Source organism: Euleptes europaea, chromosome 5 (genome assembly GCF_029931775.1).
Source record: "Euleptes europaea isolate rEulEur1 chromosome 5, rEulEur1.hap1, whole genome shotgun sequence".
Lineage (NCBI taxonomy): Eukaryota > Metazoa > Chordata > Lepidosauria > Squamata > Sphaerodactylidae > Euleptes > Euleptes europaea.
The window spans coordinates 37,452,363-37,596,541 of record NC_079316.1 but is presented as its reverse complement, the minus strand read 5'-3'; the positions used below and the strand labels follow the sequence as shown (position 1 = coordinate 37,596,541).

At 42.5% G+C, this 144,179-nt stretch overlaps 2 protein-coding genes across 2 annotated transcripts; both read right to left on the bottom strand.

Moving 5' to 3' along the window:
* Positions 1-46,553: 46,553 nt before the first annotated feature.
* Positions 46,554-61,537, bottom strand: FAM124B (family with sequence similarity 124 member B). The gene is made up of 3 exons (XM_056850046.1): positions 61,465-61,537; positions 50,655-51,397; positions 46,554-47,459 (listed from the first exon to the last, which is right to left on the bottom strand). The coding sequence occupies exons 2-3, from the start codon at positions 51,384-51,386 to the stop codon at positions 46,809-46,811; spliced, it is 1,383 nt and encodes a 460-aa protein (XP_056706024.1). The 5' UTR covers positions 51,387-51,397; positions 61,465-61,537; the 3' UTR covers positions 46,554-46,808.
* A 9,445-nt stretch (positions 61,538-70,982) lies between these two features.
* CUL3 (cullin 3) lies at positions 70,983-127,872 on the bottom strand. Its single transcript, XM_056849375.1, has 16 exons — positions 127,743-127,872; positions 106,613-106,810; positions 100,947-101,060; positions 95,537-95,697; positions 92,130-92,244; positions 91,585-91,813; positions 90,064-90,209; positions 89,478-89,654; positions 87,861-88,031; positions 85,952-86,059; positions 79,857-79,981; positions 79,260-79,356; positions 77,480-77,614; positions 74,910-75,096; positions 73,907-74,052; positions 70,983-72,211 (listed from the first exon to the last, which is right to left on the bottom strand). The coding sequence occupies exons 1-16, from the start codon at positions 127,806-127,808 to the stop codon at positions 72,080-72,082; spliced, it is 2,307 nt and encodes a 768-aa protein (XP_056705353.1). The 5' UTR covers positions 127,809-127,872; the 3' UTR covers positions 70,983-72,079.
* Between the last annotated feature and the right edge of the window lie 16,307 nt (positions 127,873-144,179).

Here is a 144,179-nt window from a genome sequence, read left to right as displayed (position 1 = left end):
CCAAAGAAAGTTCAATATTGACCCTGAGGGTTCCTAGACCTTCAGTTTTCCTGTCCTTCAGAGAGGTAGTAAAAAAGTTAGTGTCAGGTGCTAATCTATAGCCATCAGGTGCAACTGGTCAGGTGTGTTACATTAAAGAAATATTTTCACTTAAAGGAGCCTACATGCAATTAAAGAAAGCAAGACAAATCAAATTCACTATTGAGACCAGTAGGGGTCAGTGTTTTAAAAAGAAAGATCAGCTTCATTTCCTGCCTATGCAAAATCTGTGAGATATCTTGGAGATGATACGGTTTAGGTGTGTATTTCCATAATGTGAAAAATAACATGTCATTCTCAGAATGACCCTTCTGCAGAAAGTGCGCTGTGAGCGGAGCCTCTAAATTTTTCGCGCGTAAGCGCGCTTTGTGCTCACCTATTCTTAATTTGAGTTGGCGTGTCGTGGACCCTATGTAGATTAAAGAACAGGGGCACGTGACCGCGTACACCACGTTATGTGTGGCACAATTACTAAAATGTCTTAATTTGTATTTAAAATTGAATGCAGTGGAGCACACTTCCTTAACTTGAAGACTCTGTGGGCAGAATATGCATGAGCCACACTTAAAATGGCCGTGGGTGACTTCCTGTGACCTTCCTGTTGCGCTTGTTTTTATGAGCTGATCCCTAAATGATGTGGTTTTTCTGAGACCGAATAAAGGAACTTCTTGGCAACCAGGTATATCTTTCAGAATATGCCAATGTTTAAAAATGATCCTTTTAATATCATTAGTAAGGTGATTGAACTGAAGAGAAGACGTAATTCTAGGTGGAGTACTTAATGTGTCTTCCGATCGGAGAAGGGAATCTCTGTTCTTTTGTTCCGCTTTGGTGCGTGCTAAATGTAGTACTTCATCTTTGTATCCTCTGTGTTTAAGATTAGAACATAATTCCATCGTTGCTTGTATATAGTCTTGGTAGAAAGTTGCATTTCTTTTCAGCCTCAAGATTTGACTGTAGGGCAGATTCCGACGTAAATGAAACGGATGATATGAATTAAAATGTAATCCAGCGCCCCGATCTGTAGCCTTCTTGTAGGGTTTGACAGCTACGTGGTCCGTTGGGGTCCTAAAGACTGACACGTCTAGGAACGAAACAGCCTGGTGGTTAATACAACCCGCAAATTTAAGATTTGTATCAAGTGAGTTGATCCAATTGCATAAATGTTGGTATTGATTGGCTGAGTCCAAAATGAAAAAAAGGTCATCAATAAACCTAAAATATAATAAGACATGTGATTTAAAAAATGAATCAGGAAACAAAAATGTTTTTTCAAAATGAGCCATGTATAAATTGGCAATTGCCGGAGCACAGGCTGAACCCATGGCTACGCCTTTTGTCTGGAGAAAAAATTGATCCTTATATCGGAAAAAATTATTTTCAAATATTATATCAACCAGGGATAAAATGAAATGAGTAGGAGGGTCCATGCTTCGTCTAGTGTCCAAATTGTCTTGAATAATATTTCTTGCCTCATCCAATGGAATGTTGGTATATAGCGCTGAGACATCTAAGGTCACAAAGACTGCTTCGGTAGGAATTGCATGATTCTCTATTTTACTTATAAAATCCGCTGTATCCTTAACATAAGATGGTGTACGTATACTGAAGGGCTGCAGAAAAAAATCAATATATTTTGAAATGGGTTCTAAGAGCCCTCCCAAGGCTGAAATTATAGGTCTACCCGGTGGATTGTTCAGGGATTTATGTATTTTCGGCAGAGAATAAAAATGTGGCACCTTTGGAAATTGTACGGTCAAAAAATCAGCCGTTGGCTTATCAATATAATTCAGTGCCAAACCTTCATGAAGTACAATTCTAATGATCTTGGAAACCTTATTTGTAGGGTCTTTTGAAAGTTTCATGTAATATTGCACGTTATTAAGTTGTCTGTAATTCTCTGAATCATATTGTTCCGTATCCATAATAACTATGGCGCCGCCCTTATCAGCCTCACGTATCGTTATGTTCACATCTTCAGCTAAAGATTGTAGTATGTTGCAGTCATGCTGTGAAATATTAGGCTGCTGTAAGCTCCTCCATGCTTTCCTTTTTTCCAAATTGGCCACGTCTCTAAGTACTAGGGAAGAAAAAGTGTTAATAAAATGACTGGGATTCTTCGGGGTGAAGGAAGACTTGGGGCGAAAATTTCTAATAATGGAAGACTGTCCTTGGAAAAATTCTTTCAATTTTATGGTGCGGAAAAATTTAAATAAATCAATGCGGGTCTGAAATGCCGAATAGCGTGGGGTGGGCACAAAACCTAAGCCTAGGTTTAATATTCTGGTTTCATCAGAGGATAATATTCTCTTGGAAAGATTTTAATTCATATCATCCGTTTCATTTACGTCGGAATCTGCCCTACAGTCAAATCTTGAGGCTGAAAAGAAATGCAACTTTCTACCAAGACTATATACAAGCAACGATGGAATTATGTTCTAATCTTAAACACAGAGGATACAAAGATGAAGTACTACATTTAGCACGCACCAAAGCGGAACAAAAGAACAGAGATTCCCTTCTCCGATCGGAAGACACATTAAGTACTCCACCTAGAATTACGTCTTCTCTTCAGTTCAATCACCTTACTAATGATATTAAAAGGATCATTTTTAAACATTGGCATATTCTGAAAGATATACCTGGTTGCCAAGAAGTTCCTTTATTCGGTCTCAGAAAAACCACATCATTTAGGGATCAGCTCATAAAAACAAGCGCAACAGGAAGGTCACAGGAAGTCACCCACGGCCATTTTAAGTGTGGCTCATGCATATTCTGCCCACAGAGTCTTCAAGTTAAGGAAGTGTGCTCCACTGCATTCAATTTTAAATACAAATTAAGACATTTTAGTAATTGTGCCACACATAACGTGGTGTACGCGGTCACGTGCCCCTGTTCTTTAATCTACATAGGGTCCACGACACGCCAACTCAAATTAAGAATAGGTGAGCACAAAGCGCGCTTACGCGCGAAAAATTTAGAGGCTCCGCTCACAGCGCACTTTCTGCAGAAGGGTCATTCTGAGAATGACATGTTATTTTTCACATTATGGAAATACACACCTAAACCGTATCATCTCCAAGATATCTCACAGATTTTGCATAGGCAGGAAATGAAGCTGATCTTTCTTTTTAAAACACTGACCCCTACTGGTCTCAATAGTGAATTTGATTTGTCTTGCTTTCTTTAATTGCATGTAGGCTCCTTTAAGTGAAAATATTTCTTTAATGTAACACACCTGACCAGTTGCACCTGATGGCTATAGATTAGCACCTGACACTAACTTTTTTACTACCTCTCTGAAGGACAGGAAAACTGAAGGTCTAGGAACCCTCAGGGTCAATATTGAACTTTCTTTGGGTAAGATTAACATTATTTTTACTTGGAACCCTCGGGGACATTATGGAACATGGGGTAAGATTAAAATATTCTTTTGTATATACCCAGATATTATTAACAGCATATTATGACAGAGTTTCCATTCTTAATAATTCAGGCACCTTAAGGGTCACAATTGAACAAATATATGGATTTTGTATGAAATGAGGACAACACATAACTGAAGAAGCATAAGCGAAACGAATACCAAGCCGGAGGTATCGTCTTGGATATTGGAATTATGAATTCAGGAGACTTGGACTTTACTTTGGACTTCATATGACCATTAGTAACGAATGGAAGCACATATGTGCAATTTTCTACAGTCATTTGTGTATATATAAGTATGTAATGTTCTGGGTTTGTTTTTTCTTAAGTGTTAACTAGACGCAAGAACTTACCTTGTTCAATTTTTTTTTGAAAATTTTTTTTGTTTAAATATCTGCTATTATTGTAAATTAGATACAAGCACTTACCTTGTTCAGCTTGGACATTTTTGTTTGAAATAATTACCATTTACAAATGCATGAAGTAATGCTTTGATACTTTACAATTTTGTTATGTGGAAAAATATATATATACAATTGCATTTAGACATTTAATAGTATTATTGAGAGCCTTCGTGCTGTTTTTTCCTACAACTACGTTAGTTTCAGCATAGGTATTTTGTTAGTTAAGATTTTCTATACTATGGCTCATAAATTAACTCTTTTCAGTTACTCTAATTCTGATAAAGAACGAATTTTTAAACGCTTACCTAAAAAAACTGCTCAGGGACAACTCCCAGTTAGAGATATGTCCAAGGTTTGGAACGTGTTAAAACGTAGTGTCAGGGCTGATTCACATGCCATCACCTTATCAGAATACATTGAAAATGACATTATACCAAGAGGGCTTCGAATGCAAAAACCTCCTGCATTGTATAAATCGGATAAGGAATTCAATGATAAGTGGATTTCCATTTTAAACAAATGTTCAGTGGACCTTATGATGCTGGTCATCGAACGATCTTTACATGAGTCTGAAACTTCCAAGGAAGAAGCAGAAAAGCTGAAAACGGAACTAAAGACAACCATTTCAGAAGAGGCTTATGAAACACAAATTAATCAATTGGAAAAAGACCTGGAGAAATATGCATCAGATATAGAAAATTATAAAAATCGCAAGTTTCAAAGAGACCGAGATGATTATCTTCACAACAGGATTTATTTCTGGCAAGGACAGAAACAAACAAGAGGTTTTAAGGGACACGAGAGTAGAATGCGCACTTCAGAAGCGAAAGCCTCCTCCTCTGAAGGAGGCAACTCCAGCATTTCCAGCAGCGGCTCCTACGGTTCCTCTTACCATCTCCGGTCCGGGAGACGGGATTTTCAATACGAACCAAGACCTCCCAGACGTCCTCGGCGGCCACAACAATTCCAACAAACCTAGTAGTTAATCTTTCCAAGAGAATATTATCCTCTGATGAAACCAGAATATTAAACCTAGGCTTAGGTTTTGTGCCCACCCCACGCTATTCGGCATTTCAGACCCGCATTGATTTATTTAAATTTTTCCGCACCATAAAATTGAAAGAATTTTTCCAAGGACAGTCTTCCATTATTAGAAATTTTCGCCCCAAGTCTTCCTTCACCCCGAAGAATCCCAGTCATTTTATTAACACTTTTTCTTCCCTAGTACTTAGAGACGTGGCCAATTTGGAAAAAAGGAAAGCATGGAGGAGCTTACAGCAGCCTAATATTTCACAGCATGACTGCAACATACTACAATCTTTAGCTGAAGATGTGAACATAACGATACGTGAGGCTGATAAGGGCGGCGCCATAGTTATTATGGATACGGAACAATATGATTCAGAGAATTACAGACAACTTAATAACGTGCAATATTACATGAAACTTTCAAAAGACCCTACAAATAAGGTTTCCAAGATCATTAGAATTGTACTTCATGAAGGTTTGGCACTGAATTATATTGATAAGCCAACGGCTGATTTTTTGACCGTACAATTTCCAAAGGTGCCACATTTTTATTCTCTGCCGAAAATACATAAATCCCTGAACAATCCACCGGGTAGACCTATAATTTCAGCCTTGGGAGGGCTCTTAGAACCCATTTCAAAATATATTGATTTTTTTCTGCAGCCCTTCAGTATACGTACACCATCTTATGTTAAGGATACAGCGGATTTTATAAGTAAAATAGAGAATCATGCAATTCCTACCGAAGCAGTCTTTGTGACCTTAGATGTCTCAGCGCTATATACCAACATTCCATTGGATGAGGCAAGAAATATTATTCAAGACAATGTGGACACTAGACGAAGCATGGACCCTCCTACTCATTTCATTTTATCCCTGGTTGATATAATATTTGAAAATAATTTTTTCCGATATAAGGATCAATTTTTTCTCCAGACAAAAGGCGTAGCCATGGGTTCAGCCTGTGCTCCGGCAATTGCCAATTTATACATGGCTCATTTTGAAAAAACATTTTTGTTTCCTGATTCATTTTTTAAATCACATGTCTTATTATATTTTAGGTTTATTGATGACCTTTTTTTCATTTTGGACTCAGCCAATCAATACCAACATTTATGCAATTGGATCAACTCACTTGATACAAATCTTAAATTTGCGGGTTGTATTAACCACCAGGCTGTTTCGTTCCTAGACGTGTCAGTCTTTAGGACCCCAACGGACCACGTAGCTGTCAAACCCTACAAGAAGGCTACAGATCGGGGCGCTGGATTACATTTTAATTCATATCATCCGTTTCATTTACGTCGGAATCTGCCCTACAGTCAAATCTTGAGGCTGAAAAGAAATGCAACTTTCTACCAAGACTATATACAAGCAACGATGGAATTATGTTCTAATCTTAAACACAGAGGATACAAAGATGAAGTACTACATTTAGCACGCACCAAAGCGGAACAAAAGAACAGAGATTCCCTTCTCCGATCGGAAGACACATTAAGTACTCCACCTAGAATTACGTCTTCTCTTCAGTTCAATCACCTTACTAATGATATTAAAAGGATCATTTTTAAACATTGGCATATTCTGAAAGATATACCTGGTTGCCAAGAAGTTCCTTTATTCGGTCTCAGAAAAACCACATCATTTAGGGATCAGCTCATAAAAACAAGCGCAACAGGAAGGTCACAGGAAGTCACCCACGGCCATTTTAAGTGTGGCTCATGCATATTCTGCCCACAGAGTCTTCAAGTTAAGGAAGTGTGCTCCACTGCATTCAATTTTAAATACAAATTAAGACATTTTAGTAATTGTGCCACACATAACGTGGTGTACGCGGTCACGTGCCCCTGTTCTTTAATCTACATAGGGTCCACGACACGCCAACTCAAATTAAGAATAGGTGAGCACAAAGCGCGCTTACGCGCGAAAAATTTAGAGGCTCCGCTCACAGCGCACTTTCTGCAGAAGGGTCATTCTGAGAATGACATGTTATTTTTCACATTATGGAAATACACACCTAAACCGTATCATCTCCAAGATATCTCACAGATTTTGCATAGGCAGGAAATGAAGCTGATCTTTCTTTTTAAAACACTGACCCCTACTGGTCTCAATAGTGAATTTGATTTGTCTTGCTTTCTTTAATTGCATGTAGGCTCCTTTAAGTGAAAATATTTCTTTAATGTAACACACCTGACCAGTTGCACCTGATGGCTATAGATTAGCACCTGACACTAACTTTTTTACTACCTCTCTGAAGGACAGGAAAACTGAAGGTCTAGGAACCCTCAGGGTCAATATTGAACTTTCTTTGGGTAAGATTAACATTATTTTTACTTGGAACCCTCGGGGACATTATGGAACATGGGGTAAGATTAAAATATTCTTTTGTATATACCCAGATATTATTAACAGCATATTATGACAGAGTTTCCATTCTTAATAATTCAGGCACCTTAAGGGTCACAATTGAACAAATATATGGATTTTGTATGAAATGAGGACAACACATAACTGAAGAAGCATAAGCGAAACGAATACCAAGCCGGAGGTATCGTCTTGGATATTGGAATTATGAATTCAGGAGACTTGGACTTTACTTTGGACTTCATATGACCATTAGTAACGAATGGAAGCACATATGTGCAATTTTCTACAGTCATTTGTGTATATATAAGTATGTAATGTTCTGGGTTTGTTTTTTCTTAAGTGTTAACTAGACGCAAGAACTTACCTTGTTCAATTTTTTTTTTTTTTTTTTTCTTGAAAATTTTTTTTGTTTAAATATCTGCTATTATTGTAAATTAGATACAAGCACTTACCTTGTTCAGCTTGGACATTTTTGTTTGAAATAATTACCATTTACAAATGCATGAAGTAATGCTTTGATACTTTACAATTTTGTTATGTGGAAAAATATATATATACAATTGCATTTAGACATTTAATAGTATTATTGAGAGCCTTCGTGCTGTTTTTTCCTACAAGTACCTGGAGGTTGGCAACCCTAATGTCTATCTCTTCCCCTTGTGTATCTTATCTTGTTCAGACTGCAAAGATAAGGGTCCAGGTATGAACTGGCCTTTTGAAAATCCTGGTGGGTTTCTCGGCTGTAGAGCCAAAGAGGCAGAGTGAGGTAAGGGATACTCAAATTTGAAGATAGCCCTCTCCCACCCCACTTCCTACTCTCTCATCCTTTGCCCTTTAGCAGTTATCTGGAAGTAGGGTTGCCAGCCTCCAGGTGGTAGCTGGAGATCTCCTGGAATTACAAATGATCTCTAGGTGACAGAGGCCAGATCACCTGGAGAAAATGGCTGCTTTGGAAGATGGACTCTATAAAATTATCCCCCATTGAAGTCCCTCCCCTCCCCAAACCCCAACCTTCTCAGGCTCCACCCCCAAAATTTCCAGGTATTTCCCAACTCAGAGCTGGCAACCCTGTCTGGAAGACCTGCCACCAGGGAGCTCACCCAGTTCTAATACTGCCCCCTCTCTCTGAAACATGGAAAAACTGGACAGAGAAGAAAAGAGAATGTAAAAAAGGAGTAAAATAAATTAATACAGAAACAGGAAAGACAAAAAAGGAAGAGTGAGAGAAGTCAAAGTCCGCACATAGATGAGGCTGAGAGATCATACAATCATAGAATCATAGAGTTGGAAGGGACCACCAGGGTCATCTAGTCCAACACCCTCCACAATGCAGGAAATTCCAAACTACCACCCACACACACAGTGACCCCTACTCCATGCCCAGAAGATGGCCAAGGTGCCCTCCCTCTCATGATCTGCCTACGGTCATAGAATCAGCATTGCTGATAGATGGCCATCTAGCCTCTTCTTAAAAACCTCCAGGGAAGGAGAGCTTACCACCTCCCGAGGAAGCCTGTTCTACTGAGGAACTGCTCTAACTGTTAGAAATTTTTTCCTGATGTCTAGATGGAAACTCTTTTGATTTAATTTCAACCCATTGGTTCTGGTCCAACCTTCTGGAGCAACAGAAAACAACTCAGCACCATCCTCTATATGACAGCCCTTCAAGTACTTGAAGATCCTTGCCATCATGGTATTAGTAGTAGTTTGTAAGATGTGGGGAGGCTTCCGGGTTGCCTCTTTCTCTGAGGCTTTGACTCTTTTCTCTTTGCTCATAGGTTTCATCTCAGTTATGGTAATGGTTTTGTTTTTTCTGATCTTCACCCAGTTTTAGCGAGCCACTTCCCCTTGGGTAATTATTCATGTTTTTTCATAAACAAAAGCCAAATGCATGTGGTCACTTCATTCTTGATCGTCCTTATTCAGCATTTTCCTTTGTCCTGGCATATGAGCTTTCATAAACTTTGTGGTCTGACAGCCCCAGTCTTTAATGTCTGTCTGTCTGTCTGTCTGTCTGTCTGTCTGTCTGCCATCTGAGTACGCGAGACAATTTTTTTTAATTAGTTCTAGTCTTCGGCTGAAAAATGACTGCCATTCACATTAATTATTGGATGCCAATTGCTAAGCCCGTGTAAAGGTTAGAAAGAAAAATGCCTTCAGTCCTACACTGCTGAGAATATCTAAGCTCATAAATTATGACATGTCAGGTGACTGGGGACATCAGTTCTAGGACTTACTAAATTTAAGCATTTTTGCGGTTCCTGTGATGCCAAGAAGGCCAGAAGCCATGCAATTCACAGTCTTCCAATTGCAGGGAAGTAATTTTGCACTTGCCACCCAAGATAGTTGCTTTTGGAAGCTCCCCTATATTTTTCTTTTCTTTGAACTAAGCACATTTTCCCCAATGCGTCGCAAGCTGACTTTTTAAGAAGGGCAGAGCTGAGACATGGAATTACGCAGACAGCTCTTGATTAAGGGTTTATGCCGTTAACGGAAAGAAAGACATTCACCCAGGCTGAGCAGGGAGAACCGACGAGGCAAAGAAACAGTGAGGAGGGGAGGACGAAATCTAATCAGACAGATGAAGAATCTTGCAGAAAGTTCTGAAGTCTATTTCCGCTCTGAAAAGAGATTTGAAGTGGCAGCGAGAAGTTTCGTGAACATCTCTCCACAACTCCCAAATCCAATTTGTTCAGACTGTATTTCAAAAGCAATGCGCTGCAATAATCTGAAAGTACAGCAGGGTGTATTATCTCTAGCTCACCTAGCATCACCGCTAATGACAACGACATGGAAAATTAGCTTGCGATCACGCGGCTGTTACATTTGCTCACTTCATTTGGTATTGACATTTTTGTCAGCCTTTCTTTTGCATGCGTTTGTTTTCTCCCTGGCCGTTGCAGTTTAGATGAGGTCATTTGTCGGCCCCATTTGGCAGAGCTCTACGGGTTTTTGCTTACATTAATTATGTAAGGAAAGAGTCCTGCTGAATCAGACTAATGGTCCATCTAGTCATAAGAACATAAGAATATAAGAAAAGCCTTACTGGATCAGACCAAGGTTCATCAAGTCCAGCAGTCTGTTCACAGTAGCCAACCAGGTGCCTCTAAGAAGCCCACAAACAAGATGACAGCAGCAGCATCCTGCCTGTGTTCCACAGCACCAAATATAATGGGCATGCTCCTCTAATACTAGAGAAAATGGGTATGCATCATGACTAGTATTCATTTTTACTAGTAGCCATGGATAGCCCTGTCTTCCATGAACATGTCCCCTTCCCCCTTAAAGCCTTCCGAGTTAGCAGCCATCACCACATCTTGGGGCAGGGAGTTCCACAATTTAACATATTACATAGCCACAAGCTCACCAGGTGTCCACTGTAAGTCACTGATCTCCTTGCCTCAGGCACCATCTGCAATACCAAGATTGGTTTATTACTAAGATAGCATAAGTGCTCTGAACCCTTGAAACATGCTATATAATTTCAATTGCCACTGTCAATAATTGTTTAGATTTTCAAACTGCTGTTAACTTTTATTTCCTGGAGGTTCTTCTATTCCAACTATGTAAGGAATTTGGGAGGGGATACATACAGTACTTACATGTACTTGACCTTTAATGATTAAAATGTCAAGAGTTTAGAGGGCTTTGGATTTTGAAACCATGGTGATGACTTGTTAAAAATGCCATATTACCTTAACCTGAAGATGTGGGGTGGGGGGCGTTTGTTTGCAGGGTTATCAGCATTTATTGTCCTTCAAAAGCAATTTATCGTTTTCTACACCAGTAAGTCTCACTGAGAAATACTGGTGTGAGAAAGTTCATTTGGAACAAGAGGAGCATGCTGTGCATTCTTTAGTTCAGCATGGTTGTATCACATCTGGGAAGTACACCAGTATTGTGCATTCTTGACATAGTTACACAGAACTTGGACCACTGTGTTTCAGTCCATCGCCAGGCAGCTCTGCTTCACCCCACAAAACCGGGATGGGCATCTTCCATCTTCATGAACATGACTTTGAATTTCAGAAAAGACCTTGAATATGGGTTATGGTATCTAGACATGGCTGCAACTATTGGTGACAGCAATTTTATAAGAACATAAGAAAGGCCCTACTGGATCAGACCAAGGGCCATCAAGTCCAGCAGTCTGTTCACACAGTGGCCAACCAGGTGCCTCCAGGAAGCCCCCAAACAAGATGACTGCAGCAGAACCATCCTGCCTGTGTTCCACAGCACCCAATATAATAGGCATGCTCCTCTGATACTAGAGAGAATAGGCATGCAGCATGACTAGTATCCATTTTAACTAATAGCCATGAATACCCCCCTCCTCCATGAATATGTCCACTCCCCAATGACCTATTTCCTAGGAGGCTTGACATTACAGAACCTTTTTCAAAATGTCCCCACTACTACACACAAAATGCCTAGTTGCCTGAAAAGTAACATCAGGAATGAGGGCCATCAGAATGACTTCAAGAAAAAAATCAAATAACAGAGAAGACAACTCAAACCATTCCACCATCATAAGGAGACTTGCTGGAATTAATACGTCGTAACTTTATTTTGGGCTGAGTTATGGTCTTTAATTTGATGCTCAGGAAGAATGTCCATGACCAATTAAGCAAGGGGAAAAATACCATTTGAGGTCTTCCTTTACCACTTCTTGAATTCAGTCATTTATGAGGTTATGAGCATGATCCGAGTGGTAAGAGTGTATGCTTTGCATGAAGGTTCATTCCTAGAACTGGAGGAAGCAGATGTTGGGGAGACGTTAGTTTGTTTGAGAGTCAGAAGAGTGTTCAGAGGAGATGGCACTGGGCCAGATGGACCAGCGGTCTGACTAAGTGTAAAGCGGCTCTTACTTGACTCAGCAAGTGCCAGCTCCATTCATCAAGCTCACTGGGTTTGGACAAGCTCACTGGGTTTGCCCATTCCAGAGTTTTTCCCCCACAGCTGCTCTGATGCTCTGTACTGGGCTACAAGGGAAAGTGAGAAATATTCCATCCTCGTCTGTCTTCTAAAGCAGTAGAAAAGAGCACGATGGCATCTTGGCCATCTTCTGGACATGTAGTAGGGGTTACTGGGGGTGTGAGGGGGGAGGTAATGTGAATTTCCTGCATTGTGCAGGGGATTGGACTAGATGACCCTGGTGGTCCCTTCCAACTCCATGATTCTATGATTCTAAGGGTCCAGTAGCACCTTAAAGACTAACGGAATTTCTGGCAGGGCATGAGCTTTCGTGAAGAAGTGAGCTGTGACTCATGAAAGCTCATACCCTGCCAGAAACTGTGTTAGTCTTTAAGGCGCTACTGGACTCTTGCTCTTTTCTACTGTTCCTGGGATCACCGTTGGGGGCCAACTATATCAAATCCACAACAATGTTTAAGGGTAGAGGCAGTGGCCCTAAGAGATTTTTAGATGAATATTAATTTTAATTAAGATGAATCTTTTTCAAGGTATGTTGGCTGCAGAAGACCGTGCATTATAGGAACAATGATAAGCCAGTTGAAACATGCATAATCTATCTGTTTTCTTTTGTGGACATTCCCTGCCCCCCCCCCCACGTTGGTATTTTATTGTCAAGGCAGAAGCCATGAGGTTCTAATTCCAGGCAAGATGCTATCCATGCAGCTCAGTAGTAAATCAGTAGATGCAACAGCCTTGGCAAACTTCCTTGCCTCCAACAATCTTTAACATCCTGCAGAACCAAGCATGGGTCGTCCACTTAACTGAACTCAGTTCATCTTCCCCAACTGGCCCATCCTCCTTCCGAGCCCCAGCTAAAGAGAGCAACACATGTTGTGTTTTTAAAATATATTAGGTCTACGGTTAGCCTTGGCTCTCATTAAAAGAAACCCAACCCAATGACTAGATTTGAGAATGGTGAAAGCATTCAGTGTAGCATGAGTGAATTGCTTGGCTCCCAGTCCACAGTAGCTCTCATAGAATGACCCTTTCAGAAAACACAGAAAGCCCCTCATTATAGAGAAGCCGGCACAGGACTGTCATTTACTCAGAAATGACTCATTCCCGGTTAAAACCATAAAAATTCTGTTCCTTATGATTTGCCCTATCGGTATGACATTTGGTACAGAGGCTCTCTCCAGTGAGGGATACAAGCAGCCCTCGTTTCCAAGAAATTGGATTAAAATGCCTGAGTTATAGCAGATTAAAAAGTGAAGGCAGGAGGGGTTTTCTGGAGTTTTTATTTTGTGGTGGTGATTGTGGTTGAATGGGGAAACCTCTGTCTGGAGGTGTAGCTGTTTTAAAGTGTTCTGCCATTTCATTTCAATTCTGCAAATCCATTGTGTGCATTTAATGTTATGATGTTTTCCAGTTCCTGTATTATTTAACACATACAGAGAGAGAAAGAGAGAGAGAGAAGGTGGTGAGCCTGTGAGGAATCAAACGGGAGTCACAAAACAGTGAATTTAAGCTATAGTACATTGTATATTGTATAGCTCCTGTATTATTCAACACATACAGAGAGAGAGAGAGAGAGAGGAGAGAGTGGTGAGCCAGTGAGGAATCAAAAGGAAATCACAAAATAGTGAATTTAAGCTATAGTACATTGTGTTTTATTTTACATAATTGTCATTACAAGTGTGGTCAATTTGTTGCAAAACATCATTCTGGATCTAAGCCCTAACAACCTTTCTCTTTTGTTTTCCAGAAAGCTGTTTACTAAATTTCCTTTAGTTGTAAACTTCAAGGACCTTCCTAGTTAAGAACTTTGCTAATTGTTGAGGTGTCCTTAACAGTCATGAATGGCCCATCACCCTGACACATCAAAGTGCTGGCACTTTTCATTCACAAGAGTTTGGTTGGAGTCATCTTCTGATACCTATTTATTATAAGAACATAAGAAAGGACATGCTGGATCAGACCAAGGTTCATCAAGTCCAGCAGTCTGTTCACACAGTGGCCCAACCAGTTGCCTCTAGGAAGCCCACAAACAAGACAACTACAGCAGTAATATCCTGCCTGTGTTCCAAAGCACCTAACATAAATAGCATGCTCCTCTGATCCTGGAGAGACTAGGTATTCTCATGTGGTTGGCTGTTTACCTCTTCTTTTTTCACTGGCCAACTGACTACAATGTAAGGTTTCAATACTCTTGAAACACATACGGTACGTTTTTCTTTTGTGAGTGAAAAAGCAGAGTGGTAGGTGGGTCACCACCAGGGATTGCAAGAGCTGCTTGTTACACTGTGCATGCTTAAAGTTCTCCATGAAGGTCATCATCATGGCTGAGCCCCTATTCTGTCTCCAACTTGAAGAAAATCATAATAAAGAATTACATGTAGGTAAGCTTTGGACCTTGCTTGGAGACAGATCTGGCACTAGGCCGTTTAGAAATGTTTGTAATATTGGGAGCTTTTTTTTTTTACTCTTCTATATGAGTATAAAACAGGCATCTTTGGCAGTCTCTGAACAACAGTAGGGTTGCCAGCTGCCTGAAGAAAACAATATCCTGCCCATTTAATAGAGGCTTAATAGGATGTTATTTAGCAGGTGATGCTATTTACCTCCCTGCTGTGAAAAGCTTCAGCTGCCCATTTTCACATATTAGGCCTGTATTAAAGGGACAGGACATTTTCCTCCAGTCTTCTCGGCAACTCTACTTGACAGTGCAAAAGTTACATCTGAGATGTCCTCAGGCCTTCTAGTTCAAAGCTCAAGGGTTAGCAGCTGCTAATTTAAAAAAAAGATTTTTAAAGATTTTTGGCTGAGTACACCAAGGATGGCCCCCCTGAGAATGTAGGAATCTGTTGCTGAACAGCCAAAAAGCCTGCCCCAGAAAACAGGGAGACATGTTTGTAATCTCATTCCACCCTCCCAAATCCCAGTCTCTAGGATCCTTCTCAGTTGTTGGGCTTTGAGCAGGTTGATTTCCTGTCTCCTTTCACCTTTAAGTGACACTCTCTGCTCTCGACATTTCATATTTCCACACATGAAATTCAATCCTCATCAGGCCACTTCTTTGGGGGGATTTCCCCTCCTTTGGCTTAATTTACAAAATTATATTTTCCTGAAAACCTGGGAAATCTCCTGAGTACGTAGACACCTCTCTGATTTCTGTGGGTGACCCAGTTTTGCAGCTTCCATGACCAGAGCAGCTGCTTTACTCCTAGAAGGAATGATTGAGATGGAACAGTGTAAGAAACTGTACATCTTTACTGCTTATCCTGTGTGCAACTTTAACAGTGTATTCCTAAGGAGAGTTACAACAGGCTAAGCCCATTGAAATGAATGGGCTTAGACTGGAGTAGCTCTCTTTAGGAATGCACTGTAAGTTACAATTCCCATGTGTCTGTATGTTTTGGGGACCACAGATGAGTTTGCAATTGAACTCTTTGCAATGAATTTAACTCTTCATGTAAAAGCAAGGGTTTTTTTGTCTACATTTCTGATCTACATTCTTTCTAATCAAAATTGACATGCAGTTGTGCAAAGCAGTTGTAAGTCTTCCTTTCCTGCTCAAGGGAAACTTCTGGGCTTGATTTAGGCCTCTTGTTGAGAATTCTTGCACAGTAGTTCAGTGTGGGTGGGGCACGACTCATAGCATAATCACAGGAAAGTAGGGAGAATAAATAAATGGGTGTGGGTGAGGGGAAAAGACTTGAGCAAAGAGATTGTACAACTGGACTATCCATCCAAGCTGACATAGCAGGAAGACAAACAGCCTTGTGGCTAAAGGTCTGGGAAGGAAAAGGTCAGGATTGTCCTTCTAAATCTCTCATGGATTCTCCAGTGTGACATAGAGTGATTCTCTGTGCCTCAGGCCCAGCTCATCTTTTCTGTTCGATGTTGTGTGTATTTCTGTTGCTTATAGAAGACCGTGGCCTAATGTTCTCACCGCTGTTCCATAGGAAGGGTCTCATCCATCTGCACATGCTTGATTAGTAGACTCTTCTGGGAGACATACAGGGTTCCCTTGTTTTCCTAGCCCTCTCTGTGCAGAACTGCACATTTGTAGACAGCAGTCATGTCACACTTGCTGCTCTTCACTGAGTCACAAGAAATGAACATTGCGCATAACAACAGCTGCCATGTCTGGCTTATGCAACTGCCATCCAAACAGTACTGAAAGGCCGTAGCTGAAAAATAATGAAAGTGGAGTCATTTTCAGCATGTTGGGGAAAGGGCTCACGCAAAGCAACCCATCATCTGCTTACTCAGTAAATGCCTGCCCAGCTGAGCTTTCGTGCAAATCCTGGAAAATGAACACTGAAACTGGGTGATATCATGCCAGATCTGACCCACTGGAATTGGGAAGCTCCGATAGGTAAAACTGACTCACTTCGATTGGATGTATGCATACACACTCCAGCCCGATTAAGGACCTAAACTTATGTTTACTTACACCAACTGAAAAGACAAGGGGGAAATCGCAATTAATGAAACATTTGGTTCTTCAGTTTGTTGCATTCTACATATTCTGTAGTATACTAGAACACTAGTAGCATTTGAAGAAGAAGCAGAGGAGTGGTTAGTATTATGGGGAGCGGTTAGGACGCTTAGGGCTGTTTAGCTTGGAAAGAAGGCGGCTAAGGGGAGACATGATAGAGGTCTATAAAATTAAGCATGGTTTGGAGAGAGTGGACAGGGAGACGTTTTTCTCCCTCTCCCATAATACTAGAACACGGGGTCATCTGCTAAAGCTGGAGGGCAAGAGATTCAAAACAGATAAAAGGAAGTATTTTTTCACACAACGCATAATTAAATTGTGGAACTCCCTGCCCCAAAATGTGGTGATGGCTGCCAACTTGGAAGGCTTTAAGAGGGGAGTGGACATGTTCATGGAGGAAAGGGGTATACATGGCTACTAGTTAAAATGGATACTAGTCATGAGGCATGCCTATTCTCTCCAGGATCAGAGGAGCCTGCCTATTATTTTGGGTGTGGTGGAACACAGGCAGGATGGTGCTGCTGCAGTCGTCTTGTTAGTGGCTTCCTAGAGGCACCTGGTTGGCCACTGTGTGAACAGACTGCTGGACTTGATGGGCCTTGGTCTGATCCAGCAGGGCCTTTCTTATGTTCTTACGTTCTTATGAGTTGGTTTTTTATATGCTGACTTTCTCTACCACTTGAAGAAGAATCAACCCGGCTTACAATCCCCTTCCCTTCCCCTCCCCACAACAGACACCCTGTGAGGTAGTTGGGTCTGAGAGAGTGCTAAGAGAGCTGTGACTAGTCCAAGGTCACCCAGCTGGCTTCATGTGTAGGAGTGAGGGAAACAACTGTGGCTGTTATCACACTAGGTATTCCCAGCGATGTATTAAGAGTTTGAAAATGTTATAAAAAATACTGTTCGCACTTTCTATGTATTCCCACCAATGTATTAAGAGTTTGAAACTGTTATAAAAAATACTGTTCGCACTTTGTTTGGCCCCTTTAGCTGTGAAGACGTCTTCCAACCATTTTTTAGCTTGGCATCCAAAAACCCTTCCAGTTCACCAGATTAGCATCTGTCGCTCAGGTGGAGGAGAGGGGAATCAAACCCGGTTCTCCCGATTAGAATCCACCACTCCAAACCACCGCTCTTAACCACTATACCAGAAACTGGCTTTGAGTGGTCAATTATAGTTTTCTGGGGTGCTTTTATTTTCAAGTATGATGCAGATCTTCACCTAACTGATGCCATCATCTGAACAAATCACCACTATTAAATCAGAATGCCTTGAACAACAATGGTTCTAAAACTGAGTATTTCTTGGGAAATGGCGCTAAGAACCCTTTCAGCCGCTCTTAAAGGCTCCTTCAAGAAAATCTTCAGGGTTAAAATCCAGATCACTACAGGGAGTGTATGTGTGTGTGTTGCAGTTAGATGGGATGATAACAACAAACAGGCATCTTTGCCCATGGGGATCGTGGATGCTGTCAAAACAAGCAACGTTTTCAACCTGCTCCTGCTTTTAACTAATTGCAGAAGTCAGGGAGTCAGTTTGGAGAAGAGCGAATATGATATTTTGACAGATGGCGACTGTATTTTGTGAAATAGTGACAGAGCACTGACTTTTGTAAAGAGACAAAGATGCCAGCTGGCATGAACTGAAACCTTCTATCACTCCAAAAAAGCACAGAAAGCTAGCAAACGCCTACACGGCATGCACAATAAATGAAAAGTAACAGAGTCATGGGGAGACCTTGCTCATTCTCCCACACTTCTGAAGCTTCGCTCAAGCCCCAGCAAAATGCTGGTCATAAAGATGGGTGGCCTTTGCGTAAAAGGAGAGCTTGTGAACTGCATTACTCTTTGGCTGGGGGCTGAGGCTCATCTGGGTTCTCTGCATCTTCAGGTGGCACACTCCTGCAATATCTCTGTCAGTGAGGAGAAACCATCAAAAGTTGGAGAGAAGGATGGGTTTTGTCCCCATCATCCACAACTGTGTCTTAAGCTGCAGTGTGGCACTTCTCCTTCTGGGACTAAATGTCAGCCATTCACTTGGAGGGGAGAAAGTAGAATGGTGAAGCCTGATCCCATGTGGCATAATTTGACCTGACTTTCTGTTTCTTGGTCACCTGAATGTGTAACAGAAAGTTTCACAAGCAGGACGAAATGTTGGCAGTTGTCTTTTAGACAGCTAGATAGCTAGGTAGGTAGGTAGGTGGGGGGGGGAGAGAGAGATGATGGAAAGATATAAATATATAACCCTTGTGAAAGGGGGGAAATGTATACAAAATACATTGACAAATATGGTATGCCTATTTAGCCATGCCCTGACCTGGATGGCTTAGGCTAGCACAATCTCATCAGATCTCAGAAGTTAAGCAGGATCAGTTCTGGTTAGTCCTTGGATGGGAGACCACGAAGGAATACCAGAGACACTATGCAGAGGAAGGCAATGGCAAACCACCTCTTTGTCTCTTGCCTTGAAAACCTATGAGCTTGCCATGTCAGCTACAACTTCACTGCACTTCCCACCACCATTTTGCCATAGGTATACACTATAACTGCTTCTCCTTTTTGAAAACGGCCAGGCTATAGGTATTCCACTAATGCAGGGGTGGGGAACCTTTTTTCCGCCAAGGGCCATTTAGATATTTATAACATCATTCGCGGGCCATACAAAATTATCAACTTAAAAATTGGCCGACCAAACCCCAAGCAGGCAGCTGCCCCAGAGGACACCCCCTGGTGCGGGCAAGTAGGCAGGCATCCAACCAGTGGCATCATGGGCGGTCCTAGCAACTCCATAGCTAACGACTCTTCTGCAAGGGGGGGGGAAAGGTTCCTTTTCTCAGCAAAACAAACTCACATCTGCCTTGAATAGAGGCTATTCCTGTCCTGGGAGGGGTGGATCACCAGTCTTAGATTTTTCTGAGCTAGAGATCTGCCAAGACCTACAAAGGGCCAGACCAAATGGTTTCGCGGACCTTAAATGGCCCCAGGGCCTGACATTCCCCACCCCTGCACTAACGGGAGAGTAACAGGCACAAACATTTAATATTGTTTAAAATTAAGGGTTGGCTTGAATACAATTGCAGAGGGCTAAGAGAAACCTGACCACCACCAAATCACTGTAATACCTAAAAGGGAAAAAGAATTTATAATGCTAGCAAAATTAATACTGCAAACATCATTATCGTGTATGACTCCACTGAAAATAACGAGACTCCAGATGCCCATCTATTTCCAGAAGAGGCTCTGAGTCTAGTAAATGAATTAGCTAATCATAAATATTCCATGATGCAGAAAATAATTGCAGCTAATGTTTCTTTAAGACAAATTTAAAGAAGCAGAGGAACTTTGCACTTTTGTAAAAAAATTGTACACTTTAAACCAAATCCATTGGGAAGGGATACCATTATGTAGTCTATTGCTTAATTGTGTTCGCCTCTATGGAATCAGTGAGCATGTGCCACAATGAGTGGCTTCCTTCTCCAAAATCTTCATTCCAAATTACGGTGCTTTTATCCCATGAGGTGCTGCTTTGCTTCACTTGCAGAATCTTTTCTATAAAACTGACCCATGCATATATGCCTTCTCTTGTACACATGCTGTGTCAGTGTGCATAAGAGGGGTACCAGCTCCCAAAAAATGTGGCCACCAAGTTACCCAGGTTAGGGTTGCCAGCTCTGGGTTGGGAAATACCTGAAGATTTTGGGGGTGGAGTCTGAGGATGGTGGGGTTTGGAGAGGGGAGGTAGCCGGTCAAGGTTGACTCAGCCTTCCATCCTTCCGAGGTTGATGAAATGAGTACCCAGCTTGCTGGGGATAAAGGGAAGATGACTGGGGAAGGCACTGTCAAACCACCCCGTAAACAAAGTCCGCCTAGTAAACGTCGGGATGTGACGTCACCCCATGGGTCAGGAATGACCCAGTGCTTGCACAGGGGACCTTTACCTTTTACCTTAGGAGCAATGGTAATTTCTGAGAGGAGGACAGTTAGCATTGTTCCCGTGTTGTTGCTGCTTGGCCGAGTGAGGAACTGCAGACTCACTGTCTGCCTGGGTGAAAAGAGGCCTTGCCTGCCTAGTAGAAATGCCTCTGGTGCTGCCGGGCATGGCACGCTTCTGAATCTACTGCAGAGCCTTGAAAGAACAGCAGAGAGAGTAGTGGAGAGAAGACATATTACTAGGGTTGCCAGGTCCCTCTTCGCTACTGGCGGGAGGTTTTTGGCGCGGAGCTTGAGGAGGGCGGGGTTTGGGGAGGGGAGGGACTTCAATGCCATGGAGAAAATGGCCGCTTTGGCCATCCTCCACACAGTGCTTTCGTCTGCTGCTAAGTTCTTTCTGGCTCTTTGGAAAATGACTTGCAGGGGCTCCTGGTGTCGGACGAATGCGTTCCACAGCAGAGGGCTGCCTCCCCACAAAAAAGGATGCAGCAGAAGCAGAAGCCTGAGCCACTGGATCTATTATATTGGTTTTTTTTCTGCTCTGGAGGCCTGCTGTCACACAAAAAAGGGACTTATCAATACTTGAACTAAATAACAGTGGTGGGAATCCTACCCTGGTCCTACCATTCCCCTGAGCAAAATTGGAAGACTACCTCCAGCCTAAGGAGGCTTCCTTCAACAAAGGTGATTCTCCCAGAGGAAGAAAAGCCACTTAAATTGGAAGGAGGCTTCTTAAACTGGAGGAAGGCTCTTTGGAGGGTGGTTGGATCCACACCAGTATACCAGTGTTGGGAGTAGTTCAAATCCCAGTTTTATGTATAGCTCAGGCTTCCCATCTTGCTACCAGACCTGACACTCCAGCCATCAAAAATTCAAGGAGGCCTTGCCAAGGATTGTTGTTTGGTACTAAAGCGGTACTAAAAAAAATCAAAGGTTGCCTTGAATGATGCTGCTCTGCATTTATCTGGGTCTGCAGCAATATTGGGTAAAGGTAGTCTGTGCGAGCACCGGGTTATTCCTGACCCATGGGGTGACATCACATCCCGATGTTTACTAGGCAGACTATGTTTGCCATTGCCTTCTCCAGTTGTCTACACTTTACCCCCAGCAAGCTGGGTACATATTTTACTCATTTTACCAACCTTGGAAGGATGGAAGGCTGAATCAACCTTGAGCCGGCTACCTGAAACGGGTTTCTGTCATGATCAAACTCAGGTCATGAACAGAGCACCACAGGGCAGCAATATTATGGCACCATTAATTAACTTCCAGGCCTCGAGAAGGTTGTGTTATATATGACTCCTCATCCTCTTACTAGTCAGAAATCTGTTTGAAATGGGGAAGGGCTGTAACGTCTACAGTGTTAAACATCTTGAACCCAGTTCCTGAGGTTTTTGGGGCAGGAGCAATAGCTAAGATTGTGTAAAAGGGAGAGGTTGTGGCTCAGTTTGCAGAGCATCTGCTTAGCATACAGAAGGTCCCAGTTACAATCCCTGACACCTCCAGTTAGAAAGAACCAGGCTGTGTGTGTGTGTGTGTGTGTGTGTTAAGTGCCATCAAGTCGCTTCCGACTCATGGCGACCCTATGAATCAATGTCCTCCAAAATGTCCTAACTTTGACAGCCTTGCTCAGGTCTTGCAAACTGAGGGCTGTGGCTTCCTTTATTGAGTCAATCCATCTCTTGTTGGGTCTTCCTCTTTTCCTGCTGCCCTCAACTTTTCCTAGCATGATTGTCTTTTCTAGTGACTCTTGCCTTCTCATAATGTGACCAAAATATGATAGGCTCAGTTTAGTCATTTTAGCTTCTAGGGTCAGTCCAGGCTTCATTTGATCTATAACCCACTGATTGGTGTTTTTTTTGGCAGTCCATGGTATCCATAACACTCTCCTCCAACACCACATTTCAAAGGAGTCTACTTTCTTCCTGTCAGCTTTTTTCATTGTCCAGCTTTCACCCATACATAGTAATAGGGAATATGATGGCATTAATTAACCTAATCTCGGTGGCCAGTGACACATCCTTACAACCAGGTTGTAGGTAATGTGAAAGACTTCAGCCTGAGACCCTGGAGAGCTGCTGCCAGTCCAAGTAGACAATACTGACTTTGATGGACCAAGCTCTGGTTCAGTATAAAACAACTTTAGGTGTAAGACCCATGAAGATAGCTCCAGCACCTGAAAATCAAATCTGTATTCTGAGTTGTTTCTTGGTCACACCTGATTATGTCAAAATGTTGGAAGAATATTACAGTGCTTGAAACGTGTTTTTACATTTATGAGTAGCTTCATCAAGCAGCAGTTTTAAAACCCCGTACAAATCCTGACAGGATCTTTAAACATCATTAAGTTTTCTAAAGATTCTGCATCTTTCTGTTGGCTGGCTTTTTAATCCAATCTGTTACAGCTGTCTCACAATTCCACGACTCCCTCCTTCCCATGACATTTAGAAACTGCATTTCTTCATTAAAAAAAGAGGAATGTTCCCATTCTTTATATCGAAGAATGTAAGATTTCAGAATAAAAAATACCCACAGCATTAATCAGTGAACTATCAAGTGCACGGAGAATTTTCAGTCTTGACAAACTGCAGATTCTCCCCTCGTCTCAGGACAGAATGCTACGTAAAGATTTATTAGAATATGAGTCCTTGCACTAGAATTAGTATAGAGTTCTCACCATCCTTAGACCATCGGTATGCACAAACAATTTGTCAAAAGAGGTAGACTATCTCATAGCTCTTTCTAGTAGGTCTTAGCCACTAACGAGAGCCACCTGTATGGTTAGAAATATAAACTGTAGTAGGATCTGTTAAAGACAAATATGTTTGCCCTTCCATCTCACGGCATGGACCTTGTATTGTCGGACTCCATTTTGGTGGAAAAGAGCAAGAGTCCAGTAGGACCTTAAAGACTAACAAAATTTTCAGTTTTGACTAACAATGTAGATGTCAAAAGCAAGTAGATTACATTAGCAGGCATGATTGGATTAGGTGTGATATGCAGAAGGGTAGTAGGCGTGGAGAAATTAGCATTGGTACTGAGACAGGAATCCCAGATCTCTATTAAATCCAGGAGAATGCATGGTCTTGAGCTTCATTATTAGTTGTAATTCAGCAGTCTCTCTTTGTAATCTCCCTGTGGAATCCCTTTGTAAGAGAACTGCTACTTTTAAATCAGCAACTAAATGTCCTGGAAGGTTAAAATGTTCCCCCACTGGTTTCTGAATGTTGCGGTTTCTGATGTCAGACTTATGTCCATCAAACTTTGTTCCAGGGACTGGCCTGCTTGTCCAATGTAGAGGGTGAAAAGGCATTGCTGGCATGTGATAGCATAAATCACGTTAGAAGATGAACAGGAGTATGAACCTGAGATAGCATGGCTGACGTTTCTGGGCCCAGTGATGGTATTGCTAGGATCTATATGAGAGCAAAGTTGGCACCTTGGTTTGTTGCAAGCCTTGGTACCAGAGTCCATGCTACTGTTAAGTAGTTTATCATTGCAGGTGAGAAGTTGTTTTAGATTAGCAGGCTATCTGTAAGCAAGCCTGGGTGTCATTCTGGCCTTTCCAATCATCTTTCTTACCATATCAGCAGGATATTGTAGTAGCAAAAATTCATATCGCACCTAATCCAATCACACTTGCTAATGTCATTTACTTGCTTTTGATATTTACATTGCCATTGGGTGTCTAATTCACTCGTCTCTACTTAAGGGTAGATGAAATCACATTCTAGCTGTATCTGAAGAAATGAGCTGTGGCTCACAAATGCCCATACTCTGCCAGAAATTTTGTTAGTCTTTAAGGAAAGACTAACTCTTTCCTACTGAACTCTTGCTCTTTTCTACTGTTAGTGACAGATTAACACGGCTACTCATTGTGATCTATGTCCATTTTGGTTGGCAGGGAGAAGGAAGGCAACGCCCTAGATCACTGTGCTGCCTGGCAGCAATTAGCCTTTCACCATTGCATGGCTCTGAGCACCATTTTGTACCTCAGCATGGACAGAAAGAGCAAATACTGCGCACTTGAGTGGGGTATGGCCTTTCCTGACCTGCCCGAACTAGGCCTGAATTGAAATGGATGGGAGCCATGACATCTCACATCTGTTCTGAGTAATCTTTGGCTACTCCTTTTGGTAGCAGCTCCAAGAACTGGTTTCGGGGTTGCCACTCCTGGTGAGATGAAGAGCTCAGAGAGGCATTTGAGGAGACCACATGATTAGGGTTGCCAACCTCCAGGTACTAGCTGGAGATCTCCTGCTATTACAACTGACATCCAGCCGATAGAGATCAGTTCCCCAAGAGAAAATGGTCGCTTTGGCCATTGGACTCTATGGCATTGAAGTCCCTCCCCTCCCCAAACCCCGCCCTCCTCAGGTTCCACCCCAAAAACCTCCAGGTATTTGCCAACCCAGAGCTGGCAACCCTACACATGATGCCTCTAAAAGTTTAGCTGGCCAAGGAAACCCCAAGCAAGCTTCTAGAGTTCCTCAGCAAAGATGGTTGAATACTAGTTCCTGTTGATAACGGTTAAATCTTCTTTATAGACCAATTTGGATTCTTTACAGGTCCTCTCTATTTCACAAGCATAAGTCCTTAACTAAGGCTATAACTTAAAAGCTCAGTATACCTTTCTTTAACGATATATCAGTGTTTCCCTGTTGTGCCTGATTTTAACACAAATTAAAATGTAACATAACTTTACCTAAGCATATTTTCCCCCAGAAGATTAGTATTTTTTTTAAGAGTTAGGATGAGGGGAAGGTATAAGAAAAGAAGGCCTTGAATGTGGAAATCTTTTAAATGGATCTTTGGTAATAGACATGCCCTCATCATGGGTTTGGAGCAAATCCATTCTAAGCAAGGAGAAGAGTCAGTCCGGATTGACAGCTTCACTGCTTATTTTCTTAGACAACATCATGATTAATTTAATACTGCATTTTACTGATTGACAACTATTCATTTACCCACTAAGTCCTTTACTAGTTCCCCCCATAAAAAGGTAAAGGTTCCCTGTGCAAGCACCGGGTCATTCCTGACCCATGGGGTGACGTCACATCCCGACGTTTTCTAGGCAGACTTTGTTTGTGGGGTGGTTTGCCAGTGCCTTCCCCAAGTTCCCCCCATAGGCCTTGCTTAACTTTATTGTATAGAACCTCAGCCATTCAAGGCCACAGGTAGTATTCATGTCTGTTTCTTATTTTATTTTTGTTTTTAAAAAATTGTTTGCCAGAATTGAAGGATAAAATGTGAAGTTCCTTTCTTTTCTCAAAACAAAAACCATTGGGAACACTAGTGCCCATTTACATAACATTTTCATACATTTACATTACATTTTCATAACAAACAAAAAAAGAGAAGAAACAGAACCGAAAGAACTAGAGTTTTATACAGGTTGGAGCCAGTCGGTAGTTTCTTTAGACAGTTGAATGCAATTTTGACAGGGTTTCCAGGTCCCTCTTTGCCACCAGCGGGAGGTTTTTGGGGTGAAGCCTGAGGAGGGTGGGGTTTGGGGAGGGAGGGGCTTCAATGCTGTAAAGTCCAATTGCCAAAGCGGCTATTTTCTCCAGGTGAACTGATCTGTATCAGCTGGTGATCAGTTGTAATAGCAGAAGATCTCCAGCTAATACCTGGAGGTTGGCAACCCTAAGTTTCGAAGAAGAGACCCTTCCTATGGTATGGACTGGCATCTCACTTCCATGTTTGGTTAACAGATTTTAAAGGGCTGAGAGGCATGTTTGACCAGGGACAACAGTGGGAGAAAAGAAATGGGTGAAGATTGGGCCCAAGCAATGACGCTTAAAACCACTTTCCTTTGTTATGTCTGTCTCCAGCCTCTTTGCATTTGTGCCGAGGCCCTCTAATGTTTACTGCCCTTCCACTAAACAGTAGTTAAGCAGAAATTTAAGGGCGTCATGACATCCTGGAGCCAGTCGTCACCAAGGAAGGAGAGTTAGCTGAGTCACATGATTGAGTGAAAAATAATACAGAACGGTCCCCATTAACATGTCAGTTCTTGGCCACCCTGACCACTAAGAGGATGAGAAGATCCTTGCATTTAGCCTTGCCCTACTGCTCACTGTCATTGTGCTGGCCAAGATCCCCCGAACTCACCACATCTGTGTTTGGTTTAAAGGGTGCAGTTAGGTTTGTCAATGCATGAAATAAAGCTCTCTTGTGTACAGTCATCACAGCATGGAGACATCCATGTGACAAGCCCTTTTTTCCCATTCAGTGGGAACATTAACACTTTTAAATCTGTCTAAGAGCCTAATTATGTTGCCAAGAAAATAGAGTGTGCTTTGGACATATATTTGAAACAGGAAGCAGCTGGGCTGTAGAGTAAAGGTTAATTTTAGGGAGAAATGAACTTTTTAAAACTAAACATCTGGCCATTGTCAATGTCAATGGCAGTCTGCTGGGAGGAGATTTTATGATACTGATCTACAACAGTTGTTGTTTCTTGTGAAACAGGGAGACTTACAGTTTACTGCATACAAATCTCTTTATAGACATTATTTATTGCTTCCATCGGGTTTATCTGCTTATATATCCCCAGAAATACTGCGAGTAACAAGCAACAGATCCTTTCAGCAAAGTTTCTGTGGAGGCAATTATACTGTCAGGAATTATCCACTTGGCAGCCCAGTCATAAATATTTGGTCCAGCACTTCGATCTACAGCCCAAGACATTTATTTTTTAAAATTTATTTAAACAATTGGTATCTTTCTACCCTCACCCTTAAAAAAAGATTCCCAAGGTTACTTCCAGTAAGGCATCACAGAGTATAAAACAGAAACGGAAGACGAGACAGACAAGATAACAGAGCCATCAGACCAGCTGGAATAATACACGAAATCAGCAAATAAATAAAACCAGCATTGTAAAAGAAGCAGTGAAATAGGGGTCATGTATGTAAGTGCAATCAAGTTGCCACCAATTTACCGCAACCCAAGTAAGGGGCTTTCAAGGTGAGAGAGATGTTTTTGCCATTGCTTTCCTCTGAAGTCTTCCCTGATAGTCTTCCATCCAAGTCCCAACCCTGTTTAGCTTCTGAGATCTGACAAGAACAGGGTATACCATAGCATTCTTCGTCCCAAAGCTGGATTAGGAAGACAAAAAAATTAAACAAAAATGTGAGTAACCTCCTGTTTATGCTCCAATTAGGGGCAAGCTACACAGGACACACCATTACATGTAGTTCTTCCTCAACCTCTTCTTTTAAAAAAATAAAATGCAGCCACAGAACCAGCAAATTGAAGTGGGAAACTGGTGGGTGCGTATGGGTGCTTCTTAATTCTTTCCCCACTCAGTTTTCCTACTAAAAGCCTTTCCCAGGCAGGTGAGGGAAAACATACAGCTTTCTTGTGTGCTGTATAGGTAAGTTAAGGGCTGTACAGTTTTGGGGGTTGTACGTAAATCAGTGACAAAGCTCACATTGTTTTGAACAAACTAGACTGGAGTTTAACAGTAAAATAAGAGCAATGTCTTTCATGTCCTCCGGTGCCATTGATGTGATCCATCCATGAATCTGTAAGCGAATCAATTATGAAGAAAACATCTCTACAATTAAGAATATGCACGCAATAAACGCTGGTCAAGTACAGAGTTTCATCCTTAGGTCAGAGAATTTCCTAGCTTTAGTTATTATTAAGCACTGTAATCTAATGTTTACCCACAAAATGCATGTATTATGGAATGGAATGAGAATGTAAAATGGTTTTTTTCGCAGGCTCTCTTTAAAAATGCAGCCAACTAGTGATGTACTTTTGTGTCTATCTCTCTCCACGGATGGAATACTGAGATATCTGCCTTATACTCAATATATTTTCCTCCTTGATTTCTCCATCATTTCTAGATATCACCATCATGCAAGAAGTCATTCATATCTTAATTTTATCTCTGACATCTTCCTTCTCTGAAATTCAGCTTAGTTGCCAAACATGAACATTTTGCCTGTATGTTACTAAAATAGGCACATCTTGATTCTGCCTGAATCATCTCTGACTTTAATTACTATACGCTTATTTTCTTTCCCATTTTCGGGCTGCCATACACTCTCAACTGTCCCTGTTTTCTAGGACTTGTCTCTATTTTTTTGCCCCTTGGGAGATTTGGGGGATGGCTTTAATTTTCTCTTCCCCCCCCCCCACATACACATTATACACACACAACTGTTGCTGTTATTTAGATTTCAGTCCTTCCTAAAGTTCCAGAAGTTAAAGGTGCAATCCTAAGCAGGTCTATTCAGAATCCTATTCAGTGAGGTGCACTTCAAGGAAAGTGTTCCTAGGGTTGCACTGCATATCTGAGTGGAACATGGGTGTATCTTGAATTTAGTGTACATCTCTGTAAATGTATGTGCGTGAACCATCTGGTGCACAGCTGCTAGCCATTTAAAACACTGTAGCCAGCGAGGCTCATCTTGAGCCGTTCAGGATGATGGCATAGAGGACAACTGGTGTGTATTCTGCCTTAGGCTGGAGGACATTCCAGTGTCTTAGGTGTCTCTTCCACTGGAAGAACCAGTTAAGTTGGAGGAAAGTAGAGGAGGAGGAGGAGGAGGAGGAGGAGGAGGAGGAGGAGTTGGTTTTTATATGCCAACTTTCTCTACCACTTAAGGAAGAATCAAACCAGCTTACTATCACCTTCCCTTCCCCTCCCCACAACAGACACCCTGTGAGGTAGGTGGGGCTGAGAGAGTGTGACTAGTCCAAGGTCACGCAGCTGGCTTCATGCGTAGTAGTGGGGAAACAAATCCAGCTCACCAAATTAGCCTCCGCCGCTCATGTGGAGGAGTGGGGAATCAAACCTGGTTCTCCAGATCAGAGTCCACTGCTCCAAACCACCGCTCTTCACCATCATACCACACTGGCTCCAAACTTTGCTTAGTGAAGTGGTAGGATACATGCCATTGTGCACTTCTCACTCTTTCACCTTTTAGGTCATGTGACCAGACACGTTGTGGATAAATAAATTCCCTTGTGGGTGTCTAAGCACAAAATGTATTCCTTCTCCTTTATACCTTCTCTAGATTATAAATGTTGCTGCATGTGTTGACATGCTTCTGTATTAAGGACCAACCAAATATACTGTGAGATTCAATACTGTATTAAACATGCCTAAAGCTATTTTAACGCCGAGTCCTCTCTGTGGGCACGCGCGGGGCTCTGCAGGCAGCGTGGAGCCCTTCAAAGCCTCCCCCCCTTCCCTGGACTCTGGGCGGCGGGGGCTTTGAAGGGCTCCGCGCTCCCCCCCTTCCCTGGACTCCCTGCGCCCCCCCCTTGCCGAGCTGGGAGGAAACCTCAGTATTCAGGTTAAATTGCCATGTTGGCACTTTGCGATAAATAAGTGGGTTTTGGGTTGCAGTTTGGGCACTCGCTCTCTAAAAGGTTCGCCATCACTGCTCTAGGTATTTGTAGCTGAAGGACTGTGTGCTCCCATACTATGCAGCCTGCCAGTTAAGATCTGCTGATAAAGCCCTACTCTCTGTGCCCCTACCTTCAGAAGAGAGGTGGTGACTACTAGAGACAGGGCATTTTCTGTGGTGGCCCCTTGCCTTAGGAACAACTTCCCCCTTGAGGCTTGCCTGGTGTCTACTTTACTTTCTTTTAGGCACCAGGCTAAAACACATCTTTTTACCCAGGTTTTTAATTAGGGGTTTCAATTTATCCATTTTTTAATGGTCTGCTTCTGCTTTATGGATCATTTTTATGTTGCTTATGGCCAGTGGCTTGTTTAAAATATTGTGATATGGTTTTCACTTCAAGCCATCTTGAGCAGGACTCTGAAGAGGTGGCACAGAAATATCCTAAATAAATAAATAATACTGGTGTGTGTGTGTTGGGGGTAGGGTGCGGATTCTCACACTGTTTGACCATTGGGCCTTATTTTGTAGTTCCCCTCCCTAGCCATCTTATCTCTGTACTCAGGTTATATGTACCTATCCACATATGTGCAACATATGAAAGTTTGTGCTTCAATAAATTTGTTTGTCACAGGTCTCTTTGTTGTTTCAAAGTGTGTGTCCTGGTCTGTAGGGGGTGGGTGGGGGGAGATTACACTTGAATTATCTGAAAAAATGCAGCTTCACAGCTGTGGCTAGCAGGAACAAAAGGCTGAGTTAAACAAAAGACAGGTAACAAAGAAAATGAAAAGGCTGAGTACTATATCCACTTATATTGCACTGATAAAAATAGAGACACTTTTGAGAGATCTCTATTCATACCTGCACAGGCCCCCAAACTAGGGTTGCCAGCTCTGCGTTGGGAAATATCTGAAGATTTTGGAGGTGGAGCTTGAGGAAGGTGGGATTTGGAGAAGGGAGGGGCTTCAATGCCATAGAGTCCAATTGCCAAAGTGGCCATTTTCTCCAGGGGAACTTATCTCTGTTGCCTGGAGATCAGTTGTAATAGCAAGAGATCTCCAGCCACCACCTGGAGGTTGTCAATCCTGCTAGCAGGTGTGTGTCCAGCAGGCACTGGGAGATTGACTATGACTTCCCTCTGGGACAGATTCCTGTTTGAAAGCTTATTCCATGGCACAAGGAAAGGTGGGAGCCAGCCCCAAAGTGCAAGATACAGTTCATAAGCCATCAGTTAACCATCTTGCTTAGAGACATAAAATGTCCAGAAATGTGGAAGTCATGGTGGGGAGGTGTCTTTAAAAACAAACTGAGAAAAAATGAAATGTAGGGTGTAATATGCTGATGGATCAAATTATGATGTATAAACAATGAAGGGGACAAGGACCCTCATGCAACAATTTTGTTCATTCAAAGATGGAAACCGCTTATTGTTCACTGGAATAAGATTAAACTAGAGGACAATGTTAAACTGGAGGCATTGGGGTATGTGTAGATTATAGCTAAAGAAGCAATGTAAAGTTGATGTATTGTAGTTTGGATTGTTGTCTTGGGTCTATTTATTTAAAGTATGTAGATTGCTGTATAATTTAGTGATATTTCTCTGCATTTTCATGTTAGTGTGGGGTTTTGGATTGTTTTTGTATTTGTTACCACCATAATAAAAAAAATTGAAATGTATGCAAGCCTTACTTTCTTATCAAACCTGAACTTACTTTACTGCTTTAACAACATAAAATGCATCATTTATAACTCAGCATATAAAATTGTACCATTTGGCATGTTTATGGATTTTTAAAGCAGAAATGCCTTTGTTTTCATGCAACTGTCTTGGGCTGGATCCAGCGCAGGGTTCCCAAACACACAAGGACTTCTGCTCACATAACTTAACTTTCTTAGTTCCCCCCTCCCCGGGGCAGCTCAAAATCCCCCCGAAAGGCACCCCATGAGCAAGATTTCAGTGGGGAAATTCTGGATCCTGCAGGAGTGGGGTGAGGTGAGAAAGTTGCATTCCACAGTTGCAAGTCCTCATGCCCACAGAAACACGGTGATGAATCCAGCCCTATGAGTGAGTAGACCTTTTCTTTAAAAGGATTTCATTCATTTCCAAAGTGAAAACATTTCATAGGAGGTGTTGGTCAGTACTTCCTACAATTTCTGCTATTTCCATTGGAAAAACTGGGGGTGGGTCTTCAGGGGGAAAGTTGTTTCCCTCCCAATCCTTCAAATCACTCATCTTGCTATACATAATCAATAACTGCATGTGCTTTTTTACATTGTCGCTAAAAGTGGTGCCCTTGCTAGGGATTTGGATCATCTGATCTCTGGTATCTTATTTCTTTCCCTGGTCACAGGGAAGGATCACCAGTTTTCAGAGGACCTAACAGAGAGAATCTGGCTTAAAATAATGGCCAATTTCAACCCTAGACCTAAAACATGTTGCTGTACTTGAATTCCAGAAAAGAATATTTCTGGGAAAGGAAAAATGGAAGAAGCCGGTTACTATAGCAGCAAAAAGCCTCCATGGTTTATAATGCTCTATAATAACAAGACGCTTGCTGTTTACGGCAATGGAAGGATGTATTCATGTGTATGAGAGGGTCTACTCAACCTGAAAGAGAGAAAAAAAATATATAGACAGGTTTTGATATCCGAATATTAGCCTTGTCTAGACAGCCTTTCAAAAACTGTGGTGATACGACTCCACTGGAATTTCTCTGTGCTTATCTGAGTCAGTGAGGTCCTGGCGGAGAACTAAACTGTCCCCACCCTGAAATATGAGCTCATTCGGTTGTTAATTGTTCACAGCTACCATATGTTGCCTCTTGGTATGAAAGTTCACTTTGACCGACTTGGTTTATATTTAATTCCCACATCCGGAATCGATTCTGACGGGCTGTGCTAGGTTCACTACTGACAGGGAAAGGGGGAAAGGTGCCTTTGACTGGTAACTCGCTGGTTTGGGAGCAGACTGACGCCTGATCAGGATTAAACGTTTTGAGATTTTGTTGCCTTTCGGGAAGTTTTCATCACCAATCTAACGTGGCCTCCTCGAGTTCAATCCTGTTTTCAACACTGGGCCATAGGCAGCCAAGTACATTTGGACTAAGCACAAGCAAATACGGGGTATTTCCGGGGGGGGGGGGTGTCCATGAGCTCCAGAACAGTTTGCCAGCAGGATGAACTGTCGCATAATATGGATGCCACAAACCATGACTTCAGCTGGCCAAAGCTGAGGAAGCTGGGAGTGAGATGCATGGAGACAGGAGGAAGGCAGACAGACAAAGGTGGAATAAAGAACCAGTCAGAAAAAGCCAAGCAAGCTGTGGCCAAGGCTTGGCCTGACAGTATTTAGAGCAAGCCAGGTCAGGGAAGCCCAGTGAGTAGTGTGGCCAGCTCCGGGTTGGGAAATACCCGCAAATTCTTTGAGCAGAGTCTGAGAAGGGTGGGGTTTGGGGAGGAGAGGGGCTTCAATGAACATAAGAACTTAAGAAAAGCCATGCTGGATCAGACCAAGGCCCATCAAGTCCAGCAGTCTGTTCACACAGTGGCCAACCAGGTGCCTCTAGGAAGCCACTAACAAGATGAGTGCAGCATCACCATCCTGCCTGTGTTCCACCGCACCCAAAATAATAGGCATGCTCCTCTGATACTAGAGAGAATAGGTATACAGCATGACTAGTATCCATTCTAACTAACAGCCATGAATACCCCTCTCCTCCATGAACATGTCCACTCCCCTCTTAAATGCCATAGTGTCCAATTGCCAAAGTGGCAATTTTCTCCAGGTGCACTGATCTCTATCGGCTGTAGATCAGTTGTAATAGCGGGAGATCTCCAGCTAGTACCTGGAGGCTGGCAACCCTACCAATGAACATGTTGGACCCTGGGAAGAATACTGCTGCTTTCCCTTCAACTCTGACCCATCCTCCTGAAGCAATAGTATATAGACCAGAATTTCCAAGGACTGCTAACTGGTAGCAATCAAAGTGTTGCCGGGGCTTACAAAGTTGCTCTAGCTGCCATGGGGCAAACATGCTTGCACTAGTCTACGTCTTGTATCTGACAAAGAGAGCTTTGACTCTAAAAAGCGTATACCCCAAAAATCTTGTTGGTCTCTAAAGTGCTACTGGACTTAAACCTAGCTCTTCCACTGCAGATCAACACGGCTATCCTCCTGAAACTATCTTTTAGAAAATGGCCAGACTCACCCAGCTCTATTAGTGGAGCCCAGCTGTGTGGCTCAGTGGTAGAGCCTCTGATTTGCCCTCAAAAGGTCCCAGGTTCAACCCTTACCACCTCCACTTAAAAGGATCAGGTAGCAGGTGATGCGAAAGACCTCCACTGAAAGCATGGAGAGACACTGTCTGTCAGTGTGGACAATCCTGACCTTGATAATAAGCTGCGTTATGGGCAAGCTCATATTACAGAGGGAAAGAAAACAAAAATCAGAAAAGATATTTATCCTGTTTTAGTGCTCTGAATGGCTCTGAGCCATGCTCAGAAAGCCATGTGAGCAGGAGTTTCCATTGACTTCATAGAAGAGGAATGGCCCATAAGTGTGATAGAATTACATGCCTCGCGAAAAGTATGGTTGATAACTGGCTGAGAGCCGGCGTGGTAGAGTGGTTCAAGTGCCGAACTAGGATCTGCGGAAACCCGGGTTCGCATGCCACTCTTCCATGGCAGTTTGTTGGGTGACCTTGAGCCTGTCACACACTCTTAGCCTAACCTACCTCCCAGGGTTGACGTGAAGATAAAATGAGGAAGAGAACAATGTCAGCCACTTTGCGAGAAAGGCCGGGTATAAATGCAGTAAATAAATACATATCATCTCACTACTGTTAAAGAGCAGAGCCATTACTGAGTTGTCCCTAGGCAAACAACCAACCAAAAAACAGATCTTTGCACCACTGACAAGATACATGTTGTTACTAAATATCATTTTCACAAATCTACCCATATTTGCCATTTGCCGCTTCCCAGATTTGGCCAATGTGTTCGTCAAAAGCTCTCTTGAAATAAAAGCGAAGACTGACATTTTACATTTAAGCGATGATGGAGTTTTCAGTGAAAAGGAATTTTGGCAAAAAGGTAGGCAGTTATCTGCATTTTTTTTCTAAGTTAAACATTTTGATCTTTCTTCCATGGAACAGGATGAAAAACAAAATCCCACCAAAAAAAGGGGGGGGAAATAGAGCACAGTTCCTGGAAACGGGGAGGAGGGAGAAGAGTGCCAAGGAGATGAGAGGTGGGAGGGGAGGGAATGAATGCTAGAACAGGAAACAAGTTGTTTTAATTTCTTTGACACACTGTAAAGAAGATAAAATGTTCCCAGCGCTCCTATTAGGCTGAAAGCCATCCCCTGCCTGCTCCCACGTGATGCACTTCAGCAACCGCCGGTGCCAGCGGATTGCCTGGGATTGACCTGTCATTTTGGCAAGACCCAGTTTTAGTTATGAAATTACATGATGCAAGACGCTGATTCAGAGCTGCCTGTAACCACAAACTTTGCCCTTTACCGCCTGGATTGGCCTCATGGGACGAAAGGGGAGAGGCGACTGCAGACGATGCTGGAAAGAGACCTCAAGCAGCGGTCGAAGCCGCAGGCAGCCCCGGAGAATGCAGTACCCAAAGGGAGGAGCAGCCAGGCTCCTGTGGGTTTTCTAAAGGGAAGGGGGCACATGAGTAGAACACATTGCACTGAACTTCAGTTGTGTTAGGCATTCCCCCCCCCCCCGAGAGATTGGGATATGAATATCGGTTAACTGGATTAATATTAATGTGCTTAAATTAGTTCGGGCCTATTTAGATCCATCTGTAGGGTTGCCAACCTCCAGGCACTAGCTGGAGATCTCCTGCTATTACAACTGATCTCCAGCCGATAGAGATCAGTTCACCTGGAGAAAATGGCCACTTTGGCAGTTGGACTCTATGGCATTGAAGTCCCTCCCCTCTCCAAACCCCGCCCTCCTCAGACTCCACCCCCAAAATCTCCAAGTATTTCCCAACCCAGAGCTGGCAACCCTGCTTCCAATGATTCTGTGGGCCACAGGATGGAAATCATTTTCATTCTGCATTATTAGTCTGGAATATTGCATTCCACACAGACATATATGTAGTAATGCAATACATTCTGCATTTCGTTACTAAGTATTTGCTTATGTAGAACAGGGCATAGAGTTGCCAGGTCCCTCTTTGCCACCGGCGGGAGATTTGGGGGGCGAAGCCTTAGGAAGGCGGGGTTTGGGGAGGGACTTCAATGCCATAGTGTCCAATTGCCAAAGCGGCCGTTTTCTCCAGGGGAACTGATCTCTATCAGGTGGAGATCAGTTGTAATAGCTGGAGATCTCCAGCTCGTACCTGGAGGTTGGCAATCCTAGGGCTACTCCTTTTTGCTAGGGAAAGCAATGCGCCTGCATGTTAGCAGTGCTCAAGGCAGAGTCACCGGAGGGTTGTCAGGGCTGTCACATGCCACAGTGAGAACACGCACATTGACCAAACCAAGGATTCAGTCTATCTGGTGTGTTGGGCTGCTTCCTCTACTGTGAAGCAGAAGTTTAGGCCACAGCCCCCTCTACTGGTCAGATCTGTACCCACACGGTAGACAATCAAGGTGGCTGCAGAATAAATACAGGCAGCTGACTGGCTATTTTTCATCTTTCATGTCTCTGAATGAGACACACTTTATAATTTTACAGAAAGCCTTTCTTCATTTGTGTGAAAACTTTTTCTCTCTCTACAGAATGTTTAACAATGGGGGTTACCGCATTATGTATTCCCAGCAATGTATTAAGAGTTTGAAAATGTTATAAAAAACATCGCTTTAAAAGGGTTTTTGGATGCAACGGCTAATAAATGGTTGGAAGATGTCTTCACAGCTAAAGGGGCCAAACAAAGTGCGAACAGTATTTTTTATAACATTTTCAAACTCTTAATACATCGCTGGAATACATAATACAGTAACCCCCAATGTCTGAGTGGGCTTAGTTCCCTACTTACCTCCAAAATGTGGGGGGGGGGGGGCACCACAGCTGTAGCAAAATACTTACAGAAGCCACCATCATCTCTTATTTCTAGAGTGCCTAATCCATGCATAGCAATTTACAACAGATAAAAATTCATAACAATCTCTGCCTGCAAACTTACAGTCTAAACCACGTTTAAAATAGATGACTATTTATTTTTATGTATACAAATAACTTGCTTCTTTATCAGGACAGGCATCAGCATGCCCTGAGGTGGGCCAGCTGCTGGGGCCCAGGACTTCTGCAGTAGGGTTGCCAGGTCCCTCTTTGCCACCGGCGGAAGGTTTCTAGGGAGGTGCCTAAGGAGGGTGGGGTTTGGGGAGGGGAAAGACGTCAATGCCATAGAGTCCAGTTGCCAAAGCAGCCAGATCTCTATCTGCTGGAGGTCAGTTGTAATAGCAGGATCTCTCCAGCTAATACCTGGAGGTTGGCAACCCTATTCTGCAGGTTCCGCTGCTGCCTCCCCTCCCCCCCACACACCCTGCCACCCCTCTTGCCCTTTCCCTGCTTGCTGGTTTGCAAGAACTCAGTCCGCTGTGCCCCTGGCTGCACATGCTGCCCACTTAGCGTTGCCAACCTCCAGGTACTAGCTGGAGATCTCCTGCGATTACACCTGCTCTGCAGCAGATAGAGATCAGTTCACCTGGAGATAGGGTTGCCAGGTCCCTCTTTGCCACTGGTGGGAGGTTTTTGGGATGGAGCCTGAGGGTGGGGTTTGGAGAGGGGAGAGACTTCAATGCCATAGAGTCCAGTGGCCAAAGCGGCCATTTTCTCCAGGTGATCTGATCTCTGTCAGCTGGAGAACAGTTGTAATAACAGGAGATCTCAAGCTATTACCTGGAGGTTGGCAACCCTATCTGGCAACCCTATCTTCACAATAACCCTGTGAGGGAGGCTAGGCTGAGAGAGGGTGACTGGCCCAAGTCATCCAGGAAGCATCATGACAAAGTGGCAATTTGGTCCTGACTCTAAATACTAGTCCTGCACTAACCACCGTGCCACATTAGCTCACATGTCTGCATCTGGCCTGTATCTTTCTCTCCCCAAGTTCAAAGCAGTGTAATTTCTGGCCAGGGATGTAAATACATGCTTTCCCCAGCAGCTTGTTTTTTTGAAGCTAGGCTGCATGTCAGAAGATCTAGATACTGTGTCCTTTACAGTGTAGCATAAAAATGGAGAAAAGATTGAAAATATCAAGGTTTTGTGGGAAGAAGCTGGGTATTTCTGAGATTATCTGAAAAGAAGTTTGGGATGAACTCAGTGAAACAGTCCAAGTGAACAAAACAAGGACTGTTCTGCTTTAACTTAGCATTACTTTCTGTTCAGAGCAACCATGCAATCACCCATTCCATTCCAATTGCACAGTTTCGGTGCTAACTAGCTAAACAGGCACACCGTTTAAAAGATGGTGCCAGCGTAAACACCCATGCTGTCTTGAAACTGCTTAATGTCTCTTTTTTGGTCATAATCAGATCCCCACCCCCTCCCAGCCCAAAGTCTGCAAAAGTGTTCAGGAGAAAATGCCACTTCTGACCACGAGATGGGGATACTTACAATGTTAATGCATAGGAGGTGAATTACTTTGCTTAAAAGGCTATTTCAGTAAGAAAACTAGCCTGATCTAGTCAGATCTCTGAAGTTAAACAAGGTTGGCCCTGGCTAGTAATTAGAACATATGAACATATGAAGCTGTCTTAAACTGAATCAGACCCTTGGTACATCGAAGTAAGTATTGTCTACTCAAATCGGCAGCACTCTCCAGGGTCTCAGGCAGAGGTCTTTCACGTCACCTACTCGCCTAGTCCCTTTAACTGGAGATGCTGGGGATTGAACCTGGGACCTTCTGCATGCCAAGCAGATGCTCTACCACTGAGCCACAGCCCCTCCCAAAAGGAAGGGTAAAGGTCCCCTGTGCAAGCATCGGGTCATTCCTGATCCATGGGGTGACATCACATCCCGACGTTTTCTAGGCAGACTTTGTTTGTTTGCCAGTGCCTTCCCCAGTCATCTACCCTTTATCCCCAGCAAGCTGGGTACTCAAAAGGAAGGGAGACCACCCCAAAAGTCCATGATTGCTACAGAGGGAGGCAATGGTAAACCACCTCTATTTGTCTCTTGCCTTGAAAACCATAAGGGGTTGCCATGAGTTGGTTGCAACTTGACAGCACTTTATTATAATAATTAAGCCACTTAAAAGGGACAGAACATCCCCCCCCCCTTCCAAAGCATAATGCCATAGAATCCATCACCAAAGCTGCCATTTTCTCCTGGGGAACTGATCTCTGTAGTCTAGAGATCAGGTGTGATTCTGGGAGATTTTCAGGCCCCACCTGGAGGTTGGCAACCATACTGGGGATAGTTAGCGTACTGGGGACAGTTACACTATTCAGTTTCATCCTACTTTGCTAACCCGTCAACAGCTGACAGTGATCCATACACTCTGGACTGCAATATTTAGGATTTTTCAAGATTCAGAACGCTTTGGAGAGACCCCAGCTCATGGCTTGCTGGTGCTGGAGAGAGCCGAATCCAGGAAAGAATGTGGACTGGCAGAAGGCCTGCATGCTTACAGGCCTTTTAGATTTTAAGGGCCACTTCTGATTTAACAGAACTCATGGACTGCTCCAAAATGCCTGTTCCAGAAACACCTGCACGTTATGTGGAGACAATAGTTTTAAGCAAAGACAGCTGGAAATAGGATCTAAGCTTTCTACCGTCTTGTTCAGAGATAAAACTGCATGGATTATGTAATGCCCCTGTAATGGTTTTACATGGAGGTGCTTCCATGGCTAATTTAAAAAGTGTGTCCTTGTGCACTGAGAATCACGGCAAAAATGACCTGGAGCCACCAGGAGATACTGTCTACTTGTATATGTTCTGTAAAACCATAAGGTCTTGGAAAAACGTTTAACTGAAAATAGATTCTGAGGGAGACTACAGTCTTGTGAATGTGTTGTCGGAAGTTAGCCACACTGTGCTCAGTATTGGATTTACTCCCAAGTAAGAATGCACAGAACTGAAGCCTTATTTCTGAACTGTGCAGTATCTTCCTGCTTTAAATAACATCTCCAGATATACATGTCGTGCCCAAAACATTTCTGCTTTCCATATACAAACAGCTTAGGAACTTTTCTGATCAAGTCTGTATTTTCACTAGCATGCTACCATTTGGGATTGAAGGTGGGTTCCAGGTCTGGAAAGCTTGAAGACCAACCTGTGTACATCTAAATGAATTTTAATACGGCATCTGGAATAGTTTGCATTCATGGGAAACCACTGAACGAGCTACTGAGCATTGACTGAATGCCTAAGACATTACATAGGGAGACAGGGAACTGCATTCCTGTACATCTCCAATATTTGCATCAAGGTTCTACGCCAATGTTCCTTCAATGCAACAGCTCCATTCTATCTCTGAGATCTCTCCCCTTTAACAGAGCTTTGCAGGGACTGACTCAGACCGCAATCTTATTCTTCAGCAGCCTGGAGCCAAGGCATACTAGGCAGAAATCCCAAAGCACTTTTTCTACTTTGTCTCCTGGATTCTATGGAATGCTGCTCTTGCTCCTTGGCAACTAGTTGCCCAAAGCCCCCTCCCTCCTCTTTTTAAATGCTGCGTTGCTACTTTCAGGCTAGACAAAAGATGTTATTGTATCCTCAGGCCTAATTTAAAACACACAGCGGTGCTGGCAGCACCCGTAAGGTTTCTTTTCCCCTTCTGCCTACTCTATCCTTCTAGCTCAACAAAATGGCATACTCTCTGCTAGGCTGCCATGCAGTTTCCTGCTCGCTTACAATCGCAGCAGTATTTTTGCATTCTTGGTGGTTCTTACAGCTCATTATTCCTTTGCAGTGCTCTTTCTAAACAGATCCAGGAAAAAAAAAAGGAAAGACCGCCTCAGTGCTGGAAATCACAAAAAGAGATAAACATTTAACCAGTGTTTTAGAGATGTTCCATGAGTTATTTTCTCAATAGGTAGTAGAGATGTGGGAAATGCTCTGAATACTAATTGGCCATGTAGAAACAAAAGCACAGGCTCATTTCTGAAATTACCCTGAAAATTATCCTTTCTTTCCTGCTATTGTCACTGGGAGTAATATTGTCGCTGTAGACCAACTTTGAATGCAAGAGCATCCCCACAGAGGTAGTATTCAGAGCTTGAGGACGGACACTGCTGTTGGGTCAAGTGCTTTTAGGACCAAACTAGACGTGCTGGTTCTCAAAAAGTTGTGTCCTTCACACAGCAGCTGCAAGGCATGGCTGTTTAAAAATAAAGGAAAACCCACTTGGACTTGGAATACCACCACAATGGGAGGAAGGGCTGCCGCCTCTCCCCTCAGCCATTTTCCCATGCCAAAACATGGGGTATTTCTCTATTTTTGATAATGGAAAAATAATTCTCCCCAGCAGTGCTTCAGCATGGGAAAATGACTGGAGGGGGGAGGCAGGAGCCCTTCCTCCCATTGTGGTGGTATTGAGCCTGTTTGGACTCACCTTTATTATTATTTTTACAGTAATTTTCCAAAGCTGCTGAGTAGGGAGCCAACCCTTTGAAAACCAGCACGTCCAGTTTGGCCCTTAGAATGCCCATTTAACATAGCTATGTAGTCGCCTGATGGAATCTCTGCTACACAGCCTTCATTCTGACTTGCCAGGTGTCTAGGCGGCTGTATGTATGCACACAACTGAGATTTTGAAATGTTCCCCACCCATCTTTCAGCTCTGTTTCCTTGTTGTGTATTTATACGTATGAAAATAAATTGTATCCCACCTTTCCCTATGGCTCAAGGCACCTTACTCTATATAACTGAAACCATCAGACAATACAACCTCAATTCCACCCAACTTAATAAAGTTCTTGCAACCTACACTCAATTAAAAGCACTGGCACATTAAATGGCCTTCAGTGCCTCTTAAGAGTTTCCAAGGATGGCACCCCATCACATCCTCAGGAGCCAGGTCTGTAAAGTGGGAGCAACCATAGAGAAAGCACAGGCCTCTGTCAATGTCAGGTGGGCCACCTTTAATGAGGGAACATCCAGCAAGTGGTAATCTTGTCGTTGGCTCACAAGACCATATGGGGAAAGACAGACTTTTAGATGAGGGATTCCAAGCCACGAAGGGCTTTCAAGGTCATAACCAGCAACAACTCCAGGTCTTTATCTTGCTATTAGTGCATTGTCTTCTACCTCTGTAACACACTTCTGCATTATGGCATGGCATGCCTTAGACAGGGTTTTTTGTTGATGTTGTTTTGAAATTCTGCACTCCTAATCCTATTGCATCGTTTACTGAAGTGGCATGCTATCTGATCAGTTTTTTTAAAACATATTTTCTAATCTTTGAATTTCTGTGAGAAAGGCGGGCTAGGGCTGCTGCAAATTTCTCAGTGAATATGTGCGACAGATGAATTTACCTTGTTCAAAATTCACAATCAGCTATGTCTTTGAATTGTCACAAGCAACTCGAACAGCAGCGGAACACTAAGTTTGCAGCAGCCTGTTGGTTAGAAGGTGACTTACTGCTGATGGGGGATCAACTGGAAGTCAGGTACGTATCCACCATGTCCCATTTAGTAAAATAGATATACAATGAGGTTACCAGGTCCCTCTTCGCTACCGGTGGGAGGTTTTTGGGGCGGAGCCTGAGGAGGGTGGGGTTTGGGGAAGGGAGGGACTTCAATGCCATAGAGTCCAATTGCCAAAGCTGCCATTTTCTCCAGGTGAACTGATCTCTATCGGCTGGAGATCAGTTGTAATAGCAGATCTCCAGCTAGAACCTGGAGGTTGGCAACCTATTTAGACAATTGACTTCCAGAGAATGAAATGAAACTACAAACACAAATCCAGTGCTCACATAGTACCAGATCACTCTTAAGAGCAACATGGATTTATTATTTCCCCAAGACATGTTGTTGCTGAGTTTGGTGGTTGAGTGAGGGCCATGACATGCATACAGGGTTGAAAGAAATCCATTGAGCTTGCACTTCCAAAAAAGCTATGAGCCTTAGCTGCCTAGTCTCAAAAATGTTGACCAAATAGCAGCAAAAGCAGCACATAAACTCCAAATGTAACTAGGGTGGCCAATCAGCCTGGAGAAAAATGCTCTGTCCTTTTAATAGAGGCTTAACGTATAGAAATGGTCAGCTAAAGCATTTCATGGCACTGAGGTTAGTATCATCTGGTAAACAACAGCCAGTATTTTTTTTTAATTTGGCAACTCTATTTTTAGAATATAGAAAGAGTAGAACATGACCTGTCACAAATACGTGCAAAGTATTTGCCTCACACCTCATGTCTGCAGGCAAATGGCCCTTTCAGGGCATCATTAGCTTTCACTGCAAGAATTGTAGCTGATCATCTCAGTCTATTAGCAAACCATCAGCTTTACAAGACTGTCTGCCAGCAGCTATAACAACAGTAAAGCTAGTGGCAAGTCTCAATAGGGCTGTTTCGGTTTGTCAGGTGTGTGTTCCATGATTATTTTTCCTCCTGACAGAATACAACTGCAGAAAATTTAAAGTGAAGGTCTGGAAAATAGAGAGGCCATTTGCCTTCTGAAAAATCGCCATACCCAAGATGCTTTTATTTCAGCGCTGGTTTCCTCCTTCAAGTCAAAACCCTACAGCTGCATTCTGGGCTTCACACACACACACAAAAACCCAACAGAAAAATAATCACATTTATTTACTTACTTCATTTATAACCCACTTTTCTACTCGATGACGACTCAAAGTGGCTTGCTTACAACATTCTTAATTTGATCCTCAGAAAAACCCTGTGAGGTGGGTTAGGCTAAGACTGAATGACTAGCTTTAGGGCAAGCTCTACTCTAACTACTACACTAAACTGGCTCATAAAATGCAGTTCTATCCTCACTATGGTAAAAAAAAAAAAAAGCCTTAATTTGTAAATATAAAGGATGGTTTATTTCTGGAATTCTTTCATCGGGCTGTAAGAATACTGCATGCAGAAGTATACATTTCATTTGAAGGGACGGCATACAACAATATGTATTCTGTACAACATGGCACAGCCAGAGAAGGATGTAAAAACAATACTAGTGATATAGTGTAACTGAGCAGATGACCTCAATTCTCTTGATGCTCAGATCTCCACTGTCAGTTTTCTTGACAGAGCGACCCTTCCCCCATCTTGTTCAATACCAGCTTCTCTAACCAACAGCAACTCAAAGGCAGGCACCACCAACCGTTTTGAGTCTGGGGGCATCTTTGGAACACTCTCAGAAGGTGAAGGGTGCGACCAGAAAATATCTGCTACGTGAGGCGGAGCCAACCACAAAATGTCGGAGTGAGATTATGCATAACACTGATACTAGCTCTTCAACGTTTCAGGCAGAAGCTCCCTTTAATGGGATGCTTTTAAAAATTAATATATTGTTTAAAAACAATTTCTTGCATACACACAAAATAGGTATGCATATTGAGCTTGCTAAGAATCCCTCATTTGGCAGCACCTGTCTTCATTTTGCAGGCATCTAACATACTAAGGCAAACGGAGAAGGGGGAAATGCTTCTTCTCTAGGCTGTTGCCTTCACATGGGCCCTTCTCTCAGGAGCCCAGGCATTTTGCACCTACACTATTACTGTAACAACAACAGTTGGTGCTGAATGGCTGGTGAGAGTTCCTTGCTTATGTCACATAATCATAAAGTTGGAAGGGATCTGCAGGGTCATCTAGTCCAACCCTGTGCACAATGCAGGAAATTCACAACTACCTCCCCTCCACACCTCCAGTGACCTCTGCTCCATGCCCAGAAGATGGCAAAAATACATACAAGGATCCCTGGCCAAACTGGCCTGGAGGAAAATTGCTTCCTGACCCCAAAGTGGCGATCAGCATTTCCTTGGGCATGTAAGAAAGGGCCAGTAATGAGATTCTGAACAGATTTCAATAGGAGCATAAAATAAAAGTAACCAAAATTTGATGTACTGATGTCATCAACTTCAACTTGAATTATAACCATCCACTAAAACTGGGAAGATCTGATGACTTTGGTAGCAGTTCCAGTTAGGTGCATCAAGCATTTCAGCTGTGTAGCCCAATGTGTTTAGTCAGGAGTAAACGCCACTGCGTTTTTAGAATATCACTCTATTATTTGCATGGGTACTTTACATAGAGCCACTGTGAACATTATTCCATAAATGTCAGAAACTCAAAAATGCCACACCTGGCCCTGCCCGCTTTCTACAAAGACTTGGCAGGTGCTAAGAGAAGTGCTGGCAAGTGTCATGGTGCCCCAGGAACTACAGGGGACTCTGGTTGTTCTCTTTCCTAGCCCTGCCACCAGAGAGTCTATAAAGCAGATATAGACCATTTTCAGTTATAAAGCCAGTGTTTGCACCTATCCTAAGAGAGGAGTGTGCAAATCCAAACCTCAGTCTCACTTCTACTCACCAATTCGAATTAATGGAACACTTCCATTCCCACATATGGAGCCATTTGCCACATCCCCATAGAACTACACAGCTTGATATTCCCAGCTTTCCCAGAACTTGACCTCCTTACACTAGGGAAGCCTCACCTCAAAAAGGATGTGAACAGAATGGAGTGGGTGCAGAGGAGAGCAACGAGGATGATCAAGGGCCTGGAGACCAAGCCCTATGAGGAAAGGCTGAGGGAGTAGGGAATGTTTAGTCTGGAGAAGAGGAGGTTGAGGGGGGACATGATTGCTCTCTTTAAGTATTTGAAGGGCTGTCACTTAGAGGAGGGCAGGCAGCTGTTCCTGTCGGCAGCAGAGGACTCACAATAATGGGTTTAAATTGTGGGAGGAAAGGTACTGGCTGGATATTAAGAGAAATGTTTTTTACAGTAAGAGTTGTTCGACAGTGGAATCAGCTACCTAGGGAGGTGGTGAACACCCCCTCACTGGCAGCCTTTAAGCAGAGGCTGGACAAGCACTTGTCAGGGATGCTCTGGGCTTCTCCTGCATTAAGCAGGGGGTTGGACTAGATGGTCTGTATGGCCCCTTCCAATTCTATGATTCTAAGTGATAGGAGCAGGTCACTGACAAGAACTCTGGTGAGCAATTTCCTCAGAGCTCTGGGTATCCGGTATCATCAGCTAAGCCAGAAGTTACAAACAGCTCTATGGCTGAACCGGCAGGAATTCAGTAACCAGAGTAGAAACACAAAGAAACATGGACACTGAGCACGTACGGCATTAAACTTCTGGCATGCATGTGCAGAGGATGACAGAAGAGGCATGCTCCTGCAGACACAGCAGCAGTTAGTCACAGCCACAGCTGAGAACAAGTGATGGAAGCAGGTAGAAGGAAGGCAGTTGTGCCTTCAGGGACAGTCTCACAAACACTGTGAGGATAATATTCCATAACCAGGAATACTATTCTATAACCACGCCTCATGCGATGCACTTAATGCACTCGATTGCCAATACAGACATATTTCACAATATTGTGCTATTTCACAATAATATTGTGCTATTTCACAATAATCCTCTGGCATTTGAGCTTTCTCTTACAACTCACTTAAAATAACTCTTAACAGTGCAATCCTGTGCAAAGTTTCTCCTATCGATTTCAAGGAGCTTAGACTGGGACTGCGTGAGAGAATAATGTTCATGGAGAATAACTAATGCTAAACCAACTAAAAGTGCAATCTTATGCAAACTACTCTTAAGCTTTCTTTTTGCACTAACAGAATAAGGTAGTATAGGCAGCTGGGGTATCTACACAAGGACAAGGTCTTTGTGCAGGATACAGATTGCTCTCTCCATTATTTCACAAATAAGGCACTGAGAAATCAGTTTGTATTTAAAGTCATATAAAAAATTCTTCATCCTCTTCCTTTTCATTCCCATGGCTTGCTCTTGATATTCCTAGATGAGAACCTGACTGCATCTCTCCCGATACTTTATTCTTTATTTTGGTAATACGTAATGATGGATGGTTTCTATCTGCAGAGAGTAAGCTGATTCTGGAGCCAGTGCCAGGGAACGAACGACATAGCTCCTGGGGTGACGGAAGACCGTCTTGCAAGTCCCTTGAGAACCTGTTCAATGGAGAGCCATCACGTTTAGAAGGTTCCACTCTGTAGCCTGTATCAACATTAGTCTCTTCCTCCTTGCAATGCCAGAGTTCACTACTAGAAAGTCTTATCTGAGTGCTCAAGTTCATGTAAGAAGGTATTAGGTCCTGCAGAGAAGAATCTGTGGGACAAAGTGATTGGGATGAAGAGCTAGAGTGGCTTTGTGAGGGATCACAAAGACTTCCTGGAGCATACATCCCACTCCGTGTAGATTTGTTTTTATTCTTCACAGCTCGAAGAGTTCGATTTTTTTGCTGCACATTTATCCGTCTCGCAGCTAATGGGGAGGGGTTGGAGTAGTGGGGGAGCCTTTCCTCACTTGCATCGTTAAGGCAATTGGGAAGTGAATCCTGCTTTCCACTGTGTTTTGAGCTGGTTTGAACCTAAGAAAGAAAAAGTAAAAAAGTCAGCAGCGCCTTGGACATCAGTAACGTGATCGTGTCTTCACCTGAGCCTCTAAGCCCATAATCTGCAAATGAATAATGTAAGGGTGTACAGAGAACGTTTAATTGATATTCCTCGTAGGAAGCCATTCAAGCCGTGAAAGCTCATGCATCATTTGAATTCTGCAAATCAATTGTATGGATTATTCAAGCAAACATAAGCAAAAAGAGAATGAAGTAACATTAATACATTACTATAGAACATGCCCTCAACATTTATAACTAGCATTCAGGGGATTCTTAGCTATTTCTCTCCAATGTCTTGAAACATTTCAGTGGAAGTGTTTCCTGCCTTATTGGTTTTAATCAATAATGAATTATGATGTACTGACCTCCCCCATCAAGGAATAATACATTATCATCATATGAATGGAAAGATGACAAAAGGGGAGGTGCATACTGATCAGCTCCAAAGTGAGCTATGAACATAGGTCCGTATTTAATACAAAATGGCGGTTTCATAGTCTATGGATTTAGCATGGTAACATTAACTGGAAATATAGAAAAACCCATGAGCCTTTTATTTAGTTGATCTACTATTTTAATATCTTTTGGATTCAGTTTAGAGATATTCTATTCATGCATCCCTCTGATAGACAAGCCTTGCCAACAATCAAAGAGACCTGGGTCGTTTAATGAAGCTGAAGTCATTCATACGTTGTTCAACCATCATTTGGTTGAATTATGTAACAGGACTCACTGTAGACGTGACAAGCAATGAGCAACATTTTCCATCAACACTATCTATGGCTGTAGACCAGACTGCTTTATGTATGAAAGGATTAAGCAGTCATAAATGACTGATATAAGTAGGTAAGAAAAAGGCAACTGGAATTCTACCATCCCTGAGCAAGACCAAACAAGCAACAATGATGATTGCTTTCTCACCACCATGGGCCTCTCTTGCCTCTGGAGATTCAGTAGTCTGTAAGGCAGGGGTGGGGAACGTCAGGCCTGGGGGCCGTTTAAGGCCAGCGAAATCATTTGTCCTGGCCCTTTGTGGGTCATGGCAGATCTCTAGCTCAGAAGGATCTAAGACTGGCGATCCGCCCCCTCCCGTGGTCAGGAATAGCCTCTATTCAAGGCAGATGTGAGTTTGTTTTGCAGAGAAAAGGAACCCTTTTCCCCCTTGCAGAAGAGTTGTTAGCTATGGAGCTGCTAGGACCGCCCAAGAAACTGTATTAACCCTCTCTCACCCGGGCCATGGAGAAACGTATTTCCTCCGTACTACAAGAGGGCTGGGAGCAGAAGAGACGACAATTTTGTATGGCCCGCGAATGATGTTATAAATATCCAAATGGCCCTTGGCAGAAAAAAGGTTCCCCACCCCTGCTGTAAGGCCATAGTGGTTACTAGCCTGATGGGTTACATATTCCTACATCATTCTGTAAAGCATCCTCTTGGGCATTATTTCCCACTGGTAGCCACATGGCTATTTCTAGAACTTTTTAAAGAATTTGTTCAGCTTCTAATAGTTGGGACTAAGTAGCTATGAAGAAGCTAAAATTAATTTTAGTAGTTATACTAAAGTACATGAATACTTGGAAGGTAGATGGAAACAAAGCTGATCTAGATCTATCGATCAATGGCTATTACATAGCAACAAAACAAAATGTCCGTGCTCAGAGGGCACAGCAGATTATAAATGAAGTAAATAAGTGTGCCTCAGAGTGTCAGTTGCTTCGGGAAGGGGAGGGATAACAGCATGGGAAATCTATTGACTACATGCTGCTCTTGAAGAAGAAGAAGAGTTGATTTTTATATGCCGACTTTCTCTACCACTGAAGTCAGAATCAAACCGGCTTACAAACTCCTTCTCTTCCCCTCCCCACAACAGACACCCTGTGAGGTAGGTGAAGCTGAGAGAGCTCTTAATAGGACGGTGACCAGCCCAAGGTCACCCAGCTGGCTTCATGTGGAAGAGTGGGGAATCGAACCCGGTTCTCCAGATCAGAGTCAACCGCTCCAAACCACTACAAACCACCGCTCTTAACCACTACATCATGCTGGCATCTGGTTGGCCACTAGGGAAAACAGGATGCATATAGCAGAAGGTATACCAGCCTTTACTGGATGTCATCTTAAACTGGTGAAAATGATGCAACTCCATTCTGACAAAATGCCCTTCACCCTCCCCCTTGTCAGAAATATCTATATGTGACTATGGTGTTCCCTTTATATTTCACAATGGGTAGCCGTGTTAGTCTGTCTGTCGCAGTAGAAAAGAGCAAGAGACTAGTAGCACCTTAAGACGAGCAAAATTTCCAAACTCTCCAAGCTCTCTTACAAAGGGATTTCTTACAAAGAGAGACTGCTGAATTACAACTAATAATGAATCTCAAGACAATGCATTCTCCTGGATTGAATAGGGACTTGGAATTCCTGTCTCATTACCAATGCTGATTTCTCCAGCCTACTACCCCTCTGCATATCACACCTAATCTAATCACACCTGGTAATGTCATTTACTTGCTTTTGACACTTACATGCTATTGCCAATGGGTGTCCTAATTCACTCTACTTAAGGATAGAGGGACACATTCTAGCTGTATCTGAAGAAGTGAGCTGTGACTCACAAAAGCTCATACCCTGCCAGAAATGTTGTTAGTCTTTAAGGTGCTACTGGACTCTTTATATCTGACATTCTCAGAAAAAAATCCTTGAAGTCCTTTCTAGCTTACGATATGCTGGTTGTGGAAGCGTTTACTGGAGGAGTTCACTTTCCTACCAGACAATCCTTAGACAGAAATGATCAATAACATGTCTCCATCAAATTGATGGGTAGACACAGGCACTTTGCTCAAATTGCCTTCCTTTCCATTACTCCTTGTTAATAACTCCTTTCTCTCATTAGTTAAAAGGGCACGCATGCCAGATATTCCAAACTCATCAGTTACATAAATGTAAAAGAAATATTTAAATAAGACAGCAGATATTTATGAATAAGCTTCTAAATATGGGCTAGCAACAATACTCACTAGTCTACACAGGTAATATATACTATACAGTCTATACTTTTTGTAATAATAGTTGCACGTATCCTCTGTAATTCTATTTGATCTCCATTTTAATGAGCGGAAGCTGCTCGGGAGTACTGACACTGATTTTGGCCACTATTTATACACAGGATAATACCTGAAGCAGGATCCTGTTTCCTTCATAGTCTTCCGTTTGCCACCTAGTACTGCTGATAGGAACACAGGGATTAGGCAGGAGGGGAACCAGCTGCCCAATTTCATGCACCTTGAACTGCAACACCGAAGATTCCTTCAAATTGACCGACAGCCCTAGAGGCAGCTGCTTCAGGCAAAGCTGGACTGCGACGCTCTTGGTTGTGTACAGCACAAAGGCACAGAAGCTGCTTTTTTGCACAGTCGCTTCTTTCTGCAGGATCATCTCGTAAAGCCTCACCGCATCGTCGTAGTTGTCAAAGCTACAGTAGAGTGTGATGCGCAGAATTTCAGAGCCATAATGAACTTGTCGCACTCCCCACACCGGCAGATGCTCATCTAGCCCATAGAACTCCTGATTACCAAGGGCCTGCCAGGACGGCTTCCCACGAGCGCTTTCCAGGTTGACACGGTGCCACGGCGGGTGCTGGAAAACGTCATGGACTTGGAAAATCCGCTCCTCCCCCAAGTCTTCATGCAAGAAAAGCAGAATGGATGTTCCAGGGAACCTGGAGCTCTTTTGGCGGGATGTCTCGTAATACTTAACTGGCGAAGTGACTTCTGACACAAGGAAAAGGCGTACGTCCAGGCAGATCCATTTCTGAAGCTGACTGAGGGTCTGCCGCAAGAGTAATGCATATCCAGATTTTGCAAGCAGGTGCACAGACATCACCAAAGAGTCTGCTCTTCCATCCATTGCACACTGACCTTCAAAACACAAAGTAATGACAACATTGCTGCTTCAGTGCGTATACTGCCCGTAGGGCGATCCCACACAGAGCCAATTAAAGAGGGAAATTAGAACCTGCCTTTCCCAGCCAATTCCCATTTAAGCACTTCTGTGAACTCTACAAACCTCGATACGATACTAACACAAAGATTAATCTTCTTTTTACTGCCTGCAATTCGGGTTGATAGTTGCACATGAAAACTCAGGGGTAAGGCAAGGAGGGGGAGCTTCCCCGTCTCCTGATTCCCAAGGCTGACTTTCCGTTATATTAAAGTCCCTCTCCCATTTCCAAATCCCAGCACCTCCCTACAAATTTCCCTTCCAATATAATATTATTACAAAAATCAGGGGTGAGGGGGAAAAGCAATAATTGCAAAGAGATTTGATTTTATAAGCATCTATATCTTCAAATATGATAGAAAATTACCACCTGACAACTAGCAGATCCCAGGTAACAGCATAACTTGCTGGACTCCGACACCATCTCTGTGAAAAATTCATTGTGGTGTTTGTGTTTTATTTAAAGGCTCAGCATTGTTTCGTTCTTTCAGCATGCACACCAAGCATTTCTGCTTTACAAAGCCTGCAATTTTCTTTTTTGAGACAACACCCTTCTGGGTTGTGCAGATAAACCATTCTTTTAAAGGCTGAAAGGAAATAGGACAATTGAAAAGAAGCCAATGTGAATACTGCAGATAGCAGATAACTATCTCCAAGAAGTAATCTCAGGAAAGCCATGACTTCAGGGGAAATGGTGTTTGAATGCGAGGTTTACACATTGCTATTCTATTTAATATGGAAGGAAGGGTCCCACATCTGGTTCTGTGGCAGTTATACCAGAGGCTTCATTTCCGCCCCGCAATCACAAGGCAATATTTATGTGCATGTGGGCTCATTTTCTAGAAATGCTTGCTAGTTGGCATCTAGCTACCTATTTCATACATTTGGGATCAATCCTAGCAGTGGAAAACAGCTTGGTTCCATCCTGAAAAGCACTGAAATACACTGTTTCGTAGCCTTGTGCATTTTTTTAGAATTAATTATAATAATTACAGAAATGGTTATTTTGTAATCATCATAATTAGTATGAAATGAAACAAATTCCCCATCTAAACAGCCTATCATTAAAAAAATGATTTCTTTTGTTTTGTTCTTTGTTTCATTCTTTTTTTCCATTATTACAGTCTTGCCTCTCTGACTCTACTGGTTTTCCTGGTGAGGGCACAACCTGAGAGAGACTCTGGGCTTTCTTGATTGACTGCAAGCAGAAGCCCCTAGAATTCCATACACGTGTAAGGTATTCAAGTCCTGAAGGATATGGGGTAGTACTCTTCCACTCTCCTCTCAACACCTGCCTGGCTATGCCAAATTTCCCCTTGCAGCCTGCACTCCCCTGCTTGCCTGCTGCTCTACAAATCTTCTTCCTCTCCCAAGCAAATCTACCTCAAGGTCTTGCTCCTGCTGCCTGCCTGCCCAAATGCCTTGCCCTCCATTGGCCACCAAATGCCTTTGCCTTGTTAGTCTACCTCTTCCTTGTGCTACTGTTCTTCAAGCTACTGTCCTTCTTATTTGTATTTTATGGGCTTTAATCTATTTTGTTTCTGTTTTAAAATGTATTTGATTTGTTGTTACCCACTGCGAGCCTCGCTGTAGGGAGGGAGGAGCGGGATATAAATCTAAAAGATAGATAAATAAATAAGTGGTCACTGTGCCAGTTTCCCTCACTGAACGCTGCTGTCTGTGTTAATGCATGTTTGGAGTCCTCCTATCAGTTCTCCCACTGACGTTCATTGCTGCAAAACGAGGGGACCTTTTTTGCTGCAAAAAGGGGGACCTTTTTTTCTGTCTAAAATTTGGGAGTGTATGTCCTAGGAGAGATCTACAACTCCCCAGAAGTTTTCCCAATTTGGATGGAAAACCATAAAGGTACAAATCTGGGGGTGGAGGAGTCTTCCATTGAAAACAACGGTAAATAACACAATAGAATTATGAAAAGGAAACAACAACAACAGAAGAAACAATAATCAAACAAAGCCATATGAAAGAACCCAATAACAACAGTCCCTTTTGGAACAGCAAAAATGAAAGAAATGAAAGCCTCCCATGCATAAGCCTACTACTGAGAGGAATTTAAATATTAGTCCATCCATGTGGGACCCACTTATCTACAAGATAATATGTAGAACTCTGGTTATGAATGGTACTTTAGCAAACCGTAAACAGGTAACTGGTGCTGAAAGGCGCTGCTTTAGTTAGAAAAGCCCACATGGATGGCTCATAAAGTGGAGGAAGAGAAGTTGGTTTTTATATGCTGACTTTCTCTAACCACTTAAGAATGAATCAAACTGGCTTACAATCACCTTCCTCACAACAGACACCCTGTGAGGTGGGTGGGTGGGGCTGAGAGAGTATGACTAGCCCAAGGTCACCCAGCTGGCGTCACGTGTAGGAGTGGGGAAACAACTCCAGTTCACCAGACTAGAGTCCGCCGCTCATGTGGAGGGACGGGGAATCAAACCCGGTTCTCCAGGTCAGAGTCCACCGCTCTTAACCACTACACCACGTCGAAACATTTCAATGTTTCCTCCCACTCATGGAAAAGTGGTGCTCTCACAGCTATGGTAAAGATCCAAAGGAAGTATTATGTCAGTTCTGCCAGTCATCAGCTACAGGGGCCTTTCAGACACAAGCAGCGTACTCGGGGCTAGATCCACCCCCCATTCCCAACCCCCGCTGAGAATCTGTCTCATTTTTATTGTTGTCCTCCTGGCTTTCTTCCCTTAGGCCAGCTATAGAAGAGCAATACAGCTGCTGCTTGTTCTGCTCTTAGTTGTTTAAACATTTGTGCTGCACTCAAGAGGATCACACAGACAGAAGATCGATATTAACAGTAACATCGCAAGCCCGACTGGTTTTAGCTGGCCAGATCTCCCTTTCAAGGAGGATCCTGCAACCTATGGCTCCAGAGCCTGGATCAGCAGACAACCAAATACAACTGTCTTTAAAAAATGAACAATCTTTAACGCATAGATATGAAGAGAATGGCAGGCAATGGTTTTTACGGAACTAAAGGGCTGCTTGGATATGTATTAGAGACAGGGAAATGACAGAGGTGAACAGATGCCAGTAACCCATGGGCACACCATGCACAAATTTATGCCAGTGGACTAAAATAATTGTCCAGGGTGCCCCTGTATTTATTATTTATTGTGAGATCTCATATGTGACTAGCAACCACCAGTGTTTAGGTTCCAGACACTTTTATGGATCGCCAATCAACACAACAATTATCAATACTGCTGAACTGTAGATTTTCAGTTTTGCAACTGGGTGCTCACACTGGCTTAGTTGATCTCCCATTCTGAATTTTGACAAACTTTGGCTCTTTAGTTATAAAATGTTGCTTGGCTCCTGCTTTAAACAAATAGAAGAAAAATCAGCATCAGTGTTGGAGCTATCGTAAACTAGGACATATTTAAACCATTTAACACATGCAAGTGATTTATGACACCCTCTTCCCCAGCAGCAAGAACTAATCCATGACAGCCCCTTATCAAAGCGGATTAAACCAGGCAAGAGACTTTTCTACACTTCATTGCAAAGCTTTAGAAGCCCTGTTCTCCTGTACCAAGGGAGGCTTCAACGTGCTGGAATCACTCTGGCCCAATGTACAAATTGCATTGGGGAAATCCAGATTAAATCCTACTACTGCTGCAGCCTCATTGTTGCTTGTCTTTGTCTCTAAAATGGGTATGATTTGACAGGTTTGTTGCAAGGACAGAGATAAAAGGTGGTGCAAAACTCCTTTACAAACCAGGAGAGCTATGTTATAAGCAGTATTTTATGGCAGAGACTTCCAATGTAAAAAAAAAGAAAAAAAAAGTAAAAGTGACATGATGATTACTTGGAAATACTTGAATTTCTGAGATGCATGTAAAACAGGCTCCAGATTCCAGGAAATCCTTTTTCCCAAGCACAGTGCAAAAAAAAAGGAAACAAAAGATCATTCTGCTTCCATTCTTTTGTTAGGATAGCATATGTTGAAAAGCAGCTCTTTGGGGAACTCCCAAAGAGCAAAAAAACTCTCACACACAACCGCCCCCCACAAAAAAATCACACAAGACAGCAATTATCCTATTATCAGTAATTGCCACCTGCTTCCCGTTCCCCTGCACAAGCTTCCCGCCATGTGGGAGTATGCTAATAGCCTATCTTATTGAAAACTCTAATTTTCCTAAGTGTGAACCTAGAACTGCAGTTTGCCCTCTTTTCCCAGCCATTAGTCAGATGGGTTTCAACGTCACGTGCTTTTGTACACACCGCTTCATTCTTCTTCCTTTATACGCTTCACACAAAGTTTTGTTTGCTCTGTGTATATTTTGTTAAAACAATCCACAGTGGGACAGCAATGGAGGAACGCCTAACTGAAAAGATGTTTTGAGGCACAAGGGACCAGAGCCCCGTTATGAAAATACATGGCTTTGACAGTGTTACAGCTCAAATTCAATTTCAGTCATCTCCAGTTAGAAAACAGAAGGCTGCAAGGCTGGGAAATACTTGTCAAGTTAAAAATACTAGACTAGCTGTGCTGTTGGCCATCATTCATCACATACCCTACAAGTCCTGCTTGTTACACATTTTTAACTCCCACATTCATCTTGCAGTTTTAGCACATTCCTGGTCCAAAGTAATTTTTCTCAGCATCGTACAAACTCTGATTAGCGTAGTCGGCAAAGGGGGACATATTTGGGTTTTGTTTTGTTACTGATTTAGTACCCATATGTTGGTCTTTTCCTGTCTGATTTTCCAGCCACTTGCTTAAAAATGCAGGGTGTATTACCACATTGGCAACATAGAATTAAACATAAAATAGCAATATTTTCTAAGAGGTGTAAATCGACGGACAGCACATAACAAAGTTAAAGTTACATTAAATTATTAAAATGGTTCCTTTGAGCAATGCCATTTGATTTCAAATGTGCTGCTTAGGTGCTTTTTTTTTACTTCGTTGTAGCAGTTGCATACTTTTCTATTTTTCCCCCTTGATTGGGTGGTATTTTTCTATGCTTCTGCATCACCTGATGTTGTGTTTATTGTTTTGGGTTCAAAAACAAAAAATAAGTTAAAACGACAAATTATTTCACACTTTAGAACAGAAAGCTCGAGGCAGCCCTATGTGTACAGCAAGCACCCTCAACCCACTTCAAGACATTCCTTTGATCCTGCTTCAGTCCCCATTTCACCCCATTTACAACAGGCCTTGGCAGCTTTTCCAATTGGTAATTTATATATCCGCCGGCATTGTGGGATTCCGTCTGTTTCTCTGCACTCTCCTTTAGTGGTTCACTGGAGCCTTAAACACTTGGCCCGGTTTCTGATTCTAGAAACAACAACTAAACTCCCCTGGAATGGCCAGCATAACATCTGGGAGCAAGGTCCCCAAAGAATGAAGCATGGAAACGTCTGTATATACAAGTACTTAGGACAATGTAATCCCACGGCCCCGTGGAACTTCTGGGACATATCTGTAGAGTAAATGGAGAAATGCATCACCATCATGTGGGATGCTCAAAAATAAGACCCTGCTATTTTCTCTCAGGTGCATCACTAAACCAGCACACATGAAAAAATATGCACAGGTTTGAAAATAATTTGAGAATACTGAGTAACTGTTGGAAGATGTTCAGATGACCCATTTCCATCTGATATGGGAGTGCTCCTGAGTGATATATGATAAGGCTGCTACAGGAAAATGTCAACAAGTAATTCAATTTCAAATAGCCATGCTATTACATAATAGTTGCATGGCCTTGCGCATACCTCTCATTGTCAAGAAGCCAAGAGTCTATTTATTTTTCTGCTCAGAACATTAATCACATGCATTGATAAAAACTTGCATTTATTTTGTAGCAGCAACATCACAAATTACTGTAATGAAGAAGTATGGCAGCCGCATTGTTCCAAAGCAAAACTAAAATCAAGAACAGAAACCATGAATTACTTTTTTATGAGGACCAACCAAAATGACACAAAACAGTGTGCCACCTTTCATGTTCTTCAAAACCTTTCACTAGGCTAGATGTTACAAAAATAAAAGGGGGGAGTGACAGATGTCTCAGGTCATGAACTTAAGATTTGTCAGTAAAATGCAAAGTCCCAAGACTTCTGGGTTCCCCATGCCCTTTTCTTTCTTTTTATAACATCCAGCCTGTTGAAAAGTTCTGGATAAATCAAAAGTTGCCCACTGTTTTGTGTTATTTTGGTTGGTCCTCATAAACAAGTAATTCATGGTTTCTGTTCTTGCTTTTGTAATGAAGTAGTATGCAGTACTGCAGTGATGAACTAGACCCCAATGTTGTTCAAAATATTTATTGCAAACAATTATTACCGGCTATTACAGTTTTGCTTATAGGGGGCCAGATTCCTTTGATGCCTTCAGTAATCGTGGAAAGGTAAAGAACCACAATCACACACTTATTAATACTCATTACTGGAAGTTTGAATCACGGAAGCCTCCCAGCACTCACGGTACAAAAATTAACTTGCACAAAGATGTGAAATACCAATTCCACTAGGAAAGAAAACCTTGTTGGCCTTTAGGCAGCTGACATGACTGGTATTGAGAAGAGATTTGTACTTTGAAGTGTACAGGAAGAATGGAAAAAACCCTACTAATTAAAGTTTTTGAACTAGTTTTTAGAAGATTCTGGACATCAAGCCTTTAGTATTCTTAAAAAGGAGCATATATAGATAAGGGGAAAAATACTTACTTCTGGCAAGTAAGTCCAATACAAGTAGTCCAATACAACATAATCTGGGGCAGGGGGAAACAAATGTGTTAGTTGTATATAGCATTTTGAAGAATCTTTTGTGGCCAAGACATTAAGTTTGCTTCTGTGTGTGTGTGTTAAGTGCCGCCAAGTCGCTTCCAACTCATGGCGACCCATGAGTTGCTTAGGGTGTTTCAAAACTCTCCATATTTAAAAACCAAAGGAGCAACATTTTAATCTTCCAAGGTGTTCTTTTGCTTATCTAAAAATCACAATTTTCTTACAGAGGAACTTCTAAAGGAGAATCCAATGTGAAATTGCTGTATTAGAACACCTTTAAAAAAATCAAGGCAATATATCCACACACACCCCGCCCCCACTTAACAGGGACCTGGTATTATTAACTCACTACCGGTGGCTGATATCTTGCATATCCTAATTACTTCAGCTGTATCTCTGAAACTTCCTATGCTTCTCTCATCCTGCACTAGGCTTTACATTTTGTCCTCCTCACACCCATTCTGAGTGACCACTTTACAGCCAGTCAGCCTCTCTTTGTTAAATCCCCTCTCTGCCTTTCTGCTGTATGTATAAATGGACCTGATGGATTTATACTCCAATGCACCTGATGAAGTGAGCTGGGAATCACAGAAACTTAAGCTGCAGTACAGTTTATATAAGTTTATCCATGCCACAGGACTCCCATTTTATTCTGTGGTCAAGAGGGTGTCGAGCCAGCCTAGCACTTGAATGAAGCCTCAACAGCCATTAGGTCCTCAGAGAAGTTCAGCTCAACATCACCCCACAAAACTGGAGCACTTCTGATGCTATATAACTCAAGACAGGTATTACAAAGTCTAGACCTACAAATGAGAAACAAACGTAGCCAACATTTTTAAGAGCTCTGTGTCTCTCCTCCCACTATAAGGACCTGTGATGGTAGTCTCTTTGCACACACTGTACTGCAGAACATTCGTCATGTTTCCCCACAAGGATGAACCTTTCCTGCCCCACTCCTGAGCCCACCATCTGCTAATGTTCCCAGCATCGGTATCTTCATATTAAAAAAAAAAAGGAGGAAAGAGCTGGGCAAACTTATTTGCAGAAGCCTTATTCATGCTGTTTTGCTGGCCTAAAACTAGATAGATCACTGTGAAAACACAGGAGATGGCACAGTGCTATAGGACAACGTTCCTTTCAGACCAAAACAAGTCTCTCTCTCTCCCCCCACCCAGCTCCTGAATGACTCTGCTGCAAGAGGTGTGCAGAACTGGGTGAGCCAGCTACCCCTTTCTGACGGCTGGCATTCTTTCAGACAGCCTGAACTAGGTGCGCCTCTCTCTGATTGAACTGCCAACCAAAAGGTAATCCTGAACACACACTAACATGGGTTACTTGGGTCAGTATTTGTTAGCGTTATTTCCGTGTTACCCTCATTCTAAATTTAGATTGTAAGCTCCTTGGGACAGGGACCTGTCGGTTGCTCCCGTTACACTAAAGGGCCATTCCTGACCAGAGTGCTACAGATCAATTTTGTTCCGTCCCAAAGGCGGACGCCTCCCTCTTCGAGATTCTACAAAACCATCCTTTGATGCCTGAACAAGCACAATGCCACAGGGATGTATTAAGTTCCTTGTCAACTCCCTGATCTCCCCTCCCCCACACCTCAGTTTCCTGCAAGCGGTTCACATTGCTGCTCCAAGTCAGCTGTGAACAAGGAAGCATTAGACCAAGTTAAACTTAAGTCAAAAGGTCACATTGAAGCCCATGAATACATACATGCTACCATAGCAACCTCTCTTCTCTCTCTCTCTCTCTTTTTTTTGCCAGGTTAGATATTCCAAAGAGTCCATCACAGGACTATTTCAGTACTTCTCATTCTACACTGGCACAGAATGGGAAGGACATCAAATCAACACAAAAACAGGCTATGAAATAGTGGCTCTCTTCTGCAAACAGTACCTGACAAATCTAGATATTTCTCATCGAGAGAGAAGGGGATGTGTGTCTAAATAGCTGGATTTTTTTAGATAGATAGATAGATAGAACATAACACCTAGTGGGTATTTTAGCCTGCAAGCTCCTCAGGGCAGAGACCTGTTTTGCAACTTGTATGGGCCGTGACAGTGCTAGAAATATTTGCAAACCTTGCAGCCTTTAAAAAATAATTATTTGGGAAGAGGGAGCAGAATCCACCCTGTCGCTAACTGAAGTCCTCTTGCCTTTCAAACGGCAACAACTTAGTGTTGACAAAGACGGTTACCGCACTTGTATTCCCAGCGATGTATTAAGAGTTTGAAAGCGTTCTAAAAAATACCGTTCGCACTTTCTACGTATTCCCACCGATGTATTAAGAGTTTGAAAACGTTATCAAAAACACTGTTCGCACTTTGTTTGGCCCCTTTAGCCGTGAAGACGTCTTCCAACCATTTATAAGCCGTGGTATCCAAAAACCCTTTTAAAGCGATGGTTTTTTTTTTTTTTTACAACATTTTCAAACTCTTAATACATCGCTGGGAATACAAAGTGCGGCAACCCCCAAACCTAGACGAGGGGGGAGCACCCTGCCCCTTCCACGAAGGCTGAATGAACGGAATAGGCAGCCGAAGCGTTTCAGAGCATATAGGCAGACAGCAAAACCTGATAAATAAGTCTCGATTAAAGAGGCAGGCCGGGTTTCCCCCACTCTAGGCTGCTGGTAGAATTTGACCGGCAAGGTCACGGTCACACACCCACCCACACCCATCGCGTCGGATGACTTATTGCCGCTTCCAAGAGGTTTCGGGCGGCCGCCTTCCCCGATCCCCAACAGCCCGCAAACACACGCACAAAGGCTGCAAAGCCGGTCCCAGGGCCAAACCAGCAGCCGCCCCTCGGCGGGAAGCGGACCGTCCCCTCCGCCAGCGTCATTAAAAAAAAATTTTTTATTTTATTTTTTATAATTAAACAAAAAGTAAAAAATAAAATAAAAATAAAATAAAATCCTAATACAAACAAAAAAAGAAAACATCAAAATACAAAATCACAAAAAGGGCACTTTTACAACCAATCAATTTACATTGTATAATATCATTTGTAAAATATATAGTGCCCGAATATCCACCCCCCCCCCCTGTGTACCCACCCCCCTTGGACGTCCGCCAGCGCCATTCAAACGCGCAGGGCAGGCAGAGTTCGAGCCGGAGACCCAGCTGAGCTCCGCCGCCTGGAAAGCACCCCAGCAACCCGCCCGCCCGCCAGCCAGCGACCGCCTACCCCCGCAGCCCCTCGCCTACCCGGCCCCCGCCTTCATGCTGCCTGCAGCCGGAGGGAGCGCCGGAGCCTCCTTGGGCCGCCGCACCTGCCGCCGCCAAGAGCGCCTGCGGGCAACAAGTGGCTCGAGGACCCTCCGCCTCGAGCCACGCCCACGCCCCGCCCACGCCCCGCCCCTCGGAGGCGTCGCGCGCAGGCCGGCCCGCGGCGGCTGTGCAGCCCGCGAGGGGAGTTTGCTGGAGAGGCTCCGGCTCCCGCCTCCACTGGGACAGCTCAGGCCATTTACGCACGGCAGGTTTTGCCTTGGGCTTGCCGCTCTCTAGACGCGCGTTTTGCCAATCTGAATTCGCAAAACTGGGGGGAAAAAATGCTGCATTTTTTAGTTTTGAGAATTCGGATGGGGGGAAAAAAAGTGCATTAAGAGAGCGGCAAATACAAGGCAAAACCCCCCATGCATAAATGGCCTCCGAGTAGTCTTAGAGCAAACCATAGGCCACAGCCTAGAGCAGGAGTGGGGAACCTTTTTTCCGCCAAGAGCCATTTGGATATTTGTAATATCATTCACGGGCCGTACAAAATTATCAACTTAAAAATTAGTTTCTTGGGTGATCCTAGAAGCCCCGCAGCTAACGACTCTTCTGCAAGGGGAAAAAAAGGTTGCTTTTCTCTGCAAAACTAACTCACATCCGCCTTGAATAGAGGCTATTCCTGTCCGCGGGAGGGGGCAAACCGCCAGTCTTAGATCCTTCGGAGCTAGAGCTCTGCCAGGACCCACGAAGGGCCAGACCAAATGACTTCGCGGGCCTTAAATGGCCCCCGGGCCTGACGTTCCCCACCCCTGGCCTAGAGGTTGGCAACAATGGGGGGGAGGGCTTTTATGAAAAAAATTAATTATTAAGACATTGACTCATATGCAAGGATGAAGACTGGTTCCATCAGAAAACAGGCAGTAGTCGAGATGAAGACAAGGAACTTCCTGTAGACAGTTTTATCCTGCTCTTCCTCTATGGAGGTCAGAACAGAATGTATGGGACACTGGCTCTCACTTTTAACTTGAGGACATCCTGGCCCCCACCAACACCTGCCCTGGTACCCACCAAGTGTTTTCAGAAAATGTGTGGGGGCCAAGAGTGGCTATTGCCCAGAAGGCTTCTGATTGGCCATTGGTAGGCTTCCCTTTCTGTGTGTGACAGCCCGCTGTTAATGACCTTTGTAATCAAAGCAGTAATTAAGAAGATGATTGGCCATTGGAGATTTGATTGGCAGTGCAGATTTTTTAAAATGTTGCTTTGGCAGCCACTGCAGGTACAGCACAAGGATCTTCACTGTGTGACTGAAGGTAAGCTGCAGTAACATTTTGTGGCTGGTTCCGCCTCCTGCAACAGCGGTTTTCTTGGCTGCACCCCCCCCCCACAGGGTTGCCAGCTCCGGGTTGGGAAATACCTGGAGATTTTGAGGGTGGAGCCTGAGGAGGGTGAGGTTTGGGACTTCAATGCCATAGAGTCCAATTGTCAAAGGGGCCATTTTCTCCAGGGGAACTCATCTCTGTCCCCTGGAGATCAGTTGGAATAGTGGGAGATCTCCAGCTACCACCTAGAGGTTGGCAACCCTAACCCCCCATGCTGTGCCAGAATTACAAAGGTGCCCCCAGGTTCAAAATGGTTGGGGACCCTTGCTCTAACTGGTACACCAGTGATAGTATTGCTAGATGTAACAGGGCTTAACTGAGCATTGGGGAATTGCCAACTCACAAAGTGCTAAATCTATTCCAGAAACGGAATGTAGTGTGTATGTTGGAGAGGTCATGCTTTTTCTTCTCTTCAACTGTTCATCATGGGCTTACTCATGCATGGATGTCACCCCAAAACACATCCCTGACAGTCTGACGTCCGTTAGCTGCAGATGAATATGTCAACTGCATCCACCCTGCTGTGGCTAAGTAGTTCCAATGAAAGCTCTTTTCTGATACTGTCAAATGAACAATTCTCCTGTGTTCGAAGAGCGTGGGTAGTAGTTAAGAGTGGTGGTTTGGAGCGGTGAACCCTGATCTGGAGAACTGGATTTGTTTCCCCACTCCTACACATGAAGCCACCTGGGTGGCCTTGGGCAAGTTACAGCTCTGTTAGAGCTCTCTCAGCCCCACCTACCTCACAGGGTGTCTGTTGTGGGGAGGGGAAGGTGATTGTAAGTCGGTTTGAGTCTCCCTTAAGTGGTAGAGAAAGTCGGCATATAAAAACCAACTCTTCTTCTTCCTCCTCTGCCTTGGTGGGAAGAAAGAGCTTTGTAAAAAGACCTAAAGTAGTCTCCACTAAAAGTGGTTGCTTTGGCTTACTTGGAAGCCAACATCACTACATTAAATCATGGTCACATTTAACAACAGTTGAGAAATCATTAATGGAACTATGTGCTAAGTGCATGCTATGAAGACTACCCTGCATGATGAATTGGTGTGCCCTGGTGTTCTGGCTGCTTCATATCGAGCTGTGTATAGTTCCATTTGCAGCTGTATATTACTGAATAGCTTATTGATCTGTTGTAATGACTGAGATTCATGCCTTTGGGGTATGATGTATATACCCACCATTATGTGCATACCTCTTGAACACTACACCAATGTCTTTCCCATCTTCAGGAGATTCATGACAGTCATGTTGAAACAAGGGCAGGCACAACACATACACCCGAAAAGGCACGACCCAACTTCAAAAATATTGGAAAAAATCATGGAAATTCTACGACTGGCACAAAATGCAAGGAATGGTGTTTGGCTTTATTTGTTTGTTTGTTTATAGACCCCCTTTCTCACTTGGACTCAAGGCGGATTACACAGAGTGAGTCAGTACAATTGGCAGATGGGACATTCAATGAACAATGCAATAGGATTAGGGTTGAAGAACCAATCAGAAGTGTAAAAGCAGAACTGAAGCAAAGCATAAATATGAGCAAGACAGTGAATGATGCAAAATTCCATAATAGGATCCTAGTTTCAACAAGCTATATACAGTAGTATAGATGACAGACCCTAATAATTTTTCTAAGTAACTTTGTGACTCATTTAGTACAGTGCAAGTCTATTGCCTGTGTAGAAAAGTCCTCTTGAATAATTCAGTTTTGCACAGTTTGCAGAAAGCCCGGAGAATGGGAGCCTTCCTGACCTCCTCAGGAAGGCTGCTCCACAAGGTAGGTGCCACAACAGAGAAGGCACATGTACAGGCAATTGTTGATTTTGCACATTTGCAGGTTGGCACCTGCAGAAGACGGCACTCTGATGAGTGAAGCTGTCATAGTGGAGCGTAGGGGGAGAGACGGTCTCACATATATGAAGGCCCAGGCGGTGAAGGCTTTGTACATGATGGCTAATACCTTAAATTGAGCCTGGTGACTGATGGGCAGCCAGTGAAGTGCCTGAAGGATGGGAGTAATATGCCTGCTCCGTCTAGCTAGCCTGATAAATAGTTGAGCTGCAGCATTCTGCACCAGCCGGAGTTTCCACATTGATTTTGAGGGGAGACCAATGTACAGCGTATTGCAGTATTCTAGTCTTAATGTTACTGTGGCATGGATCTAGGTGGCCAGATCAGCTGTATCAAGGGGCCATCTTTTGGGTTAGGCTGAGCTGGAAGAAAGCCTTTTAAGCAACTGCATTAACTTGCTTCTCCAGTAATAAAGTTGGGCCCAGTATAACTCCAAGGCTCTTAACAGACTCGGCAAAGGTCAGCTGAACTCCATCAAATGTGGGGAGCACAGTGTCCATCAAGATCTCTGCCTTCAATGATGAAGTTTCTGAACACCCGAACTGCAGGAGTGGCCAACACTTTCATCATGCTAAAGTTTCCATTCTCAAACATAGTGAAGGAAGTGAGCTCTGTCTAGTTCACAAAGACTTATTTCTCCATCTTTTAGGTGCTACAAGAGTCCTGTTTTGGTTGCATTATGCTAGCCTCTGTCAGTTTTTTTTTTTTTAATTCTGGCATATTACCTAATTAAATCAAACTTCATTTTTCCCCTTCTTACAATTATCTAGAACTTTCATTAGGGGGTACAAGCTAGCAAAAAGATGAGGGTTTTGCAGAAAGTGTGGTTTTCACACAGTGGCAATTCAATTAGGATCAAATTGCCTGCTGAAGGCAGTTTCATGTTATGGAGGAGTTTCACATTTTTAAAAAAATGCCTTTAAAACTTTTATATTCTGGCCGGGAAGCCTCTCACGAGGCAGCCATCGCCTATCTACCCCCCCCCCCACTCTTCAGGAATGGGCTGCCCGTCTTGTGCAACTCATCTGTAATTTTTGGCCAATTAATCTTAACACTGAGAAGGTATCTTGACACCGATGTCTGAAGTTAGCTCTATGAAAAATGGGATTTAATATACATTTAAAGAAACACTCTATTCCCTCCTCAGTACCATCTCTCACCAGAGATTTTGCTACATAATTGCACAGCTGCCTTGGCTGATAGTTCTACAGTGTAATTTTAGGTGTCTTGATAGATTACTTTTCCAATAAATCAGCCTCTGTCATAATAGGGTAGTATGTTCTTGTCATAATATTATGATGTGAAAGGACTGTTCTGTCATTTACACTGCCTCGACTGTCACGTCAGGTAACTTTATAGGAATGTAATTATGTGGAAAACTATATTACTTTTATCTAAACATTCCCGTTTCAAGAACACGTCAATCACTGCCTTACAGTTTCTGCTGTACACCGATGCCACCAAGGGGAAAGAGCTCAACAATTCAAATACAAAATTGAGTAGTCTTGTGAGAAGGGATTAGCAGCTTGTAAGAATAAAATATGTTGATAGTTAAATACACACAGAGAAACAGAAGAGGTATCAATAATGTGATGCTTACTCTAAAACAATTCCATCTTCTTACATTATCTACAGCCTACATGAGTATATGCTGTATTGAAACTCATGTGATTCACACAATTTTCCTATGAACTAATCTGGAGAGCCAGCATGGTGTAGTGGTTAAGAGCGGTGGACTCTAATCTAGAGAACTGGGTTTGATTCCTTACTCCTCCACATGAGCGGTGGACTCTGATCTGGTGACCCAGGTTGGTTTCCCCACTACTATACATGAAGCCAGCTGGGTGACCTTGGGCTAGTCACAGTTCTCTTAGAGCTCTCTAAGCCTTACCTACCTCACAAGGTTTCTGTTGTGGGGAGAGGAAGGGAAGGAGATTGTAAAATGGTTTGATTCTCCTTAAAAGGTAGAGAAAGTCAACATATAAAAACCAACTCTTCTTCTAATCCTCTCTAACTGAATGTTTTCACATTTTTTGTTTCTAGCTAATGGATGTAGCGAGCATAGTCTCATGGACATGGATAAGTTTGGCCCCACAATCCTGAAGATTATTGGAAGGGCTGTTTTGGGCAATTCTTCATCCACGAATACAAACTGTGCTCTTTGAGAGCTAACAAGGAAGTTGAAATGTCCTGCTTCTGTCGTGTAAGTAAACAGAACTGTAGTGACACCTAGGGATAGAACACAAGCATTACATCCTGTGCAAGTGTCAGTTTAGATCAGAGTAGATTTAAGGCTCAGCTAAAACACACCCAGCTTCACCACCTTTCTAAACTACAACTACAAGAAGAGTTGGTTTTTATATGCTGACTTTCTCTACCACTTAAGGGAGACTCAAACCAGCTTACAATCACCTTCCCTCCCCCTCTCCACAACAGACACCCTGTGAGGTAGGTGGGGCTGAGAGAGCTAACAGAGCTGTAACTTGCCCAAGGTCACTCAGCTGGCTTTGTGTGGAGGAGTGGGGAAACAAATCCGGTTCCCCAGATTAGCCTCCGCCGCTCATGTGGAAGAGTGGGGAATCAAACCCGGTTCTCAAGATCAGACTCTACCACTCCAAACCACTGCTCTTAACCACTACACCACGCTGGCTCTCTCAAGTCCACTTGATACTGGTATCCTTGAAATGCTGCATTCGTTTAGTTTCCAACATGCATCAATTTATACCAACTCTTATTATTCTTTGCAGAGTGGGCAACTTGCTCTGTGACACCAGCAGAGAAGTCCATCCAAAGCAAGTTGCTGTTGAAGTAGCCATTGAACACATGAAGCTCCTTTTACAGAGTCAGACCAAGGTCAGTACTGTCTATTGTGGCTCTCTTTCACATTCCCTTGATCCGTTTTTTTTTTAAACTGGAGTTGCCAGGGATTGAAATGGAGACCGTCTGTATGCAAAGCAGATGCTCTGGATTAACTCTGTATAGCACTGTATTCTTAGTTATCTTCATGGCTTAGTGAATCTTGAACTCCTTAGCCCTAGTCAGATACCAACAACTACACCCTATTGGCAGCCACCATATTTCAGTCATAAATCTTATCTGACATTTATTAAATTACAGTTAAAATGTGATGGCCCACTGCCAACCACAGAATGGCTTGTATTTAAATCTCTACCATACAGCAGAAACTTACCCCTTTAAAGTAGGCCCCTCCTCTCCTGCCAGAAAAAGAACATGGTATGCGAACAAATACAAAGTCCATTAATTGGCACAGTTTATGACCAAACAACTTGCTTCAAAATAACATCAATAGCAATGCCTACTTTTCAGGCTGCGAAGCAAGTATCACCTTCACATTGAACCGCTTTGATTATGCCAATAAAGGTTTTTGAAATTTGACCTTCTCACTGCACAGGGTGGTTAAGAACATAAGAAAAGCCATGATGGATCAGACCATCAAGTCCCGCAGTCTGTTCACACAGTCGCCAACCAGGTGCCTCTAGGAAGCCCACAAGCAAGATGACTGCAGCAGCATTATCCTGCCTGTGTTCCACAGCACCTGATATTAATAGGCATGCTCCTGTGATATTGGAGAGAGTAGGTATGCGTCATGACTAGTATTCATTTTAACAAGCAGCCATGGATAGCTCTATCCTCTATAAACATGCCCACCCCTCTTAAAGCCTTCCAAGTTGGCAGCCATCACCACATCCTGGGGCAGGGAGTTCCACAATTTACCTCTGCGTTGTGTGAAGAACGACAATGGTTCTCATGACTGAATGCTTCTCCACAAAAAAAGATCCTTTGCACACAGAAAACTAGATGTCAGAAAGGCCTTCACCTAGTCTTCTCCTCAACATGTTTGCTTTCTCGGTAGAAATCTCCCCCCCCCCCAAAAAAAATGGGGTGGTGTCTGAAGTGGTACAGCCCAGTCATAGGATTACCACTTCCCTCTACTATGTCAGAGTATTTATTCCCCAGCTAGGATGGTGTTTGTCTCTGTAGACCAAATGTGAAACCTTTTAAGACAAACATTTACCGGTAATTAAAAAAATGAATTCCAATTTAACTCAAATGTAAACAACTTTATATATTTATCTGAATGCAAACCCTGCCAAATTCAATGCAATTTAGTCTTAAGTAAGAGTGTTTAGAATTACACAGCCTTCATTTACTGCTTTTTAGTCCAGTTTTTTTTCCAAAAAGACTTCAGGCAGACTATAAATAAATCTTAAAATTTAAATTTTACTTTCTTCCTGTTGGAATCTAATCAGCTTAAGCTTGCTCTAGGCAGTAGTTTTATAATCTAGAGCTGTTTTAACCAATGACTGCATCCTAGAACCACTAATTTATGAAGTATTCTAGTCTCTTCCTCCCCCTCACTAGATTTGATTTTGTATGTTCATTTTTCTTTTTAAAAAGAAAACTAAATAGATACTAATCTAATAGATGACTTATTAAAGGAAGCCACGGCCCTCAGTTTACAAGACTTGAGCAAGGCTGTTAACAATAGGACAGGACGTTTTGGAGGTCATCAATTCATGGGGTTGCCACAAGTCAGAAGTGACTTGACAGCACTTAACACACATGCAACCTAATAGAGTTGTTCTAAGACTTGCTAAATATGTATGTGAAGCACTTTGAATACTTAGAATGTACTATGTAAATTGCTACAGCAATGAAACTAATCAGGGAGACAGCCTATTCTAGATGTGGTTGCGCTCCCCCGCTCCCCCAAATAAGAGCCAGTTCAGCTGGGAGATGCAATTATATCCTTTATGCATGGAAACTCAAGTGTTCCAATACATCATATTCTCTTGTACTGTCCACTTTTCACACAGCTTCGATGCAGCTTAATTAGTTCTCTTCCAATTTACTACTGCAATGACTACTGGTAACATAGCCCATTTATTGGATGACAAAAGCTTCGAAGTTACCACTCAGGTAGCTGAGTTCCTGGCCAAGGTCCTAATGGAGGGAGAAAGAAGGAGGGGAACCCTCATTTGTTTATTATAAAATTTACTGATGAACTGTGTATTCGTTTTTTAGATCCATATCTAGCTGCTTTACCTTGTTTGTTTTGTTACTGTAAATGCCAATAAAGGTTCTGTTTTCTGTTCTGACTCAAGTGTCCTTTGTGGCTTAGTACCTCTTGTCAAATTCAGGCCGTGGATCTTCCTTGCAAGGCATGATCCAGCAAGTTGAGCTCTGATTATGACAGGGCTTGATTACTATACCGTGAGCTAGATGAGGTTATGTCCCTGAAGACTGTTCAGAAGCTGCACAGTACAAAATGCCATAGCACAACTGCTGCCCAGCGATAAATTATACGGAAACATCTACAGCCAGTATTAAGAGCTACACTTGCTGCTGATTTTCTGTGCTTAAGAAGTCAAAGTGCTGGCTATTACCTTTAAAGAACTAATCAGCCTAGGAACATAGTACTTAATGGATTGCAATGTTTCTATTCTTTTTAGATGTTTGTAGTTGGTGACCTACTAGCTTGCGTGTGGGTTTCAATATCTTATGAAAACATAAGCCACAAGAAATCTTTAAGACACCACAAAACTTATTTTGGTTGCAGCAGAACACAGCCCCCCATAGTAATAAACATAAATTTTTATATACTCATGAATACATGCATACAAATATATTGCAGCAGCTACCTGTGACATGTTGTTTAACCTTTTTTCCCTTTACCAAAACTGAACAGAACATTCAAAAACAATGTGGACTGCTAGATATACTCAAGAGTGTTTCAAAGTTGCAGACTCTTTACAGTGGACCAACAAATACTAGGCACAGGAGTATTGAAATTCCCATTCCCTACAAAAATCAGAAATGCTTTATGCTTCAAGCCAATTGGAATGACATATTTAAATATAAATAAGTTATGTGTGCCACAAAGGGAACAATTAGATACATCCTGCTATATAAGGATATTCTAAGGTGACTCTTTATCGAGTGATGCTAAAGTTATTCCATCAGCACTACCTCATTTATTCACAATATCCATAGTCAAATCACAATTACTATTGTAGGAATCTGATGAAAAACAAAATCTAACCTGAATTCCCTGGCTGTAAAAAAGTAATCAGTTTTGTAGCACACGGACTACACAAATGCCATTTTATTTTGGCACATACAGTATAATAAAGCTAGCACAATGCATATCTCCTCTAGGGAATAATTCTGGTTTTGAAAGCATTGGAGCAATCAGATTTTGCAGCTTCCTGATGAACCACCCTGAGAGGGGGAAAACACATTTGCTGTAAGAACTGGAGATGTCATTAAGATCAAAGTAACAATATTTATTGCATTTTTAAGATGGCATTTTTTAAAACAGTAAATTAATAGTGCACAATGGCTTCACTTGAACCTTCTCAAAAGTGGGAAATCAAAAAAGCCAGAAACCCCCTCTACCTCAGGAATGGAGTGTAGTAGGCTGATGCACTTCTCCAAGGGATGGCATCTAGTTTAACAAACTGTCATCCCTGTGCTCTAAATACATTTGAGTTAATGCTCTGTGTACACTAAATCCATTTATTTTAAATTTGTTGTCTACATTGAGTGAAATAAAAACATCGCTCTGTACAATCCACTATGAGCAGTGAGTACAACAGCAAAAAGTATCATACAGTTTATACACAACTGATTTCTTTTTTCCATTTCTCCTACAAAGGAACCAGAGCAAACCTAATCTGTACATAACTTAATTTGGAAAACTTAAAACTTACAAGAGGGAAGGCCAAATATTACAGCCCATAACTGTGCCCAAAAAAGTTTCCTGATCGTGGTATTCACTGGAATATGGGTGAGAGTGCAGGTGAAGTAAAGCATGCTAAAACCATGTTCTCAGGTCTTTCTCAATTTGTAAATGTTTAAATTAAACATGTCTCTAAAGAAATGTCCAAAGCAGAGCAGTAGTACTGGGAATTCGGTCTTACCAGCCGTGTTTCTTTTGTAACCCAACGTATACAATGCGCAAAGTGCTAAGCAACACTACAGAAAACACATTTACATCAACACTGAAGATCTGGGGAAATGAAATTCCAACAATTTTATTTTAATGAGCTGTATTTTCTAAATTTGTTTTTATTTTTTTCCTGTTTTCATACAGTATTGAAAACAAAAACGCGGCACATTCACATTTTCCCGAGGAACTGTAAGGATGATCTCTACAGGAATAAACGCTGAGAAGCTTGAAGCTCAATCAATCTGATGTTGAAAACTCTCCAAAGGAGCAAAAGCTTGATCTGAATGGTCTAGAACATGTATTGTAATTTAATAGAAGAGATGGTCGTCTTAATATTTAATGATTTAAAAGAACTTCCCAGTTCATGCGAAGAGTATAGTCCAAGAATAAATCATATCTGTGGAACACATTTTATGCTACGTAAGTGTATACTTTGCGGTCCTCAGGTGTTCGTGCCAAATATTCTCGCTCAATAAGTCCTTCAATACGCTTTTTAATAACAACTGGACTTGGTAGGAATCGTGCCTTCAGTTGCTGAGTTACCTGGAACATAAGAAAAATGGTAAAATTGTCAGTAGTTGCTAGTGCTGCAAAAATACACAGCAGACTAAACTTTGAGGCTTTTCTACTCAAGCAAAATGAAGGGGAATGATATTAGTATGCCTCCACAGCTTTTTTCACAAAAGCCCAAGATGCATCAAAATCCAGAAAACGTAACCAAACAATATCATGAGGTACAAGTGGCACCTTCCAAGTTGGTGTGCGCGCGTAAAGTCGCAGCACACTTCTGGCGATTCCAGCAAGGGGCTTTCAAGGCAACTAAGTAAGCAGAGGTGGTTTGCCATTGCCTTCCTCTGCAGTCTTCCTTGGTGGCCTCCTTTCCAAGTACTGACCCTGCTTAGCTTCCGAGATCTGATGAGATCATGCTATACCATGCCGCCTTCCCTCCCCTCCCAAGTTTAGCAGCAGACAATTCACTTTCATGGTATATCTGAAATTGCTCTAGAAACATTCCTATTAACTTTGTTCTCTGGTTCTTTGAGATGATTCAGGTGATTAACATTTAACCAACTGACATGACCATGGAACAAATACTTTCTGATGGCAAGTCTAGCTCAGAAATGCCTGTTCCATTCACCACGCTTTGTTATTAGACAATCAGAGCCCTCAGCAGTGACAAATTGTTATTAATATAAGAATTAGCATGTTCATGTTCTGACAAGACGTGATCTACTTCTCAAGATCACACAAAGAAGACTCAAAACCATCATGCTCTGGGTAGACTTGGCACACCATCATCTCTGTTCTGCAAAATGGTTACGTGGTGAATTAACACCTCGATAAGTGCTATGGGACTGACTGATCAATCAAGAGGAGCATGAGACAAACTAAGGCTCAAAAGTTACTGCTCCTGGAAACTGAATGAGATGTGGTTACTGCTGAGATTTGAAAGTTTCACGTATTACAGAACAGCAGTTTATATTTTGTATGAATCATAAATTCAAGTGACAAAGAACTTTAGTTTGTAGTGATATGTCCTCTGAGGAATTACATACATTATGAATACTAGGAAATAGAGTAAAGGTAAAGGTCCCCAGCTTTATCAAATTCCTCTTGGTGTATACAAAGGAGGCTTCTGGAGGCAGCAAGGGGAAACTGTTGTTGGGAACCATCTTGCCAACTGCTGTGTTTTCATCTCAGCTTCTCCTTGTCAGCAGGTGTTAAGTGCTGGGCATGGCCAAAGGGGCACGGACTTTTATTCCATGGCTTGTAGCCTTTGCCTTCATATGAGCCAGCCACTGTGCACAGGACTAGCCTAAGACTAGAATATAGTTTGTTTGTTTACTGGTTTATTTACATTGTGTGCTTTCTGTTGTAAGCCTCTTTGGTCCCCTTTGAGGAGACAAGCAGGATATACATTTTTAAAAATAAAAATATAAGTTCTATTTTGCAGAGATTTTGATCTATCATTCAGGAAGTTCTGAGAAATGTAGGTTATAAGAACGGTACAAAAAAACCATATACTGACTTTATATCAGTTAAATTCCCTTCAAGTCCCACAAAGAATCCTGGGAACTATATTCAGCTAAATATGTAAAGAATTGTGTTCAAGACCTCTCCCCTCACGGCATTATGTTGCCAGAGGAAAAGGAGTAAAAGACAGTGAAAACAGAAATGCAAAAAAATCCCAAGCAAATAACATACTTTGCTTTCCCCTTCTACCCAGCGAGAGTTTACCTCTGCTACTAGCACATTATGCTGCATCTTCTTCCTAGATTTCATTATCCGCACTATAGCAGCCTCTATCTCATGTTTTCTGTCGTCATCTACTTTCTGTCTTGTTTCTTTTCTTTCTGGATCTGATTCTCCTTGTTTGGCAGCAACTGAAAGAACAGGAGAAAGATCTCCAAAGTTACAAATATCCTTAGAATTGTGTCTCTTTCTGTTACTTGAAAATAAGTTAGAAACATTTTGTTCTTTAAATTAAATGATCGAGGAGCCATTTCAAAGGGACCATGGCAAAAAGGGCAGATTAAGTAAACAAATGATCTGGAACATTTGGTAAAATAGATATTTTAATTTAGGAGTTTAAAAAAGGCTGATGTTTCTTGCAGCTTTGTATTGCTGGTTTGTAGAGCAGGTTTAGAGGCTGTTTCTTTACAAAACCAAAGTTTTGTTTTAAAATAGATCTGTTTATATTCACTCGCCTGTTATGGTATGATAAAGGGGGAGAATTAAATCAAGGGTTACACATGCTTTTACAGGCAACTCACAAAAACCAGCTCCACAGAAGTCTAAAATCGTAGCATTTTTGGGGTCACCAACTGTTTCTTGTAGTTGCATGTATCTGTTCCATAACTGCCTCTTTTGCTTAATTTCCATTTATCTACTCAGCTCACGCTCAATCTATTTAATCCATTACAACCCTTTTTTATTTTGTGAAAACTTGTATATCATTCATTATCAGTTTAGCTGTTTATTTTTCAACACTGAAGTTAATCAAGGCTGTAGAGACAAGGATGAATACAACATATTCCTGTAAGTTGCTATACATGGACCCCATCTTACAAAAGGAAGGTGAAACCTCAAGGAAGCAGAGTCATCTGGAAACATTTTCCATGCAGACAACCCTAAGAATGGGTGGTGGCCAGATGAGATATCAACCACAGTACAAACTCAGCATTTTAGAAGGTTAAATACCTAATCTAGGCATAATGGCTATGGATGAACACAAACATACCTGTTTGAATCTTGACTCTGTGCAGTTTGGATGTGAACTGGTCATTCACTGTAAATATATGTCCATTTTCTATTTCTTTTGATTTGGGTTCTTTTGTGAGAACCCGTTGTGTTGGTTTTCCACATGCAAGGGACTGTAACGCTCGTACAAGCTCTCTTTCGGGGATATCTGTCTCCTGTTGTATTTCCTACATTAAAGATAGGACACTTGTTTATGTGGCATAAAAGAGGCTTTAAGAAAATCTGAACAGCTTTAACAATTTCTTTCCTCTCTACTCAAACCAGTGTATTCTTTGATATTTCAGAAGTTCAGAAAACACTTGGAGGAAGATGTAAACCTATGTTACATGCTTGGAAACATGTACGAAAGTGTTTTATTTCAAATCAACATGGTTGCCAGGTTAGATACAGAACAAGGAAAAGGTAAATAAACATGGTACCATTCCTAGAGTTTTGAAAGCAGAATCACTTTTACATCAAATGATAAACAGTCAACAACACCCAAAGGAAGTTTTAAACAGTCTTTATAAATTACTGTTAACATCAGAAAAAATACACAACCCATCAAACAAAATGTTCTTTTAGAAAAATACAAAATACAAATACATACATTTCAATGGGAAGCCAATCCAGCTAACCCATCATATAAAAATAAAAATTCTACTATGCTTGTGTTGACAGAGAAAATAGAATGAAGTTGCTGGAGTCCTCTTTATCACACCTATCTTAACTGCAATATATTCTCATGCACATGATCCAACATTATGCAACAATCAAGGTTTGATGGAACTACCACCTTTGGTTCCAGTATTAGTCTAAATAGAAACAAATGGGGAGGGGAGATACAAACATACAAAAATACGACATTGTCTTGAATGTCATAGTATAATTCTACAACTTATGAACACATGTACTTGTTTATATGTTAGTATTAGCTATTGGTAGAAAATTAATGCCACTCTAATGTCCCTATGATGAGGATCTCCAAAGCAGGTTGTGGAAGTACCTCTCACATTAAGAGGGACAGTGAAATTCTCTTCTTCTCAATCCTGAAGATAATTTATTTTGCCTAAATGTGGAAAACTGGTTATAAAAAGAAAATAACCAGCTTGGTACCCCTTATATTTCAGAATGCTTCGTTCCATACAGGCCTTAAAATACAAATCATTTCACTCAAAAAACAAACCCTGAAGCTATTATGAAATGCATTGTACGATCAGATGAAAAACAAAGATGCTTGATTGTAGACAGTGAGAGTGACATGTTTCATCATTTAAACCACTCCAAATAGATCAGTATTGCAATGCCCTTGTATATGGTGCAGCCTCATTTGGAATACTGTGTGCAGCTCTGGTCACCATACCAAAAAAAGCCAGAAGAAATACAGAAGATGGTAACCAAGATTATTAAGGGGCTGTAGCACCTTTCCTATGAGGAAAAGCGGGAGAGCTTGGGAATGGAATGATCGGGGATGGGACATGATAGAGGTTGATAAAATAATAGTAGCACTCGGGGGACACCCACTTAAGCTGTTGGGCAACAGAACAGACAAAAGAAAATACTTGTGCACTGAGTAATTAAATTGTGGAATTAATTGCCAATGGGCATAGTGATGGCCATGAATAGAGATGTCTTTAAAAGGGGGTTAGACAGATTTCATGGGGGGTAGGTCCATCAATGGCTACTAGCCATGGCGAGTTAAGGGAACCTCCATATACAGAGTAGCAAACCTCTGAGAGGCAGCCTCAGGAGAAGATATGTCTATATGTGTTATGACTGCTTTAGTATAGTTAAGTGATGGAACCAGAATCTCCTTTATTTAAATAAAGTACGATAATTGGAAATAGTAAATGGATTACATATCCATATAAGGGGGTGTGGCTCGTGGCAGAGCATCTGCTTGGAATGCAAAAGGACCCAGATTTATTCCCCAATATCTCCAGTTAAAAGAACCAGGCAGTAGGTGATGTGAGAGACCTCTACCATGGAAAGCTGCTGCCATTCTGAGAAGACAACACTAGCCTTGCTAGATGAATGGTCTAACTCGGTATAAGGCAACTTCATATATATAAACTGCCCTTTAATAGTATAGCAACTCACAAATTATTCTGACAACTAAGCATCTATTCTCCATTCCATGGCAAATACAGAATTATGTTTTTTTTTGGGGGGGGGAATGCACACACACAATCTTATCACTAATATCAAGTATTACAAAGAAAAACACAGCTTTCAGCATGTTAAACAAACAGGGCAGAAAAATCTGTTGCCTTAAAAAAGATCTGGAACACACAAAATATTCTTAGAGAAAAACCAAAGATACATTTAAGTATCCAGTGAGTTCTGGACACGCAAGACTTTCTCTAGCATGTACTGATGGTCCTGAATAAGGGGCCATGAGCTTCATGGATGCTCAAGGCATTAACAGCCTGTATACCAAGTTCAGGAATGTCCTGTTCAATTGCTGAAAGGAATGAATATTTCCCTCTCCATTAGATGGGGAAGAGATGACACCATATTCAAGAGACAACATGCATTTTTACAGTTACCTTGGAAAGCCACAATTCATACCTCAAAAGTGTATTTTTCTCTGTTGTTAAAGAGCATTAGTATCGTCATCTGGAAGGTGGATACTTGCAATATGTGCTTCCGTGTGTTGGAGCCAGTTACTTGGGCACCTCCTACACCGACTTCTGAGCCATCTTCCTGTTTTAATTTTTTAAACAGTCAAATATCATTTAGGGAACATTATGTTTTGCTCTCTGATTAATCTTGCCTATGTACTTATCATAAACTATAAATTGTTGCCTGACTAATCTGCTGCACACAGTTATTTTCATTTTAAACTATTAATCTCCATTTTCTTCTCCCAATGTTTAATATTTATTTTTGCCTTTAAAGGCAAGCATGTCCCTATTTGTTTTTAATGATCCATCTGAAAAGTTATTCTCATTCAGAATTCTATCATTCGTGTCTTGAAATTAAAAAAAAAAAGGTAAAGGTCCCCTGTGCAAGGACTAGGTCATTCCTGACCCATGGGGTGACGTCACATCCCAACGTGTTCTAGGCAGACTTTGTTTGCGGGGTGGTTTGCCAGTGCCTTCCCCAGTCATCTCCCCTTTACCCCCCAGCAAGCTGGGTACTCATTTTACCGACCTCGGAAGGATAGAAGGCTAAGTCAACCTTGAGCTGGCTTCCTGAAACCAACTTCCGTTGGGATCGAACTCAGGTCGTGAGCAGAGCTTGGACTGCAGTACTGCAGCTTTACCACTCTGCGCCACGGGGCTCTTGATATAAGACTGCATCAAATCAATTGGTTTCAGCACACACACAAAATGAAAGAAGCTGTCAAACTGTAAGCATGTGATAACAAAATCTTCTGCTATAATAAGGGTTCCCAAAATGAAACAGGTTTCTGCTAAGTGCCAGGGGCACAAAAAACCTGATAAAAATGGAACTAGAATTTAGCCTTTCAACAGTAGCCGAGAGGCCTACTTCAAACTATCGCTAAAGGTACAAATGTGAAAGTTGATACTAATATAGATGTGGAAAACAAATGTCCTACAGCAGGGGGGTCGAACTCATTCGTTACGAGGGCTGGATATGATATAAAAATTACTTGGTCGGGCCAGGCCATGTGTAGCATAAAATTTAATGTCAGGTACTGGAGATACAAACTTTATAGAAGACACAGGCAAAGCCAATTAATGATATATTTTTTTACTTAAAATATAAACATGCTTAAAACAATACTGTAAGAGTGCTCTTACAGTATTTTCTTTTATTTAACAACTGGCTCTCGGGCCAGGTAAAAGCTCTCAAGGGGCCACATCCAGCCCCCGGGCCTTAAGTTTGACATCCTGTCCTACAGAGATCTCAATTATTTAGACAGTTTGCTAGAGGGTACAGCTGCCATCCACAATGGTGTTTTTTTTTTTGGGGGGGGGGGAGGCTGACAAATGCACATGGGCCCCAAACTCCAAAAGGTAGATGACTCAAATGGAGGCTCCTGCACATTGATAACAGGATATACATTTACAATACTATTCATTTCTATTTATTTTTATTTAACGTTTCATTTATACTCCAATGTTCTCCCCCCTCAAGTAGGGATCCAAAGTGGCTTACATTCTCCCCCTTTTTTTATCCTAACAACCTTGTGGGGTAGGTTAGGCTGAGAGTGCATAATGATAATAAAAGCTCCCAAAATACAAATTTTTAAACAATTTAGTAAAGAAATGACAACTGCACCTAACTTGTATGCAAAGGATGGAAACATATTTGCAATCAAGCTGTTTCTGCATTCGTAACAGCCGAAGACACAAAATCTCTGTCTAGACACACAGTTTACCTTTTTCACAGGACCATAGAAGGTGGCGTTGAGGTCCGCCGATCCCATATGATGCTGGAGTGTCAGCTGTCGTCCACTGTGTTTGGCTAAATAAAATCTGCAAACAGTTCAAGATGTTGAAAGGACATTTGATCATTCATATTTTAAAATATAGATATAATAGCTTTTTCCATATCCATACAGTTTAATCAGTTTGTGATAAAGTAAACATTACAAGCAAGCAGAAAAGTTATTCTAAGCGGCAAAGTTTGGGCTTGTGCGCACATCGCCTTAAAGAAGGCCATGTTAAAGATCATGGACAGTTCTGGTGCCAACTAGTTTTTCCATCAGTCTGGTAGCGATTTAGTCCATAATGTCTTAAAAATTCAGCGCTAAGTACAGAATACAGGAACACTGGTTGGGAGGAGTTTCTGCAGCAGGACTTCAGAAGCCCTTCTAGGGGCACCCCTATGGAAGGGCAAACTGCTATTTCGAGTGGAAATTGACAAAGTCCTGGTCTGCATGAGCAGTGTTAGGTGAGAATCTTTAGGCACTGAGCACATGTTGTATGATTTAAAGCCACTAACCATTCATAGAAACTTCTTTGCCATTCCTTACCTCCTAAATATTTCAAAAGCATGTCTGGGGGCTGGGGGGATGTTGCACTTTGGTGTGGCCGACTGAGTAGGCCAGTAGCCTGTCGTGAGAACCCGCACTGTCAGATCAACACCACCTAGTGAGACCTACAGAAACAAAGGAAACAGGCATTGTAACCTCTTGTAATTGACTAAAGAGTTCGTTCTTCTGTTTTTAACATACAGGATGGACATGGCTGCCTTATTTTCACTGAAAAAACAAACAAGCTGCAGTATATGAGATATATTTTCCTGGGGGTGGGAGGAAACATATTCAAGAGGGGATGGAGAACTCGAAGTTCCATCAGGTCACATGAAACCACCCAAAAAAACTGCAGAACTGGATAACACTGGGAAAGCAAACTGAGGATTCAAGCTTGAATCATTCTATTTATACCTTCAGCAACTGGGACCAACAGTTATATTTCTACGTAAACAGTTTCAACAAGTACTTTAAACTACATTCTATATTGATCTAAACTGACTAATTCTTGGACATTACATACAGTTCAGACTTTAAAAAGGTAAAGTGTGCTGTTGAGCTGCAACCAAATTTCCATCTTATAGAGCTTTCAAGGCAAGAGATGAGCAGAGATAGTTTGCCATTCCCTTCTTCTGTAGAGCAGCCCCAGTCTTACTTGCTCTGATGAGATCAGGCTAATCTTAGCTATTAGGCCAAAACAGTCTAGAGAGGGACACTAAATAACAATATTCTTTGAATTATACCTTTTAAAGCCTAAGCATTATGACACTGTAGAGTGCTAGATTTTTAAAGTTATTTTGAAATATTTTTAATTCCCTTTATTTATGCCACGTCCTTCTCTCCAGTGGGGACTCAAAACAGCTTACATGCATTCTCCCCTCCTCTGTTTTGTAAGGTAGGTTAGGCTGAGTGTGACTGGCCCAAGGTCACCCAGTTATCTTCCATGGCAGAGTGGGGATTCGAACCTGGACCTCCCTGATCCTGGTCTCATTTAATTTTCCCAAGTTATGGGAAATGCAACTCTGTGATACCGTTTTCTTCCATGACAGTGTTGTATGCTTTTTTTTTTTTTTTTAAACATACACGCAGTAATACCCTTAAAGATAATTCACAGTGGGTAGCCGTGTTAGTCTGTCTGCAGTAGTAGAAAAGGGCAAGAGTCCAGTAGCACCTTAAAGACTAACAAAAATATTTTCTGGTAGGGTATGAGCTTTCGTGAGCCACAGCTCACTTCTTCAGATACAGCTAGAATGTGAATCCATCTGTCTTTAAGCAGAGGAGAGTGAATTCAGACAAGCATTAGTATGTAAATGTTAACAGTATGTAAATATGAATAGCAGGCGTGATGGGATTAGGTGTGATATGCAGAAGAGTCTGAGATGTCCAGGGGAGAGATAGGTGTGGAGAAATCAGCATTGGTAATGAGCATTGGTAAATACCAATGCTGATTTCTCCACACCCATCTCTCCCCTGGACATCTCAGACTCTTCTGCATACCACACCTAATCCCATCACGCCTGCTATTCATATTTACATACTGTTAACATTTACATACTAATACTTGTCTGAATTCACTCTCCTCTGCTTAAAGACAGATGGATTCACATTCTAGCTGTATCTGAAGAAGTGAGCTGTGGCTCACGAAAGCTCATACCCTACCAGAAAATATTTTTGTTAGTCTTTAAGGTGCTACTGGACTCTTGCCCTTTTCTAGGGCAATACAATACCCTTGTAATGAATGCAAAAATTCATTGTCCTGGGTTTGACATTTGGCTAACTCAACCTTGACACAGTTTTTCTAATATTTCCAAAGTTTCATCCTCAATGGAATTGGATGCAATTTTAAGGGGAGTGGATACCATATAAACAAATCATTTTAATGGTTTTCCCATTAAAAAGTAGGATCTGCTACGTGAGGACATTGAGATTTCCAATGACAACTGGCTTGCCATGGAGAAACTTCCTTTTATTTCCTCATTCTCTTTCAGACGAACATGGGTCCGGCAAACATTGAGGTCAGCCTGCCTCCTGGCCTGTGATCAGTTTTGGAAAATGGGCTTTGATTCCTAGAACTCTAATTATGCAAGAGCACACATATGTCAATTTTTAACATGCAGGAACTAAGATGGCTTTTTGGTCTGCTTTAGAAACATGTGCTTTTTATATTCTAATGTTCTCTTTTTTTCTTAGCAATAAATACATTATTTTATTTTAATCACTCTCCTCTGCCCAGAGTTCGTCTCTTTAAGCTAACCCATGTTAACTGCTTTCTACATAACTCTACTGATAATCAGGACAAGAGAATTTGGGGCCTCCTCCTCAGCCAGGTGAGATGATAGCAGTGACAGCAGATATTTTATGAGATTCTGAATTTTTTAGCAGATAGTACAAGATGAATAGTTTGGCAGAAACCTCTGCTTAGCCCCAGATTTGCCAAAGTCTTCTGGACTAAATCTACAACATAATCCATATTAGAAATAAATAGAAAACTGATTAGAAGAAGAAGAGTTGGTTTTTATATGCTGCTTTTCTCTACCTTTTAAGGAGAATCAAACCATCTTACAATCTCCTTCCCTTCTTCTCCCCAAAACAGAGGTAGGTGAGGCTGAGGGAGTCGAAGAGCACTGAGACTAGCCCAAGGTCACCCAGCTGGCGTCATGTGGAGGAGAGGGGAAACCAGTTTAGAGTCCGCCTCTCTTAACCACTACACCAGAGAACTGATTAAATCATGCAGTGCCAAAGAGTTGTACCCAACCTCGGTCTTCCACCCTCATGGTCCCCTCAAGCGCCCAGGATCAATAGGCTGCAGCAGGAAGGGAAAGTCTCATTCCACAAGCTTTATTTTGCTTGCAGTTCATTAGCTATAATGCCTTTATAAAAGTCTGTGATGTATATGGAACTCTGATGATCTAGAGACTTGGATTTTTTTAAATGCACAAACTACAAGTTAGAACCCTACAAGCGAGAAACATTTCTTTTAAATGGAACGTAAGATCACCTAAGGTGCTGCTGAATAGTCAATTATTTAGACCGCCTCACAAAAAGCAGGTGTGTGCCACCTGGTGGTGGAAACAGTTCAGCTAGTACATTTAGTTTAGAAGCATCCCAGATCTTACCCAAACCAATACTACAAATTCTATAACGAGACCCAATGGCCACCAATCTTCTTCATCTTGAATGCTAAATAATGCATTTTTAAATGGTCCCCCCCTCCATAAAATACTGAAATAATTGCATGTAATGCAACTGGGATACTTATTCGCTTTTTGCTCTACTTGTTAAGGTCTCCCCTCCTACTCATTCCTAGTGCAGAATTCAAGTGTGTGCCCCCCCACCCCCGGAGCCCAGAAAGAGACAAGCGAGCTACAAAAGAGATGGCTGCTATTAGCACTACACAATGAGTTCAATAGGACTCATTTTCCCCTTTAGAGATACAGGCTTCAACATCTGGGTTTGAGAGAAAGAGAAGGCCCTCCGTGTGGTTCTCTGATTAAGAAAAATAGCCGAGTGATCTAGGTCAACCCCCACCCCCAAACCAACACTTTCTCCACAAGCCTTTCAATCAATTCTCCCCTGCATTATTCTCAGTCTTCTGGTGGTTGCTTTCACCATGGAAGCCACACCCATTGTGCTTTCTTTCTCTTTGATAACATCTCCACTTTTCTACTTGGGGACTGCAACATTTATGTTGATATATTTTGCTGCCCCAACTGCCTCTGCTGTCTGATCCCCTTCCCTGACTTGTTCTGAACTCCTCTAACAGACTCGGCTACTCACTTGGAACCATGCCTCCATTAGAACAGATCTGCCTTTTTCTTGTGTTCTGTGTGACCACATTTCCTTCAACACTGCACCTTCCCCATATTCTGTCTTTTACGCCTTCCTGGGATCTATTAATTTTACTTCCTTTATGTACACTTCAACTTCCTCATCATCAGGGACCCAGTAAATTACCTCATTCTCTTCTCCTCCATTTTACCTTCATAACAACCCTGTGAGGTAGGTTGGGCCAAGGGTGCATGACTGGCTAAGGACACCTAGAAAGCTTCCATGGCAGAGTTTTGATTCAAACAGGGATTTCTCAGAACCTAGTCGGATGCTGTAACCACCACACTAGCACACCTGCATTCTATTGCTGCAACAGTCTTCTTTCATAATTCCCGTGTCTTATTTAAATCCTGCAACATTCACCTTCAACTCACTCTCCCAACGAACTCTTTCCCCCCCTCCAGCTCACCATCCTAACTTGCCATTCTATACTTGTTAACAATTGCAACCAAGAAATCAGAAGGAGATTGAGACTGGGCAGGGCAGCCAAAAAGGAGCTAGAAAAGATCCTTAAGTGTAAGGATGTGTCACTGGTGACCAAAATCAAGGTAATTCATGCCATAGTATTCCCCACTACTATGTTTGGGTGTGAAAGTTGGACAACAAAGAAAGCTGACAGGAAGAAAGTTGATTCATTTGAAATGTGGTGTTGCAGGACAGCATTACAGATACCGTGGACTGTCAAAAAGACAAATAAATGGGTTCTAGATCAAATCAAGCCTGAACTCTCCCGAGAAGCTAAAATGACTAAACTGAGGCTGTCATACTTTGGTCACGTTATGAGAGTCACTGGAAAATACAATAATGCTCAGAAAAGTTGAAGGCAGAAAGAAAAGAGGAAGACCCAACATGAGATGGATTGACTCAATCAAGGAAGCCATGACCCTCAGTTTGTAAGACCTGAGCAAGGCCGTTAACAATAGGATGTTTTGTAAGTCATTAATTCATAGGGTCACCCTATGCCAGAAGCAACTTGACAGCATTTAACACATAGCTCAAGTTTTGTGTCTTAGACTGTATCTTTCATCCTAATTCTTGTTCTTTGTATACTCTCTGTATACACTGATAATGTGGAACACTTCCTAGCTGATCCAGCATAGCACATTGGCTTTATCTTTGACTTTTCTTTGCTTCCATATTTACATCATGTCATTTCTCTCTGTAGAATATTAAGAAAATATGATACATTACTGCTGCCTTAACAGTTCTGGTTCACATTCTGATCTTCTCTCACTTTGACCTACTACAATATTTTCTTCATCCTTCATTGTTATTCCTCAACTTTCCTACCTCTATCCAGAACTCTGCTATTAAAATAATTACTCTCTCTCATAGTACATATCATGCAACACCTGTACATAATCCCTATGATGGTTTCACATACACTCAGATCTACAACAAACGTCTTGTTCTTACCCTCAAAGTCCTCCACCCCTTCATCTCTTTGCCACTGTAGCCAGATGTATCTGTACCAATGACCATTGTTCCTCCACCTTGGCTATCCAAAGGTGTGCTGAAAGAACTCTGCATTTTTGTCCTTTTTTCCTTGAATGCATGTGTGATGCTGCCCCTCTACTGCCAGAAAACACACTTTTCCCCATTTACATTCTGTCCCCATCCTCCTAGGAATGTACATTCTTCTAGTTACCTTTGTTCTCATCTTCCTCTCTACTTTGGGGACTAAATTAATTCAAGGAGAGATAGTTCTATCAATGGCTATTTACAATGATGGCTAAAAGGAAAATAAGTTCAGAGATAGTATGCAATTTAATACCAACTGCAGAGAGACAGCAGCAAGGAAGGATTGTCATCTTCTGGGCTTCCCATGAACAAATGATTGACCAGTGTGTGAAGCAGGATACTGGACTTGATGGACTTTTCATCTGATCCAGCAGGGCTCATCTTATGTTTTAACTACACATACAGGTAGAGGCAGCATTTTCAGAGATACACATACAACTTGAATTTCCCACTCTGATGCTTCCCAGAGCAGCAAATAACTCATCCTAGACAGGTGGCAAACACAACCTATTGATTGTTTTGGTATTGATTACAGGCCTGTGTGTTACACACTTTTTCTATATGACAATGTGATTGCTTAGATTGAGGTTATTACTACAATAGAAGTTGAAATGGTGCTACATTTAATATTTGGAACGAACATTAGAATAACTTAGTAAAAGCTAAAATGAAAGTGTCATAAGATGCTGTCTTCAGTGGCAGGTATGTCTTTAAAATCAAAAGAAAACCATCAATTCATTTCTTACCCCTGTAGCTTGTAGATGTTGCCTAAATTCATCCATTGTTGTGTTTGAGATACTCATATCTCTAAACATTCCTTCCAGTTTAGATGTGAATTGACATCCACATTCAGTCTGCAAAAAGATATTTATATGATTCCATAACTCCAGAATTAAATACAAATCATTCTAGCCAGGTATTTAAGAATCAAAGCATTATGAACTGCAAAGGACTTTTTAACGCATGGTTTTAGAGAGCAGTAAGAATCTCAAAATCCCTAGTTAATAATGCAAAGATATGCCATGATTTTAACATACCAATTAATAACATACTCCACTGAGTAGCACATTTTTCTCTCTCAATTTTATTAATTCCCATTCCACACTAAAGCAGAGAAACTAGTACCGTATATACTCATGTATAAGCCGACCCGCGTATAAGCCGAGGTGCCTAATTTTCCCCAAAAATGGGGAAAAATTAGGCACCCGTGTATAAGCCGAGGGTGGCTTACACAATGCCCCTGCCCCAGGTCGCCCTCCCGCCCGGCCTCCCGGGCCCTCCAGACCCACCCCGACCCCAGTGCCACCCCTCCCGGGCCCTCCACACCCACCCTGACCCCAGCGCCACCCTAGGGGGGAGGGAGAAGAGCCCCTGAACCCCTTACTCACCGGGAGGACGAGGCCCGCTGATCAGCTGGAGGCGGCGGCAGGGAAGGCACGCAGGCCGGAGGGGGCAGCGGCCGCGGGGCCCTGCCTGCACGCAGGAAGGCCCCGCTGGCTGCTCCCAGGCCGCAGAGAAGGTGCGCGGGGGGGCGGGGCTGCCGCGGGGCCTGCCTGCACACAGGAAGGCCCCGCTGGCTGCTCCCAGGCCGCAGAGGTGTGCGAGATGGCGGCGGCGGCGGTAAGTTCCCCCTCTCTCCCCCCTCCCCCCGCCTACCGTATTGACCCGCGTATAAGCCGAGTTGGCTTTTTTCAGCCCTTTTTTTGGGCTGAAAAACTCGGCTTATACGCGAGTATATACGGTACATTTTTATCTTGACCTTCCTCCATGGAGAAAAAGACAGTACACAAGGTTCTCCCCAATCTTTTTACCCTAGCCACCTATGAGAGAAATTAGGCCAAGGGTGTGCCACTGGCCCCAGATCAACTGATCAGCTTCATGGTTAAGGGGTGATTTGAACCTTGGTCTCTGTCCCAGTCCACCATTCTATCCTCTACCACACTGGCTCTATAAAAGAGTAAGAGCAATATTGGAAACACTATCCCTGAAGACCTCCCCTCCACCATGTATTCTCAGATAGTTTTATTTAGAGCATTCGGCATCCTTGAAATCCCATTTCATATCCAGCTGACTATCATATGCTATGAAGTTGAAGAGGAGAAGAGTTACAGTTTTGGAGATAAAGTGCTTCCCTCTCCACAAGATTAACTTTTGAGGGCCCATTGGGTTATGGACGTGCACACCTCATCCACTTCTTGCAATCTACTCCCCAACAGTGAAAAGGTATTTAATTCACTTTGCTAACAGGGGGAAGAGCTGCAGCCTAAGAACAGGTGAGGGGGTATCTTTCCCTCTTCACTAGTAAAGAGATTCCCAGGGAATCCTTTGAGTAGTGATGTATGACCATTGCCTACATCACTGCCTTCATTGTCTTCCACCCCTTTTCCACTTTTTCTAGAATGGCTCACAAAAATGGTGGGAAATCAAACTGCCACTCCAAAGCACCACAGCATTAAGGTTTTCAAAATGGTATGGGAAGATTATCACCAAACAATTCTCAGCTGCAATGAACAAATATTTAGTATCCAGCCTTAAAAGTTTAGAAAAATGGCTAGCATTACAGCCACACTTGTGCTAGCTGGACGTTGGTCTGAAAGGGAAAGAACCCAACCCCAAGCACTATGGAACAGACAAGAGTGAGGAGCCGAACATTACCTTCAACTTAGAGATCATATTTTTCTCAGAATCATCTGAAACACTTTTGTTCGTCAGAAGCCTCCTTGCCAAGTGCTGCTTGTAGTATCGTTCAAATACATCTTTTTCTTGCATGAACCGAAACAGAACCATTGCCTTATCCAATATAGTCTCTACCTCTTGTTCTGTTAACTGTAAACAAAAACAAAGGAAGCAACCGTATTCCAAATTAGTGATGTAAAGCCCATTACATGACTAAGAACTAACACTGAGAAGCTCCATATTTCATGTAACACCAATTTATGCTGTGATAAATTCTAATATTACTTGTATGGGAGAAAAAGTTCCACAACAAAAATTATGCATGGCATACAGAAACTTAAGACAGAAAACATTTTCCTCCAATAAAGTTTATGGGCAGATGATTCAGAATGGACAAGAGAAAGCACTTGTTCACACACAAAACTGAAGGAGGAGGAGAAGAGTTGGTTTTTATATGCCAACTTTCTCTACCACTTAAGGAAGTATCAAACTGGCTTACAAATCACCTTCCCTTCCCCACAACAGACACCCTGTGAGGTAGGTGGGCTGACAGAGCTCTAAGAGATCTGTGACTAACCCAAGGTCACCCAGCTGGCTTCATGTGTAGGAGTGGGGAAACCAACCTGGTTCACCAGATTAGCATCCACTGCTCATGTGGAGGAGTGGGGAATCAAACCTGGTTCTCCAGATTAGAGTACATCGCTCTTAACCACTATACTATGCTGGCCTTCTCCTGGAACTATTGCCATATTGCCATAGCTGGTTTAAAAAAGAAAATCAGATCAATTCATAGGGAACAGTTATATGGCTAAATAAAATTTCATCTTCAAAAGCAGTATACTTCTTAATATCAGTTTCCAGAGAGGCTTTGACCTTTAGGCATGCTTATGAGTCTTCCAAGACTCCTGGTCAACCAATTTCAGGGGAAAGAATATAGGTGTAGATGTTCCTATGTTCTTAAATACATGGTGGAAGGGAGAAATACATGCAGTGGACATATACTGGGGAGCTGTAACCAACTGCAGTTCCTTAGTTCTCATCTTTTGGGGTTTCTGAAGGATTTGGAGGGGAGTCTTTCTATACTTTCTATATGGAGCATCAACAAACATGGACATGTAGTGACTCTTAAATGTGAAGCAACAAAACTAAAGGATGACAAATTATGACCAAGTCAGAGGTACTTAATGCTCCAAATGAAAGGTTTTCTAGGAGTTCTGTGTTATATAGTAGCCTATTCATTCCCTTCATTATGTATGGTACATATTAGATCAGCAGACTAGATCTCTTTCCTGCAAAGTGTAATTGCCATAAACCGGAATCTTGCTCTAGCAAAAGAAATGTTTTCTGATGGTGAAATACAACTGGAGCATGATCAAGGCTTCAATGTCAGCAGAATGGAACCTTTGGATCCATCTCTTTATGTTGCTTGTTTATATCCATATGGTTTGTGGAGCTGAAAGCTACTTTTCTGAAGAGATTAAAGAAATTACTCAACTACACTACTTATTTTATTTGCAAATTAGACAATATACATTAGAAAGTTTAAAGAATACCCCCCTCCCAGATTTACTGATGATGAACTGAAATCATACTTACTCCCTTGACACCTTTTTTCAACTTGTCATCTATAAATAATGAGAGATATTCTGGAGACCTAGAGTTGAGGTTCAGGAAATACTCAAAGTCTCCTGCAATAGTTTGTTTGAAAAGCCTATCATTGTTGAAAGATTCTTGGAGGAAACGGTCAAACCGACTCTTCAAATCCAATAAACCCTTGAGCAAACAAACAAACAAAACATTTTTAAAAATCCCATTGTTTGTACAGAGATTGTAACAGCAGCTGACTTTTGCTATGGGATCCAGAATCAAAAACTGCTGGGTTAGAATCTTTCATTTGTCACTAGATAGTTTCAACTAACTTATACACAAGGAACAACGAATTATTTTACATAAAATTCAGTGTGTTTTGAATGTGTCCATTTAATGACACACTGGTAAATGAGTGATCAAACTGTTTGAAAACTTGGATCATTTTTAAACACTGCAGGAACACAAGTTACCCAAACTTTTCTCCTTGTTTGCCTCTGATGTGAAAAGCTACTAGAACAGCACTGGAAGTTCCAATTAAGTCTTTGGCATAACGGGGGTGGGGGAATGAACACAGCAAGAAGCTTTTAGGTACCTGAATGTAGTCAACTGGGTTCTTTCCTTCACCCTCTTCAGATACAAGCGCTTTACCTTGTTCCCTCAGGTAGGAGCTCATACACTCGCACATTGTCTTTAAACCATTCGGCACACGGCTAAACAACTTGTACATACAAGCAAGATCTGTAACAGAAAAAGAAATTTACTACTAACATGTACTATCATAACACTTTGCAGATGAGCAGAATACCAGATTTGTCAAACTCCTACTTCCCACTGCAGTGTGGAACAGAACGTGAGATTCTACATCCTTCTATTTTTTGAGCATAAAGTTCTGTAATTTCTTCCTTTACTTCTTCTTAAATAAAGGTATATGATGTTTTAATATATTAGAATATAATTCTATCAATGTATGCAACTCTGTGGTTTATATTGAGAAAGGGCTACAGTATATGCTGAATTGTCTTACCGATGATCAAATGCCATAAATTAATGACAAGAGCTAAACTGAGGATAACATCTCCAATGATCACCTAATGCTAAGTGACTAATTTTATAAATAAAGATTGGTAGAGTTTGAATCTTCAGGCTAAAATCTGGCTACCATTAAGTAAGCATGAAGCTAATAGGCTAGCCCCTGGTTAAAATTTCCAGAAAGAAGGGGAGACATTTTTTTTCCAGTTCTGCCCCTCACAACAGACCTCTGACCATCCTCCCAGCTGTTCCCAGAGGTCCCCTGTCCCTCAGCAGCAGCATTTCAGGGGCATTTTTGGCTGCTGCAGGAAGATAGATGCAAGTAATTCATTTCCTTGGATAAAAATCCCTTCCATCTATGGAAATTTTAGTCAGTATCCAAGAAAACATTTATCGTATAAGTTTGGAAGATGGACTTTTTTTTAAAAGGAAATTAATGGAGTAAGATGGAATTGAGCTTTCAGTTCAACTGCACATTCATTCAAACAGGTTAACTCTTTAATAATACCACCACCTAGCATTTCAAAGGGCTTCACACACACACTATCTTCACAATTTTTATACCAGCCTATAAAGTGGGTTGCATCTATTTATGAATTGAGTTTGACTCCATGAAGTCAAATGGCTCACAGAATTGTTCTGAAGAACATGCCTTTTATGAAATACATACAAAATCTACAGTATGACATCTGACAGAAGCAAGATGCAGCATGCTGGAAGATAATTTTTCATATTTTTGGATAGGTGATGCATTTTACATGTCAAAATTATACAGAACTTCTGCTGATCTACAGCAACTGGTGAAAAGCTCTACAAAAAGTTCATATTTGTAAACAACAGTGAGAAGAACCAGTAGCTTTGTTAAGTCAACTGGCATTTCTTACAATGTAATGAACTTGCAGGAGATATCTGAAACCCAATTAGTCACCAATAATTAGACTCTCTTGACAGCTTTTGAGAGAATGTAGATGCTGAGGGAAGAGGAAATGCCACGCGCCATACGCTTCCTATCTCTGCCCTTCCTTCAAAACCAAGCTGCTCAATGATGCATCACTAGCACTGCAGAGGCATCATCCAAACTTACCTTCAGTTTTCCCATTTTTCAGCATATGAACCAGTCCAGAGTTCTCCATTTCCACTATTGTTTTCATATGCTTGGAAATAAGTTCCCTCTCAACAACTTTTACAATTGGCTCTTCAGTTGATTTATCAAGGCAGTGCATCACACGTTCTATTTCTTCATTAATTCTAGCTTCTACTTTCTTTATATAAACTGAAGCACTATTTTCTGCTAAAAATTTCTGGCTTTCCATCTGTAATGAAATATACACATATAAGGCAGTTTTTCCCCGCTTATTACACTTTTAATCCTACTAATTTCTGTTATTCGTATGATTGTTTAAGTTATATTTTAGGTAACATAGCTCCTTCTACAAATCCCGGCCTGCGGACCATGAAGTTTTAAGCAATAAACTATTCAATATCTGGATGTAACAATACAGTTTTAATTCTTACTGAGCCTTTTGGGGGAAGATTGGATGCAATTATTTCAGATAAATGAATTTAAATAACCAAACAATAATCAATTACAAAGATGTTTGAAACATATACTTGCAAGATATAATGTACCTGAAAAAATTCTGCTGACATCTCTAAGAAAGGAGCTTCAAAATCTTCTTCATAGACTGATCGTCCTTCAAGACCTAAAATCATTAACATCTGGCAAGCATTTCTTATTGCTCCTCTGTAAAAACATTTTTAAAAGATTTAAAGATTAAATTTCTTTTAGCAGAAATAGAATTTGCAAAGTCATTCAACAAGAGGTATATGGGCTCACTTAGATCAAAAAGAGTGGTCAGTATTGTGTATTAATGAAAGACCTGATAGCTAAGACCAACTTTAAAAGTTGTTTTGTTTCTGTTTCGGACACCTGCTAGTTAGTTGGAATTGCCGTGCTTTGCAAGTTTTTCCTCATCTGCCTTAAATCGAGATAATATTAAATTAAAAATTAAAAATGAGTAAGTAGCCTTCATTAACGGCAAGAATCAAAGAAGAGAAGAGCTAAGACGACCGAAAACACAACAGTCTCTACCATTTTCCCAAGACCAAAGAACATACTTCTGTCATGGAGTTAAATGTAAATCATGCATGGTATGCAGAATGTATGTATTTTACACACTTACACTCATTAGTTAGCATAAGTTATCCTGAATTAGTAATAGCTCACTGAATCTGCTTATGACTTTCTGCAACCACATAAACAAGCATTTTTCATTTCCATTGTTTTAATGCATGGTTAGTGACCTTGAGAAGTTTATTCAGCTAGCACCAACTAGTTCTGATAACGGGAGAAGTAACTTCTTATGAATGGCCATTTGTTTGCCCATACAAATCATAGAGAACAGAACACTAACACTGAAATTAGCAACCTGTACTGAGTCTTCAGTTTGCAAAGGGATGCTCAATGGAACATCATGAAATAAACAATTCGGCAAAAACTTGTTTTTTCATACACACTTTATATAAGCTCCCACCACCATGTGTCATATGAACTTCCTAGATCTAGATTCACTGAGAAGATCTTTTTATATGTTTTTGGTAAGATTCATTAGATTTAATTTAGGTAGAATAGGAATGTCATGCCCTAACCTGGATAACCCAGGCTAGCCCGATGTCATTAGATCCTGGAACCAAAGCAGGGTTGGCCCCGGCTAGTATTTGGATGGGAAGTCCAGGGTCGTGACGCTGAGGCAACCAATGGCAAACCACCTCTGAACAGCTCTTGTCTTGTTTACAGTTTACAAATTCAGATGGTGCCCTATGCTATGTAGCCACCTTATATAGGTGGACTATCTTTCACAGGTGAAAATAGTCTGAAGATGATAACAAGTGGGGACAATTAACCTATCAGAGCTCACAGGCCCAAATAATATCCAGGGGAACGGGAAGAGGAAAATTACAGAAGGGAAGAAACAGAGAAGAAACAGAAGGAAGAAAGAAAGGCAAGAAGAGAAAAGAAACCAACCAGGAAGGATGGGGGAAGGGGAAAAAAAAGGAAAAGCAGGGAGGCCAACTGATCTATATAACCATTGCTGTCCTCAATCTATGCCTGGAGGAACATCTCCATCTTACAGGCCTGCGGAACTGAGCTAAATCCCACAGGGCCTAGGTCTCATTAGATAGAGAGTTCCACCAGGCTGGGGCCAGAGAAACTTCAGGACCAAGCTATCATTGACTTGTTGTCTCTGACTGCTGGGGAAGCCAGAATTTATATACATCTTCTGGCCCCACCTCTTCAAGCAATGTACTAAAATGAATGACAGGATTGTCCAACTGATAACGATGGAAGATGCTGGCATGCCCATTGGCTATAATGGGAGCGGGAATGCCAATTGCCTTGGACTGGCCTACTGAAATATATTACAGGAGGCAAACATTGCAATGAAAATGCAGAGTGGATTTTGTGTGAAGGTCTCTAGTCTGAGATACACTCCTCTAGGACTGCAATACAGCCCCCAAGTAGAATGTCAGCCCCTGGCACTAGCTGAAGAGTTCTGGGCCTCAAATGACAGCCACCATAGTAGAACGACAGTCCCTAGGAATATAATCCATACTCTGGGACTGGAATGATGACCCTCAGAGTGGAATGATGGTCATTCCAGTCCTAGAACACTTCTGCTACTTCCAGAGACAGTCATTACATAAAAAACATAAGTAAAGCCACACTGGATCAGACTAAGGCCCATCAAGTCCAGCAGTCTCTTCACACAGTGGCCAATCAGGTGCCTCTAGGAAGCCCACAAACAAGATGATTGCAGCAGCATCCTGCCTGTGTTTCATAGCACCTAATAGGCATGCTCCTCTGATACTGCACTCTGTGTGATGTTACTCTAGCCACAGAAGACTCATGCTACTCCCAGGGGCCATCATTCCACTTTAGGTGCTGTCATTCCAGTCCCAGGTTCATACCCTCCCTCCCACCAGATACTAATAGAGTCAGAATGTGTCTGAATGGGGCTGTGGACAGGATATAGTGGTCAGAGCTGATGATCAGAAGGTGTTTAATTTTCAGAAACAGATGCATTTCCCTAGAGGAGAAATCTCCCATTGAAGTTAAATGGAATATCGTTGGATGGAAGGGGGGGTGTCTGTGACAATAAATCAATGGGTCACCAAATCATCTAAATTTGAACTTGTGGGTCCCCATACAAAAAAGGTTGGGAACTAACGCTCTATGTGATGTTTGGTTAACTGAAAATTTTGACTGTATTGGTTGGATCCATCTTTTTTGCTGATGCAAGAGTGAGGAGAGGCAGTCATGCTTCATCTCCCCTCCCTGATTCAGGCTAATTACATATGGCTTTTTTAATTCATTTTTGCGTTCATATTTTTTTTATGTCATAGTTACACAAACACAAGGATACACCAGTGTGATGGCTAAGTATTTTTTTACAGTTTTTAATAAGTGACAAAATATTAACAGTTCCTACCACTTACTGAATTTACACAATAATACACAATAATAGTTTCTGTCACTGGTTCTGCCAGGGAGTTAATTTAATTTAATTGGCTGTTTAAGTGGTTGCTATTGTTGAATTAGTGTACTTTTGCTTTGCTTCATTATGCTTTACTGTTTGATTTATTTTATATGTTATTACTGTTGGAAGCCACTTCCACTTTGCATGAAATAAAAAATACACATTTCTGAATTAATAAAAGAGCAACTCTCTACAAATTTGCAGTATGGTCAAATTGTTTAACACCAAAAGATTGTTGAGACTGGGGGAAACCTAGTGCCCCAGGAAGGGGAGAATGGCATGCAATCTTAGCTTCATAATCTTTAAAATGGGCAAACTGTATGCCAGAGAAAATAAAGCTTTGATTTGATCTGAAAATAGTCAACAAGGAAAGATGCAAATTTAACAATTTGTAATAGCAGCAGATGTAGACTAAGCAGTACAAGATCAATAAACACAAAGCACCACCAGGAATTCAGGAATACAGTGGCTGTGACAGTAGCAATTTTGTTGTCATACCTGTCTACAACTTCTCCTTTCCGCTCCCTTGCAATCATATCCAACAACGTCTGTCGTAGATGATCCCTAATACACCCATAACGTACAACTTGATCTCGAAAGATAATTAATCCCAAATTGTAGACGTTTTCCACATTATTTTGTTGTACATATACACGGTCCTAACATTAAAGAAAAAATATAAACAAATTTATAGTTCATACAATTTCACAGTTTCAAAGAGAGTCTAAAGCAGTGATACTCAAGAGGCTCGGACTATGACTCTTTGACATGCCAGCTGTGGCTCTTCTCTGCACTGTTCCCCTACTGCGGCACACACTCCATGTTCTCACAAAGTTAGCAAGGCCATTACCTGGTAGTGTTTGTGCTTGGCAGGTACTTCCCACTTTGAAACAGTGGCTACCACAAGGATTTGAAGACCAGTAAGCTCATACAGAGGATGGAGAAAGGGCCCATCCTTCTCTGCAAACTCTAAACACAGCACTCAGGAAGAGCGCATACAACCACTACTATGGCAGCCACCCAGGAAAAAAAGCAATGGTTTTACTCCCACTGCTTTATGGCCAGATTGCATTCCTCTAGGAGCCTTGACCCTCATTCTGAGAAAGAAAGCCAATGGGGAAACCCTTCCTCTCACTCCAGATACTCCAGGGCTGGCTAAAGTTCAGTAGTGGTGGGGAGAGGCAACCCTACATGCTTGGAAATAATCTAATTAAGAAAGCTATGGTTATATATTTAATATTAATAGTTATATTGTATATTATTGTGTGTGTGTTTGGTAGTGTGGCATACAGGGCATATACTAGTCATGTGGCTCTTTTGATTGATGGTGTTATGATAAAGGAATGCAGGCTACCTTGATTAACATACAAGAAGAACTGGCCCCCACAGATCACCCCTCTTTCTTGGGAACAAAGCCATAAACTCCTTGGCTTTCAGGCTGAGGGGAGATGGTTTCTCTTTAAGGAGACAAATGGGCAGGATGAAGACGACCATTTGCCTACCTGACAGGAAAAAGCAAGATAGATTTCTGTTTGGATATCCAGCGTTAGGGCAATAAGAGTAGAGGACTTGCACCTTGATATGATTGGGAAAAGGTGTGGGGCAGCAAACATGGAAACCCAACCCCAATTCCAGGATAGGTCAGGGAGAAACCCTCCTGGCTGGGAGATAAAGCGTTAAAAGGTGTGAAAGGGTACAAGGTGAGGAACAGGGAGAAATGTAACAAAGTCTGCATCAACCAGCTTTTGTTTGAAAGTTCCAGTGAGGCTTGTGTCCATTCCTCCGAAACGAATGTAAAGGTAATACCAGTAACTTGTACAACTTAATTAGCCTCCTGTTTTGTTTCTTTTTCTTAGCTCTGTAACACCTCAGTAATGTTTTGATAGTATTTCCAGTGCTCCTGTGCCCTTGCTAACAGAGATGTATGCTAGCAAATAAAGATCTTTTTTCCTTCCAAAGATCTCAGACTGTGTTCAGAGATTTCACCCAGGGCACCTGGCTATTTGTTCATACATAGGCCAAAAACTCCTGACTGGGCTGAAGTTAATTAACTGGTAGGGGAAGTGTGTGTGTGTGTGTGTGTAGCAGTTCACATACGTAAACGTAGCCTGTATCCACATCTCAAATTGTGGACAGCAAAAGGCAGAGTTCAAGTGCTAGTGTCTACCCGAATAAGACCAGAAAGGAGGGCAAGGAGGAAATCCAAGCTTTCTCTTACATGCAGATTCCCCACTATCTCTTGAATACTGTTGCGGGGTGGGGGGGAAGCATGGTTTGGCACAGATGGCAGTTGCAAATGTGGCTCTCCACAAGTCACAGAACAAAGTACTGGTCTAAAGGGACTGATGCTTAGAGCTACCTAAACATACATGGCGTTTTTAGAACTACTGGGGGGGGGGGGAGATCCCCACTCTCCTCCCCGACAAACCTGGCTGCACCATAAATTTAATAATTTGGTTAAGATAAATAAAACACACCAGGAATCAAAGTAATTCATCAAGTATAGGAGCATTTTTAAAGTAAATTTAATTTTGTACAGTGTTCTAAAACTGAAACTTGATAACTATATTAATTATCATTATTTTGTGGCAAGTGAAATAAATGTTTATGTATTATAATTACTGGAGAATACTTGGAATTTTTATTTTTTGCCTTGTTATGCATAATGGAAGCACGCTCAAGCTTCAACATCTACACATCCACAGCCTTATCATTTGAAAGACAGTAAAGATGAAGCTCAGCTGATGACAGGCAACCAATTGTCTCCTGAGTTTTGTTGCTCATTGGTAGCAGACAATTTGAACAGTATAGGAAAAGGGAGAGGGTGATTCATGCAGTAAACCTTAAAGGGTATCCTGCATACATCTGAGTGAAATTAACCAGGCAACAGAAATGTGATCAACATCAGACATGCATTCCTAAATCTAAACTCTCACAATGTCACTACTTTGCTAATAGTTAACAAAATGTTTCTAGGGAGACCTTATGGACTCCACCAAGCCACCACAGTTGTGCCTTCCTTGTCGTGCCGATGACATCCAGACTATACTGGCAGATGAAACACTCCCATGCAAACCAGAATACTGTAGTCAGCTACAGCTAGTCAAAAAGCTACAAATTTCCTAATTGAAAAAGCATGTCACCTACAACACCTGTTCACAGCATTCAAATACTAAAGCAATCGGATATACTTGGATGTTCTTTACATGTAATTCTGTTCTCTGTATTATATGCCAGTATCATGTAAGTGGGCTGATGTGCTTTGACTGGGCAGAGCTGGGATTTGCTCTGATTGGGTAAACATATACGTCCTGATACAGGCAGATCCAAAGGGACATTCCAGGTTGGAAAAACTATGTATGAGGTAAAGGCTTAAATACCCCTTCCTCTCACACCCCCAGTCTGAACTGGAGTTCCACGCACCGTTATTTAGAAAGGCAAAACACGCAATTGGGAACTCCCAATGTATCTTAGTCATGCCTTAGCCCTTAAGTCATGCCTACCTCACAGAGCTGTTGTAAAGGAACAAAATGAAGGGTGCTACCCTGAGCTCCTTGGCAGAGAGATAAAAATGTAAAATAAATCTTGGGTACCACCAGTACTGAGCAGAAAGAAACTTTGTAAAAATGTCATCTCCACAAGGTAATGCTAGATGTTAAATTTGTTTCCCTACATTTAATAATCCAGTTTATTAGAGGGAACAAAATACTTTGCATAAGCTAGCATACCTTCAAAAGAACTGAATAATTAATCTGGGTGGAATATGTGTACCCTTTAATCAGAAGGGCAGACACAAATCCGAGCGTTCAGTGCCCTTAACTACTGAATGATTCACCAACAGATGGGATCTCACTTGCAATGTTCCTTACCCCATTGACAGGATTATACACACAAACCCACTTAAACTTATGGATTGCAGATTCTGTGGTTATACCCCCACTCTTCAGTTAATGTAACTGGGTGACTGTGACCCACTGACATAACCTAGAATGATAACACAGGGAGAGGATAATCATGTAGCCCTTTGGCAAAAGGGCAAGATAAAAATATAACTGGTAACAATGGAAAACATAGTACAAGAGATGATATTATATCCTTAAGGACTCCTGGTGGAGGATCAGACGAACCTACCAATCAAACCGAGAGCCAGAGATCTGGTAATACTATAGTTATCAGCATCAGCCAGTGACTGGCAATCTTAAAGATATAAAAGGGGACTGTTCACACTATTCACGCCCCCAGGTCTGGTATATCTTTATTCATCACTGCTGCCAGGAAGAGCCACCCTTTCATCTGCCTTGGTGAAGAAAAACTTCATCCCCTTTAGAGACAAGAACATTTGCTACTTAGCCTTAGTCGCTAGGTTGCACACTTTAGGGACAGGCTACTTCCCCGACCGCCAGCACAGAACTTTTGAAGAGCAGTAGTTGGAACAAGAGCACAGGGAAGACTTTTAACATCGCGGTGCCATTCCCTTCCCAGTGCCTTCCTAAAGCATTTTTATTGAAATAAATCAGATTTTTTTGGGGTGGAACCAGGAAGGGGTACCATAGTGACGTGAAAGTCTCCCCAATGCTCTTGTTCCAACTGCTGCTCAAAGTTCTCTTACTGAGAACCTGTTGGGGACAAAGGAGGCACATAAACATTTAAGGAAGTTAAATTTAGGATACATCTATTCATGCTGTTTTTATGGGACATGTTCCAAAGCAGTATCAACATCAAGTGGTAAAGTGTATACCTCACTCTAATTATGAGATCCACTTCTAGATGTAGCTCCTGGGAAGCCTGTATTGTAACTTTTTGCAAAATAAGTTGCAAAGCCTGATCAAGGGAAGCCAAGAACGCTGCCCACTCCAAGCCAACAATGTGAAATGCCAATATGAGATATTACTCCAAAACAAGATGCACTTTCAAATACATATCTAGTCTGCCATGGAACAGCAGGCTAGGATGCGTACTCCCAAACAGAAAGTCTTACAGTCTAATTTGGGAAAGTCTTTTCAAGCAATCTGAATTATAGAGGTATTTGAATAGTCAAGAGTTGAGGCCTCCCTGAATGGAAGTAAATTTATTCTTAACTATGATGAGTAAATGCCTCAATTAGTGCACAGTGGTCCACAAAGAATCTTCCATTATGCAATAACTCTGGGGGGACTAGCACATCAAACCCCACCCCTAAGCTTGAACTTTGTTGTACAAACTTCCTCTTGGCTTTTGCAGGTATGCTAGTAGTGCTTGAATGCTGTTCTTTTCATCAATGAATGTTAATGAAACATGCATCTCTGTCCTCTACAGCACAACAAGAAGCACAAAACACAAAGTGAGCTGGAAAGGCAAAATAGTAGATGGCTCCTGTAAGTCAGGATAACACCAGGAGCTCTCAAAAACAGTTGATAAAGAGAAGAAACACGAAAGGGCATATTCCAATGAAGTAAGACTAGAAACAAGGACTATCACCACTGCATCAACAGAAGCTTCTTCAGCAGATTAATTCTTGGTACAGATATTCAGCCAACATCAGTTTTCAAACTGAGGAACAAACCAGACACCCTCACCTTCACCACATGCCTAGTGCCATATATTATGCAGGGGTGCCACACAGTGGCTGATATGCATGACTGTTTCCCATTTCTAAGAAGGGAAGAAGCCACTACCAAAATCTAAGATTAATTTATGTCCCACCTTAACTTTCTATGGCACTTCTTTCACCTGTACCAGTGGAATGGAAAAAGGAAGATGCTGGCAGAAATACAGATTATGGAACATTGTGTACAAAGTTAAAAAATTCAACATTAAAAAATTCAACATCTCACATTTAACATTCTGTCAACATGAAGGTGTCTGAGGACTTCCTTGAAATGGAATAGTTCTAGCTTTGAAATAATTTACAATACCAGATATTACCCACCATATACATCAGAATGTCTCTAATCATCACCATAGCTGTCTGATGATCATTCCATGCTTGGTTTAATGTTTGGAGGAAGTTGTTATTTAATGAGTTTAACACATCTTCGCGCACCTGCAACAGAATAAAAAGGTTTCAAGTTAACTTTCTCAGTACAGATTATTAAAAGGCCAGTGTGCTTTGAGGTTTCTACTTCATATACTGCATTGTTCAATTTAATCGTTTACTACTTTTCTTATATGGTATGGTCAAATGGTTGCTCGCTTGGTTCAATTTGGTACTCTTACTCCTATTACATTATTCATTCAATGTCCCATACTATATTCTCCCCCCACACTCTCTGTACTCTGTAATCCATCTTGAGTCTCAGAGGGTAAGGCAGGCTACAAACCAGCTAAATATACAAACAAGACAATATCTTTCTATGGATGCAGCTTCACTGGTGAGGCTGGAATGTGCTTCCAATTCTGGGGCTCCTAGAAATGTCACTAAATTGCTTTGATCCCCACATTGACCCCGCCCTGGCAAACTGAGATGAGACAATCCCCATGACTTGCCCCTCAACATGTGTACATTATATTTCAAAGAGCAAAAAGCTCAATCACTCTACAAGGGCCAGCTCTCTACTGCCTTACATGCAGAGAGGAAGATTACTGAACAGTATATTTGTTAGTTGTTTCTTGATACCTGCCAGTTTTTCTTTTTTCTTTTACTCTCTGTCTATTGGATAAGACATTTTTGCCCCCATTCAGGACCTTGTCTTATCCTGTGTTGGATAGAACCTGTCTGTTTTTGCACTGGCAACAAACCTTGCCCACTGGGAACTGGATATCTGGGTTGCTACATGGAACTGGAAAGTGGAAGAGAATATTGTGGTTTGAATAGACTGCAAATTCTAACAAACAAAACAGCAAAGAGGAAGCATCTTCCATTCTCCCTCTCATGTCTGAACTCTATTCCCAGATCGCTAAAATACAATGGCTCTTCAGGATTACCAAGCACTAAAAGAAAAGCAGCCTGCACACAGCATAAATTAGACAGAGAAACAATACGTTCATGAAGATCATCCAGCAGATTCATGACTGAGGTACCTCTACAAGCTTGGACATCCCAGCTCCCAGTTTCCCCACTCTCAAAACCCAATTCAAACTTCGTATCTCAATGCTGAAGGTCTGAGCCAACATACTAGTCACACAGCGGTTCCAACTAGGCATCAGGTTTATTTATGAAATATTTATATAAAGAAGAAGGAAAGACCAAAAATAAAACCTGAAGCCCCACCAACTTCAAAATTCAGAAGCTGTCACTGCTTTGAGTTTGTGCTCATATCGAATGAACACTCCTGCACGATTTCCAGTAGGCATCAAATGGTGATAACAATACGTTCATGAAGATCATCCAGCAGATTCATGACTGAGGTACCTCTACAAGCTTGGACATCCCAGCTCCCAGTTTCCCCACTCTCAAAACCCAATTCAAACTTCGTATCTCAATGCTGAAGGTCTGAGCCAACATACTAGTCACACAGCGGTTCCAACTAGGCATCAGGTTTATTTATGAAATATTTATATAAAGAAGAAGGAAAGACCAAAAATAAAACCTGAAGCCCCACCAACTTCAAAATTCAGAAGCTGTCACTGCTTTGAGTTTGTGCTCATATCGAATGAACACTCCTGCACGATTTCCAGTAGGCATCAAATGGTGATATCCCAGAGTACTTTATTTCCTACTGCGCAGGTAGCCATAGTCACTGTGGTAAACACAGGTACCTTGGGAAGGGGAACAGCAGGTGTCTCTCCTGTGATTCTCACATGAACCAACAATTCAGTATATTACTCCTTTTTAAACTCTTGGGTGAATGGGCTGCTCAAAAAAGTCAGTCAAGAGATTTACCGTATTTATTTTTTTGCTCCTGATGCACAGAGCATCATACCAAGAGCACTTTTGGTACAAAAAGTGAATAGAGGAAGTTAGACGTGTATCTATAAAGTAGAGCCTGTTTCTTTATTTTCACATATGCAATGGCTATGTGCAAGCAAAAGTGGCAGCTAATGTAGCTACATGATTGTGTTTGATCTCCAATGCCAGCCTCTTGCCCTAGACAGATGAAGGAGTTACCTGTTCTATCCAAGGAACAGGCAGAATGTATGCAACATGACATTTTATACAACAAAGCTCCTCCATATTTACTATTTACTACATTTTCACCTACTCTTACCAAGGCAAGGACAATTCACAGCAACAAATAGCTTAGCAGAATGCACTCTACATTGTATAGCAAAGTAAATAAAAAGGAAAGCTACCCTATTCTTAACACACACTAGATATCAGTCACTCAGCTGTTCAGTCTAAATAAGGCTCTGAACAAGAAGAATCAAATGCACTTTAGCATTTGAACTCTGCAACACACACACATTTCAATTTACTTTTATTTTTGAATCCACTGCTTATAGTTGACATTGAATAATTGGCAGGTACAATTATGAATGAATTTAATTACAACTAACCAGCATGAAGAAGAACATCTTGTTGGCAAGTGTGCTCATTTTTTTACTGTATTGCATGAATATCTTCTTAAAGTGCTAGCATGTGAGAGAAGATATTCAACAAACCATAAAATACAGATTACTGAAAAGCAATTCTTCTTACCTGTGCTACAGTATAAAAAACCCAAGGAAACACCAACTTAACATTCTAAAAATGAATGCAACTATTTAAAATTATACCCAGAGATTAGTGTGTAACAGTTTAATACCCTTGCAGACCCTTATCTTTAAACTGAACCTGTGCCTTACTGTGTATATTGTCACTGCCTTTTAGAACACATGAAAAGTAAAAGCCAACTTATTTATACATAATATCTTTATGAGCACCTGTAGATGTGTATAAATGATACGTTGATAGAGAAGAACCATTCAGCATCCCCATTCCAATAAAAAGAGTTAAGCAACAATATTAAGTGTAGAATTCCCAGTATATTCCAGGCTCTCAAATTCCACATGATAAATTATCAATGTATGATAATTATCATAATAATAAATTGATAATAAATTATCAATGTACAGATTCTGTACAACTTGGCTTCCATTAACTATTTTTATCTTTTGCACTACCTGAAATTTATCTCTGGTACTGTTAAATACATAGCTGACCTCTCTGCCCTCCCAAAGGGGAAAATACCTAGGTTTTTTTTATGCCTATTCAGTTTTAATCTACTATTCCTACAATAACCACAATCAGCCAAAGGCCCCTTGAGTATGTGCCTTTCAGTAGCAGACAGCCAGATAACTCACAGCAAAATCCTTGGGAAAAATGGAACACATAGCTTCTGTATCTCTTTTCAAAAACAAGATGGTAGAAAACCAGGCAAGCATTCTATCCAGTTACAATTTGACCATGATAGTTTGGAGACAGCAGTAGTGGTGTGTCAACTGGACACTCTCAATTATATCGACTCATTTTAGAGAACATGAGGGGTGCCAATATTACTAGTAAAATTAATGATGAGATCTATACTACTAAAAAAAATTAATAAGTAAGGTTAAAATAGGATAAATATATATATGTATATATGTATATAAAAGTACTCAAGTTTCAAAATTTACAGCGATAGAACAGTAAGACCAAGGCCCATAATAAAATGTAGAAATATAAGAATATATAGAGCACAATAAAACAATAAAACCAAAGCTCAAGAGTACAAATAGATAAATGAATAAATAAATGGGCTATAGTTTAATTGTATGCCTGATGTGGATATAAATATAAGATACAGAGATATATAAAACTAAGATACAGAGATATATAAAACTATTTAAATTTCTAAGAAGAGGTGAGAGGGATAGAAATAGAAAAAGCAAGGGAAATTAGAAGTTACTAGAGATAACTAGTTGTAGCTGGTTTAAAACAAGGGTATGGCTATTTAAAAACAAAGCTATTTAAATGGCTAGAATAATATTAAGAGAAGTTAAAAGCTTTAGATGTAGGGATAAGGATAGTGATAGAAATAACAGGAGTAATTAAGAATTACTGGAAATAGCTAAATATAGTTAATTTAAAATAAGGGTGTGGCTGCTTAAAACAAGACAAAATAAAATAAGATAAAATAAGATAAAAAGATCCCTGTTTAAAATAGCACTTATTTAAAAGTAGGAGCCTACAACGGCTTAAGTGTAAGAGGTAAATAAGCAAAGATAATAAGGGGCATCTCAATTATATCAATACAACATCCTTTGTCAGGTTCACAGCATGAACAAAAACTTGCTGATAAAGAGGCTCTATGATCTAGCTCAGGGGTGGGGAACGTCAGGCCCGGGGGCTGTATAAGGCCCGCAAAATCATTTAGTCTGGCCCTTCGTGGGTCCTGGCAGATCTCTAGCTCTGAAGGACCTAAGACTGGCGATCCGCCCCCTTCTCCGGACAGGAATAGCCTCTATTCAAGGCTGTTGTGAGTTTGTTTTGCCGAGAAAAGGAACCTTCTTTCCTCCTTGCAGAAGAGTCATTAGCTATGGAGCTGCTAGGACCGCCCAAGAAACTGTGTTAACCGTTTCCCACCTGGGCCGTGGAGAAATGTATTCCCTCTGTACTACAAGAGGGCTGGGGGGCGGAAGTGGCGACAATGGAGGGCAGGGCCAGAATGCGCAGGGGTGAGTTCTTAGCCAGTGTGTTCCCTGTTTCATCCCTGCAGGCAGAGGAGCCAGCTGTAGAATCCGGCCCTAACCATGTAGAGCAGGAGCAACTCTGGCGTGCGGCTGGACGGCTATGCCTGGCTGGTGCAACAGACCATCCTGTGCCACCACCGGTTGTATGCCTGCCTGCTTGCCCGCACGGGGGGTCATCTGGGCAGCTGCCTGCTTGGGGCTTGGTCAGTACCCCTTCTCCCTTCTGGTTCTTTCCCCTTTAAGTCCTGCAAAAGACAGGTAGAGCGGGAAAGTGCCGGATCGGGAGTTACTGGACCAGGCTCCTTCACCTACAAGCCCTGAGCAGCGTGTCTCTCACTCTGTCTTGTGTTTGCTGCCCTGCCTGAATCTCTCGGGCCCAGCTGGGGATGGCAGAGCTCAACAGCGAGTCGCTCTATGTGGCAGACATCTCCGGAGCCGTCTCCGGTTGTGCCTCTTGGCTAAATGTTTGACCAAATATAGCAGGTTAAATTTTAAGTTGATAATTTTGTATGGCCCGTGAATGATGTTATAAATATCCAAATGGCCCTTGGCAGAAAAAAGGTTTCCCACCCCTGATCTAGCTATAAGTCTTACAATGTTATCCATTCATCTTGTGCTCTGACACTACAAAATTAGCATCACAAGGGTAAGTAATTTCAGGGTACAGGCTGCGTATGAAGCGAATAGATTAATTTCTAAATATTAATTTGCCTACATTTGTCAGCTTCCTTTGCTGTCATTATTAAGCAACTTTTAATACCACAAAGACTATGAAACACTATATAAATTAAAACACCTTATAAAAATCTGTAAAATGCAGTTTTGCCATATAAAATGGAAAAGGTCATAATGAGAGAACCAATTAACAATTTTGGCTAACATAAAAAGCACTGGAATTCACCCTAACCAAGACTGGGCATATAAATCTCTACAATCATATGCCTAAAGTAGGCCTCTATTTCTTCTAACGTATTAGCTTTGTGCTTTCAAGTTTGCTTCAAATACCTTGTTTATGAGATGCTCAGTAACCACTTCTCGTAGTCCAGTGTAGAGTTTCTCTCCATGTTTGTGTAATACCATGGTATATGCATTCCTATACAGTTCCTCAAAACTGAGACCACTGTTGTTCTTACGTTGAATCTCTTGGATAGCATTTTTCAGGAGATCCCAAATGCTGTTTACATATTTTTCATCCATGGTCATCTGGAAAGGCAAAACAACAACAACACCTAATTCAGCAACTGATACTACTAGTGGCGACCTGCAAAAAACTTGCGGGAGCAGCTATCCCCTCTCCCCCTACTTCTCCCAGTTGCTCACTCTTTCTCCCTCCTGCTACCCCTTTTCTTACTCTCTCACTCCTTCATACCTGTCACTTTCTCTTTCTGCCTCTCTACCTCATTCTCTCGGTCTGCCCCCATCACCCTCCTCACCTCCCACCTGCTTCCTCTCCCCCTCCCACAGCAGCAGCGGTGCTACCAGCAGCCCACATGCTCCCCCTCCCAGCAGTAGTAGCAGCAGCTCTCCCGGAATCATAACAGATCTCCCACATACAGAGATCAGTTCCCCTTAGGGTTGCCAGCTCTAGGTTGGGAAATTCCTGGATATTTGGGAGGTGGAGCCTTGGGAGGGCAAGACTTGGGGAAGGAAGCAACTTCAGCAGGGTATATTGCCACACAGTCCACCCTCCAAAGCAGGCATTTTCTCCAAAGGGACAAATCTCTGTATTCTGGAGTTCAGTTGTAATTCCGGGGGGTCTTCAGGTCCCACCTGGAGGTTGGCAACCCTAGTCTATGGGCAACAGAAAGCTCAGGTTGTACAGTGCATCATACCAGTGAACGCTTCACTGGTGACTTGGGTTATGTTTATTTAGTTTTGTAAGCAACATAGTCCTTCCTTTTGAAGTCAAAGATGTGCAAAACAAAACTGTTACCTTTAATTGCTTTCTTTACAAAGCTTTCTGTAAATCGTTTGAGAGGAATTATTTCAGGTATTTTGAATCATTTTACCAAAACTGCGTCCTTAAACATGTATTCTCCACTCATATACAAGCTAAAAGTTCTAAGTTGGTAACCAAGGGGCCCCAAGAATAGTCTGTGATGTCATAAGAATGTTGATATCTCTCAAACTCAAAGTTTACTCATCACTGCTTGTGTAACCAGCTTCCATTACAAGGCTTTACCTCATCCCCAATGTGTCAGGGTATCACAGTGGGTATCATTTTAGGTTTCAGATGTGGAAGTTACAGCTTATCGTGCTACTCGGCCATGAAGACCTTCAAACAGTCTGCTCCATGAAGCAGCTTTGCCTTCAGTTCAGGCTATGTCACCTGACTGTAGGGACCCTAAGAAAGGAAAACTTCTTTTCTGCAAAGGCCTGTATGTGACCAACAAAATCCTAATTTTTAGGACCCATGGGAAAGTTCTCAGTTAGCATGCAATACTGGAAGGAACCAAAACGCTTCTCGTTTAAGTGCTCCTTGTACCCAGTCTTTTAATTAAGGGGTTGATCTTATACCATAGTTTTACAGTCTGCTCCTGGTCTGAATGGTTTTAAGACTCATATTAAGCTGCTCAATGTTTTATGCTCTGTCTGGTTTAAAGTGTTTTTTTAACTGCTACCAACTTTAATAGTATGTGATGTTTTTATTACGTTTCAGATGCCTTGAGCAGGTTCTTTGGACAATATAAATGAACAAAAATAAAAAATAAAATAGCTACTCAAGATGGAATATTAAGTAAATTTAAGCATGTCAAAAAATGTAAAAACAACCAAACATTGTTGCTGTTTTCCACCACTATGTTGTGTCACAGTTTACTGCCAGAATGTTTGCTTTTCGTGTATGAAATAACCCTAGTTCAATTCCTGGCCTTTCCAGTTAAAGATGGACCAACGGTCTCTTTTACAATATTGTTCCTTAAGGCACTATTTTGATAACCTTTGACACTTTTTCCCAGTTTGATCATAATACTGAAGATTTTATTTAGCAAATCTGTATCTTCTTCTATTTTACATGAATTCTTTGCTAGCAACTTGCCAAAATCAACAAATAATTTACAGAATATGAATACACAATATGAATTCAATGATGTAGAGACTACTCTGGAATATAAAACAGACAGAAAAATAGACTTGGATTGTATTAAAATGGCTGTCAGCTGTCAATGTATAGACTATACTGACAGTTCAGTGCCCTAACCTTCCAACCATGCTGACCCCTTGCCCCACTCCTGTCATTATACATTGTATAATCCCATAAAGAAGAAATTAGAATTGTTAAGGGCTCCAAAGACTCAGAAGCACAATCTACAACTGTTTGGAATAGCAAGGTAGCAAAGTATGATACCTATGGATATTAATATGGAATGTGCAAATAATTGTTCAAGGAGTCTACAGGATGGATCCAAACTAAATTTTCAAATGACAGAACTGAACTTTCCTTCCTGCCCCTCCCACCAAAGGTCATTGACCTCCACGAAATGCTTCTCCTTGGGAGAAGAGACCCAGAAGAATGACAAGAGGGTCTTGCAGGGGAAAGGAGGAATTGGTAGAAATTGCCAATTTCGTCCAGATCCAAGCAACTGCTTATTTAAATATCTGCTTGTGTTAACACAATGTGGGTTTCTTCCAAATTATTCCAAGTTATGTCAAAGACTGCCCTTTAAATTGCAAAGGATAGCATAGCCATCACAAAGCAATTCTTATTTCCCATTAGAAACTGTACTACCAAATTTTGAGATGAAAAATAAGTACATATACCAGTAGACAGACATTACAATCCCTACATATGGACGCTACTCTCTGAACTTGAAATATTTCTAAGTATGTATGCTTAGGACTGCAGGCATTTCTGTTAACAGCAACTACCAAGGGTAGAAAACCCATGACAAGGTAAAATAAAAATTTCTTTAGTTTAAATTTAGACTGGCAAGAAACTTTAGTAAATTAAGATTTTTTAGAATACATTCAAAAGTACTCAAGGATTGTCATACTCAAAGATGATGATGTCACCTACAGTTCCCTGATATGCTATTGTTCTAATGTTTAGTTATATACGTTTGTACTACTTGTAATAGGATAGCTGATTCAAGTTTGCGTAGGTAAATTATAAAGCAAAGTAGTTAGCACAACTTCTGCCATGTGACTAGGATGCATCCTTTTCCATTTTTGCATATTACTTTGACGGAACCAACATAAATGGAGAAAATCTTCTACACAGAATCTTCCATATAGGAGTCAAAGTAGATTCCTAATAGCAAACCAAAACAGCACACACACAGTCTACAGACTTTGGGATGACTCTTAACTTCCACAAAAGGTAAAAGATTATGTGAAAAGGTCTCCCCCACATTTGCATTTCACCAGTTCCCAAAACGTTGGTTTTTCCCCCTCCCCAAATTTCTCCCAGGGCTTCAAAATTTCTGTAAATTTCACATCTCTATGCAGAAACAAGATTGAATTGGATGAAAGACACACATATACAGACACACTCCACATGCATCTCAAGGAGTGGATGGTTTTACCCAATTTCTCTTTCCTGCAACAGCTCGCTTTCCCATGACATTTGTTTATGACTATCTCTCAGTCTTCAGCATCAGCATTTTGAGGTGTACATGGGCTACAGAGTGACCGGAAAATCAGAGAAGACTCTTATACACATAGCCTGAATATAACTTTAAACCCTATTTTTAATCATTTTGTGTACATTGAACCATCAATGGTGCTGCTGAAGGCCTGTGAGTAATGCCTGCATGCCAGCTCAACACGTCCGGTTTTTGGATCAGTCCAGATATCAGACGTCCAGATGAGGGATACTCAACCTGTATAACATTAACCTCCATATACAGAGGCAGCAAACCTCTGAATACCAGTGCTGGTGTCATGAGCAGTCCTGGATCAGCGTGGGAGGAGTTATCAGAGGATGACCTGCCCTGAGACCCACACTGGCAGACACTATCTGTAAGGGAGGCTCCGGCGATGCAGAACCTCCTCCCAGAAGGGACCCTTCGCCTGTGAAATTACTAGCTCCTGAGTCAGAAGGGCCCTCAAGACAGAAAGCATCAGTATGGGTAGACCCATTCCAGACCCACCACAGTATCTTCCAGGACCTACAGAAAGGAGAAGAGAAAGAGCCAGGGCAGAGGCCTTGAGCAAGTGCAGGAGTGTGAACCGGGTAGCTCAGAGCCATACTGCCCTTGTAGAAACAAGGGACTACAGTGATAAGTCTTTACACGATCCAGGCCCTGTTGCTCCTCAGGAGGAGGACGGATGACTCAGCTAAAAGCACTGATCCTAATGACTGGAGACAGTTGCACCTGGAAGGGAAACTGGCTATTTAAGCTTGCTGTGAGACCAAGTGGGCCATTCTGCCTTGGAATTTTGCCCCTGAATCGGAGAACCTGTTGCCTGACCTTGGACTGGACCCAGACTCTGCTATGTGGATTCACCCCTGACTGTACCGCCTGCTCATGAGTGGAACTTTCGGCCTGACTTTGGACTGTGTCTTGAACATTGTATTCGTGGACAGACCATACTGCCTATGAGTTGCCAGGTTTGGGTTGAAGTGGTGGGCCTGGATCTGCCTTTGCCTGATAAGCAGGACAGCTGGGAAGACAGCATCAAGGAAAGACCTTATTCTCTGTGCCCTGTTTATTGGTCACGGTGTGAAACAGGAGGCTGGATCAGATGGATCACTGGTCTGATCCAGCAGAGCTTTTCTTATGTTTGAACTGATTACTAATCAGCTGTGTCCCAGATAGAAAATATCAATCTTAGACATCTGTTTCAAAATGTCCATAAAAACTGAGACACTTTAAGGCTATATTTCCAGAAAACTAAAACAACTGTACTTTAAGAACCTGATACTATATGAAACAATGTGTCTAACAATGGAACCAGAGAAGGGGGTCCCCAATGTGGTACCCATGGGCACTATGGTGCCTGCCAATACCTTTTCTGTCACCTGCTAAATGTTTTTAGGAAGTGGATGGGGCTTTTGCCCAGTAAGGCTGTGCAGATTTTTAAAATGTTGCTTTGACAGCTGCTGCCACTACAGCACAAAGGTCTGCACTATGTTACTGAAGCTAAGCTATGATAATCATTTTGTGGCTGGCTCCACCTCCTGTGGCAGCCATTCTGCTGCTGTGCCCACCAAACTGTGTCAGAATTTCAAATGTGCCCACAGGCTCAAAAAGGTCGGGAACCCCTCTTCTAGCATTTGTGTCATCATGTACAAGCAATCTAATGGATATCTGACACAGAACTTGCCCTTGTTGAGAATAAAAAACAAAACATCTGCAGTCAGCCTCTCTCAGTTAAGTATGCACACACATACATATGCATCTCTGCAGCATACACTACTATAAGGATACAGACCCAGATCTCCAGGTCCTGTTTAATAATCCATCTATACAGCTGTAATATAAGGCCTTTACACAGTGTGAAAGGTAATTATTTTCCAAATGCAACTCTATTGGTATTATGACTTACAAAATTTATGGAATATTTAGTTATTTAACATCACATTTTATCCTGCCTTTCACCAAGGCAGCTTGGAAGGTTTTATCCTACCTTCCTCTAAGGAGCTTGGCCAATACACAGAGTTCTCCCCACTATACTCTGATCATCACATTACACTGGCTCTTGTGAGTTTCGCATCCCCTACATTAATCTACGCTGCTCAAAATATAAACTAAACCAGACTGATTAACTGGACTTTAAGCTCATGAAAGTTCAACACATTCCATTTTACGAGCTAAATAACCTGCCCCAGTCATGTGAACTTCCTGCAGAACAGGTAGGAAAGTTTCCCTATGTAACATAGCCCCGCCAGAAGGATGCAAGATGTATGAGCTGTGAGCAGAGAGTCAGGTGGGGTCATAAAACAACTGGAAATTATTAGATGCTGACTTGGCAAGTTAACACAAACCACATACTTTAGAAGCCCAGTTTTATTCCACTAACAACTATAGTTACATTTATGTATTTTAAAAGGCTTAACCTGACATGAGAAATGAAAGTGTACACACTTTATATTTTCCTTTGAAACCCATAACAGTCCCTAAATAAACCAGAAGATCAAATGCAGATATGGGCTGAAGCCAATGCAAAAATAAAGTAGGCTTACCTCTGTAGGTATTAGAGCCAAAAAAAACGAATCGAGACCTGGCTTAAGAACCAGCTCAAAAATGTATGAGTCAGTTTTCAGCTTTCAGGGTTTTATATTTTAAGAACGATATTTTCTAGTTATTGCTACCACAAAACCTAATCCTCACCCCATCACTGTTTCTCATAATTTTGTTAAGTCCATGACAAAGTGTAGTAGTATATAAATATGGGGTAACTCTTGCTGCCATCACAACAAAACCTCACCTTTAACCTTAACCTAGCTTTTCCCTGATTTCTCAATTTCATTATTGTTTGTAAAAGCTTCATTCAATTGAATATTGGAGTCAATATAAAAACTAGTTAAAGTATTAATTCTTCCATCACCATTCAATGGTGTTAAGTTTACATGCTACAATTAAATCACTGACAGAAATACCAGGCACTGCAATGAGATTTCTAAGCACCATGGGATGTATCAAGCCCTGAATTAAGTACAGCTCTAACTCATTTTTTTCCATACCAACATTTTAGAGGTTACTTTAGATATTATCAGTTACTCATAATTTTAACTAAGCACTGAAGTTTGAATTAACGCATACCAACAACTTGCTGCCTGTGAGCTCTTGACCCATCGAACCAGAAATCACCACAGAGACAATCAGATTCCAAGCAGATGGCTTTACTGGTCAAATAGGCAATACAGTGCATTGAGGATAAGATGACAGCTATGAGTTGTCTTGCCCGTTACTTGGAAATATAAGGCAGAGAAACGGCGGGAGATTACAAAGCATAAACAGAGCATTATTTCCCAGGAGTGGCGTTCCCAGGCTTTGGTATGTGAAGCCGTCCTTGAAGTCTGGACGGTTCAGCAGAGAAACGAAAGGAAACATCTAAACCGAGATAACAGCCTGACACTGCCAAATGAAGAAAGGATGACACCTACATGCAGTGGGGATTCAGTTTCAGAATTTCCCAAACTCTTGTTGGGACACAAAAATCTATATGCTTATTTGAATAAAGGGAAAAGAGCAGTAAGGGGCAAAAATGCACCAGAAAAGACTGAGGACTGATTCAGGTTGTTCAAACCAAAATGAAGTACTTAGGATGGGAACTACAGAAAATTTATGGAAATTTTGGAAAACATGGAAATTTTAGGAAAAACTGAAGTATATGCAATACTTAACTTCCTTTCAAACACAAACTTGCTTGACTGATTAAATAGCATACAGTGCATAATTTATAATAGCATATAACATTCTTTTAGGCATATTTATGGAATTTAAAAGTATAAATATCTTAAAATTATAAAAATACCCCATACTTGAGAAAAAATTGCAAACTGTTGTACCCTATGTTACTATAGAATATGTACCTTTAATTTTTACCATCTAAGAGACAGGAAAAAAGTAAATGGCAGAAAACACACAAAAGAAAAATGTATTATTTGAACATACAGTCTCTATGAGTCACAACAGGTAGGACTGCAACATGTCTGGATATTAAGCGAAACTTTATAAATGTTCTACTCTCAGATGGTGGGGGCACTCAAAACAAGGCCTCCGGAGATGACAGGAGAGGTCAGAAAGGTTCATATGGGAGTAGGTGGTCCTTAAAATATGCTGGCTCCCAGGCCATATAGGGCTCTAAAGGTCAATACCAGCACCTCGACCTGGGCCCAGAAACCAAATGGCAGAAAGTGCAGATGGGGCAAGACTTGAATGATATGGTCCTACAACCCACTCCACTCAACATTGTGGGTGTAACATTCTGTACCGAGTGAAGCTACTGGACAGCCTTCAAGGGCAGCCCCTCATAGAGCAAGTTGTAGTACTTTAATCTAGATGTTACTAAGGCATACAACTTGGTAACAAGATCTTTCATGCCCAGGAAGGGCTGATGCTGGTGAAAGGCACACCTGGCATTGCTGCCAACTTTGTTTCAGAAGGAGACCAGGGTCCAGCAGCACCTCAAGCTACGAAGCTGCTCCTTTAGGGGGAGTGCAACCCCATCCAGAACAGGAGACAGCATAATCCCTGGGCCAGGCTTTCCTCACACCAGCAGCACCTCCATTTTGTTAGAACTAAGTTTCAGTTTGTTAGCCCTCATCCATCCCAAAACTGCCTCCAGGCATCTGTTTAAGGTTTCCACAGCCTCCCTGGGATCTGCTGGATACTCAAGATAGATCTAAGTGACATCCACATTCTGGTGACAAGAATGGCCTTGTGGTGTTAATAGCCAGCCTCTTTAACTGTATTACCGTATATACCCATGTATAAGCCGACCAGCGTATAAACCGAGGTGCCTAATTTCTCCCCCCGCGCGCAGGCTTACCGGTACCTTCTGGGCTCCTGGCGGCGGGCCTGGTGGGGCCGGCGTAGCAGCCTTCCTGCAGCCGCAGGGGGCCTCTAAAGGCCGCTCCCGGCCTGGAAAAGGCGGCGGGGGCAGCTGGTCGGCCTCCCCGCGGCCGCAGGGGGCCTCTAAAGGCCGTTCCCGGCCTGGAAAAGGCGGCGGGGGCGGCTGGTCGGCCTCCCCGCGGCAGCAGGGGGCCTCTAAAGGCCGCTCCCGGCCGGGAGAAGGCGGCGGGGGCGGCTGGTCGGCCTCCCCGCGGCCGCAGGGGGCCTCTAGAGGCCGCTCCCGGCCGGGAGAAGGTGGCGGGGGCGGCTGGTCGGCCTCCCCGCGGCCGCAGGGGGCCTCTAGAGGCCGCTCCCGGCCGGGAGAAAGCGGCGGGGGCGGCTGGTAGGCCTCCCCGCAGCCGCAGGGGGCCTCTAGAGGCCGCTCCCGGCCGGGAGAAGGCGGCGGGGGCGGCTGGTCGGCCTCCCCGTGGCCGCAGGGGGCCTCTAAAGGCCGCTCCCGGCCGGGAGAAGGCGGCGGGGGCGGCTGGTAGGCCTCCCCGTGGCCGCAGGGGGCCTCTAGAGGCCGCTCCCGGCCGGGAGAAGGCGGCGGGGGCGGCTGGTCAGCCTCCCTGCGGCCGCAGGGGGCCTCTAGAGGCCGCTCCCAGCCGGGAGAAGGCGGCGGGGGCGGCTGGTCAGCCTCCCCGCGGCCGGAGGGGGCCTCTAGAGGCCGCTCCCGGCCAGAAGAAGGCGGCGGGGGCGGCTGGTTGGCCTCCCCGCGGCCACAGGAGGCCGCTCCCAGCCAGGAAAAGACGGCGGAGGAAAGTTCCCCCTCCCTCCCCCCTCTACCGTATTGACCCGCGTATAAGCCGAGTTCGGCTTTTTCAGCCCTTTTTTTCGGCTGAAAAACTCGGCGTATACGCGAGTATATACGGTATGTCACCACAGCTATTAGTGAGCACACTGCTCTCCAGCCCTTCTGGAAATCACAGATAAACACTTCATTTATGAGTAGGAACCCCAGCTGTGCATTGTAGCCTAAACTTAATATTAAACCTGAGCTTTTTTATTATTATTTCTGAAGAGTAGCTATGCTGATCTAGCGTAGCAAAAACAAGCATTCTTGTAGCACCTAAGAAAGACTCAACATGTTATGGAATAAGCTTTTGTGCCATAGCAAGCCATAAAGGGCAGGATAAAAATCTAAATAAATAACCTGCCCTGACTCTGGCCCTGGCAGAAGAGGGCGGGCTAGACATTTAAATAATAAATACATAAAGACTTGTCACAAAGCTCTGTTTTAACTTATAGCTGCCATTTAATTTTTTTCCAGTTTCCTAATTGCTTTGACTTCTGGGGGGAAATGGCTAGAACTGTTAACTCTTGACTACTACATATATTTACTTGCAAAAGATTAGTTTGCTATAAATAACAATGTATTACAATTGCTTAGAAACTTCATTGTTTCATAAGTTAACTTTTTGGTATTAGCATAATTAAAGCTATGCTCAAATTAACGCTTTAAATACTTCACCACTGATTGAGCAATATTTGACTGGCTAGGTAGCTAACCCTCATGTGATCATTATTAGTTAAGAACAAATATTTACAAATTGCTGCACTTGGGATGATCCAAGAGAATTTCAATTAACAGTCTGTGGAATACCAGGGTCACCATGCAAAAGCAATGGCAAACCATCTCTGTTAGTCTCTTGCTTGAAAACCCTATCAGGTGGCCATAAGTCGGCACTTTACACACACACAGATTTCGCTATCTCCCTATTGCAAATATGTCCAAAGAGAATATAATTTCATCATACATTTTAATAGAGAATTAAATGAAATGACCTAATACAATATAGTACTCTACTATATGGTGGGAGAGCTTTTACCTCAACTATGAATGAAACGGAGCGTTGTTTACTCACCGTGAGGGCTCCTTCTGTTCTGGGGTCGAAGGGCATCTCGCTGACTTGTGGGTATTACAATCACGTGCCCAGGGAGGCAAGACCAAAAATTTAACTTCCTGTCTCCCTGGGCGGGAAGCCCAGTTTTCGGACTCGCCGAGCTAAAGGAGACGGGTAAGTACAGAACAGCAAACACAACAACAAAACACAACAGGGTAACCGGTATTGTCAATGAACAATAATTAACCATGTATAACGATCAGTAAGAGGCTCCGATACATATAAGGAGGAAAGAATGGCAAATGTGAGTAGAGGCCTGAGTTAAGTATCCACCTTGGAGGATTCCATGTACCGTGGCCGCCCACATCAGATTGACAAATAAATCTTGGATTAGTTAGTTTAACATTGGGCAGGCGAGATGCCCTTCAACCCCAGAACAGAAGGAGCCCTCACGGTGAGTAAACAAGGCTCCGTTCTCGTTCTGGGGGAAGGGCATCTTGCTGACTTGTGGGATCTCCAAGAGCTAGATCACCTGGGAGGGTACTAAGACTGATCCAAGACGTGCTGCAGAACCCTCCTACCAAAAGCTGCGTCAGCAGAGGCCATGGAATCAATTTTGTAGTGCTTTATAAAGGTGGATACCGTGGACCAGGTGGCCGCCCGGCAGATCTCTTCCAGCGGGGCTTGTTTTTTGAATGCCGCTGATGTGGCTGCACTGCGAACTGAATGAGCAGTGATGCCCGCCGGAATTGGGATTTTGCTAGCCCTATATGCTTCTGTGATGCATTGTCTTAAAGCATATCTTAGTGAGGACCTAGACATCTTCTGTCCCCAGGATGGGTTGGTCAAGGATGTGAACAATGAATCGGAAAGCCTGATAGTTTCTGTACTGTTGAGGTATACTTTGAGGATCCTATGCAGGTCTAGATGGTGCCATTCCTTTTCTTTGGGATGGCTGGGATTGGGACAGAAGGACAGCACATGTATCTCCTGAGTGCGGTGGAACATGAAATTCACCTTCGGGATAAAGGTGGGGGTCTGGTCTAAGGACCATCTTGTCCCTGTGGAAGATGCAGAAGCCGTCCCGCGCTGATAGGGCCCTTAGTTCAGAGACACGGTGGCAGAGGTGACCACCGTTAAGAAGATGGTCTTCATCCTCAACACCTTTAAGGGAATCTCCCTGATGGGTTCAAAGGGGGTCCTGGTAAGAGCTCTGAGCACCACTTTGAGTCGCCAAGAGGGGAAGCAATGTACTGTTGGAGGCTTTACTTGAACTACCCCTTTTAAGAAGGCCAGACTGTGTGGGTGCCTGGATATGGAAATGCTGCCTGCCGTAGACAATACAGTAGACAGAGCCGCTACCTATCTGCGTAAGGTAGCTGCCTTGAGACCCTGTTCCACCCCATCTTGTAGGAAGCCTAAAATCCTAGGAATGCCCGGGGAAAGAGGATCTCGTGTTTTCGCCTACACCGCAACAAGAAGGCTTTCCAGGAGGGGTTATAGATCCTCCTGGTGGAAGGTCTCCTCACCTCAATCATGGTGTTCATGATGTCTGAGCTATAACCGTGTTCTAAGAGACGGTTCTGCTCAATTTCCACGCAGTTAAGCGAAGCCACTGAGGGTCGGGATGGAACATGGGACCCTGGTGAAGGAGGTCTGGAATGGCTGGTAGCTCCCAATGGGGTTGGACTGAGAGCTTTCAGGCTGGGAAACAATGGCCTCCTCGGCCATAGGGGAGCAATGAGAATGACAGTTGCCCTCTCCTTCCTGATCTTTCTGAGGACCCTGGGAAGAATGGAGATGGGGGAAAATGCAAATAGCGTCTCTTTTGGCCATGGAGACATCAGAGTGTCCATGGATTCCACTTCTGGGTGGAAATTCCGAGAGAAGAAGCGGGGAAGGAGGTGATTGGTTGCTGAGACGAACAGGTCCACAGAGGGGAGGCCGAATCGCTCCACAATCTGCTTGAAAACCGACTGGTTGAGGGGCCACTCTCCCTCTGATCTGTCGGCTTAGCCAGTCCACTTGTAAATTGAGAACTCTCTTGATGTGTTCTGATGACAGGGATGCTATGTGTGTCTCTGCCCATGAAAGGATAATCTGGGCCTCCTGGTGTAGTCTGGAGGACCGCGATCCCCCCTGCTTGTTTAGATGTGCCTTGGCAGACACATTGTCCGTGCAAATTAGTACGTGCCTGTGAAGGATGATGTCCTGGAACTGCAGTAAAGCCAGACAGATAGCTCTGAGCTCCAGCAGATGTGTAACTTTTTCTTCTTCACTGACCAGATGCCCTGAGCCATGTGGTTCAGACAGGTCGCCCCCCACCCTTCTAGGCTGGCATCCTAGGCTGGTACAGTTCCTCTATGACGAACTGTACCCCTTTGCTGAGGTTGTTGCGGCTGCACCACCATAGGAGGCTGTGCCTGAACTCGTGAGGTAGTGGGATAGTTTTGCCCCTGCTCTGAGTAATGAGGAATTGATAAGGTTGTAGGAGCAGTTGAAGCGATCTCTAGTGAAATCTGGCCCAGGGGACAGAGCTTAAGCAGGCCACCATCAGACCCAGTAGTCTGGCAAGAAACATGATCCTGCCCTGTTTGGACCTGACTGTGGTCTGAACCAAGGATCTGATCTTCGTGATCCTGTCTGGAGGAAGCAGTACTAGGTTCTTGCGTGTGTCCAGGATTACCCCTAGGTGTTTCAATCTCTGAGTAGGGGTCAGGTGGCTTTACTCCAGGTTCACCTGGAACCCGTGATCCACTAAGACCTTGACGACCCTGTCTGTATGTGTCCTGGCCTCTTCCTCGGACCTGGCACAGACAAGGATGTTGTCCAGATATGGGAAGATCTTGATCCCCTCCTGCCTGAGCAAGGCCACCAGTGTCACCAGGATCTTGGTGAAGACACGTGGTGCCGACGATAGACCAAAAGGGAGGGCTCTGAAGTGGTAGGGTTTCCCTGCATATGCAAATCTGAGAAACCTGCGATGTGTAGGATGTATGGGAACATGGAGGTATGCTTCCCTAAGTCTAAGGAGGTCCTGTAATAACTTATCTGCAGGGCCTCTATGATGGATTTCAGAGTCTCCATTGAGAACTTCCTGTATCGGACAAATTTGTTTTAAGAGTTTCAGGTCTAATATAGCTCTCCAGTCCTCATTTTTCTTGGGGACTGTGAAGGAAGTGGAATAAATTCCCAGGCCCTTCTCTTTTAGAGGTACTGGCTCTATTGCTTGTATCTGTCGTAAGTGTAGAATGGCATCTAAGGTTCTTGCACGCTTTTCCCTGTTCAGGGGTCTGGGAGAGCTTATGAACTTGTCCCTTGGGGAGGAGGTTAGCTATTAGGTAGCCTGATGAAACTACCTGGGAAACCCAGGCGTCCGTGTAAGGCCGTTCCCACTTCTGATGGAACTGAAGTAGTCTCTCTCTCCCCCCCCCCACTGCCAGTGACCTGGTGTCACTGTTTTGGGTTTTTGGAGAACTAATCTCCCTTGTTGCCACTGAATTGCTGCTGTCCCTGATGGGGACGAAAAAACATATTCCCTCCTCTGCGAAAGGAGCCCCAGGAACCCCTTCGCTGATCAGGTCTGTAGCATGTGAGGGAGTGAGAAGATCTAAAGTTGGGGAAGGAAGAGGATAGTCTCCCTTCCTTCCTATAGGATTTGGGTAGGACCTTTTTCTTGTCCTTGTTTTCTACTAGAATCCTCTCTAGTCTATCTCCAAATAGTTTACCTCCTGTAAAGGGGTAGGACAAGGTAAGCGATTTAGTCTTGAATTCGTTTTGCCATGGGCAGAGCCATAGTGCTCTCCTGACGGCTATGTTGGATGATGTTGCCCTGGTCGAAAAGGACATGGCATCCAAAGATGTGTCTGCCATAAAGGCAGTGGCCTTAAGAAGTCTGTTAAGCCCCTCCGAAATTTTACGGTTCTCAGCCGGGTACAGCTGGATAATTTTCCTGAGCCATACAATGGAATCACTGGCCATTATGGAAGTGGCTGCTGAAGCCTGAATGGCCAGAGTGGAATAACTTTATGGTGATTTTAGCTCTATTCTTTGTTTGCGAACATTCTTCATGAACTGTGGAGCTCCAGAAGGTACAACCATCTATATGAATTCTGGTTAGCACCGAGCATTAAGTACTCAAAGAATTATTGATTTGTATAAAACACTATAGCAATCAGTACTTATGGTGAGGTTTTATTAGCCACCATTAGGCCTAGCTTCCTCTCAAGATATCGTCAGCACTGTTTATCCAATCTCAAAGTTAGGCACTTAGTCTTTCATTCTTTAGAATATGACTTCACTTGTTGTTATACTGTTTTAGATTGTAACGGCCTATGGCCTTATACAATAAACTTGATCTGGATCTGAATATGACTTCACATTTATGTAAATAAACTTTGTGGCTATCTCTAGTCTGGTGGTTTTTTTAAAAAATCACCTGCATTCTGAAGTATCTGTATTATGCTTACAGTCTGGTATCATCCACATTTGACTAGCACTGCTGATTAAAGCTTTTACAACCCAGCAGCAACAAGTAGGCAGTAGCCATGGACGGCCCCAGCCAGGACACACAGTGCTGTTGCAGCAGCCATTACCTGGATCAGGCAGGAACATGCTGCCTATTCTTCCATTTCTCACGAGAGTGAAAAACGGAAGAGTAGGCAATACTGGCTTTGCAGTAGCACAGGCAAACAGCACCCACGGCCACACCAAGAAGCACTCCCTGCTTCTCCTCCACCTGTTTTCATGTGAAATCAAGCAGCAGGGAGAGCTTCTCGGCTAGCTTTCAACCATGGGTGCCACCCATTCATGCAGCTGTCGAGCAGGCAGTGCCCATGGCTGAGAAACACTCCCTGCTGAACCTCCACCAACTCTCATGCAAGGGAAAACAATGTATCAGCAGGGAGTGCTTCTCATTTGGCTCCAGGCTATGGGCCCTGCTGACTTGGCAGCAACCCAAGCCAATGGCGTCCCTGGATGGGATCTGAAGCCCACTCTCACTGCCCGCTCTCACTTGAGGGGACACAGCAGGCTGCAGTCCAGCATGCTGGTTAACCAGGTGCCGGGGTAACATAGCTTTCACAGCATTTACTGCTACATGTAGGACATTAATCAAAATTTTGAACTACAGAGGGCAGAATAACCAATCCATGCCCTTTCCAATTAATTAGCACTTCAAAGGTGTCTTATGAATAAATTGTGTATTTGCTCTATAATACAGGAACACTATGAATATGGCATATAGAACCAAAACCTTGCACAAATCAAGATATCAACTGGATTTTTCCCATCTACTGGTTTATTACAAATGGAAATTAGGTTGACACACAATTTTCCATAAAGCTATACTGACTGCTAGTACTTATTCTATTTTCCTGTGCTTATGTTAGCTGTCCTAATGTATTTTTTTTAATGGAAATCACTGTAGAGTTCCTAAGCTTCTCTCTTGCCTTAAAAAAAGGCAGTAGTTATTCTTCAGGCTGCAATCCTATGCATACTTACCCAGAAGTACAGTGTGGCTTACAGAATAAGCATGTATAGGGTTGCACCATTAGCCTCCTTTGAATGTCCAAGCACTCTTAGAAGAGTTCCTTCTTTACCCGGACGTACAACTTACTTCCCCTTGAGATGAACTGCAGACTCAATCTACTCCAAGTTATTTTTAACGTAGGTTTAAAATCGAACTGAGGCTTATTACTCATTAGTTACTTCCTGGGGCTGGTCTAGGTTTTACCTTTTTCACAGAAAGGAGGTTGGCAATACACTCTACAAGGAAACTTTTCTATACTGCTACTGCAACATGCAGTATGATTGATCAAGTAGCTCTTCCATCTGGTGTTACGTAGCTCCACAACAGCAACCACAGTAAGGAGCAACTGGATCTAGCATGAAAATTCCTCATCAAATGGGAAAGAATTGTATGATAACCACCACTAAATACGAGGGACTGAAAAGCTATCCCATGTAACACGTAGACTGTGGTCTTGTACATTTTGTGCATTTGCTATTCTGTTTGTCTCAATACATTCAGGCTAAATCAATAAATTTAAACTTACTAATCAACCCATCAAGAGCCCCGTGGCACAGAGTGGTAAGCTGCAGTACCAAGCTCTGCTCACAACCTGAGTTCGATCCCAACGGAAGTTGGTTTCAGGTAGCTGGCTCAAGGTTGACTCAGCCTTCCACCCTTCCGAGGTCGGTAAAATGAGTACCCAGCTTGCTGGGGGTAAAGGGAAGATGACTGGGGAAGGCACTGGCAAACCACCCTATAAACAAAGTCTGCCTAGGAAACGTCGGGATGTGATGTCACCTCATGGGTCAGGAATGACCCGGTGCTTGCACAGGGGACCTTTACCTTTAATCAACCCATCACTTCACTGATGGGTTAAAACTATCTTTTTCAGACATTTAATTTATTAAATATTCATTTATTTAGGAAATTTTTACGCTGCCTCTTCAGAATCACGCTTGAGGCAACTTGTAAGTAAAATAATAAATTATCAAAGTAAAACAAGCCATCTTGATTCCCGGTGTTATTTCCCATTCTACTTACATTGATGCAGTTTGTAATGGAGAAGGGTTTCTACCACTCCCAGTGGTAGCCCGTTGGGAGGCCATATGGGGATAGGGACTTTTCAACACATGTAGAGTTCCTTCCGCAGAGAAACTTGCCTTGTGCTTTCCCTGATGGCATGTTGGTATCAGGCCAAAATAGTCCTCTAGAAGGAACAGCTGGGCTCCTCATTTAAAGATGCCTGCAACTTTTTTATCTGGCTGTTGCTTTTGCTCTTATTTTACTGATTTTTCTAATTGCTTTGTTGTATTTTTTGCTTATTTAGTTATTTGACCCCTACTGTACAATTACTACTTTTAACTGGTGGTTTGTTTATGAAACAATGGGGCTCTCTGTCCGAAAGAAGAAATACTAATATTTTCAATAAATTAAAAGGGGTGGAGCCAAAGAACTGATTTTTCCTGCCTTTGTTTTCTGCAGCTTTCCCCACAACCCCAAAAGCTGTCCCTGAGGGTTACAGAATCCTTGCAAACAGCATGGGATACAGTTGAGGAGGGCAACAGCTCAAGTGGAAAATCCTGCAAACACAGACCCTCCTACTGGTGTGAAAGCAAGTGCCTTCCACTTGTACAAGGGTGTCATTGAATTCCAACTTCTGCATTCCTTCTGGGCAGGCAGCGCAGTTTAACCTCCCCCCGCGCTTCTTGGTCCCGAGGCTTCCTGGTCCCTGCCCAACAGCTGAGCCTCGGGACCGGGAAGCGCGGGGGGGAGGTTAAACTAGGCAGGCAGCACAGAGCAGTTTAAATACCCCCCCCACCCGGCTTTCAGGGACTCCCTGGAAGCCAGGCAGGGGGGGTCTTGAAAGAGCTCTGTGCTGCCTGGGATGGCAGCGCGGAGGAGTTTAAAGACCCCCCCCCACCAGGCTTCCAGGGAGTCCCTAGAAGCCGGGCGGGGGGGGGGGGTCTTGAAAGTGCTCTGCGCTGCCTGGGATGGCAGCGCGGAGGAGTTTAAAGATCCGCCCCCCCCCCCCCGCCGGGCTTCCAGGGGCAGTACACCATTTGATTCAGAATATATTTTTTCTTGTTTTCCTCTTCTAAAAACTAGGTGCATCTTATGGTCAGGTGCGTCTTATGGAGCGAAAAATACGGTACTCTTCACAGGAACATAACTTGATTTTTTAAGTTTCTCCAACTACTGCTTGCTTTGCTGAAGCTCAGATACCTTCATCCTAAAGGACAGTAGTACTGCATTTTAACAGACAAGAAGCATGCAAAAGCAACGGTCTCTGCCTAGGTCTTGTCAAAGCTACAGAATGCCACAGTAGGCTATCATGCCAATGACTTCTCCCAATAACAAGCATTAAGATGTTATGATAGGCACTGAATTTGTAAGCAGACATTGGTTTAGTTCTACCTAAACATCTGAATCAATACAACGTCTTACAGATTTACCCTATTCACAGTTATGCTCTCCTAACTGCAAAGGATTTGGCCGTTTGTTTTGCAGATATTTACATTCGGCATACTAATCATGTACTCAAATTGTACAATCTAGAATGCTAATATTTCTACAAGTACAGTGACCTCATATATTGTGAAAAACTGTTTTCAAATTGTCCCTGCCCAGTGTTGTTACCTTTTTAAACTAGATCCTAGAGATGAGGATGCTGAGGGTTAATCCTGGGGTCTCATTTGTAAAACTGCATTTCAGCCAGTGAGCTGTGAGCCTTACTGATGATGAAGCCAGATAGAAAGCACTTGAGAAATTAGTAAGTTTTAAAAAGTCAAATTTCAGCATGGGCCTTGTACTAGTTTATAGTCCAATAAACTGCATATACATCTTTGCAATGCAGCAAGTGTAGATCACTGGTTAATTATACTTGTGGGTCACTTCTGAACTGTGAATATCTACAGCATCTATATGTCACTACAACATTTGTCTTGATTTTTCAGTGTTGCTCTTGTTCAACAAGTCACTGTTGATATACACAGTTCAACCAACCACTACTGGCAACTTCTTCAATCCAGGGTACAGAACTTCCGCAATTAAATGGCCTGGGGGCTAAAGTGCACCACCATGATATTCTCTGAGAAGTTGGGTCAACCCCTAAGAATGTAAAGCACCTCAAACACGACAAAAAAAGGCCTCTTTCTGTTCAAAGTGTCACTTGCAAGGTCAGCAACCATATCAGCATGCAGCTTTTGGCATAAGCATTCATGTTTCCAAACATTTGGAATTAATGGAGTGAACTGTACTACAGTCAGATGTGGCCTGAAAGTAGCCAACCTTGGCAGATGGTGACACTGTTTTCGACAACATGTATGTAAAACTGTAGCCACAATTCTTCAGAAGAGTAAGGAGCAACAGCTTTCCACAGAAGACAGCCCATAGCTTACAATGGCTATTTTGGTGATCCTCACCTTACACTCTCTGTATGTATTCTCACCTCTAAGGAATTATATCTGAAGAATTCTAATCACCTATTCATTTATTTCTTAAATCATATTAAAAGGGAAATCATTATGACAACTGCTAGCAAGAACTAGTTTCATAAGAAAAACAATAATGCTCTGTTCTGGGAAGGTTGTATGAACATTCTTCACCCACTAACATTTTACATGCCCAAGTGCAAGAAAAAAATACAGAATGAAAAATGTTTATCCCAACTCCCAAGTTGATTTATCTCATACAGTATAATTCTCATGAAAGTTACAAGAATCTGGTATGCATGTCTCATTCTCCAAACTTTAAAAAACAACACCATTTTCAGCGTAAGTTTTTTGTGCAATTAAATTATTAACCAAATTTTTAAAAAACACTTTCATTACAAGTTTTGCTTGCAATGAAATCATTTTAGATACAGCATGCAATTTTGTCATTGTTGATTGTCACCATTGTTCAGACAACTAATGCTGTTTTTAGGCATTGCAAAATGAACCAAACTGGTATATTTAAATACTAAGTATCTACAATGACTCCTAACACTAGTTTAGAAACACCTCTGTCTTGAAAGTACACAATCAACTACTTCAGCGCAACTGTGTTTTTGAAGCTGAGTTTCATGAATTGACATTATGGAAAACCTCCAGCTGATCTGCTGAATCTCAAGAATGTTTACTTGGAAATAAACATTACTCTTTTTAATGTGGCTAATTCTGACTAAACAGTTAGGACTGTGTGTCAAGAACCTTACACTTTTCAGTTTAAAATGAAAATTTTCTTTAAAAGATAGAGCTGTAGGTTGATCAAATGCTGACAGCGATAGTTAGTTCATTCATGTAAACAGGTGTAGCAAGTTTCTTTGTAAAGGCAATAATTACATGCCACTAGTTTTCTTAATCAAACATAACAAAATACTTTTGCTGAGGCCTAAAAACCAACAGCGCAACTAGGTATCTCCTTTTAGCCATATACATTGAGATACATATAGTCAAATATTTTGGTTATCAATGACAGACTAAAATACCTAGAAAAAAATGTAACATATCACAAGTCACCCTGCTGAGGATTGTCTTTATGTCCATTTGCTTTTAGGCTCCAGCTGAATCAACTGTTAGGAGAGACACCAGGCAATTTAAAACATAAATAATCAGGAAAATTCCTCCCAAATGACAACTAATGCCATAGCGAGCATTAAACCCAAGGCCTGATGTGAAAAAAAGAAGTATCTGTTGTTGCTATAAGGGGTTTGATCTTGGATGGTAAAAACCCTACACTTTGGTTTTTCTGACGCTGGGGACCCAAAACAAAACCCACAAGTTCGGCAAAGGCAAGCCAGCTTGTCCAGTCGGCTGAGTGAAAGACAACATGTACACGGCCTTAGGGGATTCCCCCCCCCCCCGCCGCCCCAGCTTTTAAAGGGCTTTCAGGCGCCGCTGAAGTCTTTTCCCAACGAAAACAAACAGCGAAGCGGCAGCACGCCGGCCATTGTCAAGGGCCTGGGAGAAGCCTCGCTCCCCGCCAGATCCCGCTTGCGGGGGGAGGGCAGATGGCGGGCCCGCCAGCCTCCCTCTTCCCTCCCCGGGACAAGAGCCCGAGTTTCCCCCCTCGTCTTCGCCGGCGGTGACAGCCTCCCCTTCCCTCGATGGCGGCCCAACGTCGGTGCGCCAGCCGCCTTCCCGAGAGAGACTCGGTGACAGGCCAGGGTCGGGGGGGGGGGAGAGGAGAGAGAGAGAACAGCAGTTTGCCAGGCCAGGCCGAGGCCGGCGGCTCGCCTCGTCTCCTGTAGGCCGGGCCCGCGACGTCGCCTCCTCCTCCTCCTCCTCCCTCACACTCACCGGGAAGGCTCGGATCCGCATCTTGGTGTCCTTCCGGCTGCCCGTCCCCTTGCTCAGGTTCGACATCTTCGGGCCCGGAGGGAGAGGAGCCCCCTTCCTGAGGGGAGGGGGGGAAGGGAAAGGGGTCGGGGAGAAGCCCCCCCTCTAGGCGGCGACCTTCACTCCGGGCGGCGAGCGAAGAGGCGAGGCAGGCCCAGGAGGCGGCAGTCTCGCGTCTCAGCCTCCTCGGCGGCGGCTCCCTCAGCCTCCTCCGCCTCCTCCTCCGCCGCCGCCGCGATGGCGGCCAAACATCGCTCAGTGCGCAGGGCCGAGCAGCCCCCCCCCTTCCTCCTCCCCTCACACAGAGACACAGACAGATCCGGCGGGGGCGGCGGCGCGCGAGAGAGAGGGAGGGGGGAGGGAAGAGGAAAGGGGAGGAGCGCAGCCGGCAGGGAGGAGGGGTGAGGGGGAGTCGAGTGGAAGCGCGGGAGGGAAGGGGGGGCGGGCCGGCAAATCTCGCGAGAGCCCCCCAAGCAGAGACGACAGGGGTGGGTAGGTGGGCGGGCGGAAGGGAAGGACTGTTTTCTTTCTTTCAGTTGGACCTCCCCAAAGGAGGGGGGAGGGGGAGAGCGAGCGAGCGAGCTGTTGGCTTAAGAGAAAGGAGGCGGAGGCGAAGGGGAGAGGTTTGTGGACACGTGATCGAAGGGCGGGGGAGGGGCTAGTTCGTCGCCGTGCCGCGCGGCGTTCGGTTGGAGTCGAGCTCGCGTCGGGCTAACGCGCGTCCGGATGCGCGCATGTCTACGCGTGGGCGGTGGGTCAGGATAATAGCGACACGCAAGCTGGTTGAACGCTGCCCGTCGGAGGCCTTTTGAGCCGCAGGTCGTGTGGAACTTGAAGAATAGGAGAGTCGATCTGTTAGTGGTTTGGTCGACAGCTGGGGTTAGGAGGGAGACCCGGAAGTTTCCGTGGTTACCTTGAGCCCCTTGGAGATTCCGCCTAACCTGTCTCACGGGTGGTTGTGAGGATAAAATGGAGGCAGGGAGAATGGGTCCCCATTGGGTATGTATTTATGGAATGAATAAACAAACCCTTTTCTGTTCAAGGCCAACTTCGGAGGTGTTGGCCTGCACTGAAAATGTACTTTGGGTGTCAACAGAAGTTAAGAACATTTAGTTAACAACTGGAGCTTACTGTAAACCACTGGTTCCCAACCGGGGGTCCATAAGAACTAAATTACGGTCCGCAAAACAAAGTTATAAACCCATAATAAATTAATATTTTCAATTAAAAGCTCTCTATTATAAAAATATATATTCAAATATTATTCTAAGTTTAATGTTTAACAGTTAAGATTAAAGTTTATTTTCAAATTCTCAGAATTTTTATTTTGACCCTTGGGGTCCCTGCACCGAACAAAAAAGTCCTAGTGGTCCCTGGTCAAAAAAAGGTTGGGAACCACTGCTGTAAACTGATACCTTTGAAAGTTTACAGTGGTAAACATCTAGCACAATTTTACTCCCTCCCCCTTCTTTAATGGACTGGAGACATGGTTCTATTATTTCCATTTAAACCTCACAAGCCCTGACCTGGATGGCCCAGGCGAGCCTGATCTCGTCAGATCTCAGAAGCTAAGCAGGGTCGGCCCTGATTAGTATTTGGATGGGAGACCACCAAGGAAGTCCAGGGTTGCTGTGCAGAGGAAGGAACTGGCAAACCACCTCTGTTAGACTCTTGCCATGAAAAGCCCCCAGAAGGGGTTGCCATAAGTCGGCTGCGACTTGACGGAACTTTACATACATACATAAACCTCACAACAACCCTGTGAGCTAGATCAGAAAGTGGTTGGCCCTTGGGTGAGAAAGGATTGGAAGTATAGCTACTATTAAGCATGATTGTGTCAATACAAACCCCCACATGACAAAGCAATGGGAGAAAACCCAGCATCATCAGGCGGTGAGATTTCTTTATGTTAATGAACCTGTAATTTCCCAGGGACCATTTCTGGCACATTAGTAGCTCAGTGTTATGCACAATTACTCCAATTTAACTCCATTGAAATTAATGGGCTTAGAGCTGGATAACTGCACAAGATTGTGCTGTAAATCATGCATCAATTGATTGTGCATTTTGAGAGAATCTGCTTGCAAGGACTGATAAGCTTTTAAATTTGTTTTCAAACTGCTAGTCTTGATGCATGCAGCTAGGTACAGGTCACACAAATGACTGTAACTGTAATAAGGAAGGACACTTTATAAATAACAAAATTTGCTACCCGATTGTGAGCACACCTTTCCAAAAGTTCTGGACTCCTGTCAAGAATGTAAACATACAGGAGCCAGAAAGTTTTCAGTCTGTATCAAAGAAGAGCCGCTACTTTGTGCTTTCACAGCATGACCTCTATCAGTAGGAGCAACATTCTTAGGACAAAGCTACACGGGATTTTTGTGAGAGTTGGAACCAGGCACTACACAACTGCAGGGAATCGCTTTTTAAAAAATAAAGGAGAGCCCAAATGGGCCGGAAACACCATCTTAGGTGGAGGAAGGGCTCCTACTCCCCCACCAGATGTTTTCCCATGCTAAAACAGTGTTGGGGGAGTTCTTCCCCTGTCTTTTCTGCTCCAAGAGGAGTATTCTGTCCATGCGGAGCTGCAAAAATAGGAAAACAAATGTCTTTTGGGGGGATGCAAGAGCCCTTCCTCTACATCCAATGATGTTTTGAGCCCATTTGGGCTCTCTCTTATTTTTAAAAAGCCATTCCCTCCAGACCTAGATCTTTAAAAACACAGATGTGTAATTTGGCACTTAGAGGCACAACATTCCGTCCTGAGTAGTGATACTGTGGGTCAAAACAGATACAGTGAAGATCACAGTTCTTTGGCCATCTGCAAAAGGCAAACTACACACACAAGCAGCTCCAGATCAGATTGGAGACACAGTCTCTCAGTTTCCATAACTGAAATTGGGCTCCCCAATGGGAAAAAAAAACAAGAATAAGATTCTCGGTGCTTTAAGATGAAAAGAAGAGAGGTGGACTCGCAGTACCAAACCTGAAAATTTATCAAGCAGCAGCTCTAGTTGCAATCACGGAATGGATACAAAAAACCAGAAGACCGGTCGATAAGACTTGAGAAATCATGTTTAGATGGGGGATTTCATCATTGGTTGTGGAGAAAATAATAATTCCAAAAGACAAGGCTCAAGAAAACCTGACGTTCCAGTTATTCAGAAAATGGCAAGAATTAAAAGAAATTGTCAGTCCATCTCTTCCAGAGATGATGTCCCCCACAGAGGCATACTGGGACTGGAAAACCAGGCAGAAATTTGATTTTTGACTTATAAAGATCTAATTAACAAGCAAGGCAACATTAAGACCTTTCAAGACTTAACTGCTGATAATATCAAAATATCTTGGTTTCCATATATGCAAATAACTCACGCACTAAAAACTGAATATCTTCAGAAGGGGAAACCAAGAAAGCCAACTGAATTTGAATCCATAATAAGCAAAACTCAGGATCATTTACTATCTAAAATTTACAAAATGCTATTGGCATTAGAAACAGCCTCAGAACAAATAAAAGTTTGTATGGTGAAATGGATGCAGAACTTTGGTGAAATGGTACCTTTGCAAACTTGGGAAAAAATGTGGCAACAAGACATAAAATTTACGAGTTCCCAAACAATAAGAGAAAACTGGTATAAGATGTTTTACAGATGGCACTTTGCACCTAACTAAATATGTAAGCAAGCCAGACTAAAAACCTTCATCATCAGTTTGCCATGTTCATTTTGATAATAGAGAAAACAGCCAAGGGAAGGAAGGAGATGTGCTTGATTTAAAAAATATATATTTTTAAAGTTTTCATCCCTTGCAGTTGCAATTACAATCTTGAAAGTCTGACATTCTAAGCAGAGTTACACCCTTTAAGCTCATTGACTTCAATGGATTTAGAAGGGTGTAACTATACTGAGGATGGTACTCTTAGACAGTTCAGTAATTAGTCAAACAACAATCCCACATACATTTCATCTTCAGATTTTCTACTTATGTATTTTTCTTCTAGAAGAAGAAGAGTTGGTTTTTATATGCAAACTTTCTCTACCACTTAAAGAAGATAAAACCGGCTTACAATCACCTTCCCTTCCCCTACCCACAAAAGACACCCTGTGAGGTAGGTGGGACTGAGAGCTCTAAGAGAGCTGTGACTAGTTCAAGGTCACCCAGTTGGCTTTATGTGTAGGAGTGGGGAAACCAACCCGTTTCACTAGATTAGTGTCTGCCACTCATGTGGAGGAGTGAGGAATGAAAACCAGCTCTCCAGATTAGAGTCCACCACTCCTAATGTTATGGAGGTATTTTAGATACTTTAAAAGATATGAATCTGTTATCATGAACATGAGGCATTCACAGCATTTGGAATGGGCAGCCCATTCCTGAAGGAGGGGTGCAAAGCTCCTTTGGAGCCGGCGTGACTCCACTCTGGTGTAGGTGCCACCTTATCATGGAATAAGGTGGCATCTACGCCAGCTCAGGGGCAAACATGCCGGTGTCTGGGCACTGCCGGCCTTCGCTGCCAGCACAGCCATGCAAACGGCTTGCTTTGGCCCAGGGAATGCCCCCTTGAGCAGAGGCAGAGCTACGACACCTTTTTGGTGGTGCAGCCTCGCGGTTTTCAATGGGGCATTCCCCCCCTTTTGTCCTTTTTTATTTTAAAAATGCTTTTTTTGGTCTCCACAGTGGCCGGGAAGCCTCTGAGGAAGCGGCACAGCTACGCCTCTCCCAGCCGCCACAGATCTACCCCCCTTCAGGATTGCACTCAAAGTCATGTGGCTGGGTTGTAAGACTACATTTGTTTGCCTCCATAAAAAAACTGTCAGCCTACAGCGCATTTGTATAACAAGTTATTCAGGCTTGTAAATATGACCGTAAACACTTAATTATAGATGAGATCATAAATACTGATCAATATAAATCTACTTTAGTTAAATAGGCCTTGCTTCCTAACAAGGATGCTAAACCCATATCTAATTCTGAAGTAGGTCGTGAATTATATGATCACTAGACCTGCAAAATGGAGCTAGGGACTGACGGGGTTTCTCTACAAACTTGAATGAAATGTTAGATTTCCAGAAAAATCTGAAATTTAACACACACAACCCTCTCTAAAATAATATAAGCAAAACCTGTAGCTTTAAGAAGACTGCCTACTGAGCTCTCAGTGGAGAGTTGCTTGGCAACCACAACATTGCTGAGCCTTCGAAGCCTTGGTTTCTGTAAAGAAAAGCCGTGGGGGTCAGTAGAAGAGGACTGGGAGGACAAAACAATTCAGGACAAACTCCTGCCTCTCTCCCCTGTTATGTCCCTTGATATAGGTGAGCTCACCAGACTTGACATCCATGATACAATTTTTGGAACTCGATCAGACTACTCCTGGGGGGAAAGGCTGCCAGAGGGAGACAAGGAGGGAAAGCTGAAAGGGGGGGCAGGTAAAAGGTTGTCTGGTGGGTAGAAAGGAGAGAAGGGAGCAGAAAAAGGGAAGAGACTATGGGGCTGCTGGGGAAGGGAAAAAGAAATAGTGGGGGAAGGAATACAAGGGGAAATGAGATGTCCCTTGCAAGTCCCCCACAGGTCTTATTTATTTACTTCATTTATACCCCACCTTTCTTTGTAATGGTGGCCCAAAACAGCTTACATGGTTGTCCTGTCCTCAATTTTATCTACACAACAACCCTGTGAGGTTGAGAGTATGAGGCTAACCCAAGGTCACCCAGGAAACCTTTATGGCACACTGGCTATTGAACCTGAGTGTCCCAGCTCCTAGTCGAAAACTCCAACCACCGCACCACACTGACTCTCCATTAAATCTAATTTTATTTAAATTAATGGGTTTAAACATGCATCATTAGGTGCAGGGTTGCATTTTTTTTTGTATGAGTTTATTAGGTTAATAAACTCTTCTGTAAAAATCTGAGGAATGGCAAGAAGGTTGGAATGAGAATTGCACCCTTTTACAGTACAAGTTAAGTTTCCAAGTACTTCTCCTATTCAAAAAGGCATTTTCTTCATCTAGAAAACCCCAATACTTAGATTGCAATCCTAAACACACTTTCCTGGGAGTAAGCTCTGTTGAATAAAATGGGGATTACTTCTGAGTAGACCCACTTAGAGCAGCTTTTCTCCCTCGAAGGAACTGGCCTTAATAATGCATCTTCCTTACAGGTTAACTCCCCATAGGATCAGCACCTGTATCTTTAAGAAACAAATGCTCTCAGTGGCCATTGCTAAGCAACCAAACAGTATTGCCTTTGTCATTAAAAGGCAGAGGTAGGAGATAGGGCTCTTTCCAGGGCTGTTTTAGCTTTGAGGCCTCATCAGAGTAAAAATTGATTTAAAAATGTTTCCTGAAGATTTCTCCATTTCCTGACTTAGAATATTCACTTCCTCACAGATGTCCAGCTTGCTTATTGATTTATATCATATAACATCAAATTTCAACAATATTGATTTATATCATATAACATCAAATTTCAACAATAAAATATGGAAACCACATATCAGTCCTAACCAAAATACCTGTACTTCTGTGTTTTTGGGTTGTTTTTTGTGTTTTTTTGCTTGACAGAACATTTTTATACTAAGGATAAGGCAATAATTTGTTTCTGTGTGCCAATCCAGGGAAGGGTGGTATAGGTGTAAAGCAAATGAGGTGTTAATAGGTTGTCAGGTTTAAATTGGTGACACATGGGGAGAGCTAATTTACTTACTGAAATTTACATAGAGGCTTCAAATTGTAAAAGGGTTTTGTAATGTGAAAATGTATTAAAGTCAACTGCATTGATCCTTCAGATATTGGAAGAATGGGATTGCAGGGCTTGGAAATACTGAGAGAAGGCTCTGGCAAATGTGTTTAAAGAGAGCAAGACAAAGAGAGCCTACTCAGAAACAGGTTCCATTTTATTCTATAAGCCTTCCTCCCGGGATTGCCGCCTAACCCATGATGTAGATGTTGGCTTTCTGTCAATAGGGAGTTGGGGACTTTTTGTGTGGGAGTGCAATATTATGAAACAGCTGAGGAACATCTTGCTATGTATATCACCTGCCAGAATATCATATGCTTTGGGTTAGTATGAAGTTTGAAACATATGCACAGATAACAATAAACCATGGCTTATGGCTTGATGAAACCTTAGGAAACAGCATTTTTTGAAATTAATAATGAAAACAAAAGAAATGAAACAAACTCCGATGTTCAAATCAGGTCTGTGTACAAACCAGGATTTGTTACTTTTGTTTATTGGGCAGACCCTAATGACTTATCACAACATCTGAATACAGCCATAGGTACCAAGAATCCATGTTTTAAAAATGCAAATTTTTCAATGAAAATTTTTCAATGAAAACGGGATTGTAGAAAGGGTTTAACAACTAGGATAGCCTACTGCTTGGAGGAGAGGGAGGAATCCTGTTCCTTTAATGGGCTGCTGAAACTTTTTATGGCATGGATATAAATAACATCATCTGGTAAATAAAATCCTATGATGCCTCTGTTAAAGGGATAGGACTTTTTTTTTCTCCAGGCAGCTGGCTATCCTATTAACAACTAATATAAGCTTTCAATTTCAATTTGTTACACTGCAGTTTTTCTTTGTTCCAAAAAATTGAATGGTAAGTCTTATAATAAAAGTGTTTATTTAGTGCAGAGGTCCTCAACGTGGTGCCTGTGGGTGCCTTGGTGCCCACCAACACCTTTTCTGGCACCCAGCAAGTGTTTTCAGGAAGTGGGTTGGGTCAGATAGGGCTTTTGCTCAGCAAGGCTTAGGGTTGCCAGGTCCCCCCTCTGGTGGGAGGTTTTTGAGGGATAGGTAGGGAAAGATCACGCATGCGGCTGTGCCGATGCGATTGCATCACTTCCGGTTTACAACCAGAAGTGCTGCATTGTAAGGGGACTTTACCCAGTTTGAGTGGTAAAAGGCCTCTTGCAATGTGTTTACACCCGGAAGTGCCGCATCGCAAGGGGCCTTTTGCCACTCAAACTTGTGATGAGGAGCTTCCGTTTTACAACCGGAAGTGACATGGCCCGGTGTCAGGCGCGTATGCACGTGTTGTCAGAAACACAAGCATGTCATAATATTGTGACAGACAGCTGGTCAGTAAGAGCTGTCAAATACCTGTCAGATCAGCAGGATCTGGGCTGATGCAAGAGGCTGCAAGAGCCTGGAAGCAGCAGTATGAACTGGAGTAAACCAGATATGGCCAGTAGGATGATGTAACTCTGTGGGTGTTAACAGCAGGTGGCCTGATAGATATCTGGAGGTAGAAATGTATATAAGTAAGTAGAATGTAAAGCTCAGTGTTGGAGTATATGCTGGATGTATTGGTGGTCGGGAAGCTATTGTCGGGAGTGAGGGTTGTTTTATACACTGAAAATAAACTAAGCACTTTTATAATAGCTGGAGTCTGGTGAAGTGTTTTGGATCAACTGATAACCCGCTGGCTTCCGCGATAGGCCTGGTGGCAGGCATTCATGCACGTGTTGCCCACCGACCCTCACCTGGTCGACGGGCAGCCAGGTGGATTGGCAGGGTTTGCCCGCCATCACCTGGCACTTGGCAACCCTAGCAAGGCTTCTGATTGACTATTGGAGATTTGATTGGCTATGCAGATTTTTTGATCATAATAAATGCTGATGGTGATGGTTTTGGCAGTGACAGTCTCCACAGCACAAGGATCTACATTGTGTTACTGAAATTAAGCTGTTGCAAACATTTTGTGGCTGCCTCCTGTGGTGTGCCCAGATGTGCCCGCAGGGTCAAAAAGGCTGGAGACTCCTGGTTTTGCTATGTGTGTGTGTATGTGTGTGTGTGTGTGTTTTGCATGTTAATGGAGACAGAAACAAATAAAAAGCTAAGAATATTTCAAAATCTTTGAAAAGAACAACACATTAAATCAACAAAAATATGTTTTTCTAATGGTAATTTCTGAGCAGCACGTTCTTATTCCCTGCAGTCAAGGCCAATGTAGCTAACTGCCTAGAGGCTGTCTTTAGTATGAGAAGAGTTGACTTAGGGTGGGGGGAGGTAGTTCGGAATTTCCTGCATTGTGCCGGGGATTGGACTAGATGACCCTGGTGGTCCCTTCCAACTCTATGATTCTATGACATATACAATTTAAATATAATGTTCTGTGTGATGAATTCATGCAGATTGAAAATGCCTGGAGTCTGTTTTCTCTCACCTTCAACATGGCTTTCAACATCATTCTCCACTAGGGTTGCCAGCTCCGGGCTGGGAAATACCTGGAGATTTTGGGATGGAGCCTGAGGAGGGCAGGGTTTGAAAAGGGGAGGGACTTCAATGCCATAAAGTCCAATTGCCAAAGTGGCCATTTTCTCTAGATGAACTTATTTCTATCAGCTGGAGAACAGTTATAATAGCAGGAGATCTCCAGCCACCACCTGGAGGTTGGCAGCCCTATTCTTTTGTCTTCCATTTTTCTTCACACATTGACTCAGTGTGAGGTAGGTGAGGTTCAGAGAGGCTGGCTAGCCTAAGGTTACCTGGCGAGCTTCTGTGGCAGAGTGAAGATTCAAATGTGGATCTTCCAGATCCTAGTCCAGTACTCTAACCACTAGAATGTATGGTTTTGCATGAAAAAGTGGACTTCAAGCTTGCAAAACTGGATGCGTATCTGCCATTCATAGGTCATGACCGATGAAAACATTCATTTGGCTGAAGTGCATACTTACTTGTTTGTGAACCAAGTCTGGCCATTATACATATCTTATTCAAAGCCTGACTTCCTGCTACTTGTTCGAGTCTAAGGGCGTATATGAACTACTTATATTAAGCACCCCTAATGAATTCATTTGTTTTTTTAGTACATTTCTCAAGCACCTTTTGGTCAGTCTTCCTTAGTCTGGACTTAGAGAGCTAATGTAGTTGTGATTAAGAGCAGTGGTCTCTAACCTGGAGATCCTGGTTTGATTCCCCATTCCTCCACACGAGCAGTGGTCTCTAATCTGGTGAACCGGGTTGGTTTCCCCAATCCCCACTCCTATACATGAAGCCATCTGCGTGACCTTGGGCTAGTCATAGTTCTCTTCGAACTCTCTCAGCTTCACTTACCTCACAAGGTGTCTGTTGTGGGGAAAGGAAGGGAAGGAGATTGTAAGCCGGTTTGATTCTCCTTGAAAGGTAGAGAAAATTGGCATATAAAAACCAACTCTCCTTCTCAACAGATCATGCAGTGATCCATTACAGTGTCTAGGGTGAATTACAATTTTCATGTAGCTTCACCCTCAACTCAATTATCTTCAGTTTGGGTTAGCAACCTCCAGCTGTGGCCTGGAGATCTCCTGGAATTTCAACTTCACTAGGTGACAGAGATCAGTTCCCATGAAGAAAATGGATGCTTTGGAGGGTGGACTCTATGTCATTATACCATAGGGTTGCCAACCTTCAGGTAGCGGATAGGAATAATCAAACAGGCAGCACTAAAGCTCGAAACTAAGTAATTAAACTCTCACTAAATGAAACTTATGCAAAATACTACTATAATTGCACCGTGCAAAGTGTCAAAAATCTACACCACAATATATATCAAAATGACAGGAATTGTACACTTATATGTAAACCATCACTCACTAACTGTCTACTCTTCTAATAATCTGTGTTCTCCAAAACGGTTCGCTAAAAGAATCTTTCGGAGGCGAATGCAGAAATCCAGGTAGCAGCTGGAGATCTCCTGCTATTACAACTGATCTCCAGCTGATAGAGATCAGTTCCCAGGGAGAAAATGGCTGCTTTGGCAATTGGATTCTACAGCATTGAAGTCCTTCCCCAAACCCTGCCCTCCTCAGGCTCCGCCCCAAAAACCTCCCGCTGGTAGCGAAGAGGGACCTGGCAACCCTATTATACCATGCTAAGGTTGCTTCCCTCCCCAAATCTTGCTCTCCCAAGACTCCACCCCCAAATCTCTAAGAATTTCCCAACTTGGAGCTGGCAACCCTAACAGCAGAACTGAGCTTTGTAGCAATCCTAAAAGGAGTGAAAGAAGTAAGAAAAGAGAGGCTATGGGGGCTTTCAGGAAAGGAATAGAGGAAATTGGGGTGTGTGTGCAATGCCTCTTGCAAGACTTTGCAGGCCCCCCTTGTACAAACATAACTGTGATTTTACATGTTCATCTGGAGCCCTGCTCCATGTGCCTGTGCTGAAAGAAGTAAAGCAGGTAGCCACATGAGACCAGGACTTTTCAGCCGTGTCACCCTGATAGTGGACCTCTCTTCCCTAAGAAGTTCACCTTGTGTTTTATGGCTTTATTTTTATGAAATTAAAATGTAGTTTTATATTACATTAGTCACCTTGTGTGCTTTACTGCAGAAAGGTTAGCTAAAAATTGCTAAATAGATTACTCTTGCAAGTTTTAGGTGTTCCCTAGAAAAGCAACTACGTAACAAATCTTGTTCCATTATTGTCCTGATATATGCTAATGGTAAAAAAGTTATAATGTGGAGTTCTCATATGTGGATGAAGGTACAATCCTGTCTATAAAAAGTCAGAACACTTAAAGCTATGGGTACTTGGATTATTGAATTCAGTGGGGCTTAGTTCTGAATTTACAGGTACAGGATGATGGTGCAAGTTTCCTCATTATATGCTGGACATGTGCTCATCATTTTTATTGGCACATCTTGTCCTTGTTTCATTGACTCACTCTGTCAGGATGAACCAAGCCAGGTTGGAAAAAAACCATCTTCCATCTTGTTCTGCTAGATCTTGTTCTGCCAGATGTCCAACTTATTGTGAACAGTTCCTGGTGGCCTGCTGCCATTTGGTATACCTTGAAAGAAAACACTTGAGATTACAAAGTTGCTATAATTATTGCATTATACCATGACACATTTTGGAAACAAGTCTAGCCAGAGAAACAATGTGACATTGAAACACATGGGTGGAGTTGGGTGTTAGCATACTAACCTCCATGATTTCCTATCACAGATGTTTCTGTTTCATTACCATCTCTCTCACTGCATGAACGCTCAGTTCAGCTACAGCAGCCTTATACCATTCTTGGGCCAAATTAGAACACAGCCATCAATCTGTTTTGCCTTGAAGGGCCATGTTCTGGGGGGGAACCGAATATTGGAACTGAGGAACAGACTCATATACTGAGCATATGGTGTAGCTAAACATCTAAGATGAATAGAACTGAGAGGAAGAAGGTTGCATACCAAGGGCAGAAAAGTGACTTCCTGACTTGAAGCAGGAGGGGGCAGGCAAGAACTTGGTTTGTAATCACAAGTCCTGTATAAATATGAAAACAGAGAGTGAGTATCTCTCTAATACACTTGTCCAGTCTTTTGGATCACTGCTCATCGCAGACTCCACCATGTTATTTGCCAGCAGACTGCAAAGTTCCTTATGGTAGGTATGTCTATAAAAACATATCTTTTTTTGCTCAAAATGCATGTGGAAGAGGTCAGTTTGCCAAGACAGGGTGGTTGCATATAAACAACCAGGCTATCCTAATGTGCCCCAGCATCATGTCCCACTGAAGGACTCGTTTGTCATTTGATTCTCACCACAATGTTTAGGTTAAAGAATGTTTTTCTGGGACACACCCATACATGAAAATGTATTAGAGCTATGGTCTAATCATGTATCTGACTATCCAGAATATATGGTTAATTAGAAGTCTGCATGAACAGAAAGGCTATTTGCAGGAAATAGCATATAATAGGGCTACATGAAATGCAAATCACTTTGAATAACCAATAGAGCAATTTTAATCCCTGTTTTGAAAGGGTTTAGGATACCAGCTGAACCCTATGCCAGTTTAATAGCTAGATATACTAGGATCTCAAAGGTATGCTAGCTTTTTTGGAGATATGTAAACACTAGGGTTGACAACTCTAGGTTGGGAAATTCCTGGAGATTTGGGGGTGGAGCCTGGAGAGGGTGGGGTTCGGGGAGGGGAAGGTATAATGCTGTACAATCCGTCCTCCCAAGCAGCCATTGTCTCCAGGAGAACTGACTTTTGTCACCTGAAAACTGCAATTCCAGGGGATCTCCAGGTCCCACCTTGAGGTTGACAACCCTCGTCAACACCAGATCACTGTAAATCTGACATTGGCATAGAATTGGCCAGCATTATGGATATGTCAAGGGTGGAGTGTGGGTCAGTTTCCTACACTACTGGAGCCCAAGTCCCACCCCAGCACCAGAGTAATGTTACGCCAGCAACAACTCAGGGAAACCAAGGCTCCAACTAAGCTCTATAAACTAAGCTCTCCCAAGTACTATATAAACCCAAGCAAAGACACCCACAGGCCAAATGATAGAATGCATGGCATGGGGCTGCTAGGGTTGCCAGCTCAGGGTTGGGAAATACCTGGAGATTTTGGGGGCGGAGCCTGAGGAGGGCAGGGTTTGGGGAGGGGAGGTACTTCAATGCCATAGAGTTCAATTGCCAAAGCAGTCATTTTCTCCAGGGGAACTGATCTCTGTTGCCTGGAGATCAGTTGTAATAGCAGGAGATCTCCAACCACCTCCTGGAGGTTAGCAAAAAAACAAACAGGAACTGATAGCAATGGTCGTTTATGGAAAGCAATAAAGTAGGCAAAACACAACGACAAAAATACAGCGTAATGTCCCGAAATAACAAACAAACAACGAGCAGGCATACCTGGTGAAGCATCTACCCGAGAAACTGAAAGCGGCATGTAACAAACGTGATGGATGAGCAAACTTGTAGCATGGTCCCGGAAGATAAGTAAAAGGTGTTGACTGTGTCTCCAAACAGATCGTAGCGTCGCCTGTAGCCTGCTGCCAAATAATAATCCACAACAGGATGGATAAGTTGTGATGACCCGAGATAGGAGCCCGGTGCAAATCCTATTTCGCAGGATGCTTTATCTATCAGGATTAATGCAACGGATGTGCATCTATCACGTTGCTGTGTGACAACATCTTAGTATGAGTATATGGAAGGATGGTTAGATACATACCTGTGTGACCTGCAAGAACTCTTTACCTGTTGTATGTGAAACAGGTTGGAGCCTTGGTTTCCCTAGTCATAGCACTCTTGTGCTAACTTGATTTAGAACTCTGATAATTCTGGATGTTGCATGCCTCCTGCTAATGCTTTCGTGTTGCTTTTCCAGCTGCCGGCCTCCCTTCAAGGCCTAATCTTTCACATTATTCAGAGGAGGTAAGGGAGGCCTTTTATCAATTGCTGTCTGAAACCCCTGTGGCATACTGCAGGGCAGAAAAGAAGCCACAATTCTCTTTACATTCCTGAGAGTCTGTGGTGATCTTTTTTCAAGCCATTGCTCCTCTTTGAGCTCCTTTAACTTCTGTCTGGCAAAGCCTTGCTCACTTAAGTGTCTGTTTTATTTATGCCCCACTGAATCTATTTCTCAGAAGACCAGGTTGAATTGCCTTGGGGAGAGGGGGTTGGCTTGTTTTTTCTTAGCCTTCAGTGGAAGAATCTCCTTGGAAGTGTTACATGGAAGGAAGCCTTCTTGGAAATATCCTTTCATGAAGCCCCTCATGGGTTCATGAAACCCATCTACCATGTATACATCTACCATTGTATACATAGTAAAATAAGTTTATACAAAAGTGTTTAATGTTAGAGGAATGCAAGTGTGATGCCACGGACCGTACAGAATTAAGGACAATGAATGGATTACACTAAATATATTTTAAAAATGAGTTGCCAACCCGGCAAAACAAAATAAATCAAGCATCTCAGTTTTGCCATTTATTCATTTAATTCTGAACATGACATCAGAATGCGGACCAAAAACTCTGCAAAAGGGAGCTAGGTACTGTAATAGAAATGGTTTCTACAAACCTGAGGGAATAACCACATTTATAGAAAAATCTTGAATTAAGAAAAAGAGGGGGATAAAATTTTAAAAGGTTTTAAAATGCTATTTTCTCACAAAATTACCTAATTGAGATCCTAGCAACCATTTTCGATTACCTAGACCAAAGCTTCTTAAACTGTTGGTCACAACCCCATATGGGGCCGCATAACTGAATGTGGGGGTCGCGAAAAATTTGGCAACAGTATAAAGTTCTTTATGATTTGTTATCAGTAAATGTTTGATTTGTATACCTTTATCCCATATATATCCCCTGTATACCTATATCCCCGGTGGCACATAAAAATTTCTTGGGCGAAAAGGGGTCGTGAGTGGAAAAAGTTTAAGAAGCCCTGACCTAGACAACTGCAGACTACCGTGGTTGCCTAGAGAATCCCAAATGGCTACTGCAATTTTATTTTAAACTTTAGGTTAACGTGGAGGACTGGGAAGGCAGGAACAACAAGAAAGATGACGGAGTGGGGAGATGAAGCAAGGGAGGAAAGAAAAATAGAACAAAAGGAAGAGAATGGGATCTGGAGGATGAGGAAAGGAGGAAGACTGCGAGGGAAGGAAGGAAGGACTGGAGGGAACACAGCAGATGGAAGAAAGTTGGGAAGGTAGGTTGGATGGATGGAAAGAAGGAAGAAGGGGAGAAGCTGTAGGGCTGTGAGGATGAGGGAGAAGGACCAGCTGGAATATGAGATTACTCCCCTGCAAGCCCTTGCAGATCCCCCATTTGTTATATTTAATAGTAATACAAAAGAATCAAATATTATAAGAACCTGTTTAAAGAGAAACTAGATGTAAGTTAAACAAAGATGGCCTTCAGATACCAAGCATGTGACGGATTCACATGGAGAATTTTTATTTAGCTCTCTCAGCATCTTCTGTCCCTCTTCATTCTGGTTAATCTCACTTTTAAGTGCTGACTCAAGTCTTTACTTAAACGCTACTCATGTCTGCAAGGTATTCCAGGAACATGTCTGGTGCCCAAAGACAAACTATTTTTGCAACTTTATGTTGCAGTGACTAGTCTTGAAAATCTTACCGCCATTTCACCCAGAGTAATCTCATTAATTTAATTGCTATGAATCCACAGTTCGAGATTTCAGGATAGTAACCATAGCCTGACAAATTACTTTTATTACCATAGCTAAGAAAAAAGAAAAAACTAGCAGCAATGAGTAATATTCTAGTTGAAAGAATTAAGGGGAGAATTGAACAGCTGTTGCACGTAGGCAACACATGCCGGATTTACGTAGGCAACACATGCTGGATTTATGTATAAGCTAAACAAGCTATAGCTTAGGGCCCCACTCTCTTGGGGCCCCCCAAAAAATTTAAAGGAAATAATTATTTCACTATTAATATACTTCTTCTTAATTGTATTTCAGTTCAACAATTACTTTGATAAAATACATTTTTTGTTATGTGCAAATGGCTTTAGATACCTATTAGGTCCATAAATTACCAAATAGCATATATTCAACACAAAAAACAGCGACAATTTGTTGTTGACAAAGAACAGCTGGACATATAAAGGGCCCCATTTCCTTCAATAGCTTAGGGCCTCATCAAACATA

Coding starts and splice junctions, on each gene's coding strand:
- CUL3 (XM_056849375.1), bottom strand. CDS start 127,808: ATGTCGAACCTGAGCAAGGGGACGGGCAGCCGGAAGGACACCAAGATG. Junction 89,655..90,063: donor ACCCAGTTGACTACATTCAG/GTACCTAAAAGC, acceptor TGTTTGCTCAAG/GGTTTATTGGATTTGAAGAG. Junction 75,097..77,479: donor GAGAAAAATACACTTTTGAG/GTATGAATTGTG, acceptor TCTTTAATGTAG/GAAATACAACAGGAGACAGA.
- FAM124B (XM_056850046.1), bottom strand. CDS start 51,386: ATGGATGGAAGAGCAGACTCTTTGGTGATGTCTGTGCACCTGCTTGCA. Junction 47,460..50,654: donor GAAACAGGATCCTGCTTCAG/GTATTATCCTGT, acceptor TTTCTTTCTTAG/GTTCAAACCAGCTCAAAACA.